Consider the following 135,664-nt stretch of genomic DNA (forward strand, 5'->3'; position numbering starts at 1 on the left):
AAAATATTAGTCAATGTAACAAAAATGTTATCATGGAAAAAGTTTGGTTCCAAATATATTTAAAGCTATCTTACTCCAACCTACTATTTGATAATTGAAGATACTATCTATGTGTTAGTGATATGATTTTTTTTTTTTTTAATAACATAGGGATAATATTATATTTTACCAATTACAATAATAGATTAGAAAAGATAATTCCAATTTGGAGCCAAACTTTGATCAAACATTATAAGAATAATGCTAATACCACAATAAAACCTACAACTTTTTTGTCATAACTTACCCTTGTGTCAACACATAGGTAAATTGTAGCAAAATTATGTGTTTTGTTGTAGTACACTAGTATTAGCACGAACACATTGGTAAATTGTAGCAAAATTATGTGTTTTGTTATAGTATACTGGTACTAGCATGATCCACCACTCCCAACTCGACACCCAACTCGGCACATAAGTAAATTGTAGCAAAATTATGTGTTTCGTCGTGGTACACTAATACTAGCATGATCCACTACTCCTAACTCGACACATGGACAGATGAGTAAATTGTAGCAAAATTATGTGTTTTGTTGTGGTACACTGGTGCTGGGTTTTTTTTTTTTTTTTTTTTTTTTTTTTTTTTTTTTTGTTGAATTGGTGGTGGCATTATTAAACATTATAAACCAAAGGCCGTAATGTGCTACGAAGCACTAAAACTCTCCACTCTTAAGATCAGCTAATTGATTTATAAAATGAATTTTTTATTGATGAAATAATCTAATCTCCATGTTTAGCACAAAAAAAAAAAAAAAAAAAAAAAAATCTAATCTCCATGTGGGGAGGGGTAGTAGATTAATAATTGAACAGAAACGAGCTCGGACATCTTCGTCTTTACTCGTGTCTCCTTGTGAAGCCTCCGAGTCAAACCCACTAGCACAAGATCCTCTCAAACAGGCTTTTTTTTTTTTTTTTAATTTCTCTACATTTTTAAGGTCTCCCTAGATTCTAGTACCTATTACTAAACGACACGGATAATAGGACAAACAACCTTTTCTTTTGATCTCTTTTGCATTATCATTCCAATTCACTCATTCAAATTTACTCAACTACCCCTCCACCTTCTTTTTACTTTTTCTTTATAATATTCTATGTTACTTCTTTGGGTGAGCCGAACAAAGTTTCTGATTCTCTCAATCCCTGACTTATCTTTCCAATGAATTATAAGCTTATTTATATTTAGTATTTACAAATTTGGTTTAATAAAAAGATTAACATGATTATATTGTCTGTTTGGAAATAGCCTATTTAGTGTTTTGCTGAATTTTTTTATTGAAAATATGCTAAAGTATACTTATATCTTATAAAAAGTGAAAAAAAGTGAGAAAAATGAGGTTTTAAAAAGCTGTACATAAAAAGTTAAAAGTTAAAAATCAATGCCAATGCCAATGCCAATCACACATGTCAAATTTGTTGGATTATATATTCTTTATATTCCTAACACATGTGTAAAATTTTGTACCAATCAGATGTTATTTATTAATCAATTTATAAATTTATTTTTAATGCATAATTTTAGATTTCAAAAATTTTTAATTTAAACATTTGATTTAAAATTTTTGCAAGCCTTAGGCTACAACTAAATTTTCTGTCAAACTTTGTCCTTATATGTATTATTTAGGCATTATTTTTTTAATAATTCATGCGATTAAAATTATAAACTAATAGTCTATTCAATTTCCACATGACACATGGTAAGTTAGAGGAAAATAACTCTAAACCGGTTTGACCCCAAACTTTTCAAAGACCCTCCCAAATGAACAAAGTTTCTCTCCAAACTAGTTTGGAGAGAAACCCTACAAACTCATCATATATATTTATATTGAGTGTGAATTTTGAAAATCTAACCGTTAGATTGCATATTCTTATTATGTCCTTAATGCTTACAAAATTTCAAGAAAATCAAAGATCAATTGCTATGTCATCAAATAAATGTTATAATTTCAAATTTTTGTAATCTAAAATTGTATATAAAAAATAAATTAATTGATCAAATAGTAAATAATATCCGATTTAAATGAAATTTGATATGCATGTTAAAAACATAAGAAATATGAAATTCGACGGTTAGATTTTCAAAATTCACACCCAAAAAAGAAATATATGAGAAATTTGAAGAATTTCTCTCCAAACTAGTTTGGAGAAAAACTTTGTTCCTCCCAAATGAACATTTTTCTCTTAAAAATTCTCAAAATATTTTATTACGGTATATTATTACAAACAAGGAATGGACTTCAGATATTTTCATGGAATTTGATGCATCTAATATACTGTGTTAGATTATATTACTAATGCAAACAAGGAATGTAATTAGATATTTTCATGGATTTTGATGCATCTAATACCATGTTAGATTATTAAATTTGTTATGATGATTTTGAGGAAGATGCCTTTTATGCCTAGTGCCAACTGCCAGCCCAACCTCACAAACTTTCATATCATCTACAGATGATTCAATTTACTTAGCATACAATTACTTTAAAGAAAAAATATAATTAAATATTAAAAAAAAAAAACTTAGTTGTGTCTAAATCATATGTAACATTTTGGATTATTAAAGATTTGTTTGGATACCGCTTATTACTGAAAACTAAAAACATTATAGTAAAATAATTTTTAAATGTGTGAATAGTGCTGTGAGATCCAATTTTAAAAAAAAAATTTGCTGAAATCTGTACTTGCGGGTTCCGTGAACAGTGCACGAGACCCACACAAAAAAATGCTAACGCCAGACGCAACCTGTTTTCAGCGCAATCCAAACATATACTAAATTGATCTTGACGTTTCTAAGGAAGTTTGGTAATTTTTGCAAAGTTTTGGTGCAATTGAACTTCAGGTTCAAAAGTTCAATTGGTGAAGCTATCATTCTAATTTACAAGTTGTGCTAAGCAATAGTGTGTTGGATAGTAGGTTTCGAATCTTGCTTATTTAAATAGAGTTGGTAAGACTGCCCACTCAGTGGCTTATGAGCTCGGTCAATGGGCAGCTACAAGCCTACAAGTCTAAGACCATGTACTCGGGGTGTGTGAAAATTTGAAGTCTCCATTAGGTATCATATAGTTTTCGGTAACTTATTTGTTAAAGATAAAATAAATATAATTTTTAATAACTTTTATGATAAATGTGTGAAAAAAAAAAAAAAAAACTAGTTTTATTTTTTTTCTATATAAAAAAAATAAAAAGGAGAAAAAAAAAGCAACAAAAATAATGGCAAAAGAACAACTGTAAGGACCGGATTTGGCTTCCTAGCCCAAAAAATGGATGGACTCAAATTCAAAAAGCCTAAAACAATGAATTTGTAGATAGTGGGTTGGAAAACTAGGCTAAAATGAGTTGGACAACAAATAAAGTAGGCTCAAATGACAATAACAAGAAGATAGATTGATTTAAAGTAAAGAAAATCGTCATTGACACAGTCCGAAAATATCAATATTTATATATTTCTCACAAGTTTGATTACAAATTTGGTTCATGATTGTTATAGTGTTTCTCTCTTGATTTTGATCCCTTTCTCTCAGTGCCTCTCTCTCCTTTTATACTCCCTTCTCCTTTCATCTTTACCTTCCACATGTAGGCCAGATGGTTGGTCTTTATACTTGTCCCATCAGCACCTTATTGAAGTCTATATGTAGTAGTTGTAAGCTGAAAACTACTGTTCAGGTATCACCACATTAATGCGGCCAGAGGGTTAGCTGCAGAGCATTTAATGCGGTAATAGTAGCTTTTTCTCTTTAGATATTTTAGGACTCCCCCTTGTCCTATGTTTTTGTAATGCTTATCCGTATCGATAAAATTTCCTAAAACGTTCTCCTGAACAGTAGACCATCTTTTCGGACCTTAGCTTTGGTCAGTTGAGGAGGCCTTCATCCTCGGTACACCCTCCTGGGCCTTTATGACCAAAACTAACTTTCTCTATTACTAACATGGACTCCCTTGACAATGTTTACTCCTCATCGAACGACATTTCGTCCTCGGATTGGACCCCAGGCCCAATGTATATACATAAATAATGAGCTTTTGGGCCCACAACAATTCCCTTTACTTTTATAATTGTATTCAATCTTAAATCCAAATCTAAATCATTTATTTTATTTTATTTTTGAGAAAGAAATCTCGATTGTTTATTTGTTTTGAACTTTCTATGATTAAAATAAAACATATAGATTTCCAAGTACATGATCAAATTATTATTTAATTTTTTAAGGGGTCAAATTATATCCCATTGTATTTAGTATATGATTCCTTTTATATATATATATATATATATATAATTTTATTTTTTAAGTATGTCCTCAGAAGGATAAGGTATCTCATGAGATCTATCTCACAACATATGGGATTCACACATGGTGTGAGAAAGAAATCTCATGAGACTATCTCATAAAATAACTTTTCACTTGAAAGGATTTAACTGATACATAATTTATTGTCTTCTATTTCCTTTTTAATGAAACTCCTATAATGTTTTTTTTTTCGTTGCAATGCAATGAGATTTAAAAACATAAAAAAATAAAAAAAAAAACATAAAAAAAAAGAAAAAAGAAAAAAGAAAAGAAGAAGAACATTATAGGATGAGAAGGGAAAAAGAGGGGAAAGACAATTCTTTCCTCCGTTAATCTGTTTGGATAATTGGGGAGTAAAGGTAGGTAAAGAGAGCACATCTCGTTGGCTTGCATTTTGCAATCGACCCAATTTGTACGGATATGAAGGGAAATAATGGAATAAAAAAACTGGAGCCCACATATTAGACTTTTATTGCCCTAAATTTACATTTTTACCGTAACTTTCATCCATCTCACGTGGGCATAAAAGCAAAATACGTAAATTTTTCTTTTCATTTTATTTCTCTTTGCAAACCAAACAAAGGAAAGAGGAGCATCATCTCTTTCCCTCCCTATTTCCAAATATACATGAGAAACCATTGAAGGGCCAAAGCGGGTCATCCCCAATTTAATTTATATGATTTCCAAGTGTAGTATTTGAAATTACGGTCGGTCACGAAATATCTCTTTGAAATTTTTTCCATAATAATTTATAATTCACAATCTTATTTATTTTTATTTTTTTAACCAATTAAATAGTAAAATATAATAAAACAAGGCTCAAATGATCTAATTCTCTTGTTACTTAACCAAAAAGTCCAATACATCCACATTTATTTTTCTATACTAGGTTTATGAGACTAAAATAAGATAGTTTATATTTTCTGTTACAATTCGATTCTGTAATTAATAGTTACCTATGGCAAGCTGGTGAAGTCCCACCGCATATCTTTCAAGTCACAATACCACTCTCCCATTTCCCATATTAGGCCATAATAAGAAAATGTAAGTTTATTTCCAAAATTTTTTATTCCTCTTATCCCTAAATGTTTAATTGATTTCCCTTTAATCGAAGGGAAACAATATTCTTTTAATTTCCATCCATATTTGATCTCATTAAAAAAAAGTTATTAATTTAATATATTAAATTAAATTCAAGATTGATTAGATCTAATATTATCATATCTAACTAATATTACTTAGAATTATGATTATTTATTATTAATTCTTATTGTATTTTGAGATTTTATGTGTGTGTATATATATATTATTTAATTACTTATTTTGCTTAAAGAAATAAATTGGACGTGATTAAAAAATATTTTATAAAATTATATACTATGTTAAAAAAAAGGGGCTAAACTAAACTTCAATACTAAACTAAAAGAGTAATGTTTCACAATTCAAATAACAATAATTTTCATAAATTTTTCTCCTAATTGTTGAGACCGTAACTTATTGATTATTAAATAATTTCACAAATTGATATTATCTTTTTTTTTTTTGTTTACTATTGAATTAATATTACTTCAACAATTGTATAATTAAAATAAAATAAAATAAAGAGTAGGGTTTATAGACTTCTATTGAAAATAAAATCCTATCGGCATTTACACCACCTTTCGATTTCCAAGGGTATCGGGCAGGCAAAAATTCAAAGAGAGGAAGGGCATTTCCGAAAATAAAGCTACCAAATGTGGGCGAACTACAACAAAGTTCAGATAATTTTTTATTTCTAAAATCTAGTACTACAGTGAGGGAATAATCACACGCGGTCAATTAGAGCGTGAATAGTACGGCCAACAGCAAAGAGCCAAAAAAGTGTAATAAGTCACCTGGTCCGAATGTGACGTAGCGCGTGTGAAAAGCGCGTGGGGTTGTACCGCATAGTAAAGGGCGGCTAGAAGAGTAAGAGAGAGAGTGTGTGGACAAGGCCAAAGGTTAAGGACGCGTTTGGACGTTAGCGTTGGGGCCCCAGTAGTCAGAAAACGACGTTAAATGGAAAATTACAAGCAAAGAGCCAAAGAAAGAGAACTTGCACCCAACCAAAGTACCAAACAGAACAGAGAGAGAGAGAGAGAGAGAGAGAGAGAGAGATGGGAAAGTTGGAGAAGATGTAAAGGTTGTAACTTGTAGTGGTAGACCTGGCTGGCAATGGTGGGTGAGAGTGTTAGTGTGTGTGTGTGCTGTGTACTGTTCATATTGGAAACTAATATTTGTGACTTTGTTGAGTGAAGAGTCCTTTCTTTGTGGTTGTTTTAGTTATAAAGCTTACACAGCAAAGCCAAAGATCAAGGAAAGAGAAGGACTTGTACGGACATAGATTATAGATACAACCAAAGACATCATACTGAGACATATATAGTTTGAGAAAGAAAGAGAGAGAGAGAGAGAATGTATTGTGGGGGGTTTCAAGAGAGGAAACATGTCCAAGTTCGTCCCAACACCACTGTTCTTTGCTTCTTCTTCATGTCTTTGTAGATCCCAAAGGTCTCTCTCTTTCTCTCTGTCTCTCTCTTTTTTTTTTTCCTCTCTTTATTTTTACTTATTATCTTGTCTCTTCACTATCCTTTTTCTCTCATATGCATCATTTGCCATAACTCTCTTTGCTTTTTGATTCTTTCCTTTCTTTCTATCTCTAGCTAGTGTTTTTTTTTTTTTCCCACTCTCTTTAATGTACGTTTCCTCTTGTGGGAGGTTCAGTTATTGGCCTAGAATCTTAGTGGGTTTCTTTTATTTGATGTTTTATTGGGTGCATGTGGGGTTTTAGATCGTAGTGATAATGATGATGATGATGGGAAAGTAGTTCTTGGTGAAGTTGTTGCTATTGGTTGTTCTGACTGTAGTGTTATGCTTTTGGAAGTTTTCTTTCTCGGTTTCTGGTTGTGGGTGTTTCTTACTTGAGCATTTCCATTTCTTGAAATGGGTTTTTGACTGCATTTGGTAGGTGGTTCCTTTTTCTTGTTCCCACAGGATTAGAAATTTTACTTAGTTTTTTTTGTTGCTCTCTTTTAACTGTTTTCCCATTTTTAGTAATGGGTTTTTGTGTATGTCCCTTTTGATGTTTGATCTATTAAGGTTAGGCAAGCCATGAATATGTCTCTCTCTCACTCTTTTTCTTTTTTCTTGAATGACTTAGCTCCAAGGACTCTGAAGGAGTTATATTTTGATCTAGGTGTCTCATGTTTACTGTGATTCATGTTTTTGAATTTGTGTGATTGAACTTGCTTTTGCGTTTTGTTGTGTGTCTGATTGTTTGGTTTCTACTTTATAGAAATTGAACCTCTCCAGTCTTCAGGGATCTATGCCTAAAGGGTTTTTTTTTTTATTTTTTTTATTTTTATTTTTTTAAAATTATGTTGCATACTTGCATGTAGACCTCGTTAGCCATATTTGACTGAATGTAACTCTGGCGGCATTTCTCTCAAGGTCTTCTAAAGCTAGGGTTTCTTTTGTTCTTGAAACATAAAACAACCAAGGTAACTTTGTCACCATGACCTTTTTATGGCATTTCGTGGATTTTGAGTTACAGTATGGAATTTTGTAGTGTTAATTTGTAGCCTGTGACCAAGTTCTTACTTGAATATTAAATGATGCATGTATAGGATCATGGGTGATCTTTGACTAATTAACTTGGTGAGCACATCCAATTGCAATTACATGTTGTTTGATAAATGTTTTCAATAACTGTTATGATTACGGCTTGACTGCTGCATTCTCTTTCCACTGTAGAGAACTCCTATTAAGTAACAAAAGTGGCTTGGTTCTTTCTAATTGCATTAGATATTAAGAAGAGATGTTAATGAGCTTCAGCTCAAATGGCACTTCCACCTCCCTTAATAATGGGATGGAGGGTAAGATTGTTGGTTCAAGAGGCATAGTCTGTGTCGGTAACTTACCAATCAATAAAGATATTAAGAATAGATGTTGATGTATATTGGAAAAACTTAGATTAGTAAAAGGCAATATGCTCTTTGTTCTCATGATGTGGTAGTGAATGCTGTGGTGTGTTTTCTCTTCTCTCTTGGGACTTTGTCAGATTATGTGTTTGCTTGCATTTCTACAACTGTTGGTATAATGCTAGGGTCAGCATAGTAATAAAACCCCTATCAATTTTTATTTTTTATTTTTTTATAGATAAGAATATGAATTAACCAGTGATTTAGTGTAAATTTTGACATTGAATTTTGGTTGCATTAAAGGAGAAAAGGTGGTTGAAATTGAATGAATTTATGATGCTTTAAAATAAGATAGCTGATTTGGTGTTTCTTCTTGAAGTGTGTGTGTGCTGGTCCTTCTGGAATTGTGGGTAAAGCAATAGTTTCTCTATGTGATAATTTAGACATGACTTATTACAGAAAAAGCCAAAGAGGGTGTCACACGGTTCCAATTTTCACGGTATGTGGTATATGGAATTTATGACATTTCACTTCCTCAAGGAAATGAATTAACTGAAACTTGTAATTGTTGTTATATCTGATTCAGGAGAAATTATACAGTCCTCCGGTGGACTACATTACTTGTCCACCATTCCACTGAAAGACTCCCACTTGTTTAAAATTGCTGAGTCAGTAATTAGTTTTCATTTTAAAAAAAATTTCAACTCAACAATTTTAAACAGGTGTGAGTCTTTTAGTAGAATGGTGGACCACGTCACTTATCCACCATGTGGACCTTATAATTTCTCCTGATTTAGGTGAATTTCTTGAAACTATATGTTGTGGCTTTGTAAAATTTAAACAAAATAAATAGATATCTATATTTCTTAATTAGGTAAAATGGGAGAGATAAGAGCGAATAGTGTTTGGGCTGTAATGGGTTTTTTCCTTATAGGATTTCTATGTGGTCATCATCATTTTTTAGAGAGCTCAAATGGGTTATTTAAAGACCCACCAAAATTCTAACGTTCAATTCTGTTCCTACAAATTAGGATGTGAACGTTAAGCATTCCCATTCAATCCACAAAATGTTATTCATTCATGATATGTTGGGTTTAATTGATAAAAGTAGTACAATTGGAAAGAAAAAGATCATATATGGATAATGAGAAAAATGGCTAACAGTGGCAAACCTTGATAACAAATTCTTTGTTATTAAATGAGGATCTTACTGCTTTGGGAGTTTGGAGAATCTAATTTATAGGATTGTTTTCCTTACCATGAAATCATTTTATGTGTAGTCAAACATTAGGTATGGCTTAGGTTACTGTAGTAGAATACAAGTGGTGCTCACTTCCAAAATTATGGGTACTAAATCCGTAAAGAAGAAATAAATTAATGCATTCAATCCTCTTCTTGAGTGCTTGGAGGCTTTATGTTGATGTGTTCTTGAGTCCATCTTTTCTATTATTGAATGATTGCAAACATGTCATTACATGCATGTATTTAGATGATTTTATGAAAATTACTCATTGACTTTTGTGTTTTTCATGAGTAGCTAATCTCAAATTGAGCCAAAGTAACCTGCTTACAGTTAAGGATCTTTTGGCTTTGGCATCAAATTCAGAAAAAAAAATTGACAGACATCTAAACTTTCCCAAGAAAAATTCTTGACAAAACCTGTTCATGCAATGCCCCATCTCACTGTTAAATGCTCATCATGGTGGAATTCAAATGAACAGAAAATTCCATCGTCTTCATCCAAGACTGCAAGCTTGAAAATGGATTCTCCACAACAACAAATTCATGAAGCAAAACATTTAGGTCTTCAACTACCAGACCAGGAATCATCCACAATTCAATTTACTGGTCAGTCTCACCATGAAGTGGGTGCTGTGGGAGGGACCAATTCTCAAGGTCAATGCATTTCATCAGAATCAGGTATTTATTCAATCGATTCTGTGATTCTGTTCCACATTTTTTGTATAACCCTTGTGAGGTGCAGGCTTTTACAGTGATCTTAAGGTGAGGCAGAAAATAAGAATTCAATTATTATTTGCTAGGTGCAATTTTTCAATAAGTTAGGTATTCTGGAGACTAAGAACTACATATACAAAAGATGTCTTTAAACTTGCTTTAATGTGTGTATTGTATGTTATTTATTTATTTTTTTCCCTGTACTTTCTGTTCATTGTGAAAGTTGGCTAGCAAGTGTCTTCTGAAGATTTGGTTAGGAATGTTTATTTGAAGCAAATTAAATAAAATATAGATCTCTGTTACTAGAGATTTAAACCATGATAGGTTTACACATATGGTTCAATAGAAAATTTGGCTTGGAAAGTTCAATTGAAGTAAATTAAATGAAATAGGGATCTACAGCAGAACAAGTGTTGAAAACAGTACCTCCTTTTATCCTAATCTATATGGTCATTCCTTGCATATGTCATGTTAATGTTCTATGTTTTTATTAGATCTGGGGTCATAAGGGTTTCTTTTTTGCACAGGCTAGCCTAACATGTGATGAATTGTTTATATATGTATCCAGATCAAGATGAAGGTTGTGGCAATGCCAAAGGTCAAATGAAGGCAGGTTTTTTGTTGAATAATTCAGATTTTATGTTCAATCCCTCACAAGTTGCTCATAGCTATTCAATGGTAGGTTGAGTTGTAGACCATGGAACCTTGTTTGTAGGCTATGCTGTAAAACTCATGCTTCTTCTCCCATTTTAGGCTCGTGTTCCATATCCTTATGCTGAGCCATGCTTTGGTGGGTTGTTGACTGCTTATGGACCACAAGCAATTGTAAGTTCCACTAAGTTCAATGTTTGAGGATCCCTTTGATCTATGTATACCATTCTTCTGCCTTGTTAATTTTATCTTGTGGAGAACACATAAATTGGGAATCTGTATACTCTAATTTGCTAGATAGTGTTGGAATACATGAATTAGCACAAAGCTATTATTTTGCTATTTTCCATGTTGAGGCCAACTCTGACTATTTTTTTTTTGGATCAGTACAATTGCAACTCTGACTAGGGACAATGAAGCTTTATCTACTTTATTACTAATCTGGCCTTTGTCTTAAACTGTTTTTTCCTTTCACCTATTTGTTGCGATTTTTACTGAAATTAACCGGATTCGGCTGCAGATGATGGGGATGGCACCTGCACGAGTCCCACTGCCACTTGATTTTACGGATTATGGACCCATTTATGTCAATCCAAAACAGTACCATGGAATCCTCAGAAGGAGACAGTCACGTGCAAAGCTTGAGGCTCAAAACAAACTTGTCAAAGCTCGAAAGGTATGTATGTCCTTTTGCTGCATTTGGTTCCTTGTGGAAGTGTATGTTTTAGTTTTGGGAAAATCTGTATGATCTTTGCTTTGAATCTTTAATGAATTGATAATTTGCTTGGGGAAAAAAGAACAGATAAAAAATTACTCCTACTTCCCTTGAGGTTTCATAAAATGAAACTGTGCAAAATGACATCTTTCTTAGGGTTTGTATAAATACAACTAAAAAGTATGCCCTCCCACAGTGGCTTACTGAGGGATATTCAATTTTTTATTTTTTTTTTTTTTAACTAATAAATATTCCTACTTATTTACAAACGTCAAGGGAAATGTCATTTCATCCATAACCTCAACGGGTGGGGGGGGGTGTCATCTCCTATATAGTTTGGTGTCATGCATTGATTCATCTGTTGTATTTATACAAACCTGAAGGGTGGGTGAGAGTATCACTTTGTCCGTATACTGATCTGCATCCCTTTCAATTAAATGCAGCCATATCTTCATGAGTCTCGGCATCGTCATGCATTAAATAGGACTAGGGGAACTGGTGGACGCTTTCTCAGCACAAAAAAGGGGCAAAATCCTGATCCAACCGCCACTAGTAGCAACCATTATGTCTCGGACACTGAAAATATATCAGACTTTGATAGTAGTCAATTTGGAACCCATCAACATGTTGGTTCCATTACTGCCTGCTCTGACATCACTAGTGTCTCCAGTAGAAATGGTAACAATGCCTATCAGCAGCCGGGTCACAGGTTCTCAGGCCTGTCTCCCCACTTGGGTGGAGCCATGCAATGCAATGGGAGCCTTGTGTCCGGTGGCACCCAACACTGTGCTTCAGTTGTCCGGTGAGGATACACTGTACTTCAGTCGTCCGGTGAGGATATTGGGAAGCACACGATTACCATTTCACTGGTCTGGCAATTCATCCTTGGCTTTGTCACTTAAACTTTCTATATGCTATTATAATATGCTTGATTTCAAATTGCGTAAGAGACGCCACCATGTACTAGGTTTATCTATCTGCTTCCTGCTTCTTGCATTGCATGTATTGTGAGAATAATCACATGGCTGTAAGGAGAGGCTGTGCTTGTAATCCTACTATGCTAATACGTCACTTTGGTTGTTACTATGTAACTCTTTGCATAAATGGGAGATCATCAAACACAATATATATATGATGCTTCCGGCTATATTCCCCTAGAAGGCTAGAAATTTGATCTATTTTTTGCCTTTTCATACTATGTATGTTTTAGGGTTTCCATAATATATTATCCTCTTTATGTATGCTACAAATGAATTATGTGAGATGTACATATGAATTAATCCACGTGCGTGAGAGTGATGCATATGCATGTTATGGTACGTCGTCTCATCGAACAAAGATTTGTATCAATATTTTTTAAGCCTTGAGTATTAGGTAAAGGAAGAAAAATTTTAATTGCATATATGATATGTTTCCGATGATTAAACAAATGTGTGTTTAGTTTGGGTTATGTGTGAAGTTTATATAATTTATTTGTTTATACACAGTTTTTTAGGGATAATTATATGTTTTTTTTTAAGCAACAAATTAACAAGTAAGCAAATCCAAACAAAACCAAACCAAACAAACATTTGTGTGCTTAATGTTTTATATAACAGAATCGTAATTCTCATGAAGAAATTGGCCGGTTTTGCAAAGATCTGCTGGCCATGTAGGGAATTATTAAAAGTTATAAGACCAAAAATTAGTTAACAAAGAAGAATGTAACAAAGAGAAAGAAAAGAAAAAAGGGAATCTTATCTTACGAAAGAGAATTGTACAGGTCATAAAGGGTTGCACCAATCCTTATAGAAAAAAAAAAAAAAAAAAAAAAAAAAAAGTAAGAAGAAATGCACCAACATGGATTAAAGCTGACATCACTTTTAATGGCCTACGGCTCCCTCCCTAAGAAAAGACCCCAATATGTGGGGGCAATAAGTGAAATCTTTTTTATTAAATATATATTTCTTTTGTGACATTAAAAAAAAAAAAATGTTAGTTGTACCATTTTTTTTTCCACTTTTAAAAAGTCCCAAAAAAAATTGAAAGAATCAATTAGCACATCCATCACTTTATTTTTGACAAGAATATAAGAGTTATGGAGGACCTCCAAAGGTGTGCAGATTGTAGATCTAAAGGAAAATATTTTATATTCAAGTTTGCTTGTGAAGAAGATAAAAAGAGGATCCTAGAGCTGGGACTTGGAATATTGAAGGTTTTCCTCTTATTCTTAAACAATGGCACCAGAATATGTCTGTTGAGGATATGGATTTCTCAAGTATCCCTCTATGGGTTCAAGTGTATGGCCTTCCCATTGAGTATATGTCAAAGGAAAATGCAGAAGAGATTGGAGCTCTAGTGGGAGAGGTGTTAGAGGTGGACTTCACTGGTAGTGGAGGAGTTTGTATGAGCAAATTTCTAAGAGTAAAGGTTGAAGACCCACTGATGAGTGAATTTTTTCTAGACAGAAACACATAATCGAATCTTTGGATTCAGTTTAAATATGAGAGAATTGTAGAGTTTTGTTTCAAATGCGGTAGGTTGGGTCACTTAAAAGCAGGATGCCCTTGGGCAGATGTAGAAGTGCAATTAAACCTCAAGGAATCGTTTGGATTTGAGCCATGGTTAAAGACAGAATCATCTAGTAAAAGAACTTCACAGTAGGTGGAATTCATTGCTGTACTCAATCCAATGATGAGGAAGATAAGGGAAGGAAGGAGGCAATAGCCCAGGAGCAAGAAGAGCGTAGAGAACACAGGACGCGGGAACCAAGGAACAGCCAGACATTAGCATAACCCAAGTAGTTGGCTCGAGGAATAATCTGACAAGGTTTGAAAATCTAGATGCTCATTTCACTTCAAAACACATCTCTCTAAGCCATTACCCAAACCTTCCCACCTAATCCCAACTAGATATCCAACCAAACTCTAGAAATCAAAACTCTCTCAACCAATTCCTTGACCCCACAACTCTAAACTCACTTACCCCCATGGAAACAGACAGTCCAGATGCAACCAACCCCTTCCTATTTATCCAATCCAAGCATAGTACAAATTCCCAAGAACAAAACAATCCAATTATCCCAGTTCTTGAAAACCGCAATACTTACCCCCAAATGAAACATGATTCAACAACTGAAGGTTCTAGACTATCTCAAGAAACACCCCCCCCCCCCCCAAATTCAAAGAATATCAACCTCCCCTGTCTGACTCGGTCCTTAGTGACCCTTCTCTTCTTATTGGGCTGTCCAAGGCCCAAAACAATGTGCTATCATGGATAGCATATTATAATGAAGGTGAGCAACCGGCACTTGCTTCAATAAAGGCCCAAAGTAGTCTTCCCATAAATCAAACAGAGGTTCTTAATTGAGGAAAAAGGAAATTGGAGGAAGTGGAGAGCCCAACCAATATAAGAGCCCTTAAACTAACCAAAGTGGGCTCTGGTCTACTCAAGTTAGATTCAATGCCCAATCCTTATAACCAATCTGCAATTTTTGGCCCCATATTCTGGGTGTGCCATGGGGGAATATTTCCGCGATAATGGAATTCCCCTTTTGCCTCATCTTGATCTCCCTGAAAAGAGGGTGAAGTAGCGGCTCCCTCCTATTACTATTACTGGGGTGGAGTGGATTCTATTGTGGATGTGGATGAATACGCTTAAGCAATAATAGTGGTAGGACCTCTTGTCTGGTCCGTGCTTGTCTTGCTTGATTGATTGGCTTACTCGTGCCATATTCTCTATGGGAAGATTCTCCTTCTTTTGCAAAGTGAATAGTTGTTTCCAAAAGAAACAACTTTAGGTATACTTCCGTTGTGTGCGCGGTTTCTCTCCACTTTAGGCTCGAATGATGTGATTGATAAGAATGGGCTCATTGACCTCCAATTTTCAGGCAATCCTTATACTTGGTCTAATAGAAGAGAAGGATTAGCAAATATAAAAGAAAGGTTGGATAGAGCATTTGCGAATGAAAGATGGAGATTTATTTTTCCAAGAGCATTTACCATCCTCAACCTCTGATCATTCTCCTATAGTCTTATTCACAGAAAAAGAGCAGCAATCGGTTAAACAGCCTTTTAAATTTGAAGAGGTGTGAACCAAGGATGAGACAAGTTGGTTTGTAGTTGAGAAGGCTTAGAAAGCTAATATTCAAGGTACCCCATTGTTTAAAGTTTGTCAAAAGCACAAAGAGGCAAAAAAAGAATTCAGAATTTGGAATAAGGAGTGGTTTGGGAATATCCAACAAAACATAAAGAATTGCTGGGAGAATTTGGGAAATATCCAAGGTGAAGATCCAACTCAAGAAAGTTTAAGTAAAGAAGCAAGTATCAATATGGAGCTTCAAGAATGACTCCAAAGGGAGAAAACTCTGTGGCGGCAAAAGTCAAGAACAAAGTGGCTGACTGCAGCCGATCTTAGTACCAAAATTTTCCACCTCACCACCATAATTAGAAGGCGCAAGAATTCGATTGACTTTATAAAAAACTAGCAAGGCTCATGGGTTTTGAGGAGAGAGGAGATCGGAAGATGTTTTGAGAGTTTTTCACCAATCTTTTTGATACGTCTAATCCCTTAATCCCAAATAACATGGAAAACTTGATAAACCCAAGCTTGTTTTAAGAGGATATAGAGATGCTATCAAAAATTTCTACACCAGAGGAGATTAAAGGTGTTGTATTCAGCATGGAATCAAATAAGGCTCCAAGTCCTGACGGAATGTCAGCCCATTTCTTCAAGTTCTATTGGAATATAATAGGAGGTGAAGTCATTGAAGTTATTACCACTTTTTTTCAAAGGAGGTACATGTTGAGAGAAATAAATCATTCCTTCATTGTCCTTATCCCTAAAGGGAATAAAGCTGCAATGGTTTCCTAATTCAGGCCAATAAGTTTATGTAATGTTATGTATAAGTTCATTTTGAAGCTGCTAGCCAACAGATTAAAGTAGGTTCTCTCTAAGCTAATTTCTCCATGGCAAACAGCTTTCATTTCGGGGAGGAAAATTCAAGAGAAGGCTTAAGAAATTATCCATGACATGAAGAAGAAAAGAGGGAAAAAAAGGTTGGATGGGTTTAAAAATAGATATGGAGAAAGCTTACAATTGGTTGGAGTGGTGTTTCCTAGAGAAAGTCCTCCATGGTTTTGGATTTCCAAACATTTGGATCCAGTGGGTGATGCAATGTGTAACTACAACCTCATTTTCAATCTTAATTAATGGCAGCCCTTATAGCTTCTTCAAGCCCAAGAGAGGGTTGAGACAAGGTGATCTTCTCTCTCCCTTTCTATTTATCCTTGCAACTGAAGTTCTTGCTAGACTCATAGAGAGAGAAGCAGTAAATAACAAAATTATTGGCTATAAATTTGCCCCTGACTTGATGCCAATCACCCACCTTCAATTTGCAGATGATTTTTTCATCTTTGTTCAAGCAAATGAGGTGAACATGGGGAGTATCAAAGCATGTTTAGACACTTTCTCTGATTGGTTTGGCCAAAAGGTGAATTTCTTGAAATCGGTGATAATTTTTAGCAAAAATGTGAACCAAGGAGTAAGATCTCAATTGGCAAACTCTATTGGAATTCAAATGTCCAATAGAAAAGAAAAATACTTGGACATTCCTATGGCCTCAGGTAGAGACAAGAAAGCTGCTACTGAGGAGATCATTGAAAAAGTGAGGCAAAGGTTGCAGGGTTGGAAGATGAAAACTCTATCTCAGGTAGGTAAAACAACTCTAATTTCTTCTGTGGCCTCCTCTATTCCATCCTATCAAGCTTCATCTCTGCTCCTACCAAAACAAGTTTGTAATAAATTGGACTCTGAACAAAAATTTCTAGTAGGGTTCTAAAGAGGAAAACAAAAGGGGTTGCTACCTCAAGAGTTAGGATTCGATATGTACCCCAAAAAGTGTTGGTGGGTTAGGCATCAAGAAAACAAAAGATATGAACAAAGCCTTGGTGGCTAAAATGACGTGGGAGGTTGCTAGCAATGTTGATAAAATGTGGGTCAAAGTGTTCAAAAAGAAATATGTGAGAAGCAAAAAGTTTATGAGAATGTCTATGCCAAAAGTAGCATCTTGGTCTTGTCAAAGTATATTTGGTGGTAGAGAAGTGATTAAAAAAGGATTATGCCACAGGATAGGTAATGGATTGAACACTTAGATATGGGAAGACCCATGGATTCCAAATGAGCCTAATCTATTCCCTTAAGTTAGAAGTTGAGCTACTTGTGAAGCACATTTAGTGGCTGACTTGATTGATTAGGACTTAAGACAATGGGATAGAGGTTTACTTTCAGATCTTTTTGAGCCAATTATAGTCAATTAAATCCTCAGCATTCACCTCTCTCAACAATCTATTAATGATCAAGTTTTTTTATGCTTGAATCCTTCAAGTGAATTTTCAGTGAAATCGGATTATAATGCTATTAGAACTCCCACCTCAACCTCTCACCCCGTGATGCAAAGCAAGGATTGGAAGGAGTTATGGAAGATGAAAATACATGCTAGGCTCAAGAACCTGTTGTGGAAATTGGCTTAGGAAATCCTCCCTACAACTTCTATACTAAATAGAAGGTTTACCCTCCTATCAAATGAGTGCCACTTATGCAGCAAGGCTCCAGAAACTTTGGAGCATTTATTTTTGCAGTGTGACTAGGCAGCTCAAGTTTGGCTCCTAGCCCCATGGCCTTTGAGGATGAACACTTTGGATTCCATATCCGTAGTAGATTGGGTGAAGATGATTATCAACCTGAAACCCTCTCTAGGCCTAGATGATGAAACAACAAAAGAGTTTCAATTATTTGCTGCAATCATGTGTGACCAAGTCTGGATGAGTAGAAACAAGGCTCGAGTGGAAGGAATCAAAACAACTCCGGTTGAACTTGCAAGGCAAGTGAATAAATCCTTTGAGGAACACAAGCAAGCTTGGAAGATTCAAAGTAAAAATTCTTCTAAGGACAAAACATGGATCCCACCTCCACCAAATTGGATAAAATTGAATTTTGATGCTGCAATAAGAGAAGGAAAAACATCTGTGGCAGTAGTAGGAAAAGGGAGGTAAACTTGTAGTTGCATGGGTAGAGCAGCTGAGCCCAGGTAGCCCTTTATTTGGTGGGGTAAATGCAGCCTTGTTGGCCATTCAAAGAGCAGCAAATGCATGTTTTAAGAATGTTGTGATTGAAGGAGATGCATGGAATGTAATTGAGCCATTGAGAAATCAAGAGTCAGCGCCTCATTGGAGTATTGAGCTTGTGGTGGAGGACATTTTGTACTTTGTTAAAGATTTTGATAATGTAAAATTTTCTTTTATTTTTAGAGAAGGTAATGAAGCAACTCATCTTTTAGCTAGATGGGCTACCTTTTTGAACTGGAATGGGCCAGTACCCATCTCTAATCTGTCGCTTTTGATTATTCAAGTTTTGGATCGAGATGGCCACAGGCCCAATATGGATTGTATCTCCTTGTTTTGCAGTAAATAAAGTATTTACTCAGCCAAAAAAAAAATTCAATGATATATATGGACCCAAGGCTGAGTCATAATTAATTGGACACTCATGTATCATGGATTTTATAATTGCCTCTCTATCTCTCTCTCTCCATTTTGTTAGATGGCTAGCTAATCAATGCATATCATCCTTTTCAACCAAAAAAAAAAAGTTAGTAGTTAGAACTATAAAGCGTGAACTTCACTCAAGGAGGAGTTACATAATCAATTTATTACAAACTAAATAAAAATGAGACAATCTCACACATGTAGACTCAGTGTCCGTTTGATATGATTAATTTTGCTAATTTATTTTACCATTCGGCTTATTTTTGTTACTATTCATAGGTCCCACTACACTTTTTGGTACTATTCATGAGTCCCACTATACTATTTCAGCTAAGTTTTACCTTTATTTATAATACTTTTAACAAAAAGTTTTCAATTTCAACAAAATAAGCGGATCCTAAAAAGATCCTCAATAAACACTATTATTTAGCTGAATCTATGAAAAAAACAAAAACAAACATTTGGACCACATCATCATCCATTGTTTAAATTAGTAATTAATATTTTATAAAAACTTACCTAGATAAGTACACAAATTCTCGTATAAGGTCTTGCATATTGCATGAATAATTATTATAATATTATTGAAATAGTTTTAAAATAATTTGATAATTTTCTATCCCCAAATTTGAACTTTTAGGCTAAATTATTATTTTGGTTGCTATACATGTATTAGAATTTCAAATATATATATATATAGTATACATTAAATTTTTTTTAATTTTTTTCCTTTAACTCTCAAACCAAGGCTCTTCAATTATTTGTTATGTCAAGTTCGTTGCTTAGCTTTCAAGATCTTGTCAAATTTCATACATATTTTTAAGCAAGCAAATTTTTTAGTGAAAATTACATAAAATATATAAAGTTTATACTTTATATCATGCTTCAAATTATATCCCATATTTATAATTTTATCAATTACAATCTCAACTTATGAAATTGTTTTAATTTGAAACCTTTTTCCATTTTCATTATTCATTTATATTATTTTGGGAATAATAGAGTAGAGAAAATGGGAAACTGTCGATAAAATTTTGTGTTTCACCTAGATAAATCAACTTCAATTTATGACATAAAAGATTCATTTTCATTTCCTTACTCTAAAAACTCTCTCTCTCTCTCTCTCCCTAGTGGCGGTTCTAGGAATTTTTTTTAGGGTGGTCACTAAGAAATTTAATTTATACAAAATCTAATAAAGCGGTAAATTGAATATTTGCTACAATTGCGAGTCAAGTCACCAAGGAGAGTAAAATTGTTGCAATTGCAAAGCTAAAAGAGTATAATTGTCGTCACCATCAAAGAGAACTCACAACCACAATATTTTTCTTAGTACCATTTTTTAAGGAAAAATGAAATTAGAGATTATTTTATTGAATAAGTCGAATGATCTACAAATTTAAATGATTATCGATTTTTATCTTTTTGTTTTATAATAGGCTTTTTGTTAAACAATTTTTTCACTTGTTATTGTTTGGTCTTATCTTGTTTTTGTTTGATTTATATTTGTTGTTATTTGGGCTAATATTTATTGTTGTTATTTAAGATTTTTTTTTAAGTTTATAAAAGGGATTAAGGATTATTGTAACACCCCGATCCAATTTTTATAATTAAACTATGTGTTTAAGTGGTTAAGTATTATTAATATTTTAAGCCACTTACTTACAAAAATTAATATAAGAGTATTTAATAAACATATTATTTTATAATGCCATTGAATGAGAATTGTAAAGATTATAAATAATTGAATGGCCATTTGTATTATATATATATACACATACACTAATTATGTACAAAACTATATTAAGTGGTTAAGTTATGAGATATATATATATATATATATATATATATATAGTTGTTGGTGGTTTAACCATGTATGATGCATGAGATATTATAGTGGAAATTCCACCCACATGCAATCAATTGAAATTCAACACATGTAAAGCCTAGAACCATGCATGATGACAAACCCCATAGACCAAGACTTGGCCATGCAATCACCAAGCTCCACCTCACCTCTTTCTTGACTTTCTCAAACAAATAGAACATCCAAAAAGCTCCTTACCTCTCCATTTCCTACGGGTAAACACCCAAGTCTGAAATTTCAGCTCATTTTGCTCTCTTTTTCTCTCAAGGAAAGTGCTAGGAAGCTCTCTTGAGTCTTCCCTCAAGTCCACCGGTTCACACACCAAAAGAAAGGCAAAACCCCACCCAAAAGTCTTCCCCTTATCTCATTTTCTTGGCTGCACCAGACAGAAAGTCCAGCAGCAAGAAGGAAGCTTCTTTCAACTCTCTCAAGTTCTCTACCTCTCATACTTTCTGGTCCAGCCACTAGGAAAGGAAAATCCTTTCATGTAAGTCTACATTTATATATATATATATATATATATATATATATGCTGTTTTAAGAAGCCTTGAAATTGTGTTGGTGATTTGTTGAAGGTAGATTAGGGTTTTTATTAATTAATGATTTTGTATGATTAAGGAAGTAAGAAAAAGTTAGGATGAGTATTGTTGATGCTGCTGCTGGGATTTTTGGTTGTGCTTATTTTGCTCTAAATGATTAAATGACTGTGTGTAAGTGTTTTATAACATGTCTTATGAGTGTATAAAATCCCCATATGAAAATACCATCGTTTGATAATTGTTTGTGAATTTACGATAAAACGTTGCAAAGCTGTCACTGTGACAGATTCTGTGTTCATGCATGATAAATTATGTATTAAATTGTATATAGTGAATTTGGATGCTAGGGATAATTCCTATGAAACCTAAGACACTTGTGGTTGTTATTGAATTAGTCTCACAGCATTTGGATTAATATAAAAATAATGGCTTAATTTATAAGTTGCATGAAATTCTGTCAGGACAGATTTGAGTATGCCGTCTTGTGTGATTTTTAGTAAATCATGGATTTATGCTTTGACTCCGAAATTTTTATGGTATATACTGGACATACAGGGGAGTAGTTCTGTAAAAGCTGTCACTGTGACAGATTCTGTGTTCATGCATGATAAATTATGTATTAAATTGTATATAGTGAATTTGGATGCTAGGGATAATTCCTATGAAACCTAAGACACTTGTGGTTGTTATTGAATTGGTCTCACAGCATTTGGATTAATATAAAAATAATGGCTTAATTTATAAGTTGCATGAAATTCTGTCAGGACTGATTTGAGTATGCCATCTTGTGTGATTTTTAGTAAATCATGGATTTATGCTTTGACTCCGAAATTTTTATGGTATATACTGGACATACAGGGGAGTAGTTCTGTAAAATTTCATGACAATTGGATATGTGTGGACAGCCCGTTTGTATTTTACAAATGGAGCATATGCTGCTGAAATGAGCAGTGAACAACATATGCTACACCTGACTTTGTAGATTTAATTCTCAAGTTAGGGTGAATGTTTTGAGCTATAATTTAATATGCTCATTCTTTGGTATGTTAGAATCATATATAAATTTTATGAATTGGTTTCTCTATGATTTAGTACATCATGTTGTCTGATGAATGTACTTTGTATTTGTGGGAACCTCATTGAGGTGAGATTAGGATTTCCTTGATTCTAAGAGATAGGCTTTGAGATGAATGTGAAGTTTATGATAAGGAATTATGGATGGTAATGAGTTTTGATATTTGGTTTAGGTGTTACCGGTTCCCTAGGTTTAAGCTCTGTCAACGGTAGGCTCTCGGTTCCTCTGCTTTCAGGTAAGGGATAAGTTATATGGGCATTTGGTAAGTCATGAGGTTATTTTAAAGTATATTATGCATTAAAATGTTTTTGATTAGAGATATGACATGTAATAATTATTCTGACAAAGATATGTTCGTGAGCTTTCAAAACCTTATGTATATGATTTCAGCATATTGATGCTATTACTGATTCCGCGAACATGATGTTTAAAGAAAAGAATGGAAATGCTATTATCATGAAATGTCATGCAAAACAAGAAATTTCAGTATGATGTAAATTATGAAATGTTTTCGGGTTATGTCCTCTGGTAATCTGAACTCGGCTAGTAGGGGTTAATTACTGGCTTTCCATGGAAAAATGTTACATGTTTGGCCATTTAAAGTAGAGGAAATGGGGCTGCCCGTAACTCTAGGCCATTTAAAGTAGAGGAAATGGGGTTGCCCGTAACTCTAATCTGAATAAGGTTTTCTCCCCAATGTGTACGGATGGCGGGGAGGAATAAAACCTTGAGGAGATGTGCCATCAGGCCTCTCAAAGAGGACAATATCATGCACACGGGGTCACCCAAATGTGATGAGGCCTTCTCTGTACAGCTTATCAGACATGGACTAACCAATGTGTTATGAACAACTATGTTATGTTATTAATCATGAGAGAATGATTTTGTTTAAATGCACTATGAAAAGTTAAAAACTCTCATGAAAAGAAGTTTCTGATAAAAAGAAAAGCTGTTCATTAAAGACAAAAGTTTCTGAAGTTCTGTTGTACTATAAAGATACAGCTTTTGATGAAAGTACAAATTTACGTTTAAAAGTTATCAGATATCTGTTTTTATGAAACGTTAAGTTTTATGACCATGAAAGATATAGAATTTTATGAGAAAAATTTTATACAGAAAAGTTTTCTTATTAGTCAAGATGTTTCTAGTTTAATACAAAGTTGTCGATTATCTGATTTAAGTTAAAATAATTATTTTGTAATTAGAATATATATGGCGACTTTGTAGGAAATGAAAGAAGTTTAATCCGAAAGGTTTTGGTAATATTAAACCGATAAGAAAAAGGAGAACAATTATTTTCTATGAAGAGCGTATAAGCTATTATTATGAATAGTATAAAATACTATACGTGAAAAGATGTTCTCCTGTTTGAATATTCATAGAATGAAATGATTTGATTTACATGCATCCTTATTGAATTCTCATATATCTTACCTTTACTGAGCTATGTAGCTCACCCCTTCCACTCTTTCAGTTAACAGGTTTTATTTTGGAGCAGAGGGAGCCTTAGTCGAGTTTTGGAAGGAGCTGGTTTAGTTTTATATGTATAGATCCTAAATTAGCAATATGATGTTTAGATTTGTAGCATTGTTTATTTTAGGATCTAATGAAAGTGTATACCTTAAAGTATTAAGAGATGTATTATGTGAAAGTGTGGATAATTAAATGATTGGTGGATTATGTTATATTTTAAGTACAGTGTAGATGCTCTGACTATCAAGTGAAAAATTATATGAAGAAGTAAAGAAACAAGGATTGAAAAGAAAAAGGGAAGCTTTTTAAAAAGCTTTGTAAAAAGTTAAGATGGTTCTTGTTAATATCAGGTTTAAGCTTGATATTAGCATGCCGGTCATGGTCACAAATCCGGATATCGGGTTTGGGGCGTGGCAATTATGTTTGGGCGGGTGGGGGGGGGGGGGAATTAATTTTGGAGTAATGCTACGTTTACAACATTTTTTTACAATAAATATGTTAGGTTCTAAATATTTAGGATTAAATGTTTAGATTTCTAAATTTATGTATGTTGGCAAACTGAGATCAAAACATGTCTAGATTAGATGTTAGACATTGCTCATGATGGTTCAAGTCAAGGTTCAAGAACATGTAAGCAGAAAGAAGAATCTAGTTTTTGTGAAGCTCGACCGATCGAAAGATAGGTTCAATTGATCGAAAATCGTGTTCTGCAGATATTTTAAATTAGGTCCAAGTTTGCAAACACGTTTAGGGCTTCAGTCCAACACTACAAGGTATAAAAGGAAAACCCTAATTACATTTTAGAATCTCTTGGAAGTCTTGTGAGTTACTTCTGTGGGGTTTTTGTAACTTTCTAACTCTACAAGCATTTACTAGAATGAGATCTACAATTAAGAACTGGTGAAAACAAGTTGTTGCATAAAGATCTACTATTGATGGTGATCTGAAACCTTTGAGTGGGATCTCAAAGTCACAAACGAGGAGTTTGTGTTCAGCAAATCCAAGATAGAAGAGTCTGTGGAGTCGAAGCTACACGTGATCATATTAGTAAGTTCTACTTGAGGTAGTTTTAGATTTAGGGTTTAAATCTATTGTAATCTTCCATTCTATCACAATGAATTTGTTTACCTTGAGGATAACTAGGTTAAATCTTTCCTTGGATTTTACCTTGAAACGGTTGGTTTCATTGGTTTTCCTAGGTCATCATATTATTGTCTTCTTTACTTTTCCGCACCAAGTAATATGCTTGCATGTGTTTAGCCTAGATCTCATAATTAACCTAAGTAAATACTTGGCTAATTCATTAGGTTAAACTAATCTGTTTTTTAGGGGGTCTAAACACACAAACAAAATCTTATGCAAAAAACTGTTATTGATGAGTAAAAAAATAATATCTATATTTGGGTCAAATTAGAATTAGTAACAGCTTATTACATTGAATTTGTTGTGAATGTAACATTACTCTTAGTTTTGTTGAACCAAAATTTCTGTAATTCTTAAATCAAGGTGTTCAATATTTTTATTAGGGTGGTCATAATAGGTTAGTTTAACATATAATGTTTTTTTAGCAAGTGTATATAGACATTTTTTTTTGCAAGTCAGGGTGGTCCTATGACCACCTTGGCTTGCATGTGGAGCCACCTCTCTCTCTCTCTCTCTCATATAATGGCTTTCTATACCTACCTTCTATATTCAATGGGCCAAATTGATTTGGAACATATAATTTAATCAATGGCTTCCTGCTTTCATTCGCTTCATTTTTGCTTGGGATAACGAAAATGATTATTATTATTTTTTTAAATTAAGAATAGAATTCTTGAAACCCCCTCTACCGCATGGGCCTTGACTTTTGATTTGTCTCAACTCTCAACAATGACTTCTTCATAGTAAACCTGAACACCATGGGTGACCTTTTTTTTTTTTGGTAACCAAAGATGGTAAATTATGAGTGACAAAACTTTCATCCAGTATTTCAATACATTGAACAAGACATGATGCAAACATATGATCAATTTTAAACACGCATCCAAACCATTTTGGGTTCAATGCATTGAAGCCAAATCAAACTTAATTGTCCCATATTAACCTATTGATTAGGCTATTCAAGCACTTTCCTCTCTAGTTAACTTCTATTAGAGTACCAAAAATGTAAAGTTGAAGAAAAATTTATTTCTTCATTCACAAAAAAGATATAAAAGTTGGAACTTATTAGTTGGACCTAACCTACCTCGTATTTATAACAAAATTAGGTAATCTAATTCCAATATTTCTGTTTCTCAAAAAAAAAAAAAAAAAAATTCCAATATTTCTATTAAAAATATACTATAGTAGTATTAGGTAAGAAATTGATTAATGATTATTGAAACTTGGACCCCAAAACATAGTAAAGATGCAATAAGTCCCACCTTTTAAGGCAGGCAGTCATATAAACATTGGAAATTTGATTTGATGACATAGATAGTTACTACTTACCACTTTCTTTTCTCTTTTTTTACTTTCTTTTTTTTCAGCACGAGAATCTTAAAAATAAAAATCCTAGAATTTCTAAACGTTCTCCCAAAATTCCCATTCCCAACGAAAGAATCAAAAGAAAATTCCACTCGTTTTTCTCCACTTCCAACACTGTGAGACAGAAAGAGACAGAGAGACTTATTATAGACTTTCGAAAGATAGAAAATTAGAAAGCGAGGTCAGGTGGAAGACCAGAGCGGAGAGAAAGGAAAGGAAAGGAGAGAAGAAATGGTCACGTACGTGAATGCCTTGCTGTACGGAGTGGGCGGAATAGTGGTGGCCGGGATGGCATTGCTGGTGGCGTTTCAGGAAAAGCTAGTCTACGTGCCGGTGCTACCTGGTCTCACGAAGTCCTACCAGATCACGCCGGCTCGCCTCCGCCTCACCTACGAGGACGTCTTTCTCCACGCCTCCGACGGCGTCCGCCTCCATTCCTGGTTCATCAAGCTCTTCCCCGACTGCCGAGGTCACCGTTCTCTCTCTCTCTCATTCGTTTGCTGTTGGTGTTTGTTTCAGAGTCTTAGGGTTTGGTTGTTGTTGCGATATATCACATATACATACATATAGGAGTTGCTTCCCTTCGATTCGAGTTCTCCAGCTCGAATTGGAGCATTCGGCTTTTGTTTATTTATTTTGGAATTTTGAATTTCGTGCAAGTGAGTTTTTCGAAGAGTTAGGTCGCTGTTTCACTGAATTAGGGTTTTGTTGTTGTTGTTGTTGTTGTTAGGTTATAGGAATTTAGTGTTTAGAGTCGTTGAATTCGAGTTGGAGTGTGTTAGGTTTTTGTTGTTATAGCTTTTTAGGGTTTGGGTTTAATGGTTGTACCTTTACTTAACTGTGGAAGATGAGAATTGATGAGCGCAAATGGGAATCCCTTTACTTACAAGCTTGTCTTAATTTTTAGACTAGGCGGAATTTTGAATTTTCGCATTTCATTCCAAGTGAGTTTTTCGTATTTGAAATGATTTTTTTATATATATATATATATTTATATATATTGTTGAAGAGTCTGAATTAGGGTTTTGTTGTTGTTGTTGTTAGGTTATAGGAATTTAGTGTTTAGATTCGTTGAATTCGAGTTCTTGAGCTGGAATTGGAGTCTTCAGCTTCTTCTTCTTTTTTTCCTCAATTTTTATGTGTAGTGAATTTTGGATTTTGAAATTCAGTCAAACTGAGACTTTTGAATTTGAAGGAATTCAACACGGTTTCTTCTTCTCTTAATAATTAGGTTGTTGTGGTGTGTTAGGGCTTCATTGTTATAGGTTATAGGAGTTCAGTATTCACTGTTCAGGCTTCATTTCATTGTATTGGATTCGAGTTTTCAAGCTAGAATTGGAGTAATCCTATTTTATTTTATTTTTAGTAATTGTTTAATGTTGAATTTTGGATTTCAATATTGTTGAAGAGAAATTTGGAGGAAATTGACTTTTTTTTTGGTTGATGTGGAATTGAATTTTAGAATTTTTATCTCGTTGAAGTGAGAATTTCAAAATTAAAGGAATTTGGACTGAATTTGTGTCCAGATTTTGGGCGATTAAATGCGGTTGGTTTATAGGATTGGTTGGAATGATGGGATTCTATTTTTGTTGTGATAGCTTTAGGGTTAGGGTTTAATGGTTTTACCTTTAACTGTGGAATATGAGAATTGATGAGTGCAAATGGAAAACCCTTTACTTACAAGCTTGTCTTACTTTTTTCTTTTAGAATTTGATTGAGGCAGAGGGACTTCTGAAATTTTGTGTGGATTTGAAGTGTGAAGTTCAGAAGTGATGTTTACTTGAGTTTGGATGAGGTTTTTGTAAAATTAGCTTGTTTTTATGGTTTTTACTTACGGGGAGATGTGTGTTGTGCTATTATTGTTGCACTCTGTGTCAGCTTTTTCCTTGTCATTTAAAAAAAAATACACAAAAAAAAAAAGGAAAAAACACTGGGTACTGGAGGAAACATCCAGAAATGATTGGAACATCAAAATTATGGATTACTGGTGTAGCATATAGTAATCATGACCTGAAATATTGCTGTTAATTGTAGAATCCATTATAGACAGCTGTATTCTATGTTAATTATGCTTTTCAAGGCTTCTGAGTTAGTGCCTTTTGTTTTTCAGGTCCAACCATTTTATTCTTCCAAGAAAATGCGGGAAGTATCCTAATAGCCATAATCATGGCTACTAAAATTTAGGGAGATTTACATCAGATTGCATATGTTATTTTGTATCTCTCAATTGGTACTTTGTCCTGGTTTTATTTTATTTTGGACTAGGTTCAGTTACTTTTAATGTTCCTTGACTATCGCCTCAGATATTGCCCATCGTCTCGAAATGGTCCGCATAATGATACAGAGGTTGAATTGCAACGTTTTTATGCTTTCATACCGAGGGTATGTGCTGTGTTATTTCATGAGTAGCTGAAACTGGAATAGTGTCTGTGCCGTTTGTTTGACTGAATTAACACTAATGCTTCATTTATCAACACAGTTATGGAGCTAGTGATGGATATCCTTCCCAGCATGGAATCACAAGGGATGCTCAGGTTTGATTTTTGGTCAAGATATCTTCTTCTTCTTCTCTTTTTTTAACTTCCAAATTCAGCCACTTAGATTTGATCATTGTTCTCAAATGGCATGGCTTTCTTTCATTTGGTTAGGCTGCATTGGATCATCTTTCTCAGAGGACTGACATTGACACATCTAGAATTATTGTTTTTGGAAGGTCACTTGGGGGTGCAGTTGGAGCTGTGCTTACCAAAAACAATCCTGACAAGGTATTTTTGCAGTGAAATGGTGAACCAGGAATCATGTTGCTAGCTCCAAATAGGCAAATATTATAAAATAATGTCTTTGTTGTGTCTAATAAGTTGATGCCATATTACTTATATATAAAAAAGGAAATATTGTCGGTGATATATTTCTGTAGTTAGCATGAGTTCAATCATTGTAGAACATATGGATATAATTGCCAATCTGGTTGTTTATTTCTATTGGGATTGCCAAACTTTATTTTATGCTCACTCTTATGTCATTCTAAGTTTCCCTTGCCTTTTGGTTGCTCAAGTAGCTTTATTATGTCTCTTGTCTGTGGATATAGTAAACTTGATGATCTTCTCAAACTGGTGTGCGTGTGTGAGAGAGAGAGAGTGAGAAGGGATCTACACAAACCAGTCTCTTCATCATGATTTTTTTGGCTAGCACCTTCATAATGTATATCATCACATCAATATTAGATATATTCTCACTAAATTCTCGATCCCTGATTACTTTGTTCAATTCCTTGTGATATTTGCAGCTTGTTGCAATAAAATTTCTGTTCCAATTGCCACATCTCCTTTTCTCTTTTGTGGACTTTTTGGGGCACATTATTTTTCTGGCCTGACTCTGTGTTGCAGGTTGCTGCAATAATACTGGAGAACACTTTCACGTCTATTCTTGACATGGCTGGAGTTTTATTGCCCTTCCTGAAGTGGTTCATTGGAAAAAATTCAAAAGGTCCTAAAATTCTTAATTTTCTCGTACGATCTCCATGGAGTACAATTGACGTCGTTGGCCAGGTAAGGATATGTCTTGGTAGAATCTCCTGCTTTGCGTAACTAACTTTTATGTAATGTGTTGCACATACATAAAGGACTTGAATAGTATGTCATTGATTTGGTTGTCACCTACGTAAGTTTTTTGTTTTTTTGTTTCACCCTTATGAATGTGAACTATCATGATATATGATTGAGCATGCACAGTACTTGATCCTAAGTGAAGTTTATCCTTGATTGTTTTTTTATTCTAAGCAGGCATCATTTCAAGATTGAATAATGCAGTTCAAATATTTCAGGACATTTTAAAATATTTTCAACGCATGCACCAATGAAAATTTCTACAAATTGCCCAATCTGAAATTTAATGCCTGTTAGATTCTGGCATCAAGAAATATTTCCAAATTTCATGCACAACATCTGGAAAAACGAATATGTTCTGTGCTGCTCTTTGTGCCCTTCTTTCCCTCTATCCTTGCCCTAGTTTTTCTTCTCCTTCTGGTTTACAAGTTTATGTGTCAGTCTATAATTCACCTTTCGTAACTGTAGATTAAGCAGCCAATCCTTTTTCTTTCTGGATTGCAAGATGAGATGGTTCCCCCAGTCCACATGCAGATGCTGTATGCTAAAGCAGCTGCTCATAACAGGCGATGCCTCTTTGTGGATTTTCCTAGTGGAATGCATATGGATACTTGGCTAGCTGGTGGTGATCATTACTGGAGAACAATTCAGCAATTCCTTGAACAATATGTTCCAGAGAAAAAGGAAAATGGATCATCTGGCAATAACAATGGTAAAGTTTATGCCATAAGTTCTCCTGAATTTCTAATGTTTTGAACCTTGCCGCTTCCCTTCCATAAAATAAGAGAGAGAGAGAGAGAGGAGCAACGAGGGAAAATCAGAGAATTGCATGTTATTTGATTAATTGTTTGTGGCCTCTGATTTAGATTCTTCTTGCAAGCTCTGTTAAGTGCGTTGCATGACCTGGGATATATCATGTATTTTGTCCAGTAGGCTGGAGTAATACAGTTCAGTTGAGTTTTAAAACTCTTAATGGTTTGACCACGCACAAGCTAGCATATTTGTTTAGTTGTTTTCTTTAATTGCACAAGCTTTATAACATGGTATATGGCATGCGTTGATGGCCAATTTAAGGGTTTGCTATCTTGTTGTGTCCTGACACCTGAGCATCGTCATCATGTCTAACCAGTGTTCCACTCGATATAGTTAAGCCTGAAGAGTGGAAATTCTTGTTGTCTTAAAACTTAGACCTCATTTTGTAGTAATTTATTCTCCTGGATTTCTGTTGTAATAAACTGTTCAGTTTCGTTTAATCTATATGCTTCATAAGTTTTTGATGTCTTATAAGTGAGAAATCATTAAGCCCCTCCAACCTCTGCATTTTGATTACTTTTTGTGATCATTGTTTTGGTCACAAACACCAACACTTGCACTCGTACTTAATCGTTTTTGCACTTTTTCATAGTTGTTTTATTCTGCTTCCAGATTCTAAGGCGAGCTGATTGGTTGACATGCTGACTTTTGAGATGTTATCGATTGGTTCACCCAAGGATTCAAAATATTTCTACATTTTTTTTTTGAAGTTGCAGCAATTGATAGCTTTCTGTGAGGACTAGCTGCTGCCAAGACCTGCTGCAACCACCCAGGTGTTCCTCGAGGAGATTTTTTTGTAGGTTTTAAGAACTTAAGAAGAGGTAGAAGAAATGTGAATGCCCTTTGGTATACTGTGCGACTTTGACATAAACATTAAATACCTAATTAGTACTGACTGATTCTCATTGTATGAGAAATAAGAAGTTGCTGTCAGTGCAAATATATATCCTGAGTTGATGTGCTAGACTGTTGTATTCTAGACTGTTATATCTCTTGTTCTATGATATACTCATATTGCTCTGGCAATTGTCAGTTTGACTTGCGGAGTCGTTAGAGTGTTTCATCTATAATAATTACCTTCATTGCTAAATGCACTAGTTCTTTAGTCCTGCTAGTGATGTTAGCCAGTAAGTTGACATAGAGGTCCCATGTCTCTACGAGCAGTCTTCGTTCAAGACTTTGAGCTTCAATTATGAGATGGGCCTATTGTGCCTATAATCATACCGTAACAAGATTCTTTGTTGGAAGTCCTGATCCCTGAGATTGCACTTGACTGGAAGAGTGAAGGTACAGCACCTTCATCTACTGCTATGTTGAACACAGTTATTATTAGCTAGAGAGAAAATTTTAGAACTGGGTAGCTCTCTCTCTCTCTCTCTCTCTCTCTCTCTCGTTTTATTAAGTGGGTATATGGCTGGTGGAAAAATTTGGGAATTTCATTGATGAGAAAAAGAAGAGGCTGACGTTGCATAGACAGGCATTGTTAACGAAAGCAATGAAAGAAGGCATTGTGGCCATTCAATTATATTGGACCATTTAGTCACTTTGTGGCACCTCCATTTCGTCATATGGTATCTGCTGGGACCGACTTCCCTTGATGTACACTTAATTCTGGGCTTCCGAGCCCCTCAACCAATGCATCATTAATAAAAAAATGGCGTTGTTTCTCTTCCATGTGACGATGCTATAGAGGTGACCTAGCTAATGGGTACAAAACCTTTCACATTTCATCTTAAATATTTTTAAGTATTTTTTTTTTGAGAGAGAATTTTTTTATGTAATTAATTGTGATTGTAACACGAATAAAGTGATTGAATTTATGTAAAAGTATTGTTGTTCTATTTATAACTTTGGGAGAGGTTTCTATCCAGTGGCCAGTTCCACTGGACACATTAAGATCTGAATACGTGTTAGCATCTCAACGTGTCTGGTAGAACCAGTCATTGGACACAAGCCCAACCCAATAACTTTTCACCTGAACAAATGAGAAAAGTAATGAAAAAAATTTGCATCTCCAATTGAGATAGAGTTAATTCATACGTCATGAGTGTTTACTGGTGGTAGTGGTTTTTGTTTTTGGATAAATAGAATGTTAGGTAGATAATTAGCTTGAGGAGCTTTCTTAAATAATTAATGTAACATATAAAAACATACTTTAACCCAAAAGGTTTAAACCAAATGAGTATGTGTTCAATTATGTTATATTAACAACTCATTTTTTTACATTAAAAAAAAAAAATACTCATTCTTCTTATTATTATTAATCTAGGACTTCACTTACATGTGTATACCCAACAATCTCCCGCTCACGTCTAAACCCAATAGGGTATGTTCTCAATTTTGTAATATTAACTATTCTTTTTTCTCTTCTTAATATAAGGCTTCACTCACACGTGTATACTTAATATAGAAATACTTACATACTAAATATGATTTCCTCATAGATTGAATTCATGCCTTTTCCCATGCTTCCCTCAGGACTTGGGAGGGACTGTATCTTGTGCGCGCGGCCTAATTCCTATGGAGCATGGCTCTCAAAGCTTCCAAGTCCCAACAAAATCATTTTTCTACTTAAGGAGACATTAAGTTTGCCCAAATGGTGCAGAGTTACTAGTATTTAATACTTACTACTAGTGGGCCAAATGTGTGAAAGTCCATTCGGCAGTTCTCATCTTGAAGGCTATATATATGTATGTATATGTGCGAGTAACGCTGTCGTCCTCTAGGATCGATGTTCTCCAAAACCAAAACAAGCGGTGGTGCTCGCTCCAGGTCCGGTGCTCTAAAACAAAGATTTGATCAGAATACTAATACAACTACCACCGGAGGTCAAGAATATTTTGTTTCTGTTCGGGTTGCAACGACATGTCAGCAGCTACGGATCTGGACCCCACGACTTCCCACCCCCAACGACCCACAAGGCGATCTATTAATAGCCGTCCGATCCAAAAAACGCTCCCTTGGATCGCACTCAAATCTAATTGATGGAGACACGACACAAAGTACGTAGTACCACCACCACCGGTTTTCAAAAACTTAACCAACACCTGCATCGCACGTTAGCATTACCTACGTCCCACAATCTCTGTCTTCCTCTCCACCCGACCGGACCTCTCTCTTCACGCAAAATCCAATTTCAAATTTCCATTTAAATCCGCTTCTCATAATATATATATATATATATATATATATAATATAAATTAATAATTTTAAAAACCCACACACAATCATCAGGCTATAAACAAACGCCACGTCAGACTAAGCTAAAAAAAAAAAAAAAAAAAAAATTATGCGTTTTTTTTTGGTTCCCTCCTCCCTTTAAAGACATCATCCTAAATTCCCAACCTATCTTTTCGTTCTGTTCAATTTGTAAGAAAGAAAAAATGTTTAGTTTGTTTTTTTGTTTCTCAAACTCAAAGCCTTCCTATCGCATCGTATCGTATCTCTCAATAAACACCCCTTGACAACTCTCCTATTTCCCATTCTGTCTCTCCTCTTCTTCTTCAATCTTTGTTTGTTTGTTTGTTTTTTTTTTTTAATTTAAATTTTTTAGATTTCTAGTTTCGAAAGCGAGCTCTGGAAGAGTACGGAAATGGACGGTGGAGGACAGTACAACCCTCGCACAGTGGAAGAGGTTTTCAGAGACTTCAAAGGCCGTAGAGCTGGCATGGTCAAAGCCCTCACTACCGGTCTCCCTCTCTCTCTCTCTCTCTCTCTATAATTTTCTCTTTTCTTTTTTCAATTTTTATTTTTAAATTTTTTTTGAGATTTTATTTTGTAATGGCTCTGAATTTTTTTTTTATTGGTTGGGTGTGATTTTCGCAGACGTTGAAGAATTTTATCAGCAGTGTGATCCCGGTTAGGGTTTCTATCTTCGCTTTGTTATGATTTCTTCTTTTGTAATGATTCTTACATTTTGTTGCTTCAGATGTGTATTTGCAAATTGTCTCTGTGTGTGTGTTTAAAACCGATAGTAAATTAGTGATTTTCCTTTACTGGTTAGTAAAAGTGTTTTAAAGTTAGTTTTACTGATGGGGTAGAAAGTTGAGTCTATTTAGCTTTGAGTTAATTAATAATTACTATTTTTTTTTAAATTAAAAATTTTACTTATTAAAAAGAATTAATAATTACTTTTTTTTTTTTTTTTTCTTTTTCTTTCTTTCCTTTATTGATATATATTGCTTTACAGTGTGAATATTTTGTTCGCCTATGCACTTGCTGAGTGTGTAATTAACATCATTTGCCAGATTTGTTAAGTTTAATGTTTTTGTTTGAGGAATGAATTGTGCCAAAGATGCAATTTTTATTTAATGAATTCTGGTAAATGCTGGAGTTGTTTTATATGTAAGGTGTGTTTCAAAGTTCATGCTGATTCTCAAAAAAAAGAAAAAAAAATCATACTATTGGGAATTGACTATTGTTTGTTTACTTTGATTATTCACTTAATTTGTTTTACGATTGAGAGTTTGAACTTCGTGTAATGTAAGGGTGCAATTCATTGGTGAACTTCTTCTAAGAGTTTGACTGGTTTGATATTTTTGATTTCAATACTGTTGTGGGTTTTGCATTTTCATTAATATTACTACGTTTTCTTTCTTGTAGTAATTCTATGGAGAGATGATTATCCTTTTTTTCTTTTTCTTTTTTGCTTTATTATTTATATGATGTTTGGATATTTGAGGATCCTTAGGCAGATTCAATTGCTTTGGCGAAGAAATTGTACAATGTAAAAAGGAGTTCTGGGACAAAACTAGCTTTGTACTTCAAATGTGTATATTTTTAAGCATTTCTTTTATCTTCCAATTAAACGTAAGATTAATGTACTTGTTATTTGGACTTGGTGTCTTAGTATTGAACAGCCTGAATGAATAGTAACTGTGTATTAATTCTCTGGGTGACTATGTTGGCAAAACATGGTGGTCAGCAGCTACAATTCTTTCAGTTATTCAGCTAGGTTGACCATTTTTAGGACATTGAATGAGCACCATGGCGTTTACTGTATCTTAAATTATGTGGTAGTTGCATCCTGTAATCCCACTTAACATTTCTTATGGAAATTTCATGTTTTGCACACATATGGGATATATTAGATTTGGTTATGGTTTTGTATTGCAAGTGATATGTAGAATATGCTAAATTAAAAAGATGACCTTTTCATTTACTTGCTGTGGCTACCTACTGCCTGTTACTGATGCCTATTGTATTTGACTGACTGGTGCCTGTCAGAGAAAGAGAATCTTTGCCTTTATGGATTCCCTAATGAACAGTGGGAAGTTAATTTACCTGCTGAAGAAGTGCCTCCGGAGCTCCCAGAGCCTGCTTTAGGAATCAACTTTGCCAGAGATGGCATGCAAGAAAAGGACTGGCTGTCTCTGGTTGCTGTTCACAGCGATGCATGGTTACTTTCAGTGGCATTTTATTTTGGTGCCAGATTTGGTTTTGATAAAGCTGACAGGTACAATCCAGAAGCTCTAGAAATTTTATATATGTAGTAATTGTGATGATCAATGAAATTCAATAGCTGTTTATAAATCTTCTTCCTCTATTAAACTATGCCTTTTACAACTTCTGATGTTATATTTTACTTTTGTAGCCCTTATCAAATAGTTTTTCCCTTCCAATGTGATTCTGCCTTGTTTGACTTGAAAAATATGGTGTAAAGAATATCAAATAAAACAAATTTATCATTAACATAAAGGCCTCATCAGCCTCCATGATAAGGATTTCTTTTGTGTTTGCAAGCTTCCTATACATGTTTGTACTTTTGGATTTTAATTTTTGAGTTTCTCATCTATGATCTATGTGTAAGTGCTAGTGTGTGTGTGTGTAGATTTTGCATTCCTTGTGGTTGAGCTTTGTGTTTGTTAAATCAGTGCATGCAGCATGCGTGTCTTTTTAGAGCCTAAATCCTGTGGAACTTAGTAAAAATAGACAATGGCGCTTGATTGTTGACATTTGACATAGATTGTTGGTTTCTAATCTGTGCGGGGAACAATTGGAATGAACTCAGACAAAAAAGCAAATTAATTAATAAGTTGAAAAAGTTAGAAGTCACAATTAACTTGTATGTGTTGTCATTGAAAAGAAGCCTCAAATGTTGAGTAATGTTTGGCATGACTTTTTAGGTTATGCTTAATATTTTCTTATTTTCCAATTAAAATGCATTTCTGATGCAGGAAACGTCTCTTCACTATGATAAATGATTTGCCAACAATATTTGAAGTTGTAACTGGAACTGCAAAGAAACAGTCCAAGGAGAAGTCATCAGTTTCAAATCACAGCAGCAACAAACCCAAGTCAGGCTCAAAAGGGGTAAAATAAAGATATACTTTCTTCTCATTTTGTATCTGTCACTTCTATGATTTTATACTTTGCTGTGTCTGACAAAGAAGCTTGTTGTATGCATCAAGGCTAATGTGAGCTCACATATTCTTTTTGTATGTTTCTTAGTATTTCTAATGTTAATTTTGAATGTAGAAAATGCTTGACTGTTGATAGGTGTTAATGGGATGGAGCATTCACATCAAGGATCTCAAAAAATATAGCATTTAGCAACTCAAAAAACCTACTTTATCAATTTTAACAACTCACTTTACAATTCATCCCACATCAAAGTTTCTATTTTTTTCCCATTTCATTTATAATAATATAAACAACTCATTAAAATAATAAAAAACAATCACCACTAAAAGTCTAAAACCAACCACCACAAAATCATTAAAAAATAATAGCAAGTTGCTACAGTGAGCTCTCATTTATGAGAGTTCACTGTAGCAGGATGTCAAATTTTTTTAGATATGGTATCTTTGATGGAGCATATTTTTGTGGTTTAAGATGCTAAAAATAGCTTTTGAGTGGGTTTGACACCCTTGTTGTGAATGCTACTTCCCCCTGTTTGGGGAGGGCTTGTCTGGTAAAAGGAAATTTAATAATGATGAGAACCTGTTCAGAAGTTATGCGTAATTGAGACCTTTCATTTCTCATGCTGAACTCTATTTGTGCATATATTGATGCTTAAAATGCAGATCCTAGGTTAGTTGCCTTTTGTTGTTTGTGACTTTGTTCCGTGAGGGATTGGATGTAGTAAACTGGATCCTTGGCTGGATGATGAATTGTAATGTTAAAGCAATTTAGTGATAAAAAGAAACTTTTAATCTTGTGCCTGTATGCACTTTGAATTTTGCATAAAGTGTCTTTGTGCAATTAATGAAGACATTCATTGAATTAGTGTCATAGACCCTTGTGATTTGCAATTTTGTGACCGGAGACATGTCTCATCCTCATTGTTCCAAAACATGCTTTTAAGTGATTTGTTTCCACTTTTGGGTTTAATTTTTGACCTCTGTCATATAATAAGGTTTAGTTGAATTAAGTTGATTTTTAAAATGAACTATAGTTAATCTAAATGTATTCACTAATTCTCGTTAATATTTCCAATAAGTGGTGCTACTTAATATAAGTTCTCTCATGTTGTTCCTGCTGAACAGTGATGCCTGTTTGCATTGAATACTTTCTAATTTTTATGTTAATTTCTTGTTAAGTTATTATCTGTGGCTTAGTAATTAATTTGTTGTTCTTTTTTGATAGTTGATATGGTCTCAAATGCTTTCTTTCTTTATTTATTTTTATAATTGATATGTCATTTTTATATCTCTGCTGCTTTGCTATTTGCTTTAATTGGCCATAAAAGCAGCGAGGATCCGAATCAGTCAAGTTTCCAAAGCCAACAAAGGATGAGGATGAGGTAGTGGATGAAGAAGATGACGACGAGCATGGGGAGACCTTGTGCGGTGCTTGTGGAGAGAACTATGCTGCAGATGAGTTCTGGATATGCTGTGACATATGTGAGAAATGGTTCCATGGCAAATGTGTGAAGATCACCCCTGCAAGGGCTGAGCACATCAAGCAATACAAGTGCCCCTCATGCAGCAACAAGAGAGCGCGTCCTTGATATTAAAGGGAGGTGGGTTAATTCTCACCCCTTGTTACTCATCAAAATTAAAAATCCTCACCCCTTGTAATTCTCTTATGTTGAACTCAGCTAACTATTTAGTTGGTGAGGTTTTGTGTTGTGCCATTTTAGCACAGCATATGTATTCAGTACTTTGGTCTTGGGAATCTTGTCCTTTAAACATGTTAAATATTTGGTAGTTTGCAGGTTTTGAACGTTGTCTTCTATTTATTCTTGAGTGGGATGCATATCTCCACTGTGTAAGAAAGCATTTTCCCAGTTTAAGTTCAGTAGGTTTTAATTTATCCTTGCCTTATTTCGTATCTAATTTTTTACTAGTATTATTTCAGTCTTATGTGACAGCATAGAACGTGCTTTGTAGCTTTTTGTAATACGAAAGGGTATAACTTTATTAGTGCTGTGCCTATTTTCGTTGGAACTCTCAAACGCCCTTATGAATGCTTTTGTGACTTGAAAATCGTATTAACTAGTCGCTAACACGTGCGAAGCACGGAAAAATTATTGAAAATAAGATTTTAAAAATAAAATTTTATTAATTTTAGTTTATATCGAATATTTATTTATGATAGTTTAAAATATTATTTCAAATCTTCATTTCATTTTATTTTAGTTGGAATAACTTATATAATTAAATGAAATGCTTATAAATAAGAGATGACATTAATAATATACTATATATAGTTAGTGATTATTTAAGATATCATTCAAATATGACAATTTTTTGGTTCTAAAAAAAGAACAATATTAATGCATTTAAACACAAAATACTATATTGTCCAATAGATATTACAACTTTAAAACTAAAACATGAGTAGTGATTTTTAATGGATTGGGGTAATAGCACAACTTTTAATAGAAAAAAGAAATTGATTTAAATTTTTTTGGAGTATCACTATATTAAAAATGCCGAAAGGAAGCAAGAAATTCCACTGAAAAATGCTACAAATACAATTGGGTTTTTTTTTTTTTTTTTTTTTCAATAAGCATGTATATTACTGTTTAGTAGAGTCTTAATACATTGGGGATGCTCTTCCATCCAATACATCATTGTCTAGCAAACCCAGCCAGTTCTTTGCTTCAAATGCTATCTTCTATGTTGGTCCGTTTGTTCAAGGAAAGCCACAAGAGAAAAATATATTCCTAATAGAAGAACCAACTACCAAGTAGTCTAACATCATTAAGGATGTGGCCAATGCTCAAATTGGTAGGTCCAGCTGACTCTACTTCATCTACTAGACTATTAAATTCACACTCTATCTCTACTGCTTGAAGCCCCAAATCCATAGAGGCCATGTACACCTTTCAACAGGCTATCTAGACTGATTATCTCTCTAAACTTCCATATATTCCACAGCAAGTGTACAGGTTGTTTGCACCAAATCCACTACTAACTTCAAAGTTTCATCCACATGCCTTTGGTTTCGATTTGACCATAATAGCCAACCTCCACCGCAACTAATACAATCAACTGAATTGGTTAAAACAATTATCAAATATTGAGAATATAAAAATACAATCAACTGGATTGGTTAAAACAATATATCACCTGGGAATATAAAAGTACAAACTTGGTATTATGTATATGATACCGTTGAAAGATTTAAATATCATTGCAGGCTTCTTGAATTCCACCCATCACAAAAGCCATGGCTTACATCAAATTGGCCTTTGAAATCTTGATCTCCTTCATCCCTAGAACCTGGAAAATCAAATTTCTGGACTAATTGAAAATTTGTAAATATTTCCAACTATCATCTAACAATGAAATTATTATATCTTTTCAAGAACAAAAAGGAAAACAAAGACCAAATGTTCTATGTAGCAAATTTGAAACCTATCACCAAGAAAAAGAATTAAACCTATTGGAAATTCATTAATTGGTACCAATGCAAGTAATTGGTATGCTAAAATATATTGATGAGTAGATGATGGTGACGATGAGAGAATAAAACTTTATAGGAAAAAAATAATATGAATAAATTACTTGTGTATGCTTTGAAGCTACTACCATCTCTATCAAAATTTTGAGGAGAAAAATAGAATGAAATATATTAATAAAATAAATATATAAATTTTATTATTGATGCATCGATTTCTCTAATGTTAAAGTGAAAAAATAATATTCACTCTCACAACAACTCAAAACATTTACTTAATATATTATATCATCCATACCATCTAGCCACCACTTCCATTCTGGGTGATCATCTCTAACCACCCTCTGAAATTTTGTGGTTGCCTATGTTTTCTACCCAACACAAAATTCTGCTCCCCACTATTAAACAAAACTTCGCAAATAAGTCTTGTCACATTTAGAGATCTCAAACCAACCATTTTCATTGTAGAAACCAAAATACACACTCAGTAGTTCCACCACTATAAATTATACAACAAATTGAGCTATAGCAAATATTGGTAACACAAAATCTCATAAAGGATTTAAAAGTATATTCCAAGAGGAAAAAAACAACAAATTTTTAATACAAATAGTTAGAGTCTACCTTTTAATTTGGAGTATGTACATGTTTTCTTAAAGAATATAATCATATGAAACTTGAAAGCAAGTTCAAAGAATAGGTGCAGTACATAAAAGCTAGTCATTCATTTAAGTTGGAGAAAAAAATCCATTCTAGTTCAATTGAAAAAGCATAAAAAAATGACAGTGATGTTTTTACATCACACAAAAAATGACATTGAGAAAATAAGGCCAACAAATACATCTCACCCTGATTAAATCAACAACACAGCATCACATTCCCTACTTATCTTCCTCCTTACCACTCTCCATGTATTATGACTTCTAGAACAACAAAAAAAACTTAATGAAAAGAGAGAATTTTAAAAAGAAAAGAGAGTACCATGTTGAAGCAACACCAGCATCAATATAACCAAGGGTTGTTTTTTCTCTCAAGGCCTGTGCAGGCTCCTTTGTGCCTAAAAATTGAAAACATAAAATGAGGTTTTTGTAGATACCTATGTATTTTTCAGTTATGAAGTCAACAGATTAAAAATATGTAATATGCCTTTTGATTTTGCATAATGATAGAGGTATTTGTTAAAGCTTGCTATTTGTTAAGTCTCTCTTAACCCTCTCTCTGAATCTCTGCCTCAAATTTATAATATCTAATACCATGCCCATCTTGCATAATCATATATAAATGAGTTATATAACTCTCAAACAACTATACTAACTGTTAGAGATATATATTAGACATATTAGCCCAATGTAATAGGCCCAAGCCCATTCCTGCTTGTACTAGTAGTCTAGGGTTTAGTCGCCTATATATACTCATGTTAGGGTTCATTGTAACACAGGAGGTTATTGTACTACACTCTCAGATAATAAAGATGTAGCCCTTAAGAGATTCCTCCGTGGATGTAGGCCGTAAGGCTGAACCATGTAACCCTCGTAACCCTTGTGTTCTCAGTGTTCCTCATCTATGCTTCCTCTTCCGCATCTACCCTAGCATACACAACATGATATAACACATCGCGATGTTAATATTTAACTTGGTATCAGAGCCAAACTTCATTTTTGGCATCAAACAAATATCTCTACACAACAAAGAAGATTCTCACGTGCACACCACTATCATAAGTTACACATGCTTGTCAGCTGGATCTAGATTCCACAGCATCTCGCAGCCGCCACGGCTCACTGCTGTGTCCAAGATCCATAAACTCAAGCAAACCGTGACTTAACTTATCAGATCTGCGCAAATCCAAGCCTCGCCTAACGAAACCAACCACAGACGTGTTCCAAGATCTCTCGCGATCAAAACCCAGAAATCCGGTCACCCAAAGCCTTGACACGCGCCTCCACGCGCCGCAGAAGCCTCCGGAAAATTCCCACGCGCCGTCTCAGATTCATCACTTTCAGATCGTCTTCTTGGTACACGCACCACCATGAATGCCTCCTCGTCCACCGATCTACTTGGCCTGAGAATCTGGCGGTCATACGAAGCCGCACGCGCCACCACGCGCCACCAGGGTTTCTAGTTGCTCCTTCACGCGCCGGTGAACAGTGCACGCTTCTGCCACGCGCCGACAAAGCTGCTGATGTCATCTGACGTCATATGATGACGTCATTAATCCACGTCAGCAGCCACGCAAGCACGTCCACGTCAGCCCTAGTCCACGTCAGCGACACGTCATCAGCCACGTCAGCAGTGTTGTCTCGTCAGCACCACGTCACCTAGCTGACCGTTGACCGGACCGACCCGGACCCGGACCACCCGGATCTGACCCGTGAGCACTTTGACTGTTGACTTTGACTCTGGACCAGTTGACTTTGACTTTTTGCGTTGACTTTTGACCAAAAGTCAAAATTTCCAAAAGGGCCTATCTTGTTCAGTTTTTCGCGTAGATTCCGATTTTGGCCTCCGTTTCTTCATTTGAAGCTCCGAAATTGTACATTTGGCACATTCTTCATTGTGGTTTCTTCAAGGCATCTCCAAGTGATCTTCTCATATTTATCCAACCTCAAGCCTTCATCGAGCTTCCGCCTTGAGTTTGAGGGAGGGTGTTAGAGATATATATTAGACATATTAGCCCAATGTAATAGGCCCAAGCCCATTCCTGCTTGTACTAGTAGTCTAGGGTTTAGTCGCCTATATATACTCATGTTAGGGTTCATTGTAACACAGGAGGTTATTGTACTACACTCTCAGATAATAAAGATGTAGCCCTTAAGGGATTCCTCCGTGGATGTAGGCCGTAAGGCTGAACCACGTAACCCTCGTAACCCTTGTGTTCTCAGTGTTCCTCATTTATGCTTCCTCTTCCGCATCTACTCTAGCATACACAACATGATATAACATATCGCGATGCTAATATTTAACACTAACCAACCCCGGCCTTCAAAAAAAATTCCCAAAGAATCCAAAATAGCGGTAGCCCTAACATAACATTCCGTAGGCTATCATATAAGACAACCCAGAGATTATAATAATTTATAAAAAGGGAAAACCAATGTAAATGAAGACGACAGTAACACTATATATCAAACCAAAACAAACCCAAAATTGAAATCAAATAGAAGAATCCCAGGAAACAAAAATCCAATAAAAATTGCATAACCAAAAAAAGGGAAAAAGAAAATCCAAACCAATGTAAAATGAAGATGAGAAAAACACTATATATCAACTAAAACAAACCTAGAATTAAAACCAAATAGAAGAATCCCAAGAAACCAAAAATCCAATAAAAATTGCATACAAAAAAAAAGGGAAAAAGAAAATCTAATTACAAAGATTTTGTGATTCTTCTTTGCCAGAGATTTGACAACAAAGTAAGAAGAAGAAAACGTGGAAATTTGCAAAGAAAAAAAAAAAAAAAAACTTAAATCCAGAGCAACCCACAACCATAAACCAACAAAATTCCATGAAAACAAAAACAAAAAAACTTAAACAGTGATCCATGGTGGCGGTGGCAATGGGAGGATCGAGTTTTGGCATGCCAGTGTATATTAGAAAACAGAGAGGTTGTAGTGTTTAGACGTGAAGGCTAAAGAAAGAGTTGTAACTTGGATTAGGGTTCTAAATTGATAATTCTAATATAATATAATACTAATAAAACGTTAAGAAGAATTAAAAAAGAAAAAAAAAAAAAAAAGAAACACTTAGTGTACGTTTTAGCTAAAAAAAGTTAAGAAGAATTAAAAAAACATTTTATTTAGCAAAAACGTTAAGAAGAATTAAAAAAAAAAAAAAAAAAAAAAAAAAAAGAGGTGACGTGAAAGCTGATGGGGGGGGGGGGAATAAATGGAAAAATTCTAATACAAATAAAACATCAAAAATAATTTTTTAAAAAAATGTTACATGGAAAATTGTGGAGCTAGCAGAGGTTTCAGTTATATATATATATATATATATATATATATATATATAGATAATAAGTATAAACCTATTTAAAAGGTTGTCCTTCAATTGCACTAAGTAGGGCAAGAATAATTCTTTTCTATACACACAATTTTTCACAATTATTCTATACGGCAGATTGTGATTAGATGCTTATCACTTTTACATGAACTCACTACTTTTTATCTATCACTTATTGCTTGCCACATGAGAGTTGTGGCACAAAAGGGTGTTGTAAGGACACGATTTGCGGCACAAACCTAAGATGTATGGAATCTTGGTCCAATGAACTCAGTACAATAAATTTGTAAAGAGTGGGTCAAAGAATTAGGCTTTAATGAGTTGGACAACGGCTAGTATTGAGTTAAATGTCAATCAAACACAAATAAGAGGATCTGATATTAATGGACTTTCAGTCTGAGAAGGTCACCCTTGTATAAATTGATCACAATTGGATACAAAGACAATTTAGATTGCTATAGTGTTTTCTCTTTATTCTTTCGATCCTTTTCTCATGGAGAATCTCTCACATTATATAGCTTCCTTAATCATACACTTGTTGATCATCTGAGCACTTACTTGAGTACATGTCCCATCAAACACCCTCTTTGGTTTTCTGTGAGTTGTAGTAGCCAAGGCAGCACTGTTCAGAAGTTTTCTCCACATAAATATGGTCAGAAAAGTAGCTGCAGTGCATTTAATGCGGTAGTAGCAGCTTTTCCTTATATATTTTTGGGTTTCCTTTTTTCTCGTATGTTCATGAGACATGTCTCTATCATTGGAGCTTTCTGGAGGGTCATTCTAATTGCTGGAATAAATACTTGAGCTGCATTCATCATATCCGAGGAGGAGTTCCTCTTCAGACCAGCTCCATTCATTCCTTACTTATGAGACTTTAAATTGGAACCCCTAATAACTATTTGTTCCTTCTCGGACCTTTCAATATTCTCGGACAAAACTCAAGACTCAATATATGATCTTGGACCTTTATCCCTACAGGTGTAATTTTTTTTTTTTGGGTAGGGCAATGAAATGAAGCCAGTTTTTCTGAACTATACTTTCGATATTGGTTGGGGTTTATGTTAGCCAAGGTATACATGTCCTGATTCCACAAGCTATTTAAATGATCAACATTCCATTTTTTAAGTACACAGATACTGGATTTGGATCCGGTTTGTAAATACCTCTATATCACTCACAAAAATTTCAAATTTTTAATTTTTTACTTTTTTTCAAAAGGCACACATCACTTGGTTCTTGAATCCACAACTTCACCTTCTGCCTTATATTCTTAGATGTCACTTAAATTAGAATTTATTGGCAATTTCTTTACTTTTATTTCCTTTTTATCACGAGGGAACTTAGATTTTCCTTATTCCTATACTCATAATTTTTTTACGCATAGGGAGTTGCATAGAATATAGTGTGTATCAGATTTAAGATTTTGATTATTTGTTGAGTCTCATAGGATTCACTTGGATGAAGTTTATATAAGTTTGAACGATAGCATGGGAAATGTGAAGTGTGGCTAAAAGTTTCGAATCTTTGTTTGTTTGAGACGTAAAAAATAAAAAATAAAAAAGAAAAAGAAAAAGACAAAGAAAAAGAATCTCAAGTAGTGTGAGATTTCCAAGAAGTTTTCCCCAGTCCTTTTTTTTTTTGAGAAACTTTTCCCCAGTCTTTGTCAATTAATTTGACACGGAAGCAAATGGTGTGTCATACAAAGCATGATTCATGAATTCCACAAGCAAAAAGACATCCGAGGGTTGGTTGAGATGGAACTGAACCGTTTCAGCTTAGACCGTGAATTACACGTCCTTCGGTTTGGTGCACATAATAATAGAGAGGATAAGGTTGCCCAGGAGTCAGGACCATGTGAGTGGTATCTCCACCAAGGTCAATTAGTCTTCTTTGGAGTACTTTGTAGAAAGCCACGTGTAGAAACCCAGCATTGAATAACATTTTTTCCTGGCTAGAAAAAGTAGACATAAAACTTAGGAGTATGCTTCCATGCAAGTTCTGTCTACACCAACCCACTCTTTCTCAACAAACAAAGACTGGACCATAGGCGCAGCCCCTTTCCCACTGGCTACCACCCACTCACTTGTTCACTACTATAAATAGATACTAGTTACCTCCTAAACTCAGAAACAAACTACACTGCATAATAGCTTTACCACTCCCAATTTTTTTTCTCCTTCACCCTTTGAAATCTTTGGTCAATTCCAGCAATGGCAACCAATGAATTTTCCCGCCCAATTGAGCATTTCCGTCCTTCAGCTCTCCCTCTCCCAAAAGACACTGCAAACCCCATTTGTGTGTCGGAAAAATCTCACATATCAACCCCATTACACTGGAAGAAAGCTGCAGAGGCCCTCCAATGCAACCACTATGATGAAGTCTCCCGCATGGTGTCGCAATTTTCAGGGGTGCAAACCGTTGGCATCCAAGGTACAACACTCACTGTTGCTCAGGTCACTGCCATTGCACGCCGTGGCGAAGTGAAGGTTAACCTTGATGAAGCTGTGGCTCGTGATCGTGTGGCCAGAAGTGCTAACTGGGTTGCTGACAATATCTCCCGTGGAACAGACACATATGGTGTTACCACTGGCTTTGGAGCCACATCACACCGGCGCACCAACAAAACTACCGACCTTCAAACTGAGCTTATTCGGTTCCTTAATGCCGGAGTGATTGGGAGAGAGAATCTTCCATCTAGTTATTCGAAGGCGGCTATGCTTGTTCGCACAAACACACTCATGCAAGGCTATTCTGGTATCCGGTGGGAGGTACTTGAAGGTATGGCCAAGCTTATGAACAAGAACTTGATCCCTAAACTTCCTTTAAGGGGTACTATCACTGCTTCGGGTGATCTTGTACCATTATCTTATATTGCTGGGTTACTAACTGGCCGGCATAATTCCAAAGTGGTCACCTCTGAAGGTGAAGAAATTACAGCCATAGAAGCTCTGACAAGAGCTGGAATTTCTGGTCCTTTTGATCTTCAAGCCAAGGAAGGTTTAGCTCTTGTAAATGGAACAGCTGTTGGCTCAGCTGTTGCTGCAACAGTTTGTTTTGATGCCAACATTTTGGCTCTACTTTCAGAGGTTCTCTCTGGTTTGTTTTGTGAAGTTATGCTCGGTAAGCCTGAGTTCACAGACCCTCTAACACATGAGCTCAAGCACCACCCTGGCCAGATTGAATCGGCTGCTATCATGGAGTTCCTTCTGGATGAAAGTGACTTCATGAAAGGAGCAAAAATTCGTAATGAGAAAGACCCACTTACAAAGCCAAAACAGGACAGGTATGCACTCAGAACCTCTCCTCAATGGCTTGGTCCCCAGATTGAAGTTATTCGAATGGCAACACATTCAATTGAAAGGGAAATCAACTCTGTGAATGACAACCCATTGATCGATGTTGCTCGAGATCTTGCTCTCCATGGAGGGAATTTCCAAGGTACACCAATTGGTGTCTCCATGGACAATCTCAGAATTGCCGTTGCAGCAATTGGGAAGCTCATGTTTGCTCAATTTTCTGAATTGGTATGCGACTACTACAACAATGGCTTGCCATCCAATTTAAGTGGTGGGCCTAATCCAAGCTTGGACTACGGGTTCAAAGGTGCAGAGATAGCCATGGCTGCATATTGCTCTGAGCTTCAGTACCTTGCAAACCCTGTAACTACACATGTACATAGTGCTGAACAACACAATCAAGATGTGAATTCTCTGGGTTTGATTTCAGCCAGAAAAAGTGCAGAAGCCATTGAGATTCTAAGGCTTATGTCTGCCACTTACATGGTAGCACTTTGCCAGGCAATTGATCTTAGACATTTGGAGGAAAACATGAGGGAAGTTGTGAAACATGTTGTTCTCCAAGTTGTGAGGAAGACCCTTTACACTACTGAAGATGGATCACTACTTGAATCTCGTTTCTGTGAGAAAGAACTCTTGCAAGTTATTGAGCATCAGCCAGTTTTCTCTTATCTTGACGACCCCACTAATCCCTCTTATGCTCTCTTGCCTAAACTGCGAGAAGTACTTGTAGAAAGAGCACTTAAAGATCCTAAAGCTGATTCTGAAAATGACAAGGGCTACTCAATTTTCAAGAGGATACCAATATTCCTAGAGGAATTGAAGACAAAGCTTGGAGAAGAGGTAGTGAAAGCTCGGGAGAGATTTGAGAATGGAGATTTTCCAATTGCTAACAGGATCAAGAAATGTAGGACTTTTCCAATCTACAGGTTTGTGAGGACCGAAGTGGGGACTGAGATTCTTACTGGTGCAAAGAAGGTGAGTCCAGGGGAGCATATAGAGAAGGTTTATGAGGCCATCAATGAAGGGAAACTAGGAAATGTCTTGATGAATTGCTTGACAAATTGGAAAGGGTCTGCTGGTCCATTTACTCCAAGGCCAATTGTGGTGTCCTCTCCAGCACATTGTAATCCTGAGTATTGGGGTTGGTTTGAGAAGGTGAGGTCTCCTTCAGTGGCAAATGGGGGAGCCTTTTGAAAGCTCTCTTCTAAGTGTTGCTTTCTTTTCTTAATAAGAATTGTATGAGGATGTAAGGAAACATTGAATCCTAAATGATTCAATTTTTGTGTAATAACTAATAAGATTAAGAATGTATAAAGATTTGAACTTCTCTCTCTCTTGTATTTGGTCCTTTCTCTTTAGATAATTTATTCCCACAATCCTAGAACTGGTTTTGCTTGAATCCCAATACCATAAACAAACATCACATGTTTGACTTTCAGGCCAATCCCCTAAAATTAAATCTAGAAAAGATTGGCTAGGATAAGCATAAATATCTGTCACATGGTCAAAATTGGCCTCCCATGGAACATGTGGATTTAGCCAATCAACTTGTATTATCTTTTTCTTAATGTCTATTCTGATCCCTACGTTGGTTGATGTTCAGGGTCCACCGTCCAGGTTTATTTAAAAAGGGCAATAAATGTTAAGATGATTCATTTCATGTGCGAGAAATGTCATGTATTTTATCATGTCATTCCTATTACCAGGTCAAATAGTGCATTCACACTCTTAAGCCTTACCCCATAAATAGTGATTAATACACACCGAGACTAAAGGCGCATTAACTGATTCACACATTAATCGTTAGCTTGTGTATAATTTCTCTCTAAAAAAAGTGCATAATTTATGTACGTATCCAAATGCAGACATAGCTTCTAAATTAGAACATGACAGTCACTTATCTACGACTATTCTTTATTTACAGTACTTTTAGTAACAACTAATAAGTTAGATAAATTGTTTTCAAATGAACAACAAACAAATATGTTTAAGTTAGATAACCTATTTTCAAATGGACACTAAACACATATGCTAGAATTATTAACGGCAAATATTCCAAAGAGAATCTTGTTTGAGATTTTCCAAAGCCTCTAGCCTTGATCTTCCATTTGTGGAAGAATTAATCACCAAAAAGTGGTCAAAAAATTAAACACTTAGATCATTTTAATCATTTAGCCTACAATCTTGATTGTGGAAAATGAAAACTTGTGTAGGTTAGAACTCTTAATTATATTGTTTGATTTTATTATACACTAGTCACAGACCTACGCAATGCATAGGAATAGATAATTATTTTTTAATTGTGGTATAATGTACCATTTATTCTCTAAAATTTGTTAAAGATAATTTGTTCTCCCTAAAATTTATATAATTTTTAAAATTATTTTTTATCTTTCTATCTCTACCAATATATCATTTTTTATTTTATTTTGAGTGTGTTTAATTGATATTATTCATTTATGAGTTGGTCCATATTCTTCAAAATTATGTTATAGTGCTCTATATTTTTCTATTATTTTTTCTGTACAACTAAACTTTTTAAGTTTTAAATAAATTATTCAAATTCTTCATTCTCTTAAAGGAGATTATTATGACAATCAAAACTCATAACAAAATTACACTTAATATTACTCAAATAATTGATAGGCATATTCAAATGCATAGCCAAGATTGTGTTTTGATATAATTTCAAATTCTTACTTCCAAAATAACTAAAAATTAATTCAAATGATTATAAATAAAAAAGGTATTAACTAAAATAAATAAATAAATCAAACCAGGGATCTAAGAGTGAGATACACTACTTTTGATGGGGCACTCAAAATATAACACCAAAACATATTTGTGGGGGAGGATTTTGTTCCAAGCTTGCAATCAGTTTGTCTGCTCTGGGGCCGAAGGACCCGCACGGCTTTGTTCATTCAAGCAACATGAGCAGTTTTTGAGGTTGTAGTGGTACACTCTTGCCTTCAGGTAAGGCTTATAAGGCATGAGTGAGGCGCATCTTTCTTCAATGTGGGAGCAAGTCTCAAATACTACTCATGTCGCTTGAAGGAACAAAGTCGTGTGGGTCCTTTGGCCCCAGAACGGACAAATTGCTTGCGGGCTTGGAACAAAATCCTCCCCCACAATATTAATCCAAAATAGAGTTATAAAAAAAAATTACAATAAAGAATGAGAGAGAGAGAGAGAATAATCACTTTTTCAGGAGAGAATGTGAGAGAAAATAACAAATTTATAGAAAATACAATGAGAAGAAAAAATTTAAAATAAAAGATATATTAATAAACACCAAATTATTTGAGTTATGTTATGTAATGGAATAACATTATATTCTTATATAATATCTTTATATAACATCTATGAAATCAAAGAAAGGAAAAAAGATAACAATTTTAAAACACAAATAAATCACATCAACCCAAATTAGAGTTTTTAAAAACACAAAAATTCATCAACCTAAAGTAGAGATGCAAGAAAATTTTTTTAAAAAAAATCCACCAAAAAATGAAAAAATTGAGAGAGAGAGAGAGGGAAAACTTTTTGTGTGGAAAAAACTGTGCATAGAATCGGAAAGACAATTGCAAATTTATAGTAAGAGGATGAGAATAATAATAATAATAAATAAAGGAAAATAAAAGGATATAGGAAGAGTATATTAAGATAGATAGTAGTGGGAAGATGAAAATATAAAAAATGGGGGTGTAGGAAAAAGTGTAACAATAAATTGAAAAATTAATAACAAAAAAAAAATCTAAAAATAAGAGAGATGGTTGAAAATAAGTGGATGATAATGCGATTCAACAGAAGCGTAGTAATAATAAAGGCTACCATTTAGTTTTTAGATATATAGATATAGACTAGATAGAAAATTGTGAAATTTTTTGGATTTTAGAAGAAAAAACGAGAATGTCTAAAAATTCGAATTAGAATTTGAGTTGAGACCAAGTACCTAGCATTCAGATAAAAGATTTTAAAACATTTATTGTTTTATCTATTTTAACATCTCAGTTTAATGCATTCAACATCAAATACTCTATTTTTTTACCACTTCACTTGAATATTATTTCTTTATTTTTTTTTACTATTTTTTTATCACTCAGGTCTCTCTCTCATTTTAATTTAAATAATATTTGTTGTGCTTACCATCTAGTTACAGTACAATTTCAAAGATGGCAATTTAGGTGTTAAAAAATTTAGGATTCGTTTGGTACATATGTTTAAAAACTGAAAATTGTTATTTAAAATTTTTTGTGAAAATATGTATGAGTGAAAAAATGTATAAAAATACATAAAATATTATTTAAAAACTAAAAATTATTGATTGGAAACACCAACCAAACACCCCCTTTAACTTTTGGCACCGTAGTGAGTTTTTTTACTTTTTTTTTTTAGGGTTTGACTACTAAAATAGCTGTGAATGCTCTAAAGAAAGTCAAATAATGTTAAGAAACTTCTTCGGGTCCCACTTCTGTTTTATTTTTCCTTTTTATATATATAGTTGGGTCCAACGAACTTCTTGTTTTTCTTTGGCAAAAGCCACAAACTTCCAATTCCAAACCTTTGAACTCAAGCATTCAACATTTCCACAATGTTTGCTCTCCAACTTTCCAGTCAAGTCTCTCGGCTGCTGTCATCTTTCATTGGCTTCCACCAACAACACCCCAATAGCCAACACAGCTCACATTCACAAATCAAATAAACTCAAAAGTCCCAGAACTTAAAAGAAATCTCAGACTGACACAAAAAGCTAAAAACTTTCCAGATAGAGAGAAAAAAGAAGAAGAGAGAGATGGAGAAAAGGCTCTCAGAGGCAGCAATGGAAGGAAACATTGCGACCCTCAAAGAGTTACTCTTAGAAGACCCTCTCCTTCTTGACAGAACCATTGTTTCTTGCGTATCAGAGACTCCTCTCCACATATCTTCCATGTTGGGCCACTTGGGTTTCGTCAAGGAGTTACTGAGTCTTAAGCCCGAGTTGGCCTCCGAGTTCGACTCACACGGGTCCTCCCCTTTGCACCTTGCAACAGCAAAAGGGTACCTGGAGATAGTCAAAGAGCTGTTGTTGGTGGATCCTGAGCTTTGTATGGTGAGGAACCAAGATGGGAGGACCCCACTCCACGTGGCGGCTGTCAAGGGCCGAGTTAAGGTGGTGAGTGAGTTGGTACGAGTCAAGGCTGAGTCCACCCGGGTGCTCACGGACCGAGCTGAAACGGTGCTGCACTTGTGTGTGGGGCATGTTAGGTTGGAGGGGTTGAAAGTTTTGGTTGAGGCAATTGGGAAAGATGATGAATTGGTGAATTGGAAGGATTGTGATGGGAATACTATTTTGCATATTGCTGTGTCCAAAAAGCAGATTGAGGTATGTTTTCTATACTTAATTTGTTAATGATTATTTGAGGTAATTGGATTGATTGGGGTATACTTTCTCTGCTAAAGTTTTTATGCATAATTGCATGGATATAAAAAGTTTGGTCATTTGATGTAGTTTGATTTTGATTATATAATTTTGGACTATAAATTTCAGGCTTAATCTTTGTCTAGGAGTGAGGATATGGAATGTGGGATTAAGGGAATGCAACATGTATTGAGGTGTGACCAAATTTTCAACAATAAGGTAGCTAATGTTGAGTAAAATAATGAAAAGAATGTTTTTGGTTTAAGGAAATGTTAAGAGAATAATTAATTGTAGTTAATCTGTTGTACGTGGAATTTCCGATTCTTTACCTTTACAATTACAATGTTAAACCTAGCAGCCTTTTGCACCCACCATTTTTAATCACAAAAGTAAGAAAGAAAAGAACTTAGCAGCTTTTACTAGAGCTCATATTCACAAGATTAAAAATCTCACACTATTGAAATTCTTGGGTTTCTGGCATTTTCAAACTACTGTTAATTTAAAATATGTCAGAAATCATTCTATTTGTATTTTTCTTTAATTGTGTAATTGTAAATAGGCAGTCCTGCCTCTTTCTTTTTAGGCTGAAGAATTGAGTATGCTTTAGACTAATCTTATCGAAGTAATGATTTTAACTAGTATGGTTAATTGCATTTCATTTACAAAAAGGGTATGTATGAATTTTGCAGACCATAAAATATTTGCTTGCCAAGACTAGTGTTGATGTGAATGCACTGAATACAAATGGCTCTACAGCTTTTGACATTCTAATACAGAGTCCCAGAGATTTGAGGGACATGGACATTGAGGAATTTCTTCGAGATGCTGGGGCTTTAAGTGCAAAAGATATACGTCCGATTGTGCAAGAATGGGCTCCAACAAAAGTTCCTCGAATAACTAAATCTCTAACCTCAACACTAACCACGAAAGAGAGTGGTTCAGAGAGGCCAGTAGTGAAGCATCAACATACTGATTGGCTTGGTAGGAAGAGAAGTGCATTGATGGTGGTGGCATCTCTTATTGCAACTGTGGCCTTTCAAGCTGGAATAACCCCACCAGGAGGTGTGTGGCAAGATGACCTCACGGTTGATAATAATGGGAACCCTGTGAAAAACCCTCACATCGCTGGAACAGCAGTCATGGCATACACTGATTCACTTGAGTATGGTCAGTTCATGATTTTCAACACAATTGCTTTCCTCGCATCTCTAAGCATAATTCTTCTACTTGTCAGTGGCTTACCAATAAAACGTCGGAGATGGATGTGGATTCAAATGGTAATTTTGTGGATTGCCATCACTGCACAAGTGGTAACTTATTTTATCTCTCTACGTCACATGTCCCCAGATAAAGTGCAAGGCATGCTGCGTGATGTTACTGAGATATCAGTCTTAACCTGGTTGGCGCTAATTAGTGTCGTGTTCATAGGCAATATTATTCGTATGAATTTGTGGGTTCTCAGAAAGTATGGTTATATTAAGGCGAAAGAGTTAGCAGTACCTAATGCTGAAATTGATGATGACCAAGAAGAGGTGTGAGGTGAAGATTGTAATAAAAGGAAATCCTCCCAATTTTTATACTGATAGCCAACTCTGCTCTTCTTGTTTTAGTGTTGCTGATATCCCAGATTGTTAGTCATCAGTGGAATGCTATTTGTATTATGGGTGTGGAAGTAGTCTTTAGGCAAGTTTGGTTGCTGATAAAGCCAAGTCCTTTTCTGGTAATTGCTTGAAGTGAGTCATTTTTTATCCGGATTGTTTTAGTAAGTCAATTTTTATCCGGATTGTTTTAGTTGAGATGGGCTAAATACACCATTTTTGTGATCTCTCTTGATTGGTTGTACTATTTGTTTGGGTTATAAATTGACCCAGTTAATTAATTCAATTTCCCAACTTGATTAATTAGATCAAATTCTAAGCAAATATTCTGTAAGCACAAATAAATCATCAAATAATCTAAAGTGCAGCGGAAAATAAATTTGACACGGTAATTAATTAACAAATGGGGAAAACCTTCACAAGACAAAAACTCCTATCGGGTAAATTTCAGGTCACCACTCTCAAGAATTCACTAATCAAGACCAAGTAGTTACAAGTATAAGAAATCTTACCACTATCTGACCTTTCCCAAAATATCAACCTATAGTTGAGCCTTTACTCTAATCCCCAATTAAATTTGATCTTGCAGATGACTTCTTCCGTTGTACAGATCCTAGCATGTGACTAATTGTTAGTGCAAACACAATAATAATGAAAATAACACAATGAGAAATTGAATAGTACTTCTGAATATTATTAATTCAACAAGAAAAATTACACAATACTATTTGAACTGAGGCACGGCGCTCGCTCCACTCTTCGCCTCCCTCTTGCACACGTATCTAGCCCAATATCTGAGACAATTTATGTTAGCTCATTAATCACCACAATTAAAAAGAATAAAATAGTCTCTCTCCTTTTCAATATGGGATTAAACATTTTTACTAACTCATTATCTTCCATATTCACTCCCACATCTTTACATTTATGTTATAACATTTATTCATTTTAATTATTTAATATTAAAATGCTCCAACAATCCCCCGCTCATTTTAATATTAAATTTTAGTTAAAGAGAGATTACCAGACAAAGATGGGTCACTATGCATCATGAAGGTGTGCTCTGCATTGAACCTTCACTTAGTAAAATAGTGATCTCAACTCCAGAGTCGTAGTGGTCTTCGACTTGAACTAGGACTGCTTTAGGGAAATTAAGCATCACTGCTTACACATAACAACCCAGGTGTTGACATAAGCTTTTATAGCTAACATTTTACAGCCGTGTGTTGATCTCAGTTTCATGATTGTATTTGAGATTAAGTCCAAATCTCATAGGGAGTGGCCCCACCCCCACACTCACATAGGTGAAATTTTGTCAAGGGTGCTCCTGTAATTCTGACACCCCACTCATACAAGTTACAAATTTCATTAAGAGTTTTTTACTCAACCTCTCCACATTACAGGATAAATGCACTTACATCATAGGGATGAACAATTAAAAAATTATTTACAAAATAAATAATTAAAAAAAAATAATGCATTTCTTACAACCATCATATGATTCGTTTTTCCCATTGAACCCAATTCTCAGGATCTCTGGTCGTTGGGTTGGGTATCCTCGTACATGGCTCATGATTCTATGGACTTTAGTCCCATCCCCCTCGGTGTATTCCAGACTCTATCTTTTGCCAAGGCCTTGGTAAATGGATCTGTAAGATTATTATTAGATTTAATATAATCTATAGTTATGATGCCACTACTCAAATAAGATCGCATGGTACTGTGCTTTCTTCTTATAGGTCTGGATCTACCGTTGTAGTAATGGTTTTTAACTCTAACAATTGCGGCAGTGCTATCACAATGAATTAATATAGGTGGTTGGCTTTTCCCAGAGTGGAATTTCATATAACAAATCTCTAAGCCAATTTGCCTCTTCACTAGCTAAAGCTAATGCTATTAATTCAGCTTCCATTGTTGAATTACCAATTATTGTTTGCTTTTTAGATTTCCAACAAATAGCACCACTATCTAAGGTAAAAATATAACCAGTGGTAGAGAGAGAATCACCTGACAAAGTATTCTAATCGGTATCACTAAAAGCTTCAATCACAGCAAGATACTTTTTATAAAATAAGCCATAATTTTTGGTACCAATTAAATATCTCATGACTCGCTCAATAGCTAGCCAATGATCTTTACTAGGCTTGCTAGTAAATCTACTAAGCACTCCTACTGCATATGCAATGCCAGGTCTAGTATAATTAGTAGCATAATACAAACTACCAATGATACTAGCATAATCCTTTTGATTAAAAATCTCATCATCATTATTTACAGGAAATAAATGAAAACTAGAATCAAAAGGAGTAGCTACACTTTTGTGATCATGAAAATTATATTTTCTCAACATAATGTGATTGATCAAGATATATTCCATCACATGCTTTTGTAATTTTCATGCCCAAAATAAAATTAGCCTCACCAAGATCTTTCATATCAAAATGGCTTTTAAGCATATTTTTTGTCTCATTTATAACATGCATATTTGAGCCAAAAATCAACATATCATCTACATAGAGGCTAATAATAACATGTAAATTATTCCATGATTTAGAATAAATACATTTATCACATTCATTTGATTTATAACCATTCTCAATCATGTAGGAATTAAACTTTTCATGCTACTGCTTAGGTGCTTGTTTTAAGCCATATAGGGATTTAGTTAGCTTACATACCTTGCTTTCTTGTCTAGGCTCTACAAAGCCTTTGGGTTGATCCATATAAATCTCTTCCTCTAGGTCCCCATTTAGAAAAACAATTTTTACATCCATTTGATGAATTTTCAAATAAAAAATTGCAGCAACAGCAATTAACAATCTAATAGATGTAATTCTTGTTATCAGAGAAAAAGTATCAAAGAAATCAAGATCAGCTTTTTGTTTAAATTCTTTTGCAACAAGTCTAGCTTTAAACTTATCTATTGATCCATCCGGTTTCAACTTTTTTCTAAGGACCCATTTACAACCTATGGTCTTATAACCCGATAGAAGATCTACTAATTTTCAAGTTCTATTAGAAATTAGAGATTTCATCTCATCATTTACAGCCTCTTTCCAAAATATAGCATCAGGTGATGTTAAAACCTCTTTTAAATTTTGGGGATTTTCCTCAATGTTAAAAACATAATAATTAGGACCAAAATCCTTCTCAACTCTAGCACTTTTACTCCTTCTAGGTTCCATTTCAAAATTTTCTTGATTTTGTAAATGTGAAGTAGAAGAACTAGGTTGTGACAAAATATTTTCTTCACCCCCACTATTTTTCAATTTAAAAGGAAATTTTTCTTCATGAAAAATTGCATCATCAGACTCAAAAATTATTTTGTTTTCAAGATAAAAAAATCTATAGGCTGCACTATTAATCGTATAACCAAGAAAAGCACAAGTAGTAGCTCTTATACCTAATTTAGGCATTTTAGGGTCAGTAAGCCTTACATAAGCAAGACAACCTCATACTCTCAAATATCCCAAATTTGGCTTATGTCCTTACCACATCTCAAAAGGTGTGGTATGTGATTTTTTATGTGGCACCCTATTCAAAACATGACATGTAGTTAAAATAGCTTCACCCCAAAAATGTAAAAATGTACCAGATTCAATTAACATGGCATTTGTTAACTCAATAAAAGTTCTATTTTTTCTTTCAGCCACACCATTAGAAGCAGGTGAATATGGTGCAGTAGTTTCATGGATAATTCCTAAAGACTGAACAAATGAGTTAAATGCACTTGATTCATACTCACAACCTCTATCACTTCTTATTATTCTTATTTTTCTACCGAATTGATTTTCAACTTCTTTTAAAAAATCTTGAAATTTTTCAAAAGCATCACTTTTATTTTTCAACAAATAAATAGTTGTATATTTTGAGAAATCATCAATAAAAGTGATAATATATCTATTTCCTCCATGAGTTAAAATTCCCTCAAATTCACATAAATCGAAGTAAATTAACTCAAGCAATTCGGTATTTCTTACAACATTTTTATGAGGCCTTTTTGTAATCTTAGCTAGACTACAAGTTTCACATTTTTCAAAATCTTTTGATAGTCTTGGAATTAATCCTAAACTACTCATGATTCCTACATATCTACTATTTATGACACAAACGAGCATGCCAAAATTAATAGAAGAAAGCATATAAACTAAACTGGTAGATGCTTTATTATTCTCAACATTCAATTTAAACATTCCATCACAAACATAACTCTTGCCTACAAATAATCCTTTTTTAGTGATTACATAATTATCAGATTCTATAGTTTGCTTGAAGCCAGCCTTGTTAAGCAAAAAACTTGATATCAAATTCTTTCTCATGGACGGAGTGTAAAGAACATCTTTCAATGTTAGCATGCATTCAGAAGTGAATTTCAATTTAACCTCACCACTCTCAAGAACCTTGGTTTTGCTAGAGTCACCAAGCATAACAGTTTTTTCTTCTTTAAAAGGAGTGTACAATTTGAACCAATTTTTGTCATAGCATATGTGCCTATTAGCACCAGAATTTGCCCACCACCCTTCAACATATTACACCATATTGATGTTTGTAATCATAGCCACTAAAGGCTCTTTGGTTACGTTAGCCTGCGGGATAGATTCACGTTTCTGAAATTTTCAAAATCGAGCAATATGCCCACTCTTGCCACAGACAAAACAGGATCTATTAAATTAATCTTGTGAAGGGGGTCCTTGGTTCTTATTGTAATTTTTATTCGGGTTTCCCCTTCCTTGAGATCTATTATTATTTTTAAAGGCTCTCTTTTTAGGCTTCAATTGACCATTTCTAGGAAAATGATTTTTGGGCATATTATTATTGGCTGAAATAAGGTTTACCTTTGTGGTGGAATTACCATTGCTCTCTTGTGTCATGAGTGCATCTTGTCCTTTAGCCTCCTCCTCCACACGGATGCGTGTGATCAAAGTCTCCAAGGATGTCTCCTTTTGTTTGTGCCGTAAAGTCTTTTGGAACTCCCTCCAAGATTGTGGTAGTTTATCAATTATGCTAGCTACCACCGATTTTCCATCCACCATTTGGTAACGGAAAAATCTGCTAGCATATTTGATAAACTACCATAACAATATGACCCTTACACTATTTAGTATTTATGTCAAGTCTTTGATCAAGTCTATTTAGATCCAGTCTTGTCCCTTTCAAGTGTAAGATAGCATAGACTCTATGTATTTTTTAGTTTTTAGAGACAGTTTTGGTTGAAAATATCATTTGGGATGGGCTATTTACGCCAATCTTGTAATCTATCTCTGTTGATTGTAAATGCACCTCTTTGAAGGCATCCTTAAACCGAAATGATAGGGTAAATTTTTTATTTTTTATTTCTTTTGTTTGTCATCTGTTTAAAATTTACTCTGGATTTTCTGTCTAATTTGTGCATGTACCAATTGAGCTACAATTTTTCATGTATTTAATACCAAGCATATGGAGTGGAAATGTTGGAGCTTCTATCAAAAAATATTTCGCCTCATACTTTGCCGAATAGTGTGGTCCACTCTGACTACCATAAACTAGGCATGTAAGATTCAATTTCTCTTCAAAGTTCAAACTCCACCATGCCTTGCAGAACCTTTGCCGGACGAGTCACCAAGATCACATCTCGCCTCTTCCAATGCACACAAAGACTACTACCATTGAAATCTAAGGGCAACCCTTCAACTAAATGGACTAGGAGAGAAAAGCAACACTTAAACCTACGGTTTCGGATATGGGAAAAGGCCTCCAATTCCAAATGGACGACTTCTCCTTGCGTGACAAGTCATCTTCACCTTGTTTAAGCTTCTAATTGGGATCGAAGAAGTGGGCTTTTCCAATCAATTTGGACCAAGTATTGACCTTAGGAATTGAACTCCTAGTTGGATTTTTGTCTAGGTATAGGGCTTTGCTTATAGCTTCAATCTCATTTAACTTCCTATTACTCGAACCTCACCAATCTTCCTCCCAGCTTCAAATTTCGACAACATCTTCCTTTCCACACCCACCCACACCCCCCCCCCCCCCCCCCCCCCAAACAAAAAAAAAACCCCATTACTAAGCTCATCAATAAATGAATAAAACCAACAATAAAGAAATGAATAGAACCAACAATAAAGGAAGATAAAATGATAGAGTAAGAGTGATATTAAAGTAAATAATAGTGAAGAGATGAAAGGTAAAAGAGATGGGGAAAGGTTGAAGACCGTGTAACAATAAATTGATAAATTAATATAAAAAAAATAAAAACTAAAAATAAGATAGTGTTGAAAATAGGTGGATGATAATGTGGCTAAACAGAAGTGTAATAATAATAAATGTTACGCGTCAACTTTTAGATATAGATATAAACTAGATGTTTCTAAAAAAAAAAAAAAGAAGATATAGACTAGATAGAAAATTGTAAATTTTTTTGAATTTTGGAAGTTTAAGTAAGATTGTCTAAATAACTTAAAAGTCTAAACAGTATAAGTCATTTTAATAAGAATTTGGAGTAGAACCCAAGTACCTAGCATTCACATCAAAGGTTTTACAAAATTTAGCTTTTAACAATTCAAAAAATTGTTTTATCTATTTTAACATCTCATTTTACAATACACCCATCATCAAATACCCTATGTTTTTACTGCTTCATTTAAATATTCTTTTTTTATTATTTCTTTTACTACTCAAGTCTCTCTCTCTAATTTTCATTTTAAATAAATTAAATAATACTAGATGATGTCCCGCGCAAGGCGTGGATAATTTACAATTTCATTCAAAATCACTTTTATGTATATTAAGACCTACATATAATAATTATTTTGTTGTATTATATTTATATTTACCCACAATATTGTTAAATACTTTGAAACTTGATTTTCTTAATTCATATATTTTTTTTAAAGAAAATGTATAACACTATAAGACTATAACATATTATAATATTTACTGTTAAGAATTTATTTTTCAAACTAATTAAATGATTTTGAAATCTATAAATAAGAATTTAAAGTAAAAAAATACTTTTATATCCTAAAATTATATAAATTTAAGCAACCTCCTAAACACTTCCACAACTACTCCACCAAAGAGAAATTGGCTAAAATTTATCTATTTATCAAAATTTAATTGCCTTTAGTTAGCCTTCCATATCCTTTAAAAAAAAGTGAAAAAACTTTGAAATCATCATTGATTTTTCTTTTTATCACTATGGCTCATACCACACAAAATAACGGTAAAATACCTACAAAGAAACTTACAAATTATGAGTTAAAAAAAATAGCAAACTTCATAAATTATCAATTAGAAGGTTTTTTTTTTTTTTAGTTATAAAACAAAATACATTTATGACTTTCCCAAATCAAAATCCTAAACACCCAAAGACTCAAAACAAATCACAACCTTCACAAAATTCATAACGTTCGACTTCAACATCAAAATTGTAAGCTACCATCACTAAATAAAAAATTCAAGCCCTCTTCCTTGGTCACAACCTACTCATACAAATTAGAATCAAATAATACGATAATGTTGGAGTTATGTAGGTGTCATTGAAAATTTAAAGGTAAAATGACATAGTTTTTGGTCTAGGTGTATTTGAGATGGGATAGCATAAAGGGCAGTGAGCATGTATATATAGAGGAGTAGAAGTGAAAATGGGTGAATGGAAATACAAAGAGTTTTGTGTGTGTGTGAAAGAGGAAAAATCATGGTCTTAAAAACCGAATCAGTCAAAGAATCGAAAAATGGATTGATTTTGAGTTTTTTCCTGTTCTTTATTGGTCTTTTGCTGGACTGGTTTCCAGTTGAAATGGTCTGCCCGATTTTTTAAATAGTGGAAAAATCTTGAAACATTGAACCAAAAGAAACAAATAATAGTCTTAAAATATTGAATCAAAGAAAACAAAGATTAGTCTTGAAATATTGAACCAAAAGAAATAAAGAGTTCTATTTTTAAATTTGTTTTTATCTCTAATGTGATTTAAGAGTCTTTTAATTTTCTTTGTAAAGAGTGCGTCACATTGCAAAACCACATACTATCTGTATGAGGTGGCCACATAACAGAACCTCATGTGTGTGTATATATATATACTGATTGATTTTTTGTGATTACCATTTCAGTACCAAAGATGGCGATTTAATCATTACTGTAGTTTGGTATTAAAAAATTTAACTTTTGGCATGATTGATGCAATGAGTTTTTTAGAAATTTGAGTACTAAAATAGTCGTGATTTCATGAATGCTCTAAATAGGGAAAAATTGCAAAGTAACACCAATCCTTAAATAATTTCGTTAGTTAGCATCGTTTCCAAATTATTTAGGAAACTAACATCTCAATTGTGTAAGGCTCGATTTTGGTGTGCTAAATCGAATATAAACAGCTCGATTTCAAGTGGAACTCGAGTCTTGAAGACTCGATTTCTCCAAGTTACCATGGGGTTCTTTGTTCTTCTTCGATAAACACCAAAGACACCCAACCCAGAAATCAAGCCCCAACCCAAAAATCAAGCAGAGACAAACCGAAGACAAACGCAAAAACAAAATCAAACCCAACCTAGAGATCAAGCTACCGTGGGGTTCTTTGTTCTTCTTCGGCCCGTCAAATGAAGTTCTTCTTCTTCATTCTTCTTCTTCTTCACTTAGTCAGGTTTTCTTCTTTTTGCAATACTAAACTCGAGTTCTAAAGGCTCCATTTAGCACCAAAATCGAGTCTTAAACATTCGAAATGTTAGTTTTCTAAATAGTTTGAAAATGATACTCCCTTCGTCCCAATCTGTTTGTCATGTTTGAAAAATCAAACTTTTTAAGGGAATATCATTTATTGTCTTATTTGCCTTATAAAAATGTATAAGTTTACAAAACTACCCTTAAATAAATTTATCAGTTTTTTTTTTTTTTAAAGAGTTATTCTTAATGAGGCAACTAAAAATGTGCCACAATTAGATTGATTTTTTAAATATTTGTTAGTTTTCTTTTCAAATAGTTTTGAAAATAAAGTTAGGGTATAATAGAAATATTAGTAAATTAATGACTTTTATTTTTAGAAACAGGACAATATTTTAGGACATTCCAAAATAGAATAGAGGACAAACAAATTGGGACAGAGGGAGTACTAACTAATGAAATTATTTGAGGATTGATGTTAGTTTGCAATTTTCCCCCATATACAAAGGCTGTGTTTGTTTCAATTGAAAACTAATTCCGGAATTACTTTTACACCCTTGTGTGTGTTTGGCTCCAACAGCAAATATGGTCAAATGGAAAATCAATTACATGTTGACCGTAAAAACACCCACTTCAACCGTAAAACCAATGCAGCCCTCATTTTACCTTCAAATGATTTCCATGACTCAGAGAGAGAGAGAGAGAGCACAGGTGGCCACCCAGCCTAGCTCCGGCAGCCTAGATCGTGCCGCCCCCACCGCCCAGATCGCGCCAGCCAAGCTTCCTCCTTTTTCTCTCTTCTTCCTCAACTCTTCTTCTCCCTCTTGCTCAATGTTGTCGATTTGGCCGCCACCGACTACCAGCCCACTACATTCGAACCCCAAACCCACCCTCTGCGCCGGTGAGTAATCCACTGTTTGAGTCCGATGACCTCACCTCATCTCCGATCCACACACCTCCACCCAGCTATCACTCTCCCTCACGCTAGCGAAGCCATACCCGCCTAAAGCTGACCCACCCTCTACAAAAGTCAATCCACATCCCCTCAAATCCATCTAGCCAAAATCCACCCTCAAACTCATAAATGTTTTTATTTTGATTTTTGGTTGTGTTAAAGTGTATATTTTGAAATTTTATGTTATAAAATTTATTTGGAAGCTGAAAAAATGTGAAAATTTTATAGGAAAATAACATTTTCAAAATGTTACCAAATACCAAAAATTATTTTCCAAATTATTTTTCATTGCAGAACCAAACATCCAAATTTTATTTTCTTTACATGAATTCATTTACCCTGTATTCATTTTACATTTGGATTTCAATTTACATCTAACAAACGCAGCAAAAGTCAAACAATGTTAGGAAACTTCTTCGGGTCCCACTTCTGTTTTAGTTTTCCTAAAAATATATATGGCACCACATACTGCTTTTATTATCATTTGTGGTAAAACCGACAAACTTCCAAACCTTTGAGCTCAAGCATTCAACATATCCAATAAGCTTGCTCTCCGTCTTTCCATTCAAGTCTCTCGGCTGCTGTCTGGGCTTCCACTAACAACACCCCAGTCGCCAACACAGCTTACATTCATCAAAGTCCCCGAACTTAAGAAATCTCAGGCTGACACGAAAAGCTAAAAACTTTCCACGTAGAGAGAAAAAAAAAAGAAGAGAGATGGAGAAAAGGCTCTCAGATGCAGCAATGGAAGGAAACATTGCGACCCTCAAAGAGTTACTCTTAGAAGACCCTCTCCTTCTTGACAGAACCATTGTTTCTTGCGTATCAGAGACTCCTCTCCACATATCTTCCATGTTGGGCCACTTGGGTTTCGTTAAGGAGTTACTGAGTCTTAAGCCCGAGTTGGCCTCCGAGTTCGACTCACACGGATCCTCCCCTTTGCACCTTGCATCAGCTAAAGGGTACCTGGAGATAGTCAAAGAGCTTTTGTTGGTGGATCCTGATCTTTGCATGGTGAGGAACCAGGAAGGGAGGACCCCACTACACGTGGCGGCTGTCAAGGGCCGAGTTAAGGTGGTGAGTGAGTTGGTACGAGTCAAGGCTGAGTCCACCCGGGTGCTCACGGACCGAGCTGAAACGGTGCTGCACTTGTGTGTGGGGCATAATAGGTTGGAGGGGTTGAAAGTTTTGGTTGAGGCAATTGGGAAAGATGATGAATTGGTGAATTTGAAGGATTGTGATGGGAATACTATTTTGCATATTGCTGTGTCCAAAAAGCAGATTGAGGTATATGCTTTCTATACTTAATTTGCTAATGATTATTTGACGTAATTGGATTGATTGGGGTATGCTTTCTCTGCTCAATATTTTATGCTTAATTGCATAGATATAAAAAGATTGGTCATTTGATGTAATTTGATTTTGATTATATAATTTTGGACTATAAATTTCAGGCTTAATCTTTGTCTAGGAGTGAGAATATGGAATGTGGGATTAAGGGAATGCAACATGTATTAATGTGTGACCAAATCTTCAGCAATAAGGTAGCTGATGTTGAGTAAAATAATGAAAAGAATGTTTTTGGGTTAAGGAAATGTTAAGAGAATAATTGGTAGTTAATCTATTGTATGTGGAATTTCCCTTTTTTTCCTTTACGATGTTAAACTCAGCAGCTTTTTGCACCTACCATTTTAATCACAAAAGGAAAAAAAGAAAAGAACTAGCAGCCTTAACTAGATCTCATATCAACAGGATTAAAAATCCCACCTGATTGAAATTCTTGGGTTTCTGGTGTTTTCAAATTACTGTAAATTTAACATATGTCAGAAATCATACTGTTTGTATTTTTGGTTAATTGTGTAATTGTAAATAGGCAGTGCAGTACTGCTTCTTTCTTTTAAGGCTGAAGAACTAAGTATGTTTTAGACTTATCTTATGGAAGTAATGATTTTAACTTGTATTGTTGATTGCATTTCATTTACAAAAAGGGTATGCATGAATTTTGCAGATCATAAAATTTTTGCTTACCAAGACTTGCATGGATGTGGATGCACTGAATACAAATGGCTCTTCAGCTTTAGACATTCTGATACAGAGTCCCAGAGATTTGAGGGATATGGAGATTGACGAATTACTTCGAGGTGCTGGGGCTTTAAGTGCAAAAGATACACATCCGATTGTGCATGAATGGGCTCCAACAAAAGTTCCTTGGATAACCAAATCTCTAACCTCAACACTAACTATGAAAGAGAGTGGTTCAGAGAGGCCAGTAGTGAAGCATCAACATACTGATTGGCTTGGTAGGAAGCGAAGTGCATTGATGGTGGTTGCATCTCTTATTGCAACTGTGGCCTTTCAAGCTGGATTAACCCCACCAGGAGGTGTGTGGCAAGATGACCTCACAGTTGATGATAATGGGAACCCTGTGAAAGACCCTCATATTGCTGGAACAGCAGTCATGGCATACACCGATACAATTGAGTATGGTCAGTTCATGATTTTCAACACAATTGCTTTCCTCGCATCTCTAAGCATAATTCTTCTACTTGTCAGTGGTTTACCTATAAAACGTCGGAGATGGATGTGGATTCAAATGGCAATTTTGTGGATTGCCATCACTGCACAAGTGGTAACTTATTTTATCTCTCTACGTCACATGTCCCCAAGTAAAGTGCAAGGCATGCTGCGTGAAGTTACTTCGATATCAGTCTTAACCTGGTTGGTGCTAATTAGTGTTGTGTTCATAGGCAATATTATTCGTATGAATTTATGGGTTCTCAGAAAGTATGGTTATATTAAGGAGAAAGAGGTAGCAGTACCTAATGCTGAAATTGATGATGACCAAGAAGAAGTGTGAGGTGAAGATTGTAATTTGTAATAAAAGGAAATCCTCCCAATTTTTATACCTATAGCCAACTCTGCTCTTCCTGTTTTAGTGTTGCTGATATCCAAGATTGTTGGTCATCAGTGGAATGCTATTTGTAGTATGGGTGTGGAAGTAGTCTTTAGGCAAGTTTTGTTGCAGATAAAGCCAAGTCCTTCTACTGGTAAATAGCTGAAGGAAGTCATTTTTTATCAGGATTATTTTAGTTGAGATATACACCATTTTTGTGATCTCTCTTGGTTAGTTGTACTATTTATGTCTGGTCTTTGATAAAGTTCTGTGTAGATCCAGTCTTGTCCCTTTCAAGTGTAAGAAGGAACCCACTGTTTTTTTTTTTTTTTTTTTTTCTAGAGGCAGTTTTGGTTGAAAATATCATCTGGCATGGGCTATATACGCCAATCTGATAATCTATCTCTGTTGATTGTACATGTATCTTTTTGAAGGCATCCTTAAACTGAAATGATAGGGTAAATTTTTTATTTTTTATTTCTTTTGTTTGTCTTCTGCTTAGAATTTACTCTGGATTTTCTGTTTAATCTGTGCATGTACCAATTGAGCTACTGTCTTTCATGTATTCAATTCCAAGTACATGGAGTGGAAATGCTGGTGCTTCTATCAAAATCTTGTAACCTCTGTATCTGGAAACAAAAATCATGGGTGTTAAGATCTGTATACAAATAATACTTCTATCAATTGCCATCTTATTAATTCCCAGTGAGGAGGGTGGTGAGTTGAGGTACGACTGCCAAGGACTAGGATTAAATCCATTTCACTTGAAATGGAGAGGATCCTTGTCCATAACTATAGACGCTGGCATTTCAGCCAACATGCTAGTAGAATTTAGAGCCTTCTTTCTCTCTTCGTCCACCAGATGCTTCACTGTTTTATTAATGATTTCATGCCAATTATTAGAATTTTTAATCTATAAATGGGAGAAAATTAGATTGCTTAATCTAAATAAGCTGAAAGTGATTTGCTAATCTTTCTTTTGGTTTGATGAAAGTGCCAAACTGACTGGACATTTTTCTATCAGCAGACATAAACACTGCAAGCCATACAACTTTACACACACACAAATTGAGGAGTATTTTTAAAAATTAGTACAACACTTTGTTAATATTCATATATTTACTAGCCGCAATTCTAGCTAGAATATAAGCTGCTTCTGTTACATTCCTTGGAACAGTAAAAACACATTCTCATCCGTTTATGCTTTATAGCTCTTGTGACCTCCAATACAGTTGCATACTATCACAGACCAGACACTGCTATTTACTAGCCTCTCAATTTCCTTTGGAGTGATTAACAAAATCAACTTTTGCAAACCCATCTTTCTTGTTTGAATGATAGCCTCCCTCGTAGCAAGCAACTTAATATTTTCCTTACCATTATTATTGCAGCCAATGCTGCCACCAAAGATTATTTAGCCTTGTCTAGAATAATCAATGCTTGCCAATTTTTCATTGCTTTGCCTTTCGTTTCCTACGTCCAGTGTTATGACCATTATCTATGTTGGTCCCTTGGATTTGATTCTCTATGAATGCTTCTTTGTACCTGCCAATCAAAGACCCAGGCTATTACAAAATTTCTGAACTGGTGTATTTTTTACCCTCATGAAGGACCTGATTATTGTATGAAACCAACCGTAGCATCTACAGGTTAATAAAAAAGTAAAAATAGTCCAACATGATCTTGGCATGTTCAATACATAAACTAAGCATTCACACTTGGGTCGGGGTCAATCTTGAACTTCTGCAATGATACACCTGTTTAAGAACATTCTTAAGCGCTATTTCTTTAAATCACAAATCTCATTTTAATAAAATAATCAAGGTCAACCTTAAAACCATTAACTAGAAACGTTGTGTTTTTTTTTTGTTTTTTTTTATTATTATTATTTTCAAATTTGTCAGCTTATCATGTTTGCAAGGAAGGCTGGAGGGGGAGGTCTGATCCGAGATTGCCAAGGGAATTGGGTCAAGGGTTATATGAGAAATATTAGAGTGGCAACAAATATAACTGTTGAATTTTGGGCTCTAAGGGACAGTCTTATCTTAGCCTCTCAACTTGGAATCACCCAACTTCTGTAGAACTTTATGCAAAAGTTGTTGTTGATCTTGTCTTATCTAGGAAACCTTCTAACAGCCCCTATTCTTCCTTGTTGAATGCCCGTAGATTCCTCCTGAACCAGTTCCAACAAGTCAGAGTTAGTCATGCTTTTCGGGAGGCCAACCGTTGCGCGGACTCACTTGCCAAAGGAGGATGCTCCCACTTAAAGGATTTTGTTGTTTTAGAGCTTCCCCCTTATGATAGTTTTTATGTAATGCTTAACTCAGATGCTTCTAGTCTGTATTCTCTAAGGCTTTCAATCACTACTTCACCTTTTTTGGCTAGTTAATGTTATGATAATTACCCTTTTAACCAAAAAAAGAAAGAAAGAAAGGCTAGAGCACCAAGCGACTTTGCTCAATGATAAAAAGGCTATACTAGTAGGAATGGCAATGGGGCAGGGCAGGGCGGGGCGGGGCTGGAGGATGTGATCTTTGTCCCCGCCTCGCATGATTGTTGCCCTTTTCCGTCCCCGCCCCGCCCCGAGGCGCGGGACAAACTACCTTGCCCCATTCCTGCCCCTTGGGGCCCTGTGGGGACCCACCTCGCCCCAAGTAAATTAAACCATGTGTGATGCTTTTACACGTTTCAAGGAAAAATAATGTGGATAGAAAGATATAAATATAAGTATTTAACCACATTAACAAAGATAAAGTCTTTAAGATTATCAATCAAATAATTTTTAAACTGTGACTCTATCACATAGTAAGTAAATAAATAAATAAAAATTGGATATAAAAATACAAATATAACCCAATATACATAATGAAATCCTAGTGTGGGGCCGAATATATCAAAAACTTTCAAGAGACAAATATATTATAGTCATTTGATTGAAAAACATAAAACAATGTGCAAAAAAAAATTGAAACATTCGGAATATGAAAAGAAACAAACCTACTGGAAGCACCAAGAGACCTGTACCTTTTTTTCCTTCCAATTGTGCTTCTTCAATAAAATTTGGGGTCTAGGGCAAAAATTTTATATGGGACCTTTTTAGTTTTTATATGTAAACATAAATTAAATAAAATTATATAATACTAATTAAAACTAAATTGATGAATAATACTAACTAAATTAAGGTTAATTTCATATAGAGGATTGAATATCAAAGTTGAACCATAAATTTAAATAAAAAGAACTAAAAAAAATATTATTTTTTTTAAAAAGAAACTTATTTTAACTTTGATATATGACTATGCATAGTTAAATACAGTTGTAATCTAAATTTTAATTTTCTTTTTTCTTTTTAAGAGAAAGAGATAGATAAATATTATTTAGTGTGTGGCTTTGTAGGAGTTTAGTTTACAAAAAATAAGGTCTCAAACTACTAGAGGAGATTAGTCATCATTGATGATCTATCAAGTTTGCAGCATTTTTTTTTTTTTTTAAACATTTTAGGATTTCAATTGGTTTAAATTTCTATTGGTCTCCTATTTTGGAAGCCTTATTAGAAATGAAAAAGAAAAATACTAAAGATACTATAAAATGTTCACAATATAATGTGATAATGACTGTAATTGATGAATTTCAACAACTTAATTTATTTGTATTTGAATTACTTTTTTATGTGATTGGTAACATGTCAATTAAACTTATAGTAAAATTTGTAGTATCTTTATTATCACTCTTAAAAAAAGTACCAATTATTTAATAAAAATTATATTTTTATAAAATTTTAGGCCTTTTACATAAAGAGATGGGGCCTTTTTTTAGTAGAGAATTTTATTTTATTTTTGGTTGTGGGGCCTTGGGCCGGCCTTGACTAAAACAAAAGGGAAGATAGTGAGTGAGATGAACCTAAAAAGCAACGTTGGCGTGGAGTATGGCTAATTGGCTTATGGCAATATTTGAAACTTAAAAAACACGTACAAAGAAGGGAGAAGGGTCAGAGAACGGCAGTAGGTATTAGAATAAAAAATATTTTATCCCACGTCTTGTGTTCCACTTTAAATATTAGTGATTTAGGGTTTACTAAATTTACAATTATAGTTCTTATTAGTGCAGGGTGGGGACGAGGCAGGCCGAGGACGAGGCTAGACAGGGTGGGAATAAAAATACTAAACCCATCCCTACTCCGCCCTGGGGTATGGGGACAAAATATTGCCCCATTCCTGCCCTACCACCTTTGCGGGGCGGAAAAAACCCTTGTGGGGGTGGGGCGGGGTGGGTTAAAACGGGACATAGCAAAATTGCCATCCTTAGGCTATAGCAACAAATGCAACTGAGTAAAAGTCATTGACAATCCCTTCAGTTATTGTCAGGACTAAGGAAGTTGTTAAAGTTGGAAAAATGCTGGTATTGATGTCTATCTCTGCTGATTTACAATATGATGTGCTTAAGATGACTATTTAGAAATTGTCTCCAGCCAAGCTGATTGGGTTCCATTCCACCTGCTGCTAGGTTGTTAGCCACTCACTCCTCTTAATAAAGAAACATGCTAGCCTGAATTAGGAAACCAGGTTCCCAAGATTGAATGGTTGGCAGAGTCGTTTGACTATCAAAGCAATGCAGTTATGGTTCAAATCACCATATACACAGCGCTATTAATGGCACACCAGTGTGTAACGTGTATGTGCACCACGTTAGCTAAGATCGTGAGTTCAAAACACAATTTCAAATTTATAACCAAAATCGTGTTTTGAACATACAATTTCCAAGTGTTGTGTGTACAGTGTGTGCACTTCATGGTGTGCAACAACAATTTCTCATACACAAATGGCCATCTTTGCCAACCGTGAAAGATAATTTAAGAAGAAAATGCTGCTCACTCCCATTCCAGCGTTTGCTTCCTTCCAGTGCCTTGGCTTTTTTCCTTTTTTTTCCCCTCTTTATTGAGAAAAAAAGAAATGCAACTTTAGTAAATCATAGTATTTCTTTAATAAAAGACCAAGGACATGAGCGCACTTTGTTAAAATATAAAAGACAGGGAAAGAAACCTCATTAAAGTTACTGTGACAAATTCTCTCCATTCTTCAGCACACTAAACAATCCACTGAGTGCTGCTACGAAGACCACAACTGTAACATTATTTTTGCATGCAAATACTGGCTAATGTGGGTGGGCTGAAACTATGCCTTCAATAGTACATAAATAACAATTCAAGCATGCATAATTACATAGATAACAGATTTACAGAAGAAAAAATATGAAGATATGGCAAAACCAATCATCTTTCATCCCGTATTGCATGTATAAATATCCGTTGACCATATTTGCAGTAGATACAAGAGAACACCCCACAAGCAGAACTCACCAACCTTGTTCTGTCTCAAGCCATTCAAGGTATGGATTCCATAGCAATCTCATCGCAAGATGAACTAATTAATCTTGCCCATGATTAACAAATATTTACCGATCTTGACGAGCAAAAACAATGAGATCAACCATTTTTTGTTGAAGGGTGAAACCCATCACAAGCCAGATCAAATTGCATGCACCACTTAGCACAGCCTGATAGTTTCATTTGGTAAAATAACATTAGGGTTCCGTATATGTGGATTTAATGCTGCCAATTCCTTCCATTTAGCTCCAGTACCATGAACACGAGATGAGATGCTCCACAAGGTATCACCAGGTTGCACTTTTGTTGTTGACGGGGCAGCGGACTTAGAAACAGCCTTTGACTTCATAAATGGATGTTTGTTGCTCTTTCCCATTCCATTAGCTAACAACCAGCGGGAACCAGATTGCTGCTGGGTTGAGGTACCCCAAAGCTTCTTTTTTCCAGGCTCAGTTTTCAAACCTGCAACATGGACTTCAGTGATTCTAAACTGAGGAATGCCTTCCTCTTCAGAAGGTTTATCTTCTTTAGTTTCCTCCTTTGTCTCCTTTTCTGCTGACTCGGATTCATCCTCCTCCTCATTACTGTTCCTTACCTGTGAAACTGTGCTGTATATTTTGGGCTTTGGTGGGACGAATACCCTCTCTACTTGAATAAGAGAAAGCATTGGTGCACCAACAGGCTCATAATTCCGTAGAGGATCACGAAGTTGCACCATAAGTGCTACCGTGAAGTTGTTCCCCAGTAAACCACACTTTCTGCTAGAGCCTTTGCCCCGTCTTCTCTCACCCTTTGAACCTCCACGGATCATTTCCAAAGAGTTAGCATGATGGGCTGCAAGAATTTTAGAAGTATGTTCACTGATACAATCTTCATCATCAATATCACCAGAATCCAGCCTCATCCATTCATCAAGAGATAACGAGAGGCCCATTAACCCATCAACATCATCACCACCGTCTTTTATGTCCAACAGTTGCAATCCAGCAGCTCCCTCCAAACCTAGGGACCCACTGCTGTTAATCCCCTTACCCTCGAGAGCTGAAATTTCCCCAATAGACTGTGCACTAATGTTTGCAGGCGCATCCTCATCTGACATCCCTGATTGTATTCTCAACCCTTCCATTGAAAGTGCTTCAATCTTATCCATAGCTAAAGGAGCAAGATCCTCAAGGGAGACATATTCTGAGCCCATTTCATTGCCTACAGAGCCAGAACCCAAGTTATTAGACCTGGGTCTGGCTGACCTCCCTTTAATTATCTTTTGCCCATCAAACATGTCTTGATCAATGACTGATTCATGCTGCAACAAAGATAGGCTGTGCCAGGAAGAGATAATATACAATCAAGATAACATTTACCTAAAGACATAAAACAGAAAGAAAGATTAAGCTTGTAACAAACCTCTCAAGTCCCTCCAAAGTGGGTGCAGCTTCCCATGCTACTTGCTGCATTGTCTTCCCAGTGATATTTTCCAAAGGCATCAACTTATTTGCCTGCATAGAAAGCTTTTCAATTCCCGCTGAAGCCAAACACTGCAATATTTCCATTATCCCAGAACCCATTTCTGCAGGTACCACAACTGGACTTGAAACCTGCATGATCAAGCTCCCATTATTTTTAGCATTCTTGAAAAGGGTAGGATTCATAGAGCGGACAAATCCTCCATTTTTTGTTTGAAGAAAAGGGCCTAACCCTTCTCCAAGAGGAGGCAATTCGGATGGATCTTCAGGAGGTATATCAATTGGACTCCCAAAACCACCAGAGCTTTTTGGTGGAGAATGTTGAAAGGCATTCTCATTCAAGCCCCACTCACGCATTAAGGCTTCTGACTCCAGGTCTTCCAACATTTTAGCCCTTGTTTTGCTCCTTTCTGCCTGAGTTGCTATCTGATGCTCTTCCTCGGCAGCCTGAATCACTGATGAGAGTTCAGAATCCACGGACAAGTTCCCCCACCCAGAGTCACTTGGATCATTGTAGCCACATTCTACTTGGTCACCACTGCCTTCATTAAAATCAAATAAAGAACATCCCCCAGCAAGGGCCTCCTTCTCAAATTGTCTTAACAGTCGCTCTCTTGGGGATTCAGGCTCACTCTCAGAACTCAAGCCAAATGGACTATGTTCTATTCCCAGCATGTTTAAGAACTCGCTCGCAATGGATTCAGTATCATCATCCAAGCTAATTGACTTCCCCTTACTAGTTGTTTTATAATCTGATTCAAAGTCCAAATATTTCTCATGGTCTTCTGGAGATTCAGATGCTGCTGTCTCCAATTCTGACACAGTATTTAAAGCTGACTCTAATTCTTTCATAAGTGCTCTTTTGGTGCATGTGACATCGTCTTCGGAAGTGCAGTCATGCAAAACAAGCTCATTATCACATCGACCCATTTTGTCATCCTTGGTTTCAAGCTTAGTGCCATCCTCAAAAGCTACCTGTACACCAGTGTCAATTTCAATGTTGGGACTTTCTACTGGAGCAGCATCAGCAACCTCTATAATTGATTCCTCCGAATTCACAGGCTCCTTTGATGGCAATTCTATGCCCTGTTCAATTACAGAAAACTCATTATCTTCACACTCAGTTTCAACATTTTCTTTACCAGATTCAGATATAGGATCGGAATATGGTTTGATGGGGTCAAGATGTTCAGTAAAGGCATTAAGTTCAGGCTTGTCAACTGGATAATCCATCTTATCTTCATCCAATTTCTGATACAGAATATCTACTGAACTGGCAAGTTCTGACCTTGATATAGGCAAAACCTCATGAAGATCTTTTACGTTCTCCACAGACCGTGATGCAACACCAGACGGCTGGTTTGTTATGCTAGGAAGACTTCCGACACGCTGAATTCTGCTCCAGCCATCACCTTGACCAAATTTCATCTCTGCTTTAACAATACTCCGACTATTCTGCCTTGTATTCAACACCTCAGGGCTTCCAGGAGCAGCAGGTTTATCACCGATCACTAAATATCCAAAACTAACATTCATCAATGCACCTTTAGCTTTTCCCGATAATTTAAAACTCGTCGACCACTTCCCTGGGCTCTTTTCCTCCTCTAATTCCTCCAAAGTCAGAGGCAGCAACCTTGTGAGATCAATCCGATGCTTCCCCAAATCAAGTTCTGGCGCACCATACACAGAAGCATAGAGCAAAAAATGTTTCGCCTCATACTTTGCCGAATGGTGTGGTCCACTCCGACTACCATAAACTGAGCATGTAAGATTCAATTTCTCTTCAAACTCCACCATGCCTTGCAAAACCTTTGCTGGACGAGTCACCAAGATCCCATCTCGCCTCTTCCAATGCACACAAAGACTACTACCATTGAAATCCGAGGGCAACCCTTCAACTGAATGGACTAGGAGAGAAAAACAACAGTTAAACCTACGGTTTCGGATATGGGAAAAGGCCTTCAAAGGCCTCCAATTCCAAATGGACGACTTCTTCTCCTTCTCCTTGCGCGACGAGTCATCTTCACCATGTTTAAGCTTCGAATTGGGATCGGATAAGTGGGCTGTTCCAGTCGATTTGGACCGAGTATTGACCTTAGGAATTGAACTCCTAGCTGGATTTTTGTCGAGGTATAGGGCTTTGCTTATAGCTTCAATCTCATTTAACAACTTCCTATTACTTGAATCCTCACCAGTCTTCTTCCCAGCTTCAACTTTCGACAACATCATCTTTTTCCACACCCAAAAAAACCCATCACTAAGCTCATCAATAAATAAATAAAACGAACAATAAATCTAAATCTATGCCACTCAAAATCTAATGGGTAAGTCTTTGTTGGATTTGAGAAAGCAAATTACTGTAACATTTTCTATGTATATGCAACAATATTAATTGCACTTAAAACACACACATAGTCACATACACACAGTTCAAACCAAAACCCACTACTCTAAACTCAAAAAAAAAATTCAAAAAAAAGTAAATATATAAGCAAATCTAAACCACTCAAAATTTATCGGGAAGTTCTCTTTTACAATTGAAAAGGAAAATTACTGTATGATTTTCCATGTCTAAATGCAACAATATTAATTGTATTGAAAAATAAATAAATAAACACAGAAACAAACTAGTAAAATGAATTACCTAAATGGAGCTAGCTGGGAACAAAAATCTCCGATGAATAAGAATCTTTAAAAACCCTAAAAAACTACCCGATCGAAGTCATAGGTGATAGGTTGCTTCTCCTTCTGAAAATTCAAAACTTTGGACTTTTAGCAATACATGGGAATTGAAAATTTTCAAACTTTTACAAAATAACGTATAATAAGTGGGAAAAGCGAAATTTTAAGGTTACACTTACATACGGTGTCTGAGGCGCGTTTGTCTCCCTCTCCCACCAATTTCTCTTTGTCTTTGTCTTTGTCTGGGAATTGCCGCTGCCACTTCAAAACCATAAAAAGTATAAGAGAATATTTTTAATGTTAGGTGCCTTGTATTTGGGTATATATTTTTGTTCCCTACATTATACTTTTTTACCCTTTATGTTTGTTGCTCTATTTTTGCAATTTCTTTCCAAATACACCCATGTAGGATAGCAAAAATAAATAAATTTCTCACCTAGCTACTTCACATGAGTTTTTCCCATAACAAAGAGAGAACAAGGCAAGAATGGATTTTGCCAAAGCTTGTCTCGTGTGTGTATATATATAAAATAATAATTTAAGGCTAAAATGTAAATTGCAATCTCTAATTTTACTTTCGTTCAATCAAATCTTCTAAGTTTCAAATTTATTCATTTCAGGTTTTTCATCCAATTATGTTTAAAATATTCCATTAAGTATGCAATTAAATATTAAATACAAATTTTTAAAAAATATTATCTTTAATGATAATTTTTCAATGAAATTTGATGAAATGTCTGAATTGAATAAATTTGAAACTTAGATAGTGCAATTTACATTTTAGCCATAATTTAATAGTTTTTTTTTATGTATTATATTAATTAATTTAATTTTTTTTATGCATATACTATTTATAATTTAATATTTTTATACATATCTATTTATCTTCTCCTAAACACAGTCATTTTTTTCTCTTTCATCACTCACATCATCATCCCTCCCTTTTTTTCTCATCTTTATCTCATTAATGGTTAGGCTACCTAATTAGGGATAGCAAAAAATGTCTTCACCCATACCTTGCATTGATCTAATTTGCCATTGCCAAAAGCTGGTTTTTGGTTTTTTTTACTCCCCAAAAGGGAACAAGAGTCAGGACATTTATGATCCCAATCCACTCTATCATGTTGCCATCCGTTCATGGAGGAGTACTAACAAGTTTTTTGGTTGTTGGTTTACAAAATCCCAAAGTTTTATCTTGACATCACAACATAGAGTTGGATGTGTGAAAAAAAATTAAAACCTTTTTTTTATACTTATCTTGTTTCTTTGCTAAGTTTAAGAAGAATGTGAAAATATAAGTAATTATTTTTATTTATTGTTCTCCAACAATAAACTAAGTATAAGTTTTTTTTTATAGATAAAACTAAGTATAAGTTAGAACAAAGACTTTATTTGTTTTAGCTAATAGTGTCTTATGAAGAATGACTTATTTTATAAAATAAAAAAAATTTAAAAAAAAAAACTCATTTTTTAGTGTATGGTTACAGCCGTGTGCCATAAATCATTTTTGTTTTTTGATTCCCATGAAAAATCATAAATATCTATTGTAATTCTAATTAATAAATAATTATATGATTAAAAAAACTTAGTTCACACAAATATACTCCAAAAAGAGAGAGGGAAAAAACCAATATTCAGAATTTACACAAATATTTAAGTGGGAATATGACTAAAAGTATACGTTCAAGTCAACGCCAATCGATAGTTAGTTTATGCGGTGAGATTAGTGCAAAAAAGGAGCTTTAAAATATCGGGAGAATTTTTTGTGTGGTGTAGAGTTTATTCATGATGATTTGTCATATGTAACATTTCAAAATATATATTTATGATCTTCTGATCATGTTTTTTTATTGTCTATTGACCACAAGAAACATTTTTTTGGTAATTTTATGTTTTCCATGGTACCACCGAACACCCAAGAGCGTTCTAGAAGGGAAAAAGTGATTAATGAAGGCTGAAAAATCTAATCTAAATTCTTGTTGTCTCACCTATTTTTATCCATTGTAATTAAAATCATTTTTTTGATAAACTTGTAATTAAAATCATTCAACTACCTAATTAACGTTTGGGTATGAATAAAATATGAAGAAACTTTAAGGCACGAAGAATAATATGACCAAATATGTGGCACCAATTGTGATTAAAGCTAAATAATTCTTTTGTCTTTTGTTCAAGAAGATTGTTAGTTGTTACTTAGAATCACAGGCTTAGCTGTCCCCGTATGGTCTCTGCAAATACTTTACTAGCATGTAACACGGTTTGGCCAACTCCTTTCATTTTATTACATAATTGACACACCTTTAAACATGTTATATGACCGAATTATTTATATAATTATATCATTCACATTAGTTCATAAAAATAAAATCATTTATTTTAACATAAAACTTACTTTTTCTATTTTATATACTCATTTTTCAAAACATCACATATCATATTATATATTTTACACTATATTACATTAAATTTTTTTTTTAAAATTGTTTTTCTTTCTTCACACAAAATAACTGTCATCCACTATTTTTCTTCAACCTCGAAATACGTAAAGAAAGAATAAAAAATTATATGCAAAGTAAATAGTGTCAGTGCAAATTTATACAATTACTGTAACAGTTTTGCAAATTTACACACTTTTAGCTTCTAATGTGGATGATTTTGGGGGTTGAATGCGTAAAAGTGGTACATTTTCTATTTTGCATTGCTTGATGCAAATGCTCTTATTTCATCATCTTTTTTTCATTTTTTTTTTTTTGTGAATTTCCTACATCTTTTAGATGGAAGTGATCATTTAAGTTAGCTTAAGATCATAATTAATATAATTTTGAGGTGGTCAAAAGGCCGGCTCTAGGCCCAGGCCACTTAAAACATGCCTTAGGACCCTATCAAAGAAAGGGGATTTTTTTTTTTAAGTGATTTTTAACTTCTTTTATAAAAAAAAATCCACTATTAAGAAAGTGCAAAATTTTGATTAACGCCAAAAATACTATAAATTTTATTTAATAGGTCTTATAAATTATTGTGTTAGCAATCATGAGAAGTAATTCAAATACTTATTTTAATTGTTGAAGTGCTACCAATCACATTCTTTTCCTCATCAATTTGTAAACTTTTAGTAGTAAAATTTGTAATAGTTTTATCATCCCCCTAAAAAAAGATCAACAAATTGATGTGGCAAGAATATGACTAGCACCACTTAAACAACATAATAATAAAAAAATTGTTTAGTCAATTTTACTAACTGGGGACAAGTCAATTTGTAAGGCCTATGTAATAAATTTTGTAGTATCTCTACCACCACTCAAGTGAATTAGTTGTAATTAAAAGTAAGAATAAATAGATTTCAAATAAAAAATCATAGTATAGAACATTAATTAAATCAATTGTTAATAACTAAATATTATTTAAATGATATTTAATTACAGTAATACACAAAGGCCTATTCTCCCGTTGTAACTTATATTATTGAATTATCAAAGGTCCATTTTAAGTCTTCACCTTAGACAATTTGCGTAAAGAAAATGCAAAATAGAAAAATGGCTTAATTTTACACATGAGAATTTGCACAGCTAGTACAAAAATTCTCATCTCTTTTAGCATAAAAATCTACTTTTTGTATTTTATATGTTAACTTTTCAAAACACTTTACGTCAAATTAAGTATTTTATGTTATATTTCATTAAAATATTAAAATATAATTATTTATCTTTCTTCACACATAACAATAATTATTAACTCTCTTCATTCATCCTTAAGATATGTAAAGAAATAATAAAAAGCTAAATGTAAAATAAATAGTGCCCATATAAATTTATATGGTTATTGTAATAATTAATTATTTTTACACAACATTGTTACATAAATTGATGCGGATAAATTTTAAAATTAATGGACTAAAATGTGGTTTTTTTATTCATTATACAAGTAATGATACGATTGCTATTCATCTGGCTTGAGGCATTAGCACCAGCATCAGCAGTTCAACACTAAGGCAGTGTTTGGTACATGCACTTAAAAATATGTATTTTGTTGTTTGAAAACATGTGTGTAAATACATGTGGGTGAAAAAGTGTGTGAAAATACGTGTAATATTGTTTAAAAACTAAAACAAGTTATTGAGTTGCTATACCAAACGGGCCCTCAATTTTCAATGAAATTGTTTCACTATCATGATGATGTATGTGTGAGAAACAAATCGTAATACATACGCTTGCACACACGCAAATGTTTCTGTGAAGGTCCCCTCTCTTTCACGAGAATCACGTGAATAGGACAAGTTAGGAGAATGAATCCCACAAGTTTGGTTCTTTTACAACTTTGCCATAACTCATATTTCATAATTCGAAAATAACAAAAATTTGTTTTCAATTTTCATTACTCAAACTCAAAATTTTGAGTTTATAGTAATAAGAGCATTCATATCAGAACATAAAAAAAAAATAAATAAATTTAGCAACTCAAAAAACCACTTTATCTATTTTAACAACTTACTTTATAATACATCCAATATTAAGAGAATGTATTTAGTATCAAATGATACCATGTTAGCGGTATCATTTGATACAAAATACTTTTTCCAATATTAAAGGTTTTATTTTAACATACAACACATTAAAATAATATAAACAATACAATAAAACAATATATCGTATGCAATAAACATTATAAAAAACTAAAAAGAGAAAAAAGAGGAAAGGAGACTTGTGCCACAATTTTTTTTTTAAAGGTTTAGCTACAGTAAACTATCGGAGATGGCAGTTTATTGTAGCTAAAAGTTATATATTTTTAAAATATAACATTTTTGATGTAGAGACCATTTTAGTGTTTTGACTTATAAAATAGCATTTTTCACATCTTTGATGTCAATACTCTAAGAACTTAACTCAAGAATTTATCCAAACAAACTATAATTTAGTGGGCCTCACATTATTTATCCAAACAAACTATGATTTAGTTGACCCCACATTCTTTTAGTTTTGAATGATGAAAATTGAGTTTTATAACTTAGTTTTTATTGATTTAGACCCTCTCTAAAATTTTGAAACAAAAAAGTTTTTTTCCCACGCCTTTTTGACATGGTTTTAAAAATGGGATCAGGGGCAAAACCAGATTTGCCTCCTATTCTCGGTTTTTTCCAATTTTTACCTGATTTTTGGCATTTTTTAGTTCGGACTACCCACTAATTCCCAGTTCAACCAGTTGGACCGGCTGGTCTGGTCCAATTTGTAAAACCATGCTTTTTGAACAGAGCCCGCAAATACACAATTGACAATACAACGCATAGTATCAGAACATGTTCCTGATAATGCAAAATGCGTACGGTGGCTGTGGCACTCATTCCATATGCTACGCTATGCTTCCAATTAATTTCGTTTTCAAAAATTACTCATACTAAGAACATTAGCATTCGGTATTTAAAAAATATCTCATTTTATCAGTTTAAAAATTACTTTATCTATCATACCATACCATTTTACAATACATCTAACATCCCAACTTTTATTTTATCATACAACACATTAAAATAATATATCCACACACTAAAATAATATAATCCAATACCCAAATAAAACCCAAAATCCAATAAAATATTATTTTTAAAAAATACCATCTTGTTACAACACCATCTTATTTAAAAGATGGTATTGTAGCACAATTGTAAATTATTTTACAATTAAAGTTTCGGATAATGCATACTTTTAAAGTTTTGATGCTATAAATTTACAATTTGGGGGTTTCTACGATCCCCAATGCCAATGCTACTTTTTTTTTTTTGATGAACAATGCCAATGCTACTTAAAATAGGATTAAACACTACTCTTTATAATATAGTTTTTTTCTCTCTTCCTTTAGGCAAATTTCAAATGAAATACTTACAAGAATTAGCAGACAATGCTATGCCAAGCATGATGTGAAAATTCAAATACTTAAACATGTATTTTGATTTGTAATGTTTGGATTTTAATTATTGTTGCTACTTGTTACAGCCTCAACAATGGCCCACTCTCAATTTTTAGAGGCGCCACCAAACTGTTGTTGTTCAGAGGCTCAGACCTTGGAGCGTGGTGAGAGTAGTGACAAATTTTCCATTATTATAAAAGTGAGTTCTCAAAAGTAAAACGGAGAGAATGAATGATACATCTCATTCAATAATGTTATTTTGCCCCATTGTTTTCGTATTGAGCATGTATAGCATTTTGATGGTGAAAGTTAAAAACTTATTTTTAATCTCAATCATTAAGTAAAAAATTTTAACTTTTAATTATTTTACCATTTTATCTTCTCAAATATTTCTTCATGGTGGACCTGGTCCGGGTCCATTATTTTCAAACCCATATCTCTAATAAACCCGTCGCCCTTTGTTGACAATGTTGAGTGGAATATTCCTTGATGGAGCATCTCAAATCAGAATAAAATACTTTTCTTATCTGAGTGATAGTTTGGATAGCAATGCGTTTGCGTTTATGCTGGTAGTTGCGTTTTTTGTGTGGGTCCTGTGTACTGTTTATGGGACCCATAAATACGGATTTCAGTAAATTTTTCTTCAAAATTGGGTCCCATGGTACTATTCACACATTTAAAATTTATTTTGCTACACTATTTTTAGTTTTCAGTAATAAGGGTATCCATCCAAATAGACCCTAAGAGAACTTTTTTCTCTCCACCAAAAAAAATAAAAACAACTACTACTACTAAGGGAACTTTTATGTTTTATCCCTCTTTTAATTATTATTATTATATTTTCTCAAAAAAATTTTTATTATTACTATTATATAAAGTATGTGATAATCCAATGTTAATCTCTCACCTTCTCCACTTTTACTATCTAGTATCTACTTATTAAAAAAAAAATCTCTTCCACTTCAACCCCTCCACTATTTATTTATTTATATATTTATTTTTAAATCAAACCCTCGAGATTGCATACACTCTCGAGTGACACCCTCCACTATTTATTTATTTATATATTTATTTTTAAATCAAACCCTCAAGATTGCACACACTCTCGAGTGACATAGGATAGGATGGGATGCATGATGACTTGCATTGCACTTAAAGAAAAAGAAATCAAATTCTCATGCACAATTCCAACCTTTTGGGCTTCTAATTCATTTAAGAGTGCGTTTAATTTAGAAAACTACATTGCGTTTAAGGGTCGTTTGATAGAAAAGTTTGATTAACGTTGTATGTAATTTTTTGAAATACGTGTAGGTGAAAAAATGCGTGAAAATATACGTAATTTTGTTTAAAAATTGAAAATGAATTGTTTAACAACTCTATCAAATGAGGTCTAAATTTCTCGAAATATGATAACTGACAATCTTAATGCACAAAAATGTAACTTTTTTTTATGTTTGATTTGATAAAGGATCTAATAAAATTCATGGGAATAAAATAGGGTTATATTTGATTTATTCTTAAGAATCTTCTAAGCATAGCTAGTAATAAGTATTTTTATTCGCAAAAAAAGAAAAAAGAAAAAAAAAAGGCTGTAGCCACGTATACACAGAAGGGCAAAAATCTAGAGCTAAACTGCTACTTACTATAGAACTTTACCTAATTGCCGACATTGATATTGATAGAAGCACTAAATACCTTTTGAAGTTTTTTTTTTTTGAGAAAAAACACCTTTTGAAGTTTGAACTCACAAATAGAGATGTATTTAATTAATTAACCTCAGAGTTATAAGAACCTTTTTAAAGTTTTACCTGCGCATGAACTCTGATAGCAAAAGAATGTCGAGCAACGAAGAGACTATGGAGGACATGAATGAAGATTCGTTTCAGAAGGTGAAGCAGAAGATAGTGGACCGGTCTAAGGTACTTTATGGTTGTTAATCTGTGAAATTTATTGTCTTTGAATGTTGGGTTGTGAATTTCATTCGTTTTTACGATCTGGGTATGTTTGGTTTTTTTCTTTTTTTTTTGGTTGTTGTAGAAAGTGGCTCAAACAAAAGAGTTGTTGTCGAAACAAGCGGTTCAGACGAAGGAGATCCTCTCCAAACAGGCCGTTAAGATCGCAAAACAAGCTGAGGAACACGAAAGGTTCATTAACAAGGTGGTCTTTTTGTTTTTCAAGCTTTTTATTATTATTTTATAATTTTTTAAAAATAATTAATTGGATGTATTAATATGTGGATCGAATCTTATTATATTACTGTGATTTTTGTTTTGATGTGTAGGTGACACATCTTTTGGGGGTGCTTGCTTTTGGCGCGTTTTGCTATCTATTGGGAGCGAGTGAGTAGAATTGTTTTGATTCATAGAAAGCTTTAAATACACCAATTGCTTATGTGTTTCTCTTTTTGTTGATATTTCTATGTCAGGACCCCAAGATATTCCCTATGTGTATTGCTTATTCTATGTAATTTTTGTTCCTCTCCGGTGGATATACTATCGGTTCATGAAATGGCATTACTATCTTTTGGTAAGTTTTACAATATTGAGAATTTGTTATATTCCATAATTGCCTGAGTTCATTTATTTATTGATTTATAAAGCTTAATTGGTTTTTTAGGCAGCGGGGTATTGAATTCTGATGGCAAATTTGTGTTTTTGGTTATGTAGTTACTAAACATAGGCTCATGTGTCATTTCTATTATTGTGTGAATTTGGGGGGTTGGAACTAAATGGGGACTGGACTAGAATCATTCACAGTGATGTCATATACTTGTGTGCAATCAACAGATTGCAGTAGTGACTGTTAGTCTGTTACACCAAAAAGGATTTTTTTTTTGATAGGTAAGAAGAATTATATTCAAGAAAACTGCTAGATGCAAAATAGCATCAGCAAAACAGAAGTACAAAAAGAAAAAAGCAAAAACATATAAAACATAAATTACAAAAAAAGAGAGCTAAGGAAAAGAGGAAGAGAGTCACTAGATGTGAGTCCCCAAACCCTAGCTCAATCAAAAAGGGAACCAGAAAAGATAGCAAGCAATCGGTCCTCGGATCTATCCAAATCCTCAAACGTCTGCTGATTGCGTTTCCTCCAAATACACCACATCAAACACATCGGAACTAAGTTCCAAATGTAAGAGGAATGCTTCTCCAACCAATTCCACCAACTAAATAGAAGATCTGACACCGTATGTGAGGGAACCCAAGAAATCCCAAAAATCCTAAAGACAAAGCACCACAGCCGATGAGCCTTTCCACAATGTAACAACAAATGATCCACTGTCTCACCACAGCAATGACACATAATGCACCAGTCGACAAAGTCAAAACCCCTGAGTCGCAGGTTAGCTCCCGTGAGGATCCTATCCCATGCTGTTGTCCACACAAAGAAAGAGACACGTCGGGGTGCCTTAACCTTCCAAATGCCTTTCTAAGGAAAAACAACAGAAGAAGAACCATGTAACTTATGGTGAAATGAACGGATAGTAAAATCCCCGTTTTTTGTCAACTTCCATTTCAAACGATCACCCTCAGTCCCTGAAGGTAAATTGGATGCCAGGAGACGTAGGAACTCGTCCACCAGATCTGCCTCCCAATCATTAGGACCTCGATTGAAGCGAACATCCCAAATTCTCCTATCCTCTGCCCCTTGACATATCAAAGATGACTGTACGGAAGCCTCTCTGTTTGCAGCAAAATTGTACAAGATTGGAAAAGCCAAATTGAGAGGAAGATCTCCACACCACCTATCTTTCCATAATTTCACTCTATCCCCCACTCCAACCTTATATTGGACATTTTTGTTAAAAAACCTTCCAGCCCATCCGAATACTTCTCCACAAACCACAACCATGGCCACCCCTTCCCAACTTAGAGGTCCACCCCCCCCAATCTTCCCCAAATTTCAAAGCTACCACCCTCCTCTAAAGCCTATTCTCCTCGACCCCGAAACGCTAAAGCCACTTTCCTAGTAAAGCTTTATTGAAAGTGGTCAATGTCCTAATACCCAAGCCTCCATTGGCCTTAGGCATGCACACCTTCTTCCAACCCAATAAATGAGTCTTAGGGTCTCCCCACAGGAAATCCCTTTGTAGCTTCTCAATTTTGTTAGCCACATGTGTAGGGATGGTGAAAAGAGATAAAAAATAAGTGGGGAGGCTAGATAGCGTGCTTTTCAGCAAAGTCAGCCTACCCCCTTTTGATAAATACAGTTTCTTCCACCCTGCTAGCTTCCGTTCAATTTTATCCAAAATAGGGTTCCAAATAGAGGGGGACTTATGGGACGCCCCCAACAGCATACCAAGGTAAGTTATTGGAAAGGCCCCAACCCTACAACCCAAAATCTCTGCCAAAACATGCACATTATTTACCTCCCTATAGGCACCATTTCACTTTTAGCTACGTTAACCTTCAGACCAGTCATAGCCTGAAAACAAAGTAGCAGCAGTCAAACATGAAGGACTTGCTCCACCTCTACATCACAAAACAAGATAGTGTCAGCAATCTCAACCCAAAAATCCTTTTTGGTTTTTTTTTTTTTTTACACCAAAAAGGATTTTTGGGTTGAGGTTGCTGACTCTTGAGGAAAGACTTCTCGGTATAATGTATGACAGAAACATTCGCAGTTTAAAAAAATAAACATAAAAATTCTTTTTCCATTATTTGGATTGTTTCTTAACTTCTAAATGGAAGTGAACACCATATAAGAAGATAGAAAGTGGAGAGGAAAATGAATGGTAATTCGTGAAAGCTGTGTGACTGAGATTTTGGTGCAGCAAAAAATTCTTATTACTAGGTATATATATTTAGTTAATGCATCCTATTGAGAACTTGAGAGAGTTTATTTTACATTAGTTTTCCACTTTATAATTTTAACTTTTCCCCCAATAATCCAAAGTTTCTAGGGACCATGACTTATGATCATTTTAGATTGTTATATGTATATTTCATTATTGGAGTAACCTAAGATGAAAAATGAGGAAGTGACATCATTGTTCTTGTGTCTCAGGATTTTTGCTACTATGCAAATACAATCTTCTTGATCGACCTTCTTTTGTATCCAAGGAATGAAAAGTTTTTTATGGTTTGCTTCTCATTTGCTGAGGTGAGCAAGTACTCCTAGGGTTCTTTGCACCTCTATGGGGAAATGATTCACTTGTCCAATTTCTTGGCTCATTTCTATGGTACTGCAGGGACCATTAGCGTGGGCATTAATTGTTTGGCGCTGTAGCTTGGTTTTCAGTTCTGTTGACAAAATTGTTAGTGTCCTTATACATCTTTTACCTGGTGAGTTGAACCTTTTTTTTTTTTTTTTGGTGGCCTTCTTTATTTCGTACCTTTAAACTTTTTTTTTGAAATGGTTAGAGATATGTATGCTAGTATGCCAAGCCCCCTCTGGCTTGAACTAGGGCCCTCCAGCTCCCCCATGCACTTGGTAAATGGGGAGGTACCATCTAGATTAATGAGTCCAGTTAAGTACCTTTAAACAATTGTCTAATAATTTCCTGGGGGAAGGAAAAGACGTAAGGTTTAAAAGTGAATGATTGATATTTGTCAAAAACTAGTCAATTTCTGAATTGAACTATTGATCGTATCTATGTTAAAAAAATTATAAAATGTGACGTAATTAAACTTGAATTACCAATGAGCTTTAACTTATATGGTATCTCCTCTCTTTATAAAAGGAAAATAGAGGGTGATGTTGTGGTTCAAGACCTATTGGTGCACGTGTGACTTACCAATCCATACATTTGGCTTTGAATTCTATCTTATATATGTTAATCAGAATCTTGTAAGGTTCTAGAATCCTTGCATATTTTTTTATTATAGTTGTTACATATACATTTTCTGATTCGGTAGAACTGAACCTTTTTAAACATGCAAGAGTTTCATGCTAGGTTAGGCCATCAGCCATCTTAAGTTTTGACTGCCTTTAGCAAATTGTAGATTTGTATGGGTTCTTTCGAGTAGGTTTGGTCATTGATACCCTGATATTTACTTTATTGGTCGAAAACCCATGTCAAATATCATGATGCCTAGAGTTATTGATTTCTGTAATTCGACTGTGTTGAATAACTATAGTTAGGTTTCAAAAAATTTGCATTGGTTTCATATCTTTTGCAGACTGATGCCTTAAAGTCTCAAACAGTATAATGGGTAGCATTTAGACCTGTGATTCTTTACATATTACTTTGGAGGGTGAAAAAGTAGCGCACTTTTTGGGCTGGAGATTGTTCTAGTTTTGTCATTTTGCAGTATCAATCTGTATATTTAGTCACATTAGTAGCTATGCCTGTGCAGATAGTTAGAGAGATCTTCCCTAATGATAGTTATAGAGTTCAAAGGATTTTGTATGTAGATCCCTGTCTGATAATAGGCTTTAAAATCTTAACCCACACCCAACCAACTTCAGCATCATAGGTTACTCAAGCCCAACCTAAAGTCCATTCCTGCCACAATATCAACCAGAAAATTAAGGGGAAAAAGAAACTCCCAGTGGCCCCCCCCCCCCCCCCCCCCCCTCTCTCTTCTCTCCCGCTTCTATTTTCATCCCAAAAATTAAGACTGAAACTCATCTCCTTTGAGGAATCAATTTACATTGTGAATATATGAAACTCTAGTATCCGGCAGTCAGGGATTGATACTCCAAAGACAACTTAACTACAACTACTGTTCTGGGCTCCTCCAAAAGATAGGCCCCAGGTTTATGATGTATTACATCCCTCGTGGTGTATCATTAGTAAGCTCTCTTATACTAAATGAAATATTTTTCCTTTTCAGGTATAGTTTTCTTCACCATTCGATGGTGGGACCCAGCAACCTTTGCAGCCATGCACCCTGAAGGAACTTCTCAGAGAGCTTCTTGGCCATATGTGGAGGGTAACTCTTACCTTTGGACATGGCTTTTTCTGGTTCCTTTAGTTGGTTATACCCTATGGCAGGCTCTCTATTTTCTCATTGTCAATGTCCTACGTCGACAAAGGCTGTTAAGAGATCCTGAAGTCATGACTTCTTACAGGTAGTCAACTTTCTCCCTCTTAAAGTGTTTCACTGCACATTTATCAACTGTTGTGTGATTATTACTGGTTATAAAATTAATTTTCTATGATTTAATTTGTTGGATAGAATTTTGCCTCCCAGTTCCAACAGCCCCCTCCACCACCACCTAATTTATGTGCCCAATCTCCTAACTACTGACTTCTTGGTTTGGTAGGGAACTCTCAAAAAAGGCACAGAAAGCTAACAATATTTGGTGGCGCTTAAGTGGTTTGCTCGGGGATGAAAATCGCTTGCTCATGTACATTGTGTTCCAAGGCTTGTTTACTGTAGCAACCATGGCACTTACAGTCCCCATCTTCTTGTCATATAAATTGCACGTGATTTTCCAAATACTGAAGGTTTCTGCTACTGTATGGTATGGTGGAAGCTTTCTGCTGGAGGTAATGCCTAGGCAGGTGATTCTTAAGGAGAAGAAGAAATTGGAAATGCACCCAATAACTCAGCAAGATCAATCCTCCAGTGTGACGAAAAATACCACAATGATGAATAATTCTACTGGGACAGGCCAGTCCTGAAAATTAAGTGATTTTGGTAGTAGTCACTAGTTATAACAAATTAGTCATACTTTGTAGAAAGTTTATAAATAGCATCGTGTTTCTTTAGCAGATCAATGCTAATGATTTGTTTGTTAAAGTTGGATCTTGGGGTATTGTGAATAATTTTATTTGCTATATGCACCTCTGTAGATTTTGAAATTTTGTAGAATTCAGATTGGAATCTGATCATGGCAGTGTTTCAATTTTCGAGTCAACAATATCCTGCTGTGTATTGTGATAAAGTGCACCTAGGTATTACTTTTTTTTTTTAGCTTGGTGAAGTTACTGGATTTTGAGCAGCAGACTTAGTTGGCTATAAATTCTTCCATTTTGCAAGCTAATGGTGATTTTATTGTGTTTTCCTCTACTTGGCCGCTCTTGCCATTTGGTCTGCAATTTATAATGCTATTAAGTGTTGAAATATTAAAGCAATGCTTTGCCTTCAAATCATAGGGACTTGTTTAGGATTCCAATGCTTAGCTTTAAAATCTAGTGATACCACCTCTCTCAATATGTGATGAAAAGTTTCAGATTTATGTATTTCACATGTTTTGCCATTTTTCTGTTGTCTAGCACCTTGAGCTCGTTCTTGTAATGCACCGTAGCCTATATTTAACAAATATTGGAATGTTGGGTTCGACTTCCTCACTGTATTGCATTTTCTAAAAACCCTATTTTTGGGCTCTCTCCCTTCATTTCAGTCCATTCAAAAATTGTCGCAAACAAATTTTATAATACTCTTTGATTTTATATATAAAAATGGAAATTGCTGTGACATTTAGTATGGAATTAATCATCTATGTTTTCCGAGATTTAAAAGATGCAGAATTTCATTTTCATAGATAATTACATGGTAGTGTATTAACTATTAAGAAATAATTATTTTGCCTTTGTTTTTTTGATATTTAGTTATATATGTATATATATATATATTATAGGAGCATGATTTTAAGGAGCTCAAGCCCATGTAAAATTGGGCCATGGATAAAGATAAAGCCCACTAAAGCCTGGCTCACTTTAAGACTGAGCCACCCCAAAAGAACCAAACCTTGGACCATGGACCTAGTATGGTGCTACCCAAAATCCGAGGATGATCTCACCGAGGACTATATTGGAAATCAATATCCATACCAAGCTAATAGAGATAGATCACCTTCCGATCTCCCAATGAATAATTCTAGAAGGTATGAGATTGTCCGAGGGAGCTTTTTGATGATTCGACAGTAATCTCCACATTAATGAGGATCACCGGCTTGGCGTAGTCGTATTTAGTGTGTGTTTGTTTTGAGCTTTTGCGTCTACGTTTTGCGTTTCCTGCGTTTCAGTTTTTTTTTTTAGCCGCACTTGTTGACTTTTTTCCGTGAACAGTGTATTTGTGCACTGTTCATGGACCCACAAATTACAATTTTCAGCCACTTTTTCATTAAAAATGGGTCCCACAATACTATTCACACATTTAAAAATTATTTTGCTACAGTGTTTTCAGTTTTCAGTTTTCAGTTTCAGCAAAATAAGTTCTATCCAAACACACCCTTAATGTTGGAGGACAGGCCTAAGCAGTAAAAGAAGCCCTAAAAGTCTCAATTCATGACGAAAATAAGAAAGGACAAGTCTGATGGGAAAATTTTTTTTCCAGTTATATAGGGATAGCACATCCTAGAGAAGTAAGAAGAGTAAATACAAGAGAAGATAAGGGCAAAACGGAGGCGACACACATAAAAGGAGACCAAAAAAACACTAAAGAAAGAATTGTGGAGAGAGAGTGAGGATTCTTGTAACATTCTAGTAGTTTTTGTTTTTGTAAGGAACTTTGTAATATTATCTAGTAAATCGAATAATATATCTTATTTTATGTAGTTTTTACGTAAACATTTGTTGTTTTTGATAAAATCTCCCACTATAGATTGTTATCAACTTATAACATAAATTAATTGTGATTCCTACTTAATCTTTAGTTAAGTTGCTTGCACAATGCTAATTTGGATCTTCATAAATTAAAAAAAAAAAGTTTCATACCTGGACCCCCCTCCCTCAATAGAAATTCTAACTCCTTCCTTGTCTGGAACGCACACAAACACCAAACAATATCCTATCCCTTTCAGAGGCTTAAGTGGTGGTGGAAAGTGGTTGTCAACAATCAACATGCCTTGCAATGCATCGAATTTCAATTGGCTAGAGAATGAAATCGATTTACGAGCACACACAAAAACCACAATGACATTGACATTAGCGCGCTCTAAAAATTCAGCAAAATTTGTCCACACCCATAATAAAAAAGGAGTAATGTTAGGGACATATAAAATTCAACAACTTTTATCATAACAAGTTATGAATAATAGAGGTAAAATGATGAGTCTATACCTCTACAACTTATAACTCACTAAGTTGCAAGTTGTGATAAAAAGTTGTAAAATTTTATGTCACTATTGATGTGATACAGTAGTCAGCGAGGCGGCGGTAGTCGGTTTGGCTTGATCCGAGTCACATAATTTATTATTATTATTAATGTATGACTAGTCCTTATCATTGTTCTACTACTCAAACCTCTAAAAAATTCTCGAAAGATTCTCAAAAAAACCTCTAAAAAATTCACCTGCCATTCTAAAATCCACTACACCTAAAGCACATCAAACTCCATACACCCACCACCTAACCCATTCAATACATCACATCAAACAGATAATTCCAACACTATGAAGGAGATCCAACGTGGCTCACACCCAATACATATTGAAGCGAGCTTAAGATAGGGGTGAAACTTGAAAGTGAAACTTATCACAATTGTGAATTGGATATGGATGATGACGTCACCAACCCACGTTTGTTATGAGTCCGTGTCTTTAAGAATTAGTCTAACTAACCTTAAAACTCTGGTCGAGTTGAAAGTATTATAAATATAAAGACACCCTTTTCTAGGTACAATAATAATGTAGACTTCTTTCTTTGGCTTTAGAACTCTATAAACTCTTCACTCTCTCTGTCTCTCTCTCTCTGCGTGTGGAAATATATATAATAAGGCCTTGTTTGGTTGAAACAGTAGCAAAAAGAAGAAGGAGATCGATGATGGTGGAATTGTTTGTGCTAGGGTGTACTGGAGTCGTTCTGTTTCTCCACGGAGCCAATTTCTTCTTTAATGTTCTCACTCAACATGTTGCCATTCGATCACTCAGGTATTTAGCTCTCTGAATCTTTTTCTTTTCTGGGATTATATAGCTGAATATATCTTTAAAGGGTTTCAAAAGAATTATTAGTCTGAGGTTTTTTATTTGGAAAACTTTTTCTTTCCTGGGGCTTCATGAATCTCTTTATAGAAGTATGGAACCCAGAATGTGTTTGATCTCAGTTGGCATCGAAAAGTTAATAACTTTTCCCTCAGAATTCTAAATTTCCTATTGATGTTTGGGTTGAAAATTAAAATAGATGATCTTCTTGTCTCATTTATATCCTAAAGAGGAAAAAATTGAGAAAAAGAAAACCCTATAAATTAGGTGCTATAATGTTTTTTTTTTTTTTTTCTTTTGTTGATAACAGATGCTATATTGTTGGTTGAGAAATAGCTGGGGTGTACGAAACTAAAATTACGATAATCTTAACAATAAGTCTTGCACAAAACTGTAGAGATGAAAAGTTATTATTGACAAGTAAATAAATACTAATATTAGACTCAGACATTAATCAATTTTTGGTGTAAACAAGATTAAACTCCAAATTTTTTATACAATTATCAGGAACTTTATCTCAGTTGGGCTAATTAAAACCTACTACTAAGCTTATATAAGAATCACTAAAAATATTGTAAATTTTTTTATTTTATTTTATATGTAACATTATTTTTTGTGTTTTTATTTATTTATTTATTTTATTGGATATGTAGCATTTCTCTAATATTAGAAGATGCTATGTTAGTGATGAAAAGTTTATTAATTCTATGATTGGTTAGAATTTAAACAGTTGTGGACTAAGATATTAGCACAAAAGTGAAGGTAAGGTAAGGTACCAATCATTCCAAGCATACAAAATGACAAAAACGTAATGCCATAGTTTGTTTAAGTTTTTCGTGCATATTTTTAACATTGTTGGTCGGTCTTGAAAGTATGGTGTACAATCACTGATGTTTTTTTTATTTGTTTATGAAAAGCAAGAAGATTTTATTGAAACAGAAACTGTACAAAAATCATTGATGTTTTAGTATAGTGTCATGCATTTTAATGACTTTTTTTATTCTATAAGCTTGACATCTTATGATGACCTGGCTTGATGTTGAATTTACCCATTATTATTATGATATTGGATGTTTGTATACCAGTGTTAACATTTTTTATTTGAATTTATTATTTTCTGTTCCAGTTTCTTTGGATCTGTTGGATGGTAGATCAAGACATAAATGCTGCAGCCATATGAATTTCTTCACGCCAAGTTTTCGTGTAGTATGGAGAATAAATACAATTCCAAAGAAGGAATGGGAGTTTATTTTGCACCTGCCGTGAAGCTTTGTATATATTTATTATGATCAACATTTTGGCAAGCTTAATTTGGTGCATAATGGGGGAAATAATGAAATAAATGGAAGGGTTTCGTTGAAAGTTTAATGGAGCCAAACTATGTTGCAAATTGTAATCCAATATTTACTTCCAATTCTCACCAATGAATACTCCACTCCATATGTAGTAGTAGTTAACTTCTTCCTCAATGCGTGTTGAACAAATTCTCAAAATCTTTTGATGCCTTCTGATGAGGCCTACTTCACACGCTGACCTTCCGCTGCATAGGCCATTCATGTTTAATTTATATCCAACTCCAGCCAACTAATGGCTTCTCCTTCAGTTTTGTAACAAACAATTTGCCTTGGGATTAATCATGTATGTGTGTCCATTTGTTTTTTCGATTTTTTTTTGGCTAGCTTTTAGTTTTTATATATAATTTTTTAAAATATAAATATATTTTATCACACTTTCCAAAAAAAAAAAATGTTAAATACGCATATAAAAGTGTAGGCAAAAAATAGATGGAGAAAAGCATAACCCATTGTCTGGCATGAATTGGTAGGTATGACTTACAAAAATGAATAAACTGAACCTTTTTTTTTTTGGCTTTGGTTGTTGGGTGAACCTAAACTACTAGAGAGAGAGAGAGAGAGAGAGAATTTTCAGTGGGGTCTCAAAGGTATTTTTTGGAATGGGCTAAAGCTAAATACTTTGGAATTTTATTCCAAAAGAAAAGGAGAGATTTGGTAGATTCAGCACGTGAACGGTAGCTAAGGTTTTGCTTTAATGAAACTTAATAAATTAAGAATTGTCGGTGAAAAATCCGAGAATCAAACTTTAAAAAATTGTCAAAAAAGTGCTTTAATGAAACTTAATAAATTAAGAGTTGTCGGTAAAAAATCCGAGAGTCGAACTTTAAAAAATTGTCAAAAAAGTTAAAGGTTTTGTAACTAAATTGACATATTTTTATATACAAAGTGTTTGGGGGTCTAAGAGGGAAAGAGTTCCAGTTGCGGGTTAGCAGCATGTTGTAATTATCTAAAAAAAAAGAAATTTTGTCAAAAAAAAATGTATGTATTATTTATATATTTTTTAAAAAATTGTATTAGTTTGGAATGCATACAAGGGCTTTCGCACTTGCTTGGTTTAACTCTCACTTTTTTTTTCTTGACTTAAAAAAAAAAAAAAAAACTTTTATCGTATAGCTAGTTATCTAACATTAAAAATATTAAGAAAAGAAAAAAGATATGCAAGGGTTTTGGCATGTTAAGTGTACGTTTGGATATAGCTGAAATGAATTTTCAGCTGCATCCAGCATCTGTCGGTGGGTCCTATGTACTATTTACGAGACCTACAAATTTCTTTTTTCAGCAAAACTTTCATTAAAAATGGGTCACACGATACTATTCACACATTTAAAAATTATTTTGTTACAGTGTTTTCAATTTTTAATTTTCAGCAATAAACAATATCCAAACAGACCTTAAATAACAGAGGTTTCCATGACATACCATCAATTATTATTGAATCATGATGTGACATATCTAGTGGCCCAAAAGCCAAAAGTCCAATAAAAAAACAATTCATATGGTGAAAGTGCCATTGCCTAGTCTTTTTTTTTTTTTCCTAAAAAATGTAAACGTGCCAAGTCTAGGGGAAACTGAGCTTATTTTGCTCTTATTTTGTAAAAAATCTAGCACAATACCCTTGTTTTGAAACTATTAAGTACCATGTCTTTACTTTGAAACTCGATTTTAAAAAAATCGAGTTACAAGTGGAACTTGACATTACTAATGTCGATTTCTATACATATTTTACCATTTAATTTTAAAACTCGACTTTGCTAAAGTCGAGTTTCAATTAAAAATTTACATATAACTCGATCTTGAGAATATCGATTTTATACCGAACTCGATTTTGTTAAAATTGAGTTCTAAAAATAGGGACACGATGCTTAATAGTTTCAAAACAGGGACATTGTGCTAGATTTAAAAAAAAAAAAAAAGGGTAAAAGCCCATTTTTCCGCCAAGTCTAATAGTTGCCTAATTTCTTGAACTAATGTCTAATGATATGGAAAATGACTCGTCAGAACCTAGATGAAAAGTTGGGAGTACTTAAAAACTATTTGACCATTGTTTATATCAAAAGACAATTGAAAAAAAAAAAATTTAATTCAAAAAGCTATATATTGTTAATGCAATCAAGAGGATTCAACCCAAGTTCATTAGTCTAGTCAACACATCATCATTAGATACATCAAACCCTTTTGAATAGGAATGGCAACGGATTGAGTTTGAGGTGGGTTTATTTATTCCTGAACCTGCCCTGTTAATTGAACGAGTGTTTTTTTTAACCCTCAAACTCGCTTTTATGGGCCCTTCGGGCTTCGCCCAGCCATGCCACTTTAGGGCCCAATCTAAAGGCCCCTAAACCGTGGCCAAATCTAAAAAAAAAAAAAAAATCAATTTTATGTTAAACCAATTCCACATGCCGTCGGCCACCCATTGGTACATAGCAAATACACACACCAAACTGGTATCATACCCATCATCAAGCGATTTTGGACAACTTATTTATAAATTCTAGCAGCATTAAAACGATAATCTATTAATTGGACAATCATAAATATCTAACAAAAATGTTTTTTGCCCAACAACAATATCGAAGTTAAACAAGGAAAAGTCTTAGATAAGAATATACATGCAGAGGTCTTAGGAAACCAAGTAACGAACCCAAAAAAAAAAAATGTGGAGAATGAGAAGCCAAGAACAATGAACCTGTAAGGGTGTTGTTGCAACTGACTAAAGGAGTGAGTGTGAGGGTGTGGCCCATGATGGAGAAAGTGAGAGTGAGAGCTTGAGAGCGGGGCGGCTAAGATTGTTAGGTGGCTAGCGGTAGAGAGAGTGAGAGTGAAAGCTTGAGAGAGGTGGTTGAGATGAGAATGAGATTGATTAGGTTTAGGGTTTGGAAATAGTTAGGGTTATATATAATTAGGGCATTTTAGTAATTTAACTATAAATATAATCTATTCGGGTTCGGGGCGGGTATTACTAATACTCGCACTTGACTTGCACCCGCTTAGGGTTGGATTATAAAAATCCAAACTTGCCCCTAATATTACACGGGTTGGGTACCCGTGGGTAAGATTAATTTTGCCATCCCCACTTTTGAATTCATTTTCTTATTGGGATTATGCATACAACATACTAGCATATAATTGTTATTGTTTTTAATAATTTTTTTGAATATTTGTTAACTTTTTGGTCAATAATATGACCCGTTGATCCAATTTTGTAACTTAAATTGTTGTATTATCAACTCCTTCGTCCTTTTAAAATATTTGTAGATGAGGAAAAGAGGGAGGAAGTCAAGGCAAAAGTGTGACTCAAAAAAAAAAAAAAATAAATAAATAAATAAAGTACAAGCATATTGCCAAGAGTACAAGTGGCCTCTCGAGCGTCACGAATACAAGCTTAGTACTTGATCCTTTGACTAGGGGAAAGAAAGTGTGCTAAATCTTGCACTGGCTTACCAACCCAAAGCGTTGAACATACAAAATTAAGACTATACATATCTAGGCAAAAATTAGACACTGTTGATCCAAGCTGGATAGGGTTTACAATACTGTTAAAATGAACGAGAGTTGTGGCGATGGAAATCTTGAATATTTTTGAGAATGAAATATCGCAGCAAGAGATGGTTCAAGTCCATCAAATCTTTATCTATCTATCTATATATATATATATAAAAAAAAAAAGGGATCCATTGAATTATAATATAATAAAAGGTACGTGTAGGAGGTCTTAAAGTTGGTCTTTAACTCTTTATAAAGTGGAGTGGAGTGGCAAAACAACAATAACAATAAATTAATTATAACCAAAACATACTTAACGGTGCGGGCCTTGGCTTCATGCCCTGTTCACAAAGTAGCCTAGATGAGTTGTTGTCTCAGTTAAGGGTGATGAGAACCAAGATCCCATGGATGGTGAGGATGGGACGGCGAATGAGGGTCAGCAAGCGACAGGGGAGGTGGTCGATGAAGGTGAGGTAGGGCAACTAGCGATGGAGCCCTTTCTTTTTTTTTTTTTTTTTTATGAATAGAAATTTTTATTAGCACCAAACAGACAAACTACAAAGGAACAGAGTCCTTAACAAGAGCAATCTCCAAACAGGGAGGACACCAACCAATACCAACCGACCCCACAGCCACAAAATTACAATTCAAAGACCATTCTACAAAACAATGAGCTGCAGCATTTGCAACTCTGGAGACCCAACTAAAAGATAAGTCTTGGAAACGAGAGACCTTACGAGAAATATCTTGAACAATAGTCTTGATTCTCCACGGTTCACTAGAATCTGAAAAGTAAAGAGCCTGGTAGCAAATAACTGAAATCGCCCATCTCATCACTTCAACCTCTGCTTGATGAGGGAGGATAGTTTCCACATTTGTAGAGCACACAAAAACCAGTTCCCCTCTCCAGTTTCTGGCCACAAAAGCAGCAACCGAGTGATTAATTCCCACTGCAGCGTCGACATCAATCTTAATTACATCCCTATTTGGTTTAACCCAAGTGGATTGAGAGGAGGAGCTGGGTTGGACAGAACTACGGAGCCCAATAAGGAAGTGGAGTCATTCATACTTCATAGAGGTGAATATCGTTATGCCAGTTAACCGAGATACGTGGGTGTGAGTTTTGGAGAGCAATTAAGACACATTGATGAAGAGCTGACCAAATTTGAGGGGCAAAGCATGAGAAATTTTAACTCTCCTTTCCGAGTTCCCATTGTAGGCACGTGGAGGTGGAGTGGCTCACAAAACCAAAAAAAATGGAATAAAAAAGTCAAAAATAATAAAGCACAATTACAAATACAAGGCACAATAAAAAAACTGGAAGACAAATGGGCATAAAAAGAACAAATGAAGAAGAAGCAGTGCAGAGGAGAAGCCAAGAAGGTGTGATGGGGTGGATGGGTTAACTGTTTAGGCTACATCCAAGTAATGGTCACCTGCCAATGCCCAATGCCATGGCTTGGGTTTAAATCTAATTTTAGAATAAATTGCAATTTACACCCTTAAAATTTGGAGGTGCTTATATTTTATATCTTGAAATTTTAAAATTTGAATTTTACCCCATAAAATTTGAAGATGTTCAAATTTACATCATAATATTTTAGAATTTAGATTTTACATTCTAAATTTTAGAGGTGTTTGGATTTTACACCAAATACCCCCAAAATTTAGGAGGTAATATTCAAATTCTGAAATATTAAGGTGTAAAATCAAAATACTCTTAAACTTTAGAAGATAAATTTCAAATTTTGAAATTTTAAGATGTAAAATATAAACAACTCCAAACTTTGGGGTATTACTCTTAATTTTATGCATTAATCCATAGGTCAAATTTCAATACCGGCCGAAATTCACCAGAATAGGCTATTTTTGATACCGGATATATCACGTGGGATCGCACGTGGCCTTTAAATTTAAAAAAAAACAACTCTGCGCTCAACGTCTTCATTCTCTCCTACACAAATGCCCTAGCCGTGTACTGTACATCCAGTTCCCAGAGTGAGTGTTCCTGTTCTACGCGATGCTCTCCAGCCCAAGATTATGTTGGAAGCAAATCAACAATGACTTGGGTTGGGAACTTAGTTAAATCATGAATTATATCACTATTCTCTTTATTTCTTGAAGCTGTACTCAATGATCAAATGGACCATGAAACTTTGGTGCCTCATTTCCCTCCAAAAACCTCTTCTCCAACCACTTTACCTACCAACCCATTTTCTCTTTTCTGCTAAACTTATCCAAACCTACGCTAAATTTAGCGGAGACCCACAAACCACAACAGCTATTTTAAGCTCTTTCCATGCAAAAATCTTCACACCCCCCACCTCTATATCTTACTCTAAGCTCCTCTCACAATGCACTGCTTCCAAGTCTGTGACTTCAGGTATGGAAGTCCATGCTCACATGATCAGATTTGGATTATCTGAGGACCCCAGTTTTCGGAATCATTTGATTAGTCTGTACTCAAAGTGTCGGTGTTTCGGGTATGCACGGAAGCTGGTTGAGGAAAGTTCTGAACCGGATTTGGTTTCTTGGTCTGCTTTGATATCTGGGTATGCACAAAATGGGCTTGGTGAGGAAGCCCTTTTGGCCTTTCATGAGATGCATTTGTTGGGTGTTAAGTGCAATCAGTTTACGTTTCCTAGTGTTCTTAAGGCGTGCTCGATGACAAAGGATTTGGAGCTGGGGAAGCAGGTTCATGGCATTGCAGTTGTGACAGGGTTTGAGTCCGATGTGTTTGTTGCGAATACTTTGGTTGTTATGTATGCAAAATGTGGGGAGTTTGGGAGTTCGAGGAGACTGTTTGATACAATTCCTGAGCGGAATGTTGTTTCGTGGAATGCGTTGTTTTCTTGTTATGTGCAGGGTGATTTCTGTGGAGAAGCAGTGGATTTGTTTCAGGAAATGATTTTGAATGGAATTAGACCTAATGAGTTTAGTTTGTCCAGTATACTGAATGCATGCTCAGGTTTGGGGGATGATAGTCAAGGAAAGAAAACCCATGGGTATTTGATAAAGCTTGGGTATGATTCTGATCCATTCTCAGCAAATGCACTTGTTGATATGTATGCAAAAGTAGGAGATATTGAAGATGCAGTTGCTGTTTTTGAGGAAATAGCAAGACCTGACATTGTTTCCTGGAATGCTGTTATTGCTGGCTGTGTTCTTCATGAGTACCATGGTTGGGCTTTAAACTTGTTTGCGCAAATGAAAAGGTCAGAAATATGTCCAAATATGTTTACCTTATCTAGTGCTCTTAAAGCTTGTGCTGGCTTGGGGCTCAAGGCATTGGGTAGACAGTTGCACTCTAGATTGATAACAATGGATATAGAATCAGATTCGTTTGTGGGTGTAGGACTGATAGATATGTACTCAAAGTGTGATATGATGGGTGAAGCGAGGATGGTTTTTTATTTGATGCCAAAAAAGGACTTGATTGCATGGAATGCTGTTATCTCTGGACATGCATACAATGGAGAAGACATGGAGGCTGTATCCCTTTTCACTGAGATGTTCAAGGAGGGAATTGGATTCAACCAGACTACATTATCCACAGTCCTAAAATCTACAGCTAGTTTGCTGTATATCAATGTTTGTAAACAAGTTCATGCACTTTCTGTAAAATCAGGTTTTCATTCTGACAATTATGTTGTAAACAGCATTCTTGATACATACGGAAAATGTAGCCATGCTGAAAATGCTGCAAGAATTTTTGAAGAATGCCCAATTGGAGATCTGGTGGCTTTCACATCCATGATCACAGCTTATGCTCAATATGGTCAAGGAGAGGAAGCACTAAAGCTCTATTTGCAAATGCAAGATAGGGGAATCAAGCCGGATCCATTTGTTTGCAGTTCCCTTCTGAATGCCTGTGCAAATTTATCAGCATATGAACAAGGAAAACAGATACATGTCCATGTTCTGAAGTTCGGATTCATGTCTGATGTCTTTGCCGGGAATTCCCTAGTCAACATGTATGCAAAATGTGGAAGCATTGATGATGCAGACTGTGCTTTCTCTGAGATACCTGAGAGAGGAATAGTTTCTTGGTCTGCAATGATTGGGGGACTTGCACAGCATGGGCATGGGAAGCAGGCCCTCCAACTGTTTAATCAGATGCTTCATGATGGTGTCCCCCCCAATCACATAACTTTAGTTAGTGTCCTTTGTGCATGCAATCATGCGGGTCTGGTAACTGAAGCCAGACATTATTTCAATTCAATGGAAGAGTTGTTTGGTATTGAACCAATGCAAGAGCATTATGCTTGTATGATTGATCTCCTTGCCCGTGCTGGAAAATTAAATGAAGCAATGGAACTAATGAACATGATGCCATTTCAAGCTAATGGTTCAGTTTGGGGTGCGCTTCTTGGAGCAGCAAGAATCCATAAAAATGTTCATCTGGGCCAACATGCTGCTAAGATGCTTCTAACTCTTGAACCAGAGAAATCTGGTACCCATATTCTTCTTGCAAACATTTATGCATCAGCTGGCATGTGGGAAAATGTTGCAAAGGTAAGAAGGCTTATGAAAGATAGCAATGTGAAGAAGGAACCTGGAATGAGTTGGATTGAGGTCAAAGACAAGGTATTCACCTTTATTGTGGGAGATAGAAGCCATTATAGAAGCAAGGAAATATATGCCAAGCTTGATGAGCTGGCTGACCTTATGAATAAAGCTGGCTATGTTCCCATGGTAGAGATTGACCTCCATGATCTAGAACATAGTGAAAAGGAGCAGCTTTTATTCCACCATAGTGAAAGGCTTGCAGTGGCTTTTGGTTTGATTGCTACTCCACCAGGAACTCCAATTAGGGTGAAGAAGAATCTTCGAATCTGTATGGATTGCCATGCCGCATTCAAGTTCATCTGTAAAATTGTCTCAAGGGAGATTATCGTGAGAGATGTCAATAGATTCCACCATTTTAAAGATGGTTTGTGTTCTTGTGGAGACTATTGGTGATTTTTTGTGGGGGAGAAGTGTTACCTTTCTTTCCAACCAAGTATACCTCTGACACAAGGGCATATTGGAGGCCTATCATGAACCTATGGCCTTTTCTTACTGTGATTTGTGTTTTAATGTCTAGGTGACTCATCTTTTGGGGGCTCTAAAACAAATGCAAATGATGCCAATGAGCTCTAGCTCAAAATTCAAATGGTGCTTCCTACTTAGGCTTTGTTTGGTTGGGAGATGGAAAATTGGAGGGATAGAAAATGGTGGGGGATGGAAAGTGGAAGGATAGAAGAGTTAAATAAGGTAACATTATATGTGTAATTGTTGTTTTGATTAATAGAAAGCATTACATACACCATTTGTTTATGTTATATTTTTTTGTTAATCTTTCTATGTTAGGACCCCAAGATTTTCCCTATGAATATTGCTTGTTCTATGTGACTTTTGTTCCTCTTCGGTGGATATACTCTCAGTTCAAGAAATGGCATTACTATCTTTTGGTAAGCTTTACAATATTGAGAATTTATGCATATTCCATAATTGCATGAGTTCATTTATTTCTTGATTTGTAAAGCTTAATTGGGTTTTTAGGCAGTGGGGTATTGAGTTCTGGTAGCCACTTTTTTTTTTTGGTTATGTTGTTACTAATCATAGGCCTTTGTGTCATTTCTGTTAGATATTTGTATGAATTTGGAGGGTTGGAACCAGTTGGGGACTGGACTAGAATCAGTCACAGTGATGTCACATATTTGTGTGCAATCAACAGATTGCAGTGGTGAGGTGCTGAGGAAAGACTTCTTGTCAAAACATTTGACAAAAACATGCACCGTTAAAACTTGTTTCTTTCTTTCGCCGTTATCTATATTGGTTCTTAACTTCTAATGGAAGTGAAGAATGGTAATTTATGAGGGCTGTGAATGAGATTTTGGTAAGTTCTGTGTGAATGAGACTTTGGTATGTCAAAATTTTCCTTTTTTTTTTGTGTGGCTAAAATGCAAAACTGACCCTCTAAGTTTCACTTTTTGTCATTTTAGTCCTTTAAGTTTCAGTTTTGTCATTTCAATCCTTTAAGTTTTAATTTTTATCAATACAGTCCTCCGTTAGTCTTCTGTTAAATCCTCTCGTTAGAAGCTATAAGTCTCCTTGAAAGAAAAACAAAAAAAAAGTCTTCTTGCACGTTGGAACAGAAAAAATCAATGGCATCAACTATTCAGTCTGTAGTATCTCGTGGAGCCGCTGGCATAGAGAAGGTTGGCAAGTCAAAATCTTCTTGTTGAAACAGACAATTTTTGTATCTCACTTTACCAACGAAAGTAGCTCAGCGGTTTCTATTCTGTAGTGTTTCATTTTTTTTTGTTTGTTTGTTGAGAAGATAGTGTTTTCATGTAAGCCAATTAAAAACAATCTCCAAGGTGGTCATCTAAGTGTGTCTTTCAACAAGTTCCATTATCTTAATTCCTTTTTCCTTTTTCTTCTCTAACATCCCAAAAAGTTTTTATACTTATAGTTAATTTTTCTGTTTCTTACTGTCCATTTTTTTTTTCTTGCAAGGAGACTAATGGCTGCTAACGGAGGGCTTAACAGAAGACTAACGGAGGTCTGTATTAACAAAAATTAAAACTTAAAGGACTGAAACAACAAAACTAAAACTTGAAGGACCTATATGACAAAAGATGAAATTTAGAAAGTCAGTTTTGCATTTTAGCCTTCTTTTTTTTGATAAGTCAAAATTTGTTTTTCCTATTTCTATTTTTATATATTTCTTTAATGCATCCCATTGAAATCTTGAGGGAGTTTTACATTAGTTTTTCCACTTTAATTTTAACTTTGCCCCCATTGATCCAAAGTTTCTAGAGACCATGACAGTGATCATTTTACATTGTTATATGTATATTTCATTGTTGGAGTAACCTAAGATGAAAAAAAATGAGGAAGTGACATAATTGTTCTTGTGTCTCAGGATGTTTGCTACTATGCGTATATAATCTTCTTGGTCAAACCACTATGGTTTGCTTCTCATTTTCTGAGGTGAGCAAGTACTCCTAGGGCACTCTGCAGCCTGCGCCTCAATTGGGAAATTATTCACTTGTCCAATTTTTTGGCTCGTTTCTATGTTACTGCAGGGAAGACTAGCATGGGCATTAATTGTACCAAATGCAATATTTTTTCTTTTCAGGTGAAGTATCCAGCAACCATGGCTGCAGCCATGCACCCGGAAGGAACTTCTTGCAAAGCTTCTTGGCCATATGTGGAGGGCAAAACTTACCATTGAACATGGCTATTTTTTGGTTCAATTAGTTGCTTATACCCATGGCTGGCTCTCCATTTTCTCATTGTTAATGTCCTGGGTCAACAAAGGCTGTTAAGAGATCCTGAAGTCATTTCTTACAGGTGTCTCACTGCACATTTACATCTGTTGTGCGATTATAACTGGCCATAAAATTAATTTGCTATTATTTAATTTTTTTTGGATAGAATTTTGCCTCCAATTACAACCCCCCCACCCCCCAAAAAAAAAAAAGAAAAAAGAAAAATGTTTTTTGTCCCACTCTCCTGTCTACTAACTTGGTGGCGCTTAATTGGTTTGCTAGGGGATCAAAATCGCTTATTCATGTTCATTGTGTGCCAAGCCTTGTTTACTGTAGCAACCATGGCACTTACAGTCCCCATCCTGTCATATAATTGCATGTGATTTTCCAAATACCAAGTGTTTCTGCATCTGTGTGGAATGGTGGAAGCTTTCTGCTAGATGTAATGCCTAGGCGGGTTATTCTCAAGGAGAAGAAATCGGAAATGCAGCCGATACAAACTCAGCAAGTTCAATCCTCAGGTGTGATGGAAGATTCCATGATGATGAAACTCTACTGAGATAAACCAGTAGAACTTTTTTTAACAGTATACTTTGTAGAAGTAGTCATGACAAATTAGTCATAGTAGAAATTTTTTAATTGTATCAAGTTTTTCTTTAGCGGATCAGTGTTAATGATTTGTTTGTTAAGTTGGATCTTGGGGCTTTGTGAATAATTCTCATTTGCTATATGCACATTTACAGATTGAAATTTTGTAGAATTCAGATTGGACTCTGATCATGGCAGTGTTTCAACTTTCAAGACAACAATGTCCCGCTGTGTATTGTGATAAAGTGCACCCTTGTATTACTCCTTTTTTTTTTTTTTTTTTTTTTTAGCTTAGTGAAGTTACTGCATTTTGAGCAGCAGACTTTGTTGGACTATAAATTCCCATTTTGCAAGCTGAAGGTAATTTCATAATTTTTTCCTTGCCTGGCCACTCGACTCTCTTGGCTAAATATTGTGTAAATTCAAGTTTATTTGTGATATGTGTAGTGAAAAGAGAGGTGAATTTCAGCAGTTGTATACTGAAATTATGAGAAAAAGTAAGAAAAAGTGATTTCGGCAATACCTTGCCGAAATATCTACCCAATTTTTGTGCTGTCCAACTGACTTGACCGAAATAAGGAGAGAGAAAAAAAAAAAGTTGAATTATGGTAATGTCATTGCCGAAATAGGGGGAGAGAGGAGAGAGAAAAATAAAATTGACTTGTGGTAATGTCATTGCCGTAATAAAGGAGAGAGAAAAAAGTTTAATTATGGCAATCTCATTGCCGAAATAGAGGAGAAAGGAAGAAAAAAAAGTTGGATTGTGGCAATCTCATTGCCAAAATAAGAGAGAGGAGAAAAAAAAAAGTTGAATGGTGACAATTAAATTGTTTGGAGAGAAATTTTTTTTTTTTTTTTTTGGCTGAAATAGGAGGGGGAAAAATATTGTCGTCAGTGGTTCTCTTTGACCGAAACAGTTTGGTGTGTGTGAAAAAAGTTTTGTGCCGGAGATGTCATTGTAATTTCATTTCATTACTGTAAAAGTAAAAATTATTCGTCCTTTATACAATTCATTTCATTACTGTAAAAGTAAAAATTATTCGTCCTTTCTACAATTCATTTCATTACAGAAATCCTCTCTTAACTTCAATCATTGCAAAAACAAGTTAACAGTGCTCCCTACATTGTTACTTTTTTCAAGCTACACACTTTTTTTTTTTTTAATTTTATTTCTCCTCACCATTATAAAAGGCAGCATCTATTTTTTCATCTCCTTGCACTAATTTTTAACAATCATTCCTCAAATTATTTCACTCTTTTCTGCTTGTTCTTTGTTGCATCACTCTTCTTCTTTGCTCTATTCCGCACAACTTAGGATTGTAAGTTTTGGTTTAATATGAGTTTCTTCTTTGCTTTATTAACTTTCAGTTATAGAAACTAAAAATTTATCTAAATGTGAGTATTAAAAATAAGACAAAATTTAGTTATAAAATTGGTTATAACTTAAGACTACAACCTTACTCAATATCTTTTTTTTGGAGGTGAATTTTGACAAATCCACCATTGAATTACATCTTCTTCTTATGTCCTCTATGCTTGCAAAATTTCTAGAAAATTAAAAATCAATAGCTATGTCATTAATAAATTGTTTAAATTGCAAGTTTTTTTAGTTTAAAATTATGCATAAAATATAAGCTTATAGATCGTATAATAAATAATATCCAATTGATACAAAATTTGACATATGTATTAAGGGTGTAAAGAACATACAATTCAACGATTAGATTTACAAAATACGTAATAATATTTATTTTATTGAGTAAGGTTGTAACCTCATGCTACAAAAAATTTTGTAGATAAACTTTGGATCTGTTTGGATACAGTTGAAAACTAAAGCTGAAAAACACTGTAACAAAATAATTTTTAAATGTGCACTGATTAGCTAAAAATTGTTTGACAAGTCAAATTTTGCGGTTACTGTTTATGAACAATGCATGAATAGTAGCCGTAACAGTAAAATTGTCTCAAAACGCGTGAAAAAAAAAACAGAAAAACGCAAACGCAAACGCAAACGCATCAGCCAGACCCAAACGCACACTTTGTCTTTAAAAATATCAATTGTTATAGTAATGATATTATATAATAAATAATAATACCTTTATTATTATTATTATTAAACCATTGTAAGTTGTACATTTCATTTAGCAAAATAAACTATGATAGTAAGTTTTCTTCGCAACTCTATGAATTGAATTTTTAATTCGTTCTTTATTTTGTTATTATCAATTTATAGGAAACTTAATAATAACATATTGCATAATATTTTTGTTATTGTATATTAAAATTAATGTAAATATGACTCGTCAATTATATTATAGTTATTATTACATACTTATATGTATGTTATTATTATTATTATTTAGTAAAATAAATCCTACATTTGTGATTGTTTTAATTTAAATAAAGTTCTTTTGATATCAAAAGACAAGTCTTTTTATGGTGCTTATTGGTTGGAAAATAATTTATTTTATAAATATATTCTTTGTAAATATTATAAGCTAATACATTGAAAATATTATGTATTGTTATATTAGAGTTAATATTTTTTTGTATGATTATGATTATGATTATAATTATGGTTATGATTATGATTATTGTTGTTGTTGTTATTCAAAATTTAGATTAAGAAATCCTTTATTTGAGTTTCTTTCAATTTCATTATGGTTAAGACTACAAGTATTGTAAGTTATATTTGGTATTTACCATAATAAATTTTAATCGTCACTATATATGAATATGATTATTTTTATTTAATAACATATAATCAGCCTATGACTTAGGCTAGGAATATTGTATTTTCAAATATCATGTAATTGATGTCCATAACTTTGGCATATTGCCTTTAACTTTTTTTTTTTTTTTTTTTGAGAGAGTTTCAACCTATGGCGTCCGCTCTTAATGATAGTTCTTTATCATCAGACCAAGACACCAATCCACTTTTGGTGTAGGCATGGATTAAACCCTAGATCTCTTATTCAACCATCAGAGATTTTACCAGTTGAGCTAACTGGAACTCACAACTATTGCCTTTAACTTAGGCCGAGAATGTTTCTATCAAAAAAAAAAAAGGCTGACAATGCTCTATTTTGAAATTCAAATATTTCTCATTCATTATAGAATATTGCCTTGTATAGCAAATCCCAAGTACCTCGTTGATATCATTATAAATAGGATAAATTCCACAAACCTACCCTGAGGTTTGGCATAATACCAATCAAGTCCAAAGGATTTAAAAACTGACCACTTCAGTCCTTAAATCCAAACGGCTTATAACGCCGTTACCTATTTTTAATTCTATTCCAAAACTCTCCTCTTTCTCTCACCTGTCTCCTTCAGTCTCTCTTCTCTTTTTCTCTGACTCATATTAGAAGAAGAAATTGAAGAACACGATCCCAGTAATAGGGAGGAAGGGTTTTTATGATCAATGTAAAAGGGAGAAAGGGATTGTTTTACTCTCTCTATGTCAGACCTCTCTAAATCTCTCTGTCCCAGAGCTCTTCTTTCTCTTCTCTCCATATGGCTTCCACGTCCCTTTCTCTGACCTCTCTTTGTCTTTGTGGTGCACCGCAGTGGTGGAGTTGCGGTGGTTTGTGAGTTTTGGTTAGATCTGTGTTGGAAGATTTGGGTTTTTTTTTTTGTGGATTGACTTTGGAATTTTGTGGGTTTTAGTTTGAATATTTTCTGGGTTTTTTGGTTTGGATCGGCGAAGGCGTGTGGCTGTCGCCTCTAGAATTTCTCATGTTGATTCATCCTCCACAGTTACAGTAACAGAATGCACGTGCCGCCACAGTCTTGACCAAGTCGTGATCTAGACATTTCCAACCTTCACACTCGACGGGTCACTCATTGAAAGCAGAGGCTAGAGAGTTGCAATTGCATGCAAGTGGATGAGATCGTGAATCAAAAGAGTGAGTTGCTTGTGCTGGGTTTGTGAATTTGAGAAGATTTTTTTTGGGGGGTTTTGATTTGTTGAGTTTGGTTTTGGATTTGAAGCTGAGATTGGTTTTTGATTTTGTGTTGACGTTGATTTTTGGTATGGTTCTTGACGGCAGGTTCGTTGATTTGGATTTAAATATTCAAAATGAACTGATTTGTTGTGTTTTACTCTCATTAAATGAAAATTTGTTTTGATTGTTGGTTCTATTCAAGGTTTTTTTTTTTTTTTTTTTTTTTTTTTTTTTTTTTTTTTTCACTGGGAACGTGTTCTACAATTTCTTCTTCTTCTTCTTGTTTGTTTACTGGGAAAGCTCTGAGAGTCGGAGAAAAAGAGGAAAGAGACTGAAGGAGACAGATGAGAGAAAGAGGAGAGTTTTGGAATAGAATTAAAAATTGGTAACGGTGTTATAAGCCGTTTGGGTTTAAGGACTGAAGTGGTCAGTTTTTAAATCCTTTGGACTTGATTGGTATTATGCCAAATCTCAGGATAGGTTTGTGGAATTTACCCTTATAAATATAATATCTTAGCAGCTTTGGTAGCTGTAGCTCAAGACCATAGAAGTGATGTTGTTAAAGTCTAGTCCAAATATGTCAAAGTTTGTTCTCCTATGCAAGCTGAAGCTTCCACCATTTTCTGGGCAGTGGAGCTTGCAATCAAAGAGCAATGGAAGCTCGTCTGTTTTGAAGAGATGCCAAGGCTTGTTTTGACCCTCTATCATCCCCTAACCTCCCCCTTGACTGGTCTATTAATACCACCGTCAATAATATCTGCAATATTGCTCATTCCTTTTCTAGTTGCAATTTCGTTTGGCTTAGGAGAAGTTGTAATGCAGAAGCTCATGTTACTTCCAAGTTTTCTTTACTTTCTAGTCATTTTTTGCGTTTTAATAAGGGTAATCTTCCTGCTGTCGTCAAGTCTATTCGTGAAAAAGATTACCCGGCCTGTTTGTTTTGTTTTGTTTCTTTAGTTTCAATATCATAACAGCTTATCAAAAAAAAAAAAAAAAAAAAAAAAAAAAAATTCTTGAACCCTTTCAAGGGTCAAGCTCAAGTTGATTCTCATCAACTTTTAGTATTGTTGTAATTTTATATTTATTTATTATTATTTGATTGTGTTTATTTTTTGTTGCAAGTATCACTCTAAAATTTTCACAATCTTTCACTTGGTATCACAATTGTAATAAGCATCTCGACTCTCTAATTAAATTTATGTTTGTGTTTTGTTAATTTGAAATTATTTATTATTTCAAATTTTTTGGTTATAATAATAACAATAAATAATTTCAAATTAACAAAACACAACAAAAATTTAATTAGAGATTCGAGATGCTTACTACAATTGTGATACCAACTGAAAAATTGTGAGAATTATAGAGTGATACTTGCAACAAAAAATAAACACAATCAAATAATAATAAATAAATACAAAATAACAACAATACTGAAATTTTATGTGAATCAGCTTGAGCCTGACCCTTGAAAGGATTCAATATATTGTATTTATAATGATATCAACGAGATACTTGGGATTTGCTATACAAGGAAATCTATATATATATATATATATATATATATTTATATATATATGTATATATATCTATATATTTGTAGGGATGTTAGGCCCAGTAGAATATATTGGGCCGGGGGCCCAATTTGAGGACAACTCATAGTCCAAGGATGGATAAACGTGTTATAGAGATCAGCACTAATAAATAAAAGAAGGGATCTAGGCGTGATGTTCTAGGGAGGTGGTTCGAGGAGGAATGCTTCCTCAGTTGAGCAAAGCCGAGATCAGAAGGTGTGGTCTAACATCAAGGGCAACGTTCCGGACAATTCCACTGATGGGGATAAGTATCAAGACGGAACAACATAAAGAGAGGCTATGAAATATCTAAAGGGAAAGCTGCTACCACCGCATTAAATGCTTTGCAGCTAACTCTCTGGCCGCATTAATAAGGAAGTGATACTTGAATAGTAACTTTCAGCCTTACAGCTACTCCCCAAAGACTTCAAGAATGTGCTAATAGGATAAGGATCAATACCAGCAATCTAATTTACATGTGGAAGGTAGAGATGAAGGGGGAGGATAGTATAAAATAGAAAGAAGACCCTAAGGGGAAGGGATCGGAAAATTAAGAGAAAAACACTGTAGTTATAAGAACTGTATTTGTAATCAATTTCAAGAGATATATACAAGAACTGATCTCCTCGGACTGTGCCGATAACAATTTTTATTAGATACAACCAGTCTATCTTCATTTTTCCTGTCATCTGGATTCACTTTACTTGTTGTCAAACTCATTTAAAACCCAGTTTTCCAACCCACTCTCTACAAATTCATTGTATTGGGCTCTTTGGACCTAAGTTCATCCATCTTTTGGGCTTGGGAGCTAATTTGTGTCCTTACAATTGGCATCGTCTGTGGGGATTCTGGTGTTGTGGTGAGTTTAACGTTCAAATATGGTGGGTTTAGGTCCACACCAGGAGGAATCTATGAGGTTTCGACGTCAAGATCATTTCCTCCATCTTAAACGAAGAAGGGACCAGGAGGGAAGTGTACATACCACCCATACTAGTAGAAGTCAATCTCGAACTGGGAGTCACATCTCTCATGAGGAAAATGCTAGGAACATGCAACTTGAGATTGATCATTTGCGGATGTGATAGACCGTGCCCCCGACCTGTTTTATAGGATGTTGAGTCAAACTCACGTGAATGGGTAAAGTCATGTTATTGGCTCTCAAAATAAAGGTTCGACTAGTTATATTTTCCCCTTTAGATTAAGAGTTTTACAATGGAGTCACCACTTATTTAATTACTGGGATAAATAAGAAAAACAAATTTGAAAAATTCTTCATTTTATTAATTTTCAATTGAATTTACATTGATTATTGGAAAATTACATGGCTTTGGTCCTAGATACAATCTAAGATAAAGTACATGGCTTTGTTTCCTAATTACAATTTAGAAATTGAAAATTACATGGATAAACATTTGCTCTACTAACTCTTGATCTAAGTTCGGAGGTTATGTTATAAGGTGGGAAGATGTTAGGCACCCACCTTACCCAGTGAAATCGGTCTTCTAGACTATGGTGGCCAATATTCATATCATATCATTCAATATATAAATCAATTTGCATGTTGAGTTTAATGTGTGTACACGTGATAAACCCTAATTCAATTTATTAAGCATTGCATTTGGATTGAGAAATAAATTCTAGTGAATGTGTGTGGATGGTGATATCCTAGATTCAAGAATTTAAAAGAATCATTAAACAAACATATTTTTCATGTTTTTTATGTGGATTTAAGATCGAAATTAGTGTTACGCATGAACATGTGATGAACAATTAAGAACATGTGAAGAACATATAAGAACAATTAAGAACATTTAAAGGAATTTAAATGATTAGTATCATGTTTTAATCTTAAACTCTCATCATGGCAAAAAAAAGAAAAAACAATTAGGGAAAGGGATTATGCCTTCATACAAAATCCATATGGTGGAGGAGGAGACTCTTGAGGGAGGTCCTAAGGGTGGAGGAAAAGAAGATTTAGGAGAGGAAGAGTGAGTCTCACTCAATACCTTGAGTCTTAAAAAGACCAAGATATAACAAGACTACTTAACTTTCTATAATTTAAGAGAGGAGAAGAGAGGGGGTTTTTTCTATCTTCAAATAGAGGAGATTGGGGGGGGGGGGTTTATATAGCAGTGGTTGATGAAATATGAATGTAATGCCATTTAATGAGGGTTGACAAAGAATCATGAACCTAGACTTCATTTTAACTTTTGGGAAATCTGGTGCATTAAATGTAGAGATTGGTGGGAGTGAGGAGCAAGCAAAATTCAGTTTTCTCGTAGCTACTATAATAGCTTGTAAAGCCAACTTCAAAAAATCATATTTTACTCAATTCTGATCAGAATTATTTGGTTCTTGTGCTAAAATTGAAGTGTCAGACGTCTAATTTCTGGGAAAATTAACCTCATTTACAGATTCAAAATATTCTGAGAGATATCAATGAAATGGTGAGCAGAAGTCATTTGTTAGAAAACAATTTCAGCACAATTAGCATAAATAGGTCCCAAATTAGTTTCCAATTAATATTAATAGGCTCCAATCACTCCCATTTCAGACGTAATTAGTTCCAAATTTACCTTAATTAAAAGATAATTGCACAAATTACTCATTAAATAATTAATATTTAACTATCTAGTTATTTAGGTATGTGCAACTCTACCATAAAATGTAGTTATAACCAATCAAATTATGATAAATCATTGATCTCAAATTGATTATACTTACAACCAATTGAAATCAATTGTTTATAATCATATATAGTCGTACTCAATTTGTGATAGTGCATCTTAGCCATTAAAACTTGATTTGATAATAACTTTCAATCTAGTGGTCTGATTAGGGTTTATGACCAGTTGATTTGATCATTACAACATTAAGATCATTTTGGTGAAATGAGATTAAGGATCTAATGACCAGAATCAAGATGAATATTTTCAAGGCAAAATTACCCTTTTACCCTCCAGGTGAAGTTAAATGCGGGTTGCAAAATGGAATGTCAATAGCAGAGGAACTTGCGCCGTGAACAATGAAGGAAAACTCCCTCAAGGTCTGTTTCTTCTTCTAGTGAGGAAGGAGATGGTAGTTACAGGCCCAGATCGAGGACTACCCTTAGTGAGTCTTTCTCGGGTGATGAGGATTACCACCATAAGTGCATGAATAAAAATCCATCTTGCAAAGGTCTAGGAAACGACGCCATGAGCAGGACATTGAACCAAATTTCTAGATCACTTTTCACACGTAGGATTGAAGGAGGAAGACTACCTCAGCGTTTCATTCAACCCACGTTTACGATGTACAATGGTCGTACGAATCCTGTGGAACATGTAAGCCACTCCAACTAGAAGATGACAGTGCATTCCAAGAATGAGGCCTTGATGTGTAAGGTATTCCCATCCAGCTTGGGGCCTGTGGCGATGAGGTGGTTTAATGGCTTGGGTGCTGTTTCTATTGATTCCTTTAAGGAGCTCACCTAGGTGTTTGGATCTCGTTTTATTACGTGTAGTAGGGTTCCTCAGCCCTTAGATTCCCTGTTGTCCATGTCCATACGAGAAAGGGAGACCTTGAAAATGTACTCGGACAGATACTGATAGATGTTCAATGAGATCGATGGGGACTTTGATGACGTGGCCATAAGGACTTTCAAGGTCGGCTTGCCTGCCAAGCATGATTTGAGAAAGTCTTTGACCAAGAAGTCAATAAGGAGTGTTCGTCGGCTTATGGATCGTATTGATGAGTACAAGTGAGTTGAGGAAGACCAGCAGCAAGGGAAAGGAAAGGCTAAGGTTATCCCTCATGATAGGAGAGATTTCAGGTCGGACAGATATAATAATAATAGATCTCGAAGGGATTTTGTTGGGCAATCTGGGTCTACGGCTCCTCAAGTGGTCAACACGGTGTTCCGAGAGCTAGTTCATCAAGTCTTGGAGAAGATCAAGAATGAGCCATACTTCAAATGGCCAAACAAGATGGGAGGAGACCCATGAGGCGCAACCAAAGTCTTCATTGCTAGTACCACTAGGAACGAGGACATACCACTAGGAACGAGGACATACCACCGAGGACTGTAGAACTCTAAAGAATCATCTGGAGCAATTGGTTAGAGATGGAAGGTTAAAACAGTTTTTGTGTTAGCCCAATAAGTAGGGAGACCAAGTAGGGTCAATGGCTCAGGGGAATGCTTCTTCAAGGCTCCCTTTGGGCACAATTAATGTCATCTTTGTTGCTCTAGGGAGAACTAGTTCTCATCCTTCCAGAGTGATGTTTGTAGCTCGACTACCTGTCGAGGACTTTAATTCTGAGCCGAAGAGGGCTAGAGTGGAGATCCGACCGGCGTTGAGTTTTTTGGATGAGGACAAGATTGGAACCATATAGCCACACAATGATGCTTTAGTGGTCACGCTTAAGATAAGGGGGTATGATGTGAAATGGGTGTTGGTAGACCAGGGTAGTGGTGTAGAGATTATGTACCCTGACTTGTACAAGAGGCTGAACTTGAAGCCTGAGGATTTGACAGCCTATGATTCACTTTTGGTAAGTTTTGATGGGAAAGTTATTATTCCAAGGGGTTAAAATAGACTACCCGTGCAAGCAGGTTCAGAGGTAGTGGATGTGGACTTCATTATGGTGGATGCTTATTCTCCCTACACAGCCATTGTGGCCAGACCCTAGCTTCATGCCTTAAGGGATGTTTCTTCAACTCTGCATTTGAAGGTGAAATATTCATCTGGAAACCAAATTAAAGAGCTTGTTAGGTGTCAATCCATGGCTAGGCAGTGCCTAGTGGCTGCAATTATGCATCAGCCTGAAGCTGAGTCATCGACTTCTGCTGAGGGGGGCTCATAGCAATCAAAGATTCCTGTCTTATCTATGAATGCAATGTCGGAAGAGGCAAAGTGTGAGAGGTTGGAGGAAGTTGTTATAGATGGTGATTTGGAGAAGTTTTTTCAGGTTGGAGCTTAGCTGCCTCCTCAAGAGAAGGAAGAACTGTTAGCATTTCTAAGGAGGAATATTGATGTGTTCGCATGGAATGCTTATGAAGCTCTTGGGGTGGATCTAAACTTCATTTGCCATCATCTAAATGTTAACCCGACTGTCCTCCCTAAGAAGTAACAACCTTGGCACTCATCTAAAGAACATTTTGATGCTGTCAAGGACGAGGTGAACAAGCTTAAGCAGAATAGGGCTATTAAGGAAGTGTTTTATCCTGAGTGGTTGGCCAATACAGTGGTAGTGAAGAAGAAGAATGGGAAGTGGCGGGTATGTGTGGACTTCACATATCTGAATAAAGCTTGCCCCTTCCTATACCTCGAATAGACTAGTTGGTGGATGCCATTATAGACCATCCCTGAATGAGCTTCTTGGACGCCTTTCAAGGGTACCATCAGATACCTTTAGCTTTGGATGATCAGCAGAAGACAACTTTTGTCACTCCCACTGGAAATTACCACTACAAGGTGATGCCCTTTGATCTAAAGAATGCAAGGTCTACTTATCAAAGGATGATGACTAGGATGTTTGAGCCACAGTAAGGAAAAAATATTGAGATCTATATAGACGACATGGTGGTTAAGAGTAAGTTGGAATCCGAGTATGTTAACGATCTCAGGAATATCTTTGAAACCTTGAGGAGACACAAGTTGAGACTTAATGCTTTTAAGTGCTTTTTTGGTGTCGGATCAGGGAAGTTCTTAGGGTACATGGTTACCCACTGTGGAATTGAAGTCAACCCTGACCAAAGTAAAGCAATTAACAATTTACAGCCACCTTGGAGTCCCAAAGAGGTCCAGAAGTTACAGAGATGATTGTTGCTCTAAACCGATTCATTTCCCGGTTAGCAGACAAGTGTAGGCTTTTCTTCCAGTTTTTAAACAAGTGGAAGGGATTTGAATGGACCAAAGAGTGTGTCCTGGCCTTCCAACAGTTGAAAGAATACCTATCTTAGCCACCCATTATGTCCAGACCTGAGGTGGATAAGGTTTTGTTTGCTTATATTGTTGTAGCTTCCTATGCAATGAGCCTAGTGCTTGTACGAGTTGATAGTGGTGTATAGAGGCCAGTTTATTATGTGAGCAAGTCACTACATGAGGCTGAGGTTCATTACCTACCGTTGGAGAAGGCTATTTTGGCAGTGGTGCATGCTCGTAAACTCCCCCATTACTTCCAATCACACACAGTTGTTGTCCTAACCCAACTTTCACTTAGATCTCTACTTTGAAGTGCTGATTACACAGGAAGGATTGCTAAGTGGGGTATGATCTTAGGAGCTTTTGATATCAAGTACATGCCTCGCACCTTTATCGAGGGTTAAGTCATCGCTGATTTGTTAGCCGAATTTGCTAAAACCCCATTTGAAGAAAAAATTGAGAAGCAGAATATAGATGGAAAATCAGTTGGCATGGTCTCTCTGCAAAAGCCTTTACCCTAGAGAGTACACGTTGATGGTGCAATGAATCAGAGAGGATCTGAGGTGGGGCTAGTTATAATTTCTCCTGAGAAGATCATTATTGAAAAATTCTTAAGGTTGGGCTTCTCGGCCACCAATAATGAGGCCGAGTATGAGGCTCTATTGGTAGGGATGGCTATGGTTTTGAGAATGAGAGGAAAGATAGTGAAGATGTTTTCAGATTCAAGATTGGTTATAGGCCAGGTAAGGGGAGAATTGGAAGCCAGAGATCTCAGAATACAGGAATATTTGAACCAGGTTAGACACTTGCAGTCAGGATTTGAATCTTTCATTTTATTGCAAATCCCTAGAAGTAGAAATACACACGCTGACTCGCTTGCCATGTTCGCAACCCCCTCAGCACAAAGTTTACCTTGAGTGATCCTTGTGCAAGACTCGTGTAAACTTACTGAAATAGGGAGAAACGTGGTTCATATTCATCAGATTAGGGTGGGTCCTAACTGGATGGACTCTATTGTTCTAATCCTTAAGGAAGACATCTTGCTCGAGGGTAAGTCCGAGGCTGACAAGGTACGGAGAAAGGCTCCTCGATTTTGGCTATCTGAGGACCAAAAGTTGTACAAGCGCTCTTTTTCTGGACCATATTTGCTATGCATACACCTTGAAGCAATTGAACTACACCTAAGAGAGTTACATGAAGGGATTTGTGGAAGCCACACAGGAGGCAGATCTTTGTCTCACAGAGCTCTCACTCAAAGGATATTGGTGGCCAAATATGTAGAGGGAACCATAAGAGTATGTGAAGAAATACGACCAATGCCAAAGATTTGCCTCAAACATTCACCAACCAGGAGGTGTCCTTAATCCTCTGTCTAGTTCTTGGCCTTTTGCTCAATGGGGTTTGGATATTGTAGGGCCCTTCCCTAAGGCAGTAGGGAATTAGAGATGGTTGCTAGTTGATACGGATTACTTCACCAAATGGGTTAAAGCCGAATCATTAGCAAATATTAGGGATATGGATGCTAGGAGATTTATCTGGAAAAATATTGTCACATGATTTGGAATCCTTCGTACACTCATCTCGGACAATGGTCTCTAGTTTGATAGTAAAGCTTTCAGGAGGTATTGTTATAACCTGGGCATAACAAATAGATATTCCGACCCCGGCATATCCACAAGGGAATGAAAGGCCGAGGCTGTCAATAAGGTCATGGTGAGTGGGCTCAAAAAGAGGCTGGGTGATGCAAATGGAAAATGGGTTTAAGAATTGCCACACGTTCTTTGGACATATCGTACTACACTTTGAAGGTCCACTGGAGAGACCCCCTTTCAATGACTTATGGGGTCGAGGCAGTAATTCCTCTCGAGACCGATTTCCCAACACTGAGGACGAGCTCTTTCACTCCAAGCAACAATGATGGCTTGTTAGAAAAGAGCTTAGACTTGATTGAAGAACGGAGAGAAAATGCGATGGTTTAACTAGCATACTATCAACACAAGCTCAAACAAGGGTATGATTCAAATGTAAGATTAAGGCTGCTAGCACCTGAGGACTTGGTTTTAAGAAAGGTTTTGGGTACTGCTAAGAACCCATCATGGGAAAAATTGGGACTCAACTGGGAAGGGCCATATCGCATCACCTCGGTGGTTGGAATATGTGCTTATTATCTTGAAGATCTAGATAAAAATGTTATACCATGCCATTGGAATGTAAATAACCTGCGAATGTATTATTATTAATGAAAGTCTTTTCTGCCAAATTTTTGCTTATTATATTATGTGTTGCACCTCTTACTCATTCGAGTATCAAACAAAACCTTAGTCATGCCTGACTCCTTAGACCATATACCTTAGGTCAATTATATTTTTTATTCATTTTTCTAAGTGTTAAACAGAACCTTAGTTATGTCTGGTTCCTCGGACCACCTACTTTGGGTAAATTGATACTTCATGACATTTTTCTAAATATCAAACAGAATCTTGCTTATACCTAACTCCACGGAACACATACCTTGGGTAAATTGATATCTTTTAATCATTTTTCTAAATGTTAAACAGAACCTTAGTTATGTCTGGTTCCTTGGACCATCTACTTTGGGTAAATTAATATTTCATGACATTTTTCTAAACATCAAGCAAAACCTTGGTTATGCTTGGCTCCTCAGACCACATACCTTAAGTAAATTGATATCTTTTAATCATTTTTCTAAGTGTTAAACAGAACCTTAGTTATGTCTGGTTCCTTGGACCACCTACTGTGAGTAAATTAATACTTTATGACATTTTTCTAAGTATCAAACAGAATCTTAGTCATGTCTGGCTCCTCGGACCACATACCTTGGGTAAATTGATATCTTTTAATCATTTTTCTAAGTGTTAAACAGAACCTTAGTTATGTCTAGTTCCTTGGATCACCTACTTTGGGTAAATTAATACTTCCTAACATTTTTCTAAGTATCAAACAGAACTTTGGTCATGCTTGGTTTCTCGGACCACATACCTTGGGTAAATTGATATCTTTTAGTCATTTTTCTATAAACCAAACAGAACCTCAGTTATATCTGGTTTCTCGGACCATCTATTTTGGGTAAATTAATACTTCATGACATTTTTCTAAGTATCAAACAGAACCTTGGTCATGCCTGGCTCCTCGGACCACATACTTTGGGTAAATTGATATCTTTTAATCATTTTTCTAAGTGTTAAATAGAACCTTAGTTATGTCTAGTTCCTCAGACCACCTACTTTGGGTAAATTAATACTTCATGACATTTTTCTAAGTATCAAATAGAACCTTGGTCATGCCTGGCTTCTTGAACCACATACCTTAGGTAAATTGATATCTTTTAATCGTTTTTCTAAGTGTTAAACAGAACCTTAGTTATGTCTGGTTCCTTGGACCACCTACTTTGGGTAAATTAATACTTCATGACATTTTTCTAAGCATCAAACAGAACCTTGGTCATGCCTAGCTCCTCAGACCACATACCTAGGTAAATTGATATCTTTTAATCATTTTTCTAAGTGTCAAACAGAACCTTAGTTATGTCTAGTTCCTCGGACCACCTACTATGGGTAAATTAATACTTTATGACATTTTTCTAAGTATCAAACAGAATCTTGGTCATGCCTGGCTCCTCGGACCACATACCCTGGGTAAATTGATATCTTTTAATCATTTTTCTAATGTTAAAGAGAACCTTAGTCATGTCTAGTTCCTTAAACCACATACTTTGGGTAAATTAATACTTCATGACATTTTTCTAAGCATCAAACAGAACCTTGGTCATGCCTAACTCCTCAGACCACATACCTAGGTAAATTGATATCTTTTAATCATTTTTCTAAGTGTCAAACAGAACCTTAGTTATGTCTAGTTCCTCGGACCACCTACTATGGGTAAATTAATACTTTATGACATTTTTCTAAGTATCAAACAGAATCTTGGTCATGCCTGGCTCCTCGGACCACATACCCTGGGTAAATTGATATCTTTTAATCATTTTTCTAATGTTAAAGAGAACCTTAGTTATGTCTAGTTCCTTAAACCACCTACTTTGGGTAAATTAATACTTCATGACATTTTTCTTAGTATCAAACAAAATCTTAGTCATGCCTGGCTCGTTGGACCACATACCTTAGGTAAATTGATATCTTTTAATCATTTTTCTAAGTGTTAAATAGAACCTTAATTATGTCTGGTTCCTTGGACCACCTACTTTGGGTAAATTAATACTTGCTGACATTTTTCTAAGTATCAAACAGAATCTTGGTTATGCTTGGTTCCTCGGACCACATACCTTAGGTAAATCGATATCTTTTAGTCATCTATATATATATATATATATATATATATATATATATATATATAAAACCGAAACTTTTGAAATTTCCACATTTTTTCACGTCAGCATTATTTAAAAAAATAAAACCTTAAACACCGTAACTATTTCTAACCCTATAACTCTTTCTCCCCAAAACAAACCCGATAAAACCTATATCTCAGTCTTTGTCTCTCCTTCAAACGCAAACTCAACCAACAAACACTGCAAGACCCATACGCAAGAACCCAAAAACGGAAAAGCTAGACGCAGATCTTTCTCTCTTCCCCTGCGACGATAAGCAAATTCAACTAAGCTACAAACGCTTCGCCTCACAACCAACCTAACATTAGACTGCTAGAACGGCTACAGGTAAAATCTTTTATATTAATTTTGGGTGTTTAATAGGATTTAGGTTCGGCTATTTTTTTTTGTTTTGATTTAAGAAATTGGTTCAGATTTTGTTTTGATTTAAAATTGGTTTTTATCAATACTCAAAACCCTAATATAGGTCAGGTAAAATCTTTTATATTAATTTTGGGTGTTTAATAGGATTTAGGTTCGGCTATTTTGTTTGGTTTTGCTTTAAGAAATTGGTTCAGATTTTGTTTTGATTTAGAATTGGTTTTTATCAATACTCGAAACCCTAATATAGGTTCTCCCTCAATTTTGGTTCCTTTCAATATATCAAATTTTACTACTGGATTGAAATAGTAAAAGGGAGAAGGGTAAGCTGCTTATGTGGCTTGGGGATATGAGTTTTGGCATCAGAATCAACACCACATTAGAATCAATCTAGGTTGGATTATAAACTGTAACATAGCGATTATTTACTTTTTTTTGTTGATGGGTTGGTTTGATTTTCTTTAAACTTTGTATTACATGTTGATATTGGTAACATAAATGTGCATACATATGTTTTTTTTGAAACATAATTTCCAATTAGCTTTTGTATAGCAGACAGTTTAGCCTCACTATAAAAATTGCTAGTGTGTTTTGAACTGAATAGAATTTATTTAATTCAGCAACCTACTTATTTTAAGATAAGTGTTAATGTAATTTAAAAGTTTCAGTTTTTAAGCCAAGAGCAGTAGCTTTTGTATTTAAATCTTTTTGAGATTAGTGTGGAGCATTTCAATTAAAAAGAAGCTTGGATCTGCCACAAGCCAAAAAAATATATTAATACATAAATAAAAAAGACAAAAATTCTGATTTTATATCAGTTAAGAGGTAAATCAATGATAGTGGAATTAGAACTAATATCTCTCTCTGTTGTTCCCCCCACTCCTTTTTTGCCTATGGCTTTGCTACCCTAACCAGTAAGTTATTCTCTTTCTCTTGGCAAACATTGTAGATCCACCCTCTCCAACACACCATAATCTCCAATTCTCACCATATGACCTCCTTAGAAAATCACCCAAATCTTCAATTGTCAACTAACTCATATAATCAGGATGAGATTTTGATTGGTTTATCATGTCAGGTAATTCTCCCAATTCTTTCAAATTTGTTTTCCCAAATTATATCTGTTTGTCTCTCTATTTGTTTGTAAACTCCACCATTGAATCTTTGTACATCCCTATTTTTTCCATATGGATTTTCTCTTATTTCGTTTGGTTCCCAATTGCTTGATTATTTTTCATGTTTTTTTTTTGTTTGATGGTTTTCCTTTGGTTTTGGAGGATTGCAAGGAACACAACCTAGAAGGTTTTAATTCTTCTACTATTCCGTTTTGTTCCTTTTTCTACTATTAAAAAAAAAAATGGAACAAAGTTCTCCATTGTTGTATGGTTCATCGTTTTAAGTTGTACTATGTTTTTTTTTTTTTTTTTTTTTTTTTTTTTTTTTTTTTTTTAATGAAAAAGTTGTACTATGTTGATAAAACAAAGTTTAGAAATTTAGTAATTTTATTGTTAATTGCTTCTTCGCTGAGATGTAATTGTTCTCAACTCTATATGTTTCTTTTTTTTTTTTTTTTTTTTTGTTATGGTTTTTTTCCCTAACCTGTGTTTATATTAAACATGTTGATGAAAGGGTGATTATTTACATTTAAAGCTTTTTTTTTTTAATGAGAATCACAAAGACATCTAAAACTGAAAAAGAAAGTTTAAACTCCTAGAGTTTAATATATAGATTGCTTAAGTTGAATTCTATGCCCTAAGACTTTGGGGTTACACATCAATTTTTTCATCTATGTTGAAAATTTGAGCTGGATCATATTTTATTCCTGAACCTATTACTGTTTTAGAATCCAAATTTTGGCTTGGAATCATGCTTTTCTATATTACTTGCAATTAAATTTTTTAACTCAAATTTGTAGTTGGATTGTCATATCTTTTGCCTCACAGAATGTTAAATGTTGTAGGTAGTTTCTTTTACCCAAATTTGTGTTGTGGACTTTTATTATTGCCCATAATCCATTCTATGATCCTTGCTTGACAAGTTTGAGGTTGGAAGAAAAGGAGAGAGCCCCCTTTTTAATTAATTTATTTATTTATTTCGTAGCTATTTTCAATCAGATAAGACTTGGTTTTTGGGCATTAATTGCAAGGCCATGAAAATTCTTAAATTGAAGGATTTACATTGGCAACTGCTTTTTCTTAACTTAAATTTGTTAAGATTCTCATCCCTTTTTTAGTCAATTTTTATTCTCTTTATATTTTCCCCCATTTTGCTCTTGGTTTAACATTCTGTTCTATTATGGGTTTAAAAAAAATTATAATATGCTTTGAGCCATAATATGCTTATCCTGTGCATTGCACAGGTTAGCGACTAATTTTTCTAAGTACCAAACAAAATCTCAGTTATATCTGGTTCCTCGGGCCACATGTCTTGAGTAAGTTAATGCTTCCAATTATTTATTTAAGTATCAAATATGCTCTACCATTATGTATATTTTTGAGGTTAAGGTTACACTTTGTTGAGATCATGGATTTAGTAGGTTTAACTTGTTTTGTTGCCAATCGTATGGGGTGCAGTAACTATGTTGCCACTTATGTAGATAACTAAATGGAGCTATATCTCATTTCCATGTTAGTTAAGTGCTAAATAAAACAAAAACTATGTGAGGATCAATATCAATATCACAAACATGAAGGAAAAACTTATAATTATCAGTGATCTAAGCCTTAGAAAAAGGCAAATTGCTTATAAAAGATCAAATTGAATTACAAGTTCTGGAAATAAGAACAACAGTAAAAAAAACTATTACAATCTTCTCTAAACTATTACTCTAAAAACTATTACTCTAAACTACTTCTTTTTTATTACAATCTTCTCTTTTGATAGGGCCTTGGTGGATTGGAAGAGTGCTGCCTCTGAAGATCCTGAGTCTTTACTTTTAAGATCACCCTTGGTAGGCACCAGGAGAGTTGCTAGAACTATCTCCATCTTAGAGGGCACCTCTTTCTCTTTAATTGGATCTTGAGGAACAGCTGGGGCCTTGGTGGCATTAGGGGCCACTTCCTTGTTGGCATCAGCTTGATTTTCAATAACCCTATGCTGATGAGCCTCCTCGAAAGGGCTGTCAGAGGAAGGAGGGACTTTGGTCGGGCTGCCCTTCCCAAGTTCTGCCACTTTGGAGGAGGTGTTAACCTTGGAACTGGCTAAGCCTGGTGCGCGAATAGCAGGAGGGTAGTAGACATTCTCTGCTCTCCTAAGTACAGAAGAGGCCTCAACCCTAGCCTGATTAAGGGTCTCATTCCACACCTGGAGGTAGTAGTTTCTACATACCCCCGAGACCTCAGCCCTGAAGGCCTCCTCGGTCTCTGCCACCCCCACATCATAGCCGTCTTGCTCGGCTCGGTCCCTTGCCTTCTCGGCTTCCTCCAATTTCTTCTTTAGGGCGATAATTTGTTCTTTGGAGGCGGCTAGCTGATCCTCGGCCTGGCGAAGGAGCACTCGTTGACCTTCAACCTGCCTCTCAACACTGTCCAAGGCAGTTTCAGCACTTTTTTTTCTCCCTTTCCGCCTCAGTTAGCTTATTCCTAAGCTCTTGTATACTTTTTTCGGCCACATGGAAGGCCTTCACGGCTGCTATACGTCTTTCTTCTTCTTCCTTCATCTACCGATGGGAGTAGTTTATCATCTCCTCAACTCTAAATGTGGCTTGAATAGCTTGCGGAGGGAAAAAACAGAGTCAAAAAGAAAGAAAGGAGAAGAAAAGAGAGTAATAAAAAAAGAGAGAAGGGAGTTGATTGGAAGACTTACCACTGCAAGGTCTCTTTTCAGGCTGAGGAACACCTCATGTTTCCTCATTAATCTGAGGTCAACCATGTCACTAAGGAGCAGCAACGCCTGTTCCACTACATCGGCAACATAGCCGGCACGCCCTTGCTGGAACTCCCTGATGGATGTGTCAGTGGGCAAGGGGCCCCCATCCAGCATGAGGGCAGGGTTCCGAACTGGAGGTCCAACTTGAGACTCATGTCCCTTGTCAACCGCCGTCTACCCCACACCCTGGCTTGTTTGGTCCCTCTTTGGGGCTCAACCTCCTGGAAGGGGTGAGTTTTTCCTCCGTCCACCATTTCCTTACCTTTCTACTCCCTCTTCCTCTTGTGATTGGCAGGATCAGTTTAGAAGGGTTGGGTGGGTGGAAGGGTAGGAAGCCTAGTCTGAGCTGCCTTCCCAAGTGGATTTCCCCCTGTTTGGGACTCCAACAGCTCTTAGAGGGTCGACCTCGACTTTTGTTGTATCCCTATATTGTCTGGTATGATAGTAACTTCTTGGTGGTGACTGGCTTGGGCTAGAAGAGGCTGGCCGAGGTCACCAGCTGAGATCTCTAGGGATAAAGGCTGGTTAAAAACCTCGTAGATGTCTTTTGAGTTTGAGACGTCTACTATCTCTTCTTCTTTTTCTTCCTTTTCTTTGATGATAGGATGGGAGAGAGTGGCCTCTCCGCTTGTATACTAAAGTGGCAGAGTTGCTAGAGGTACGCCTTCTGGGACAGGGCCGGTGGTAAGGAAACTGGGAGCTGCGACGTTTATTTGGTGCAGGCATAGGTCCCTTGCCTTTATTTGGCACTTCGGTGCCTGGAAGCTGGACGACAGAGGCTTGTAGCTGAGGATTAGGTGTGCAGCTCTCAGTTAACTGTCTTTGTGAACAAACACCTTGGCCTGGAGAATCTTTTCTAAGCTTGGCTGGTTGACAAGGTTGAAGTTCGGGATGGTGGCGTGATGATCTGCAAAACCATTATGAGAAACAATTAGAGAAGGGAATGGTGCAAATCAAAGGAAATTTCAAATACCAACACAAAAGGAAGAAAATAGGACCAGAATGTGTCAAAGTGAAGAAAAGGTAACTTAAAAGAAGTAAGCCTAGACCTAAAACCCACCTGGTTGCCCCTCCCTCGTCGGGCAGGGTTTGCCATCGTGCCACTCCCCTGATATGATTAGGAAATCCTTGTTCATGCCTTTGTTGGAATTAGGAAGGCATGAGATAAGTTTGACCTCGGGGTGCCTAGTTTTTAAGTAATACCCTTGCCCCTTTAGGTGGTGAAGGTTGTAAACTCAATTGACATCATGGTAGGTAAGCCTTGAGCCCATTTTCTCATTAAGGGCATCTACACTCTCTAAAATCCTAAACATGTTTGGCGCACATTGGGTGGGAGCTAATCTATAAGCCCTAAGGTAGTCCCTAGTGATGGTTCCCATGAGAATTCTCATCCCTACCTCTATAAAGGCAATTATTGGGATGACCAGTTCTCCCTCTTGCCTTTTCTCGTGCCATTCCCCCTCCTTATAATACCTAATAGAGACTCCCAGCGAGATTCTGTATTGAGCTTTAAAGTTCTCAATTCTTTCCACGGAGTCTACCAAGTAGGTGAATCTACCCATTTAGTTGGAGATAGGTAAAAGTGAGAAGAAGAGAAAGGGAAATTAAGAGGGCCGAGGAGGAAAGAATTGTGTGAGAAGAAAAATAGAAGGAAAAGTAAATAGAAAGGGTTGAAATGACTTTTGTGAAATAGGAAACTCTCCTCGGATTAGCTCTTGGTATTTATGAGTGCAAAGGTTCAATATATGAATGCTAAAGTGAGGTAAATGAGGTGTTCGGGCAATATTTATATCAGAAAGAGAGTGACGAGCAGAAAATTCCCGCCCGAGTTCCAATGAAATCTCCAGCCGTTGGATCCGCATCGTGCCGTAGAATGTGGGGAATATGGAGCTGCAAAAATTTAATGAAGGCGCGTCTCAAATGCTAAAGCGTCAAGAGCATGCGTTGGGCAGCTAAAAAGGCATCTGTGTAGACAGAGGTGATGTATGGTAAGGGTAGAGTGGTTGCGACGATATCAAAATCCTCCTTTTCGCCCAAGGAGCAAAAGAGGGGAATTTCGAGGGGCTATTGTAGGGATGTTAGGCCTAGTAAAATATATTGGGCTGGGGGCCCAGTTCGAGGATGGATAAACGTGTTATAGAGATCAACACTAAGAAATAAAGGAAGGGATCCAAGCGTGATGTTCTAGGGAGGTGATCCGAGGAGGAATGCTTTCTCAGCTGAGCAAAGCTGAGATCAGAAGGTGCGGTTTGACATCAAGGGTTGTTCCGGACAATTCCACTGATAGGGATAAGTATCAAGAAAGAATAGCATAGAGGGAGGCTATGAAATATCTAAAGGGAAAGCTGCTACCATCGCCTATCGCATTAAATGCTCTGCAACTAACTCTCTGACCGCATTAATGAGGAAGTGATACCTGAACAGTAACTTTCAGCCTTACAGCTACTCCCCAAAGACTTCAAGAATGTGCTAATGGGACAAGAATCAACACCAGCAATCTAATTTACACGTGGAGGGTAGAGATGAAGAGGGAGGATAGTATAAAATAGAAAGAAGACCCTAAGGGGAAGGGATCGAAAAATTAAGAGAAAAACACTGTAGCTATAAGAACTGTACTTGTAATCAATTTCAAGAGATATATACAAAAATTGATCTCCTCGGACTGTGTCGAGGACGATTTTTATTAGATACAACCAGTTTATCTTCATTTTTCCTGTCATCTGAATCCACTTTACTTATTTTCTAACTCATTAAAACCCAATTTTCCAACCCACTCTCTACAAATTCATTGTATTGGGCTCTTTGGGCCTAAGTTCATCCATCCTTTGGGCTTGGGAGCCAATTTGTGTCCTTACAATATTAATAGGTAAAGTTTAGAGAAAGTCCAATTAGAATTTTAAATTAGAGTCAAATTAGAGTCCAATTTTGCACTATGTATTCTAAATTATTTATTTTTAAAGAGAGTTTTATTTCCTAATTTTTTTTTAAAAAAATGTGGGACCACATCATAAATATTCTTTCAAGTGAGTTATTGAGTACAAAAATCAAAAAGTTTAGAATAAATGAATCGTAAAATAAAAAAAATGCTTCACAATAACAAAAATTAAGAAGTAATAAAAAATAAATAAACATGGACAATTTACATTTTATACCTAATAATATTCTTACAGGACTTTTTAAAGAGTTAACAAAATATAAGAATGACTATCAATAGTATTTAAATTATATATATAGGGATCATACTATGCATCTTATTGTATATTTTTTAAGTGTATCCATGCATATGCATGGGGTTATAAGCTTTTTTTTTTTTAGAAAGGGGTTATAAGCTAGTATTATGTAATGAATGAGAAATATTTGAATTTCAAAATAGAGCATTTCTAGCCTAAGTTAAAGGCAATAGTTAGTATGATGAAGTTATGGACATCAATTACAAGATATTTGAAAATACAGTATTCCTAGCCTAAGTCATAGGCTGACTGATTATACGTTATTTAATACAAAATAATCAAATTTATATATAGTGACTATCACAATTTATTATAGTAAATATCAAATATAACCTACATTGCTTGTAGTCCTAACCATAATGAAATTGAAAGAAACTCAAATAAAAGATTCATTAATCTTAATTTTGAATAATAATGATAACAACAACAACAATAATCATAATCATAATCAAAATCAAAATCATAATCATAATCATAATCATAGTCATAGTCATACAAACAATATTAACTCTAATATAACAATACATCATATTTACCATGTATTAGCTTATAATATTTCAAAGCATAAATTTATACAATAAATTATTTTCCAACCAATAACCACCATAAAAATGTAAAGATTCAAGAAACTTACTTGTCTTTTGATATCAAAAGAACATTATTTAAATTAAAACAATCACAAATGTAGGATTTACTTTACATCATCATCATCATCATCATCATCATCATCATAATAATAATATAATAACAACAACATACATGTAAAAATAACTACAATTGATGAGTCATATTCACATTATTTTTAATATATAATAACAAAAATATTATGAAATATTTTATTATCAAGTTTCCTTTAAATTGATAATAACAAAATAAAGGACGAATTAATAATACTGTGGGAGGATGAACATGAACTTGGGTAGAGAGCCAAAGACCCAACAGATCATTTCTAAAAAGATGGGTCTGGCCCAAAGATGTGGATGTGAATAAAGAGACCTGGGGAAAAAAAGATAACTCCTCAAGGTGAATCCCGTGGAGGTTCGAGCTGATTACCATTACCAAGGTTTGCTATCGAGGTAGCCTTTCCTATAGCAAAACGCAAGGAACCACAGGTGACTAATTTCCCTCTAGACCAAGATGCCACCTTCCATCAAACTCACCTTAGGAAATGCCATGAAGAGATAAGGATCATTGGGGCAGTCACCTCTGCATTAATGAGATGTTTTCACCTAATATCTTCCACATTAAATGCTGATTAACTGGCCTAAATAGTGAAGACACCCCTAAAAGTCCTATTTCATGATGAAAGAGTGGCAGAGCAGAAGAGTGATGAGACAAGTATTCCCCAAATCCAGCTAGGAACAGGCTAGTTGGGGAGAGAGGAAAGGAAAAAATGTATATAAAAGGAGGGGAGGTGCAATAGATGAGGGGATTCAAAAAAATTGGGAGAAAAGATTTAGAAAAGAACAAGAGAGAGAAAGCTGTAATAGAAGAATATGTCTAAGAGTTTTTAGCTTTTAATCATATCCATCGTACCTTAGGAAAATTGTTCTTATATCAATAAAAACCTTTTTTGTTCCTTGCTATCTTTCAATTTGCTGTTTAGATTTCCCATTGTGGAATTTTTGCCATTTCTTTTATAAATTAATTGTGTAAGTTATTTTTGTTGTCACTATCTTCATAGTGGTTGTTTTGACTCCCACAAATACAATTCATAGAGTTGCGTAAAAACTTACTATCATAGTTTATTTTGCTAAATGAAATGTATAACTTAAAATGGATATTATTAATAATAATAATAAGGTATATATTATTTATTATATAATATCATGACTATAACAATTGATATTTTTAATACTCACATTTAAATACATTTTTAGTTTCTAGAACTGTAAGTTAATAAAGTAAAGAAGAAACTCATATTAAACCAAAACTTACAATTCTAAGTTGTGCAAAATAGAGCAAAGAAGAAGAGTGATAGAGCAAAGAACAAGCGGAAAAGAGTAAAATAATATGAGGAATGATTGTTAAAAATTAATGTGACGAGATGAAAAAATGGATGCTACCTTTTATAATGGTGAGGAGAAATAAAAAGACAAAATAATTATTGTAGCTTGAATGAAGTAACAATGTAGAAGGCATTGTTAACTAGTTTTTGCAATGAAATGAAGTTACGAGACGATTTCTGCAATGAAATGAATTATAAAAGGACGAATAATTTTTACTTTTACAGTGATGAAATGAAGTTACAGTGACATATTTGGCACAAAATTTTTTTCACAAGCACCAAACTGTTTCGGTCAAAGAGAACTACTGACAACAATTTTTTTTTTCCCTCCTATTTTGGCCAAAATACAAAATTTTTTTTCTCTCCAAGAAATTTAGTTGTCACAACTCAACTTTTTCTCTCTCTCCTATTTCTGCAATGAGATTGCCATAATTCAACTTCTTTTTCTCCCTCTATCCTCTATTTTGGCAATGAGATTGTCATAATTAAACTTCTCTCTCTCTCTCTCTCTGGGCAATGAGATTGTCACAATTCAACTTTTTTTCTCTCTCCTTTCTCCTCCTATTTCGACAATAACACTGCCATAATTCAAAAAAGAAAATTTCCCTCCTTTATTTTGGTTCAGTTGGGCCACACAAAAATTTGACAGATATTTCGGCAATAGTATTGCCGAAATCACTTTTTCTCTCTTTTCCTTGTTGTCACATTATCTCTCTCCTTCCTCTTACTTCTTACAATTTCAGTAATATCATTTCCGAAAGTGTAAACATTAGGTCTGGTTGTGGCGTAAAACCAGTGTTTTACGCCAGCCAATAGAAGGCTGCCACATCATCAATTAAAATATCTTTTTTCTCTCTCTTACTGTCTCTCTTGTCTTCTCTGTTTCACAAGTCTCTCTCTGCTCTCTCTTTTTTTTTTTTCTTTCTTTCTCACTAGTTCTCTTCCTCTCTCCAGCCCTCTCACCCATACCTTTCTTCTCCATCTAAAATCAAATCCAATTAAAAGCTTCAAGGCCATCAGCCCCTTCCCTTCTCCCTCTTAGCAAAGCCAGAGATTATTGTATTGTATTGTATTGGTTTTTGTTTTATATAAAATTCCCAACGAATCGGATCAAATCTAAAGCATTCCCTTTGGCTCAGAGATGAAATCACCATCATGGGTTTTACAAAGAAATTGATGAACAACAACAACAACAACAATCTTAGCAACCCATTTGAAAGAGTGAGATTTTGATTATATACATATATATAATTTCTTTTTTATATTTTCAGATTTGGGCCCCCAAAAAGAAAAGAAAAAAAAAAGAAAAAAGAAAAAAGAAATGTATATAGCGGTGTTGTATCAAGGGAAAGAGTTACTTGGAGAGGTAGAGATATACCCAAAAGAGAAAGAGAAGATCGAAGTGAAGGAAATCAGAATAAGTTAGTTTTCACAAGCAAGTGAAAGATGTCCACCACTGGCTGCGCTTCATACTATTACTGCTACTGGGATTAAAAGCTTCAAGGTCACCAACCCCTTCCCTTCTCCCTCTCAACAATCGAAATGTACTCTCGTCGATTACAACATGTAGAACGAGTTCATACACAATGCGGTGACAATGCGAGGCTAGATCCTTACGGGTCAGGCTTGAGATGAGGAAATCTGGATTAGAGGAGTTGCGGTTGATCCGTGGCCGTGGTCCGGGCTCTATGGTGGATCTGTGGTGTTAGGCGGTTGGGATGTGGTGAACACTGAATATGGGTTTAGTAAATCTGAGTTTGGGTTTGTGTAGTGAGATCTCTAGCTTTGTTGAGAGGGAGAAGGGAAGGGGTTGATGGCTTTGAAGTTTTGAATTGGATTTGATTTTAGATGGAGAAGAAAGATATGGGTGAGAGGGCTAGAGAGAGGAAGAGAACAAGTGAGAAAGAAAAAAAAAAAAAGAGAGAGAGAAGAGAGAGACCTGTGAAACGGAGAAGACAAGAGAGACAGTAAGAGAGAAAGAGAAAAGATATTTTAATTAATGACGTGGCAGCCTCCTATTGGCTAGTGTAAAACACTGGTTTTACGCCACAGCCTGACTGAATGTTTACTCTTTCTGAAATTCAACTCTCTCCTTACTCGGCTAAATAACTTTGAATAATACATATATCACAAATTAACTTAAATTTACAAAATATTTGGCCAAAAGACTCTGGCCACCCCGGCCATTTGTTTTGCAGTTTATAATGCAATTAAGCAATGAAAACAATGCTTTGTATTCAAATAATCAAATCATAGGTACTTTTTTTTTTTTAATAATCAAAAACTTTTATTAAGAAGGAAACAAACTACAACAAGCAACTGGACTCTCTCAACATAGCAAAGGAGAAACAGTCTGGGCTAAAGCTGACATCAAAAGAGCCATAAAAATTGCAAAACAAAGACCACTTGGCTATAATGTGGGCTGCCTCATTACAGATCCTAGGCACCCATCTAACAGCTACATTACTACAACTAGACAAAAAGGACCTTAAATCAAAGCATAAAAACTTGATTCTCCAAGGGGGAGACGCTGTTGTGTTCAATATGAGTTTGGCCACAACTTGAGAGTCTATTTCCACAGAGACAAAGTCACACCTCAAGTCCGGAACTAAAGAGAGTGTCCATCTCACTGCTTCCGCTTCAACTTGAAAAGGGATGGTGGTGTTCACTTTCCTTGAACCAGCAAATACCACATTCCCTCTCCAATCTTTTGTGACCGCAGCAATGACAGAGAATCTTGGACCTACCGCATCATCTACATTTATTTTTAAGCCATGCCTCGGTGGAAAACTCCAACCCAAGGCTGATGCAGAAACTTGAGATCTCACAAGAGGGGGGGGGGGGGGTCTAGCACTTTTATGCTCAACAAAAAGGCTAAAAATTCTGGCTGCAACACCTTCCAAATTTATGTCCATGTTCTTAAATATGGAAAGGTCTCTCTGCTTCTAAACAACATCACAGAGGATGGCACCAAATAACAAAAAGTCCTCTCTTTGGCTAGGCAACAGATTACTTGCAAAATTTGGAGATAAAAGAAAATTGAAAAACTCCAAAGGGGATTCAAAATTAAAAACTTCCATTCTCAACCCCCATTAGCTTGGGTACCACAAAGATTTAGAAAATGGACAAACCGTGAATAAATGCAAGATTGTCTCCACTGCTGAACTGCAGAGAGGGCAGCATAAATCCATACTCATTAAATCTACAAATAATCTCTTTAGATGGCAACAAGTTAGTAGCAATTCTCCAAAGAAGCATCTTGAAACGCTCATGTATTTTTGTCTTCCAAATCTGACCCCTAACAGTATCAATATTGGAGGGAGGAGATTCCACTCTTAAGAGCCAATAAGCAAATTTAACAGAGAACAATCCTGAGTTTGAACCTGTCCAAGCCCAACAATCTTCCTTTTGAAAAACAGGGATGGGAATGCTTAGAATTAGCTCAACCACTGGTTCTTCAAAAAAATAATTTAATTTGGCTATGTCCCAATTTCTTTACTCTGGCGTTAATAGTTGTGAAACTACCAAGGCCAAATCTAAGTTAGCACCCTCTTTAGGAGAAGGGATAAAGCTTGGAAGGTTGGGAATCCAAGGATCAGACCAAATTCGAATTGAAGCGTCATTCCCAACTTGAAAGCCAGCTGCCTTAGCTACAAGGTGTCTAATGCCCATTAAACTTTTCCAAAAAGGAGAAGCTTTACCCGTAAAAGGAGTTGGAAAGCCAATTATTTCAAACCTTGTATTTTGCTTTCAGCAACTAAACACAAAGGCAATCCTTTCCAGAAACAATCCACCAGCCAAATTTGGAGAGGAGAGCTTGGTTGAAGTCCCAAAAGTTTCTGAAACCCAAGCCTCCCTCCTTTTGGGGCCAACACA

The 135,664-nt window shown here is 35.1% G+C and overlaps 9 protein-coding genes and 2 long non-coding RNA genes across 29 annotated transcripts; 10 read left to right on the forward strand and 1 right to left on the reverse strand.

Annotated features, from left to right (window-relative positions):
• The first annotated feature begins 6,402 nt into the window (after positions 1 to 6,402).
• On the forward strand, positions 6,403 to 12,759 carry LOC126714162 (nuclear transcription factor Y subunit A-3-like). Of its 6 annotated transcripts, none has more exons than XM_050414178.1 (7): positions 6,403 to 6,850; positions 7,738 to 7,839; positions 9,981 to 10,179; positions 10,784 to 10,893; positions 10,969 to 11,040; positions 11,387 to 11,542; positions 12,025 to 12,759. In XM_050414178.1, the coding sequence occupies exons 3-7, from the start codon at positions 10,020 to 10,022 to the stop codon at positions 12,385 to 12,387; spliced, it is 861 nt and encodes a 286-aa protein (XP_050270135.1). In that variant the 5' UTR covers positions 6,403 to 6,850; positions 7,738 to 7,839; positions 9,981 to 10,019; the 3' UTR covers positions 12,388 to 12,759. The 6 variants fall into 6 exon arrangements, with proteins under 6 accessions (XP_050270135.1, XP_050270133.1, XP_050270131.1 ...); XM_050414174.1 differs by having other exon boundaries at positions 6,404 to 6,850; positions 9,797 to 10,179; XM_050414176.1 differs by lacking the exon at positions 7,738 to 7,839 and having other exon boundaries at positions 9,797 to 10,179; positions 10,784 to 10,824.
• Positions 12,760 to 20,963: 8,204 nt separating this feature from the next.
• LOC126714163 (uncharacterized) lies at positions 20,964 to 24,280 on the forward strand. Of its 2 annotated transcripts, XR_007651560.1 has the most exons (3): positions 21,134 to 21,455; positions 22,755 to 22,817; positions 24,057 to 24,280. It is a non-coding gene; the product is annotated as an uncharacterized LOC126714163 (long non-coding RNA). The 2 variants fall into 2 exon arrangements; XR_007651559.1 differs by having other exon boundaries at positions 20,964 to 21,455; positions 22,755 to 24,280.
• Positions 24,281 to 26,556: 2,276 nt separating this feature from the next.
• Positions 26,557 to 32,019, forward strand: LOC126714165 (alpha/beta hydrolase domain-containing protein WAV2). Of its 2 annotated transcripts, none has more exons than XM_050414179.1 (8): positions 26,557 to 27,032; positions 28,674 to 28,709; positions 28,867 to 28,945; positions 29,043 to 29,097; positions 29,212 to 29,328; positions 29,950 to 30,111; positions 30,637 to 30,880; positions 31,692 to 32,019. In XM_050414179.1, exons 1-8 carry the CDS (start codon positions 26,795 to 26,797, stop codon positions 31,715 to 31,717), a joined length of 957 nt encoding a protein of 318 aa, XP_050270136.1. In that variant the 5' UTR covers positions 26,557 to 26,794; the 3' UTR covers positions 31,718 to 32,019. The 2 variants fall into 2 exon arrangements, with proteins under 2 accessions (XP_050270136.1, XP_050270137.1); XM_050414180.1 differs by having other exon boundaries at positions 26,561 to 27,032; positions 31,594 to 32,019.
• A 2,266-nt stretch (positions 32,020 to 34,285) lies between these two features.
• On the forward strand, positions 34,286 to 39,237 carry LOC126714166 (PHD finger protein ALFIN-LIKE 4-like). 3 transcript variants are annotated; one of them, XM_050414183.1, is made up of 5 exons: positions 34,289 to 34,670; positions 34,807 to 34,839; positions 36,208 to 36,436; positions 37,158 to 37,293; positions 38,675 to 39,237. In XM_050414183.1, exons 1-5 carry the CDS (start codon positions 34,574 to 34,576, stop codon positions 38,930 to 38,932), a joined length of 753 nt encoding a protein of 250 aa, XP_050270140.1. In that variant the 5' UTR covers positions 34,289 to 34,573; the 3' UTR covers positions 38,933 to 39,237. The 3 variants fall into 3 exon arrangements, with proteins under 3 accessions (XP_050270141.1, XP_050270140.1, XP_050270138.1); XM_050414181.1 differs by having other exon boundaries at positions 34,292 to 34,670; positions 38,672 to 39,237; XM_050414184.1 differs by lacking the exon at positions 34,807 to 34,839 and having other exon boundaries at positions 34,286 to 34,670; positions 38,672 to 39,237.
• Positions 39,238 to 46,940: 7,703 nt separating this feature from the next.
• Positions 46,941 to 49,467, forward strand: LOC126714167 (phenylalanine ammonia-lyase-like). The gene has a single exon (XM_050414185.1). The coding sequence runs from the start codon at positions 47,043 to 47,045 to the stop codon at positions 49,323 to 49,325; it is 2,283 nt and encodes a 760-aa protein (XP_050270142.1). The 5' UTR covers positions 46,941 to 47,042; the 3' UTR covers positions 49,326 to 49,467.
• Positions 49,468 to 52,676: 3,209 nt separating this feature from the next.
• Positions 52,677 to 55,408, forward strand: LOC126714168 (ankyrin repeat-containing protein At5g02620-like). 2 transcript variants are annotated; one of them, XM_050414186.1, is made up of 2 exons: positions 52,677 to 53,493; positions 54,219 to 55,408. In XM_050414186.1, the coding sequence occupies exons 1-2, from the start codon at positions 52,924 to 52,926 to the stop codon at positions 55,065 to 55,067; spliced, it is 1,419 nt and encodes a 472-aa protein (XP_050270143.1). In that variant the 5' UTR covers positions 52,677 to 52,923; the 3' UTR covers positions 55,068 to 55,408. The 2 variants fall into 2 exon arrangements, with proteins under 2 accessions (XP_050270143.1, XP_050270144.1); XM_050414187.1 differs by having other exon boundaries at positions 54,306 to 55,408.
• A 9,800-nt stretch (positions 55,409 to 65,208) lies between these two features.
• Positions 65,209 to 68,084, forward strand: LOC126714169 (ankyrin repeat-containing protein At5g02620-like). Its single transcript, XM_050414188.1, has 2 exons — positions 65,209 to 66,001; positions 66,723 to 68,084. The coding sequence occupies exons 1-2, from the start codon at positions 65,432 to 65,434 to the stop codon at positions 67,569 to 67,571; spliced, it is 1,419 nt and encodes a 472-aa protein (XP_050270145.1). The 5' UTR covers positions 65,209 to 65,431; the 3' UTR covers positions 67,572 to 68,084.
• Positions 68,085 to 72,624: 4,540 nt separating this feature from the next.
• On the reverse strand, positions 72,625 to 77,455 carry LOC126714170 (protein PLASTID MOVEMENT IMPAIRED 1-RELATED 1). 2 transcript variants are annotated; one of them, XM_050414189.1, is made up of 4 exons: positions 77,315 to 77,455; positions 77,098 to 77,201; positions 74,395 to 76,682; positions 72,625 to 74,309 (listed from the first exon to the last, which is right to left on the reverse strand). In XM_050414189.1, exons 3-4 carry the CDS (start codon positions 76,680 to 76,682, stop codon positions 73,151 to 73,153), a joined length of 3,447 nt encoding a protein of 1,148 aa, XP_050270146.1. In that variant the 5' UTR covers positions 77,098 to 77,201; positions 77,315 to 77,455; the 3' UTR covers positions 72,625 to 73,150. The 2 variants fall into 2 exon arrangements, with proteins under 2 accessions (XP_050270146.1, XP_050270147.1); XM_050414190.1 differs by having other exon boundaries at positions 77,319 to 77,375.
• Positions 77,456 to 84,723: 7,268 nt separating this feature from the next.
• Positions 84,724 to 90,830, forward strand: LOC126714172 (glycerophosphocholine acyltransferase 1). The gene is made up of 8 exons (XM_050414191.1): positions 84,724 to 84,952; positions 85,071 to 85,190; positions 85,315 to 85,372; positions 85,459 to 85,559; positions 88,041 to 88,136; positions 88,225 to 88,318; positions 89,813 to 90,050; positions 90,246 to 90,830. The coding sequence occupies exons 1-8, from the start codon at positions 84,848 to 84,850 to the stop codon at positions 90,604 to 90,606; spliced, it is 1,173 nt and encodes a 390-aa protein (XP_050270148.1). The 5' UTR covers positions 84,724 to 84,847; the 3' UTR covers positions 90,607 to 90,830.
• Positions 90,831 to 93,272: 2,442 nt separating this feature from the next.
• LOC126714174 (uncharacterized) lies at positions 93,273 to 95,216 on the forward strand. Its single transcript, XR_007651561.1, has 2 exons — positions 93,273 to 93,797; positions 94,975 to 95,216. It is a non-coding gene; the product is annotated as an uncharacterized LOC126714174 (long non-coding RNA).
• A 5,404-nt stretch (positions 95,217 to 100,620) lies between these two features.
• LOC126714173 (pentatricopeptide repeat-containing protein At5g04780, mitochondrial-like) lies at positions 100,621 to 106,927 on the forward strand. 8 transcript variants are annotated; one of them, XM_050414198.1, is made up of 7 exons: positions 100,621 to 103,942; positions 104,039 to 104,139; positions 105,194 to 105,236; positions 105,600 to 105,667; positions 105,816 to 106,030; positions 106,231 to 106,469; positions 106,692 to 106,927. In XM_050414198.1, the coding sequence occupies exon 1, from the start codon at positions 100,820 to 100,822 to the stop codon at positions 103,646 to 103,648; it is 2,829 nt and encodes a 942-aa protein (XP_050270155.1). In that variant the 5' UTR covers positions 100,621 to 100,819; the 3' UTR covers positions 103,649 to 103,942; positions 104,039 to 104,139; positions 105,194 to 105,236; positions 105,600 to 105,667; positions 105,816 to 106,030; positions 106,231 to 106,469; positions 106,692 to 106,927. The 8 variants fall into 8 exon arrangements, with proteins under 8 accessions (XP_050270155.1, XP_050270156.1, XP_050270151.1 ...); XM_050414199.1 differs by having other exon boundaries at positions 100,621 to 103,688; positions 103,773 to 103,942; positions 106,231 to 106,728; XM_050414194.1 differs by having other exon boundaries at positions 104,316 to 105,236; positions 106,231 to 106,728.
• Positions 106,928 to 135,664: the final 28,737 nt, after the last annotated feature.

The sequence above is a fragment of the Quercus robur genome, chromosome 2 (genome assembly GCF_932294415.1).
Source record: "Quercus robur chromosome 2, dhQueRobu3.1, whole genome shotgun sequence".
Lineage (NCBI taxonomy): Eukaryota > Viridiplantae > Streptophyta > Magnoliopsida > Fagales > Fagaceae > Quercus > Quercus robur.

What these genes read in the sequence shown, in the direction of transcription:
- LOC126714169 (XM_050414188.1), top strand. Translation starts at nt 65,432, where the DNA reads ATGGAGAAAAGGCTCTCAGATGCAGCAATGGAAGGAAACATTGCGACC. An exon ending in TGTCCAAAAAGCAGATTGAG is followed by an intron (nt 66,002 to 66,722) that starts GTATATGCTTTC and finishes TGAATTTTGCAG; the next exon opens with ATCATAAAATTTTTGCTTAC.
- LOC126714167 (XM_050414185.1), top strand. Translation starts at nt 47,043, where the DNA reads ATGGCAACCAATGAATTTTCCCGCCCAATTGAGCATTTCCGTCCTTCA.
- LOC126714168 (XM_050414186.1), top strand. Translation starts at nt 52,924, where the DNA reads ATGGAGAAAAGGCTCTCAGAGGCAGCAATGGAAGGAAACATTGCGACC. An exon ending in TGTCCAAAAAGCAGATTGAG is followed by an intron (nt 53,494 to 54,218) that starts GTATGTTTTCTA and finishes TGAATTTTGCAG; the next exon opens with ACCATAAAATATTTGCTTGC.
- LOC126714165 (XM_050414179.1), top strand. Translation starts at nt 26,795, where the DNA reads ATGGTCACGTACGTGAATGCCTTGCTGTACGGAGTGGGCGGAATAGTG. An exon ending in CTTCCAAGAAAATGCGGGAA is followed by an intron (nt 28,710 to 28,866) that starts GTATCCTAATAG and finishes CTATCGCCTCAG; the next exon opens with ATATTGCCCATCGTCTCGAA. An exon ending in CCAAAAACAATCCTGACAAG is followed by an intron (nt 29,329 to 29,949) that starts GTATTTTTGCAG and finishes TCTGTGTTGCAG; the next exon opens with GTTGCTGCAATAATACTGGA.
- LOC126714166 (XM_050414181.1), top strand. Translation starts at nt 34,574, where the DNA reads ATGGACGGTGGAGGACAGTACAACCCTCGCACAGTGGAAGAGGTTTTC. An exon ending in TTATCAGCAGTGTGATCCCG is followed by an intron (nt 34,840 to 36,207) that starts GTTAGGGTTTCT and finishes GGTGCCTGTCAG; the next exon opens with AGAAAGAGAATCTTTGCCTT. An exon ending in GGTTTTGATAAAGCTGACAG is followed by an intron (nt 36,437 to 37,157) that starts GTACAATCCAGA and finishes TTTCTGATGCAG; the next exon opens with GAAACGTCTCTTCACTATGA.
- LOC126714162 (XM_050414174.1), top strand. Translation starts at nt 9,930, where the DNA reads ATGCCCCATCTCACTGTTAAATGCTCATCATGGTGGAATTCAAATGAA. An exon ending in TTGCTCATAGCTATTCAATG is followed by an intron (nt 10,894 to 10,968) that starts GTAGGTTGAGTT and finishes CTCCCATTTTAG; the next exon opens with GCTCGTGTTCCATATCCTTA. An exon ending in AACTTGTCAAAGCTCGAAAG is followed by an intron (nt 11,543 to 12,024) that starts GTATGTATGTCC and finishes AATTAAATGCAG; the next exon opens with CCATATCTTCATGAGTCTCG.
- LOC126714172 (XM_050414191.1), top strand. Translation starts at nt 84,848, where the DNA reads ATGAACTCTGATAGCAAAAGAATGTCGAGCAACGAAGAGACTATGGAG. An exon ending in ACGAAAGGTTCATTAACAAG is followed by an intron (nt 85,191 to 85,314) that starts GTGGTCTTTTTG and finishes TTTGATGTGTAG; the next exon opens with GTGACACATCTTTTGGGGGT. An exon ending in CCTTATACATCTTTTACCTG is followed by an intron (nt 88,319 to 89,812) that starts GTGAGTTGAACC and finishes TTTCCTTTTCAG; the next exon opens with GTATAGTTTTCTTCACCATT.
- LOC126714170 (XM_050414189.1), bottom strand. Translation starts at nt 76,682, where the DNA reads ATGATGTTGTCGAAAGTTGAAGCTGGGAAGAAGACTGGTGAGGATTCA. An exon ending in ACTTTGGAGGGACTTGAGAG is followed by an intron (nt 74,310 to 74,394) that starts GTTTGTTACAAG and finishes TTCCTGGCACAG; the next exon opens with CCTATCTTTGTTGCAGCATG.
- LOC126714173 (XM_050414198.1), top strand. Translation starts at nt 100,820, where the DNA reads ATGATCAAATGGACCATGAAACTTTGGTGCCTCATTTCCCTCCAAAAA.